Raw genomic sequence first — 144,179 nt, forward strand, 5'->3', positions numbered from 1 at the left:
AAAATGTTTAGAATACTAAAATCGTAAATTTTGATTTTTTTTTTATCGGAAGCATTAAAGTTTAGGACACTAAAAGTATATACGGGTAAATCAAGAGATTTAATTGATAGAATTAAATGTGAAGATTACATTAAGATTCAAAATGATTTTATCTCACGTTCTCATTTTCCTCTCTTTTCAATTTAGAGAAAATTTGATCAATGTTTTTTTTTTTTCATTTACTGATAAAAGAATTATGTATTCCTAGACTTCACACACTCTCCACTCTATGTTTAAATCAGAACAACAGGGAAATAATCACATTATTCACATTATTCTTTTTTTTTTCTTTGTTAGAAACATCAATTCTCAACAACAAAATATTACATAAAAAATATTAAAAAAAATATGACAAGTCCTTTTAATGTGAATTGTCATTGATATTGGGACAATAATTTTTCTATCAGCCAACCTTTTAATGAAAAAAGTTGCTTATATTTATCTATTCGCATAAAAATTGAAATTATTTTTTAACATTTAATTCTTAAATATCTAATTCTTCTAAATTCTCTTTTCATAATTAAATTATTTATAATAAATAAAAGTGTTTTTATGAATTGTTATCATTGGTTGTATATGGAAACTAGATGCATTTTTAATGATTTTCATTAGTTCTCATACAGAAAATAATTTCCACAAAGTATTCTATTTTTCACTTGAACTTAAAAGAATGTTGTCCAAATGATTTGGTTCTTGTAAGTGAATATGGATATTTATAAAGATAAAAAGAAAATAAATTTATATTAATTTATTTACTCATTTAAACTTTAATATTCTTCTAGCATGTGAGATGTAACATCCCGTTTTCATAGTTTTTAAACTATTAAACAAAACATTTAAATTTTTAATAATTTAAAAGCAGATGATGACGTGGGTCAAAATAAAATATGATACAGTCATCCTCAAAATAATCATACATACAACTTACACTAAACAAAGGGTTACAAAACATCCTAAGCATCTACTGGAGGAACATGTGACTAATACTGCTGGAAACATCCTGGAAACCCAATCAACGCCTGTCAAGGAAGGGTGTATCTTCGCCTGCACTTTTATCTGCTCACTCCATTCAATAAGGACGATCATTGCAAAAGTAAAAGACACACGGAACACAATAGAACTAGAAGGGTAAGCTAACTTGAACAAAGAGTACGTCATGCAATTTTCATACTGAAACAGAAAACAGACTTTCATTCCACAATCCAATAAATCATCCAATTTATCCTGTAAGTGGCATTGGAGCTCTTGGTGACTTGCACTTGAGATGGTTCCTAAACTCTGCAGAGTTTTAGGCACAAGGGGTATTCACCCAACCACTTCCAAGGTAAATCTCATCACCTCTATGATGGATCGGAATCATAGACCAGGACCTCCTGCTACTCCCCCCGACGTAATCCATCATACTCTACTTGAGTCTTAATGGTTACTAGGAGCGTCAGGATGCCACCAATCTGAGTCCTCATGCCCTTACATTCACTAAAACCACATTCCTTAGAATTTCCCTTGAAATCCTAACTCCAACATATTCTCATTCACATCAAATTCGCACTCAATTCCATCACATAGTCTAACATGCATAAAGATCACATACAAGACCAACTATCATCATTTTAAAGCAATCAATATAGCATCATGTAAGCCAAACAGTGAGAAAGCTAACTTCTGTAGGGAATCTCGCTTAGGCTAGAGAGTCTCGCCTAAGCTAGAGAGTCTATCTCGCTTAGGCGAGTTGATCTCGCCTGGGCGAGACATCATACAGTGGCGAATTACAAATCCTGGGCGAACTCTCGCTCCGGTCAAACTGGCTCGCCTAGACGAGATGCTATCTCGCTCAAGCGACCCCAGCTCGCCTAGGCGAGATTTCGCACAATGACAGGGGTGAGTTTCTGGTATTTTCGCTCAGGCGAGACCAACTCGCCTAGGCGAAACTACCAGGAAATCCCCACTATTCTGCACATGCAAGCTCGCTCAAGAACATCCCCCACTCAATTTCACACACCAGCAGTCTCAAACACCAATTGAACAAGCAATCATGCAATTAAAACACTCACGAACACAATTCACATCAAAATGAGTTACAGAGTTAGCTTCCCTTACCTATTCTTGAGCTAAAGTTTGGGTGAAGACAACTTAAGAGAGGGGAGCAGAATTCCTTAGCCGAACCTAGAAGAATTTATCATCAAATCACACAGGAAGGGTGAGCACTGGATTAGACTCTGAATGGAAGCAAAATTTCGAATTGAATTTCAAATTCAGAATTGAAGCTGCAAGGAAAACTTACCTAGGAGATGAGAGGCTATGAGTGGAGGCAGCAGAGGGCTCAGGCGTGACTTCTTCTTCAGGACCTAATCAAGAAGCAAGGTTGGTGAGACGGAGGCAAGGGTCAGAGAAAGGGAGACAGAGGGGAGAGTTGACTTTGCAGAGAAGAAAATGAGAGTGGATCTGATTGTGTTTCTAGAAAAAAAGGAGTGTTACATGAGACATGGTGAAACAACACTAGTAAAATTTGTTGTATTTTATGAGATTTTTTTTTTCAAATTTATTAAATAATATTTTAAAATATATGTTTTTTGTCATTCTCTCTAAGAATTTTAATTAAAAAATAATTCTTTCCTAAATAATTATTTCTTACAAAATTCTAAAACTCAAAATATCTTCTACAAAATTTTTTCAAAATATTTTATACAAAATAATTAAAATAAAACATATTAATTTATTGTAAATTATTTTTTATAACAAAATTTATAAATATTTTCTATGATACAATTTTCAAAACAAAATTGATATATTTGTTTTAGTAAGGCTTGAATTAGAGTTGTCAAAACGGGTAATCCGACCCAACCTACCATTGGTTGGTCATGTAGTGAGCTAACCCGACTTACTTATTAACGAGTTGAAAATATTCAAATACAACCTCGTCCACAACAGGTTAATGGGTTAAACGAGTTGGCTTACTGACTCACTTAATTATAAAAATATAATTTTTTTTCTTTAGTCTCAAAAAATCTGAATTATAATTATGATTAAAATCTAGATAAACTTCAATAGAAAAATACAATCTTAAGGGATATTAAACTCTAAACACAAACAAAAATCACAAAATATAAATTATCAATGTGTTGGCTAAAAAAACAATAACCTAATCTGACCCAAATGCAAAGTCACACATAATAAAAATAATTAGTGTGACCATTTATCTACGAGTTGATGAGCCAACCCGACTCACAAAGGGTTCAACCCAGGTGAGTCGGATTTGAGGTACACCGGATAAAAAATTAAATCATACTAAAATTTATAAAAAAATTTCAACTCAATCCGGTCCGAACCCGTGGTCCGAACCCGTGGTGTGTCGGGTTGGCTCACGGATTCCAATCCATTTTGATAGCTCTAACTTAAATACACCATTGGTTCAATTTTTGTAAATTTTTTCACTTTAGTCCTATTTTTAATGTTCAAAATAGTCATAATTTCTGAAAATTGTGATCCCTCTTATAAAATATCGTATAAATTGTTAACAGAGGCCAAACAACAACAATTTTGTATCACTTTGTAACTTTTTTTATTTTTATTTTTTGAATTTTTTTAATTTTAAAAACTTTGTCTACATGACAATCCATAATTATGACACGTGACAATATGAGTATCACGTGACAAACTAATATTACTGTCAAATTTCAAATTAGTATCATTGTTATATCATATGTAAGTATCTCGTGACTTATATTTAATTCGGTACAAATTTTCAATAATTTTGATCGATTTAGACTCAATGTTTTATTTAAGCCTTTTAGTAACAATTTTTTTTTCCATAAAATATTATAAATTATCATTTTCTGTTCTCTACGGAAACGTTTTTTTTGTCGCACTGTCTTATACTACACATTGAGCTTTTATTTATTTTAAAATTCATAACTTTAATTTAAAACTTAATTTGATTTGACAACTAAAAATCACTTTATAGACTATATCAAACTATTACTTTTATTTTTGTATTTAATTTTCTATCGAATTATCAAAAAATAAATTTTAATAATTTTAAAATGTTATATATTAATTAAAAATAATATTATGTCATAATATAAACTATTTATCCGAAATCTAAAATATAACTTACATATTTAAAATATTTATTTATTTAAATTTAAATTAAAAATTAATTAACACATTCAAAATATTCCTTTCACATTTTAGTCATATAGAAGATAATACTTTATCTTATACATTTTGTAAGGGGTAAAAATACTAGTTACAAAAAAGGAAAAATAAGGATAGGAATTAAATTATGAAACTAACAATAATTTGAATGAATACAAATATTATTTATATCATTTAATTGAAACGCGGTTTCTATTTAGAGTTATGATAAATTAACAAATGTTTTTGACTAAGTTTTGATAAACTTTCTTATTCAGGTAAAAAAGTATTATTTTATTATTTTATTTTAATTAAAAAATAAAAATTTAATCCACTTTAATTTCATTTTTAGAATCTTTGTTAAGTTTGTCAAAATTTTCTCTGTCAAAAGATAATTTTCCTTCTGGAGTATTTAATCCATCTCTTGCTTTTAATTTTGGGTTCTGATTTAGAAAAGAAAAGTTGTTGCGGTCAATGGAATTTTAAGATGAGCTTTTAGGAAATCATTTTTGTAATTAAAAACATTGAGCTAATTTTAGGTGTTTTATTTTTATTTGAACTCTATAATTTAAAAGTGTAAAATCTTAGATTTTTTATTTTTATTTTTAAACTTACGAAATTATAAAAACATCTAAAATCTTAGGTTTAAATTTTAAAATTTTATTTTAATAGTAAAATTTAAAAGAAATATATTGATTTATATTTATGTTTATTTTGTTATCATCACATAATAGGAATAGGTTTGGTCCCAAAAACAATACTCTTACAAGTTCACTTAGAAAATATCATTCCCCATGTTATTTATGTATTTATGATACATAACTAATGATACATGTATGTAAAGTTCCTTGAGTATGTCATACTCAAATATAATACAAAAGTGATCATATTTATGAACTTTTATATAAACAAGTTTTAATTCGCATAACTCTATTTAATGGACTTTCCTACGTCATTTCAATAAATGATATTAAAAAAATTAGAGAATATACTCCTTTATTTTATGACAAAAAAAATTAAAACAATTTAACCAACCGTCTTAATATATCTAATTAAAATATTTTTACCTTTATATGCGGTGTATTAATTTTCTATTTGTAAATAATTAGTTAGAAGTCAATTTTAGAATTTTTTTTATTTAAAAACAACTTTTAACGAATTATTGCCAAATGATTAATTTACACGATATATATCCTAATAGATAAAACTATTTTAAATGTTTTCATAGAAACCACTATCACGTTGATTTCATTTTCATAACCTAAGCTATGACCTAAATGCACCAAAGCTAAAATCCAATTGAATTCAGACAAACCAAATAATTGTAAATCCGTTAAAGTACCTTTTTTATATTTTAGAGTATCCAAATTATAATGATAAGTGAAATAAAATTTTAATGAAATCATGTAATATCACAATAAGTGTCTTAAAATCAATTGATCTCATGTCCATAAATTGAAATCTCCCAAGAATTAATTATAAGTAATTAGAACATAAATAGTCTTAACTAAATATCACAGACCATTTAAAACAATTTCAATGTAATTTAATTTTACAAGTATAACTTTTCTTAACACAGTTTTATATTTTTACAACATCCTTATTCTTAAAAATTTGCAAAGCAGTGCTCCCACAAGAAGACTTAACAAAGATTATGTAATGATAAATAGCATTGTTTTAAAAGGCTAGATGAACAGTACATTATAAAATATTTCCCGTCAAATTGAAAATATTATATTCAAAGCTTACATTATCACTATGAACAAATACATTAAACATGTTGATTAATCAGTGTGGAATTGTTTTAATTGAATTAAGAGTTTTAAGTTCGAGTTCTAATATAATTGAGTTAAATACTTGAAAGAAGAGTTTTACTATTTATAATTCAAACAAAATTATTTCTCAAAAATATCTTATGTATAAATAAACAAGTAAGTATATACGTTTTTTAAGGTAACATGACAATGATACATCATAGTTTTGAATTTCTCTGTTAATAGCATAACATATTAATAACTAAATTTTTCCAATAAAAAAAAAAAGTTTGTATAGTGTGTGTACAAAAATGAGTTATACAGAACAACTCCCAAAATAATTTTCTTCACACTACAACTTTTAAACTTATTAACAACTATTTTTTAATGTTTTACGGTTAACTTTAAAACTTAACGTTTTTTTTTATCAAGTAATCATATATCTTTTATAATATTCTTTGACTCAAAAACATTCTCAACATGATGCAAATATATTTTTTAGTTCACGAATGTGACTTTAAGGTTTTATTCAAAATCCTTGTTTTATTCAAGGTATTAAAATAGAAAGAAATAGGTCAATGAGTTCACGTAACCAAATAAAAAGCGACGAGTTCAGAACTAGTTACTGAGAAAGCTAGAACAGAGAAAAGTTATTGACAAAATATTTCTGATACAAAATAATAGAGTAAAGTGGTATACACATATAAACTTTTAAGAAATGAATACATGCTCAATTTGTTTACTTTTTATATACCGGTTCAACCAAAACGAAAACATTTTAGCAAAACGATAACGATATTATTACTTTTATTTTTTGACTTTCATCTTTCACTTTAAACCACATAATCAAAAGATGATGGAAGTAGTCCTATAATTTTACTCAGCAAAATACCCATTAATTTTGAAGATAAGGCAAGTCCACAACCAAATAAATGAAACCAGAAACCAAGAACATTATTAAATTTGTAAATACCAAGTTTGTATTTATTAGTGGATAAGGTAAGATTGGGGTAACATGCATCTCCTCCACTTATGCCGAACCTGATTCTTGTGTGAATAGTTGTATCGAGTGCAGTCAACAATGGCATGTGTATAAACTATGAACATGGAAGAAACACGGTTGTGATGATTAATAGGATTCTAGAAGCTGTGGAAACCATTAAAGTCAACTTTGTGTAGTTAAATGAACATGATCCAACCAGAGAAAAGATGACATAGTCCATGATGTTTGCAAGATTCATACACGATGCCATATAAATATAAACAAAATTCTTCTGTGGGTCTACCATGATGGCTTATTCTTCCCCTCCAACAACACCATTTACAATATCTGTTGACAAAAGGCTATTTCATAGAACCTTCTTTTCGCAATTTCAGATTATTAAACACAGTCCCATTTACACGTATTGCGTTTGAAATACATCACATGGAACTTTCCTTGCTTGTTTTTAGCGGCTAAGTTCCAAAATAACACTTCATTCTGATAAATGAGTTCATTTTAAACTTGTGCCGGAGTCACAGAACTTGAAAGTGACGCACCGTGTAATTTTCTTTCTACAGTTTTTGGATGTGGTCACGGGTTCGAAGGATCTTGTGATGATTATAGTATTGACCGAACTTGTTGGAAAGAACCAAAAAGAAATGGTCAATATGACTACAAGTTAAGGTCTTGCAAATGCGAGTTTGAGTTTGATTCTAGAACCATTTGAACTTTGACAAAATCTCTTGCTACTTGGTTTTTACTCTTTCTGCTGTTTTATAGATAACGTGCACGTGAAGAAAATTTATATTTCAAGTTTTCATTATGTTAAAAATGAGGAAAACTGTTGTAAGCCAATTGCATGCCTTTAAAGGCCGAAACCAAAGGCCTTCTTATGTATAAGATATATATATCAGTCACGTTCATAAGCATCAAGGTGCCACTCATTTCAAACACTTTGTAGCACAATCTATGTTTGCTGGTGAGGTAACTAAAACCCCATAAGAGTCTGCGTAGCACATATTTGTTTATTATTTAATTTCATTGAGCCCAACTCGAATAATATTGACACCATGTTCAACTTTTTTAAGGTGTTCTATCTTGTCTTATATGATGTTTTATTGAGTACGATGAAAATGTACATCTTCTAAAGTCTCCTTTCTCTTGGAATAAGTAAAGTAGTAGGTATTGATGATTATATAATGAAGTCGAGATTAAAGAATTTAGTTACCTAAAATCAAAGATACTTTGAATTCCTGTTTAACTTTTTTCATTCTCTCGTAGGAAAGTGTTCTGAGGTATAACTAAATTATTGATCTGAAGAATGTGAGGGTACTTAAAATCAAAGAGTCGAGAGTGTTTTCTGTGTATTGTAAAAATTTACACACAATAATTATTTTTATGTTATTAAATGATTTTTGTGGATAAAATATAATGATTTTCTTGACATGTTTAATTTTGTCCTTTTTAATTAATAAAAGATAGACTCAATCTCTTGTGATTAATTACCTCTCAAGCTTTGTAGACAAAGTTGAGACTCCCGTTTGTATCTTTTATCATTTTCAAGCAATCCAATGAGTTACTTTTACGAAACTTCTCATCTCTTTGAACTACACATTGTGGTAATTTATGTATAAATTAATTTTGATTAATGGAAAATTTCGTTTTATTTCCTTTTTTTTTCTTCTCTTCTAAAAGTTCTGAGGAGAAATTTCTTCATACAACCCTATAATCAAACATGGTCTGATTACCCTAGTGCAGTTAGGGAAATGCAATTATAGTACATTCCATTTGGTCATGTCCCTAGTGCTGAGAACCATTGATTGTTGTTGTTTCATGGAAATGAGTTGGTATGATTAGCATTATGCAGAAAATTGGAATGTGAAAAGACAAACCAACAGAACAGTGAAATAAACAAGACCAAGAAAAGCGATGTAGCAAAGTGTGACAATAGATAAGATGAAAGGAGAGACATAATGCAAAACTGGTGTGTGAAAAAGGTAAGTTTGATGTTAGAAAATTGTTCTGCCCTTGCTGTGCTAAGAAGGAGAATGTAGAAAGTCCCAGTTCCAGTGTCCATGATCTCTTATGTCTCCTTTGGGTAAATTCAATGATCCCTTTTTGGTTTGTTGATTGAATTTGCCAAAAGAAGAGATTTCATCCTGTCATATGTCATGTTCAAATTCAGCAAAGTGTGTCGGCACCAATGCTTTTCTATAGTAGCAATGATGAAAGATGCTCCACTCGTGATTTATGTTGCATCAGACATTAATATCTTCTACTGTTTAACTTTGGCTAATATTTTTAGATTGCAAGCGTGGAATTTAGTAGTTAAGATGATTAGAAGTTGGATGCGAGAAAATTGAATAACACATTACAAAAGATTTATCATACAAAATAATGAAATTTTGTAGCTTCAATTATCTCTTGCACATGCTTCGTTTCCTCTGAAAATGTATATGAAAACATTTCGTTTCTTCCAAATTCCTCCAAAAACCTGAAAATCATGCTGCAAGCTATTGTTACTTTTACTCATGACTCCACACCCTAATACCTCATCAAATTGATTAGCAAAAGAAATTATTGTTGTATTAAAAGCAATAAGAAATAGTAAAAAATGATTGTTTTTAATCCATATAATATGTATAGATTTTATTGATGGTACTTACAACTTTTGTTACAGAAGTTTTTTCCATCCACCAAAAAAAGTTTTCTAAAATTAATTTCTTAAATTTAACTTTGGATCATCTATGTTATGTTATAGATTGCTTTTGAATGAACTGACACACAATGATATCATTGAAATTGTTTGATTATTAAATTTCTTTTAACTAATTTATATTTCAGAACATAGAAAGACAAAATGAAAGTTAATAAATCAAATTCAAATAAAATGTAAGGGTAGCCCAAGGCCCAACTTTTCTTCTCCACAGATAGGTTTCTAATATTTGTCGGCTTTTGCTTCCTCCAAACCCATATCTTCGTGTACCCCCAATCTTCAAAATGACAATTTCATGTTTCCTAAAGGAAAATTATATGTTAATAAAATTTTTTTTTTTTACAAACTTTACAATTTTTTTTATAAATTTGACAAATTCTATATAAATAGAATTAAATAGATTAATTTTTTATTTTTTAATCAAAATAAAGTAATAAAGTGATATCTTTTTTACTTAAAAAAAAAAAGAGTTTGTTAAATTTTGTTTGTCAAAATATCATTATTTTTTTAGAAGCAACTTTTAAATAATCTGTTCTGAAAATTTTCCAAAATAAACTTTTTGAAATAAAATTTTTAAAATAAACTTTCTATAACAAATTTTCTGGAGAGAGCTTTGCAAAACAAGTTTTTTTTTTTTTTATTCTCTCTCATCTTTTGTATAATGTTCTCTCTCTTTCTATGATAACAACTATGGTAGTAGTTAGAGATGACAAATAAATTCGTTTCCTATTTGACGAAGAATTTTCACACTAACTAGGTATGTAAATGGGTATGGGAAATCTGTAACTTTTTCAATTGGGTGTACATAGAGATGTACATATTCTCGCTATAATATTGGTCCCCACCATACCTCTGTCCATGTTTAAACTATTAAAATATTCACAATTAATTAAGTAACCATATATATTATTTCTTCTAATTATTTGGTTTGTTGTTAAACTCATTCGCATCCCCCATATATTTTTGATCGTATTATAACTTTTATGTAATTATGTTAAAATGATGTATGCCAATTAAAAAAAAAGTTATGTCTCACATTTGAATATTTCTATTTTTTAATATTTTTATTTATTGCATATTTTCCTTTCACATGAGACATTTAATATATTATTTCTTCTAATTATTTGGTTTGTTGTTAAACTCATTCGCATCCCCCATATATTTTTTATCTTATTATAACTTTTATGTAATTATGTTAAAATGATGTATGCCAATTAAAAAAAAAGTTATGTCTCACATTTGAATATTTCTATTTTGTAATATTTTTATTTATTGCATATTTTCCTTTCACATGAGACATTTAATATTATCAATTTAAGTGTTTAATAGCATAAACCTTTCATTTACTAGGTAATATAAAAAAAATCTTATTATTAATAATTTTTGTTTCATTTGAAGAACTATTTTGTTTTCCTTAAACAATTTTCGTTATTTTTCAATCATTGAGTATATATGTTGGTATTTGAAAAGTTTTCTTAGATCTCTAAGGTATGTTTCATCTTATCATACCCTTAATTATACATTTGGGGTTTCGTTTGTGCCATTTCTTTCAATTGTCTCTCAAATTGGTTTTAAGACACACATTTGTTAATTTTTTTATATTTTTATTTGTTATTTATTTTCATCATGTATAATACTTTTTCGATATATTTTATCTAATTATTTTTTTCTAACTCATTATCAATCATATTGTAATTTTTTTTCACTATAATTGTATAAATAACTTTTATTTTTGTTACAATATAAAAATTTAATGTAATTGTCATGAATATTTTCTTATCACCATCCAACATATATTGGAGCTCAAAAGATACAAATCTATGTCAACATTTTATTATTATGTTCATTGTTTGTTTTTTGCGTGATTTTGATCAAATGATGTATTGTAACTTTTATTAGTGTATAAAAAAGAAATTCATTGGAATTTAAAAAATTGAAGTACATAAACATTTAAAATATATTTTAATTTGAATATTTGTTTTTCTTTTATATTTTTTCAAAAATATTTTTTAATTTTATGAACTAGGTTTCATTAATATTTGCAAATTAATAAATGTTTTGGTTCTCATGAAATTTATTTGATATTCTAATCTAAAATATGAACAATTAAAATTTATTTCACAGTATTGGATATCTAAGAAACAATCATCATTTTAATATTGAATATTTAATAATATTATGTTTCTTTTACTGTAATTTTTTATTATTTAAAATAAATTAATTAAAATTAATATTGAAATAATAAGAAAATGGGTACGAGTATGGGTATGGGTACGAGATTATACCCGTTACCTGGTGAGGATGAAATGAGACAAAAGTTTGATATATGTTGGGTTTGGGTATGGGGATGTGAATGAATTTTTTCTATGGGGATGGGTATGGGATATCGAAACTTGTCCTCGTCTCGTCCCGTTGTCATCCCTAGCAGGAACGGTAGCGGTGATGGTTAGTGACAACAACATAATGATATAGGAAAATAAGTTTTTAACAACTAAACTAAATTTTGACAATTTTCTCTTACAACTTGATGTGTCATCTTTTAAAATGGTCTTCCATTTTTCATTTTCTCATTTTTCTATATTTCTAAACCAATTAGAAGATGATACTCAAATTATAAAAGAAAGTTGTCAAAATTTGATTGTCTATATATCATTGTCCAATGATATAACAAGAGGGTACTTTAGTCTTTTTCATAGTTTGGGGGTGCAGTTATTAATTGTGACGGTGTAAGAAGCAATGATATTTTTCCTGTGATTATTTGTAATTTATACTGCTCTGCAGAATTTAAGGCATCCTTATAGGCTCCTACAGGGTAAAATAAACAAAGCTTAATATCAAAGTCATACATCCATTAATTGTAGAGTGTTGTTAAGCATGCAATTACCTAGATGTTTAGAATGGTTTGTTTCTCATAACTTCATAAGCCAAGCATCAAAGTATTTGTGTTTTGTGACATGATTTAAGAATTAACAAGAGATTATTAGATGGATTTGTCGGGAGCAGAGTTTGGTAAACCATAATCTCATGATTTGGAAAAGGAAAATATAAAGAAAAGAGTAGTAATGCAGGTGAGGAGGTGGCAGGGTTAGGTAGGTAAGGTGAGCATTTGGTAGTAGTGATTCAAAGACGCAATATCTTAATGTACAAAACACAAAAGTGCTTATTAACCACCACAATCAAATAAGCGTGTCACCACTCATCACCTTCATTCAAACACTGCAATCACTTACAAACACTCCAATTGGTTCTCACATAATATGACACATATCCCTCATCTGCACTTTTTTGTTTCTTTCTTTCTTTCTTTTCATAGTGCTGCACCCTTTACCCAATTCAAAAAAGGAAAAGGGGGCTCTTATACATTTTATTTTTATTTTTATTTTTATCTCTAAAATTCTGGTTCAAAAGGGTTTTGGAAATGTGAAATCTTTAGAAGAAGGACTTTTTGGCTGGTGCTCTTCCAACTGCTCTCATCAGACTTGCAATCTCCAAAACCCTAGCCACTTTCGTTCCTCTTTTGGCTTCTGCTGATGCCCTTCTCTCCTCTGCTTTTCTATGAGCTTTTGCTATGTCGTTTTGCATTTTCTCCATTGCTCTTGCCCTTTTCTCCTCCAGCTTCCTCTGCACATTTTTTACTCATCATTAACAAAAACGTTAAATCAACTTTTCTTTTACTGCATGGACACGTAGTTTTAGTTCAAATTAACATGAACTCAAATAGTTGAACGGTTTGGTACTTGCTGGTGGGTAACACATTTAAAGTTGCAGTTTTCACATCACTACAGGTTATGCTACCAAAAGAATGTACCCTCATGGAAGTTCATAGCAGGTGGGTGACGTTTTAGCTTAAAATTGCAAATGCAATAAAAAGAGAAAAGGTGAAAAATGTGAGGTTCAATGTTGAAGGAAGAACTTATTAGTCGTAATTCAACTTCTCAATGTGAGGTTCAATGCTTAGGGTGATTTCGACATTGAATCTGTGGTATTGTAAATTACCAAAACCATGGGAATGCATGAAAAAAACAAAAACATTATACGACCAAGATACAAAAGGAAGTTGACACTGTTTGGACAAATATGTAAATACACGCATAGATGTTGGATTCGACTTGTCTCGTTAAACTTACATTTTTTTCCATCCAAAACACAGACATAACACTCCTTAAAAAGTACACTGAATAATTCTATTCATCCACACACACAAAAAAAAGATCACCTTTTAATCTCAGTTCAACACATATGCATAAACAAATCATCAATGCATAGAATATTTTAGTTTTTTTTACCAATGATTAAAAAAATTCTTACTTTATTACTATAGTTTTTTCTTTCCCTCCTGATGTGGTTCCTCAACAACCAAGGGAAAATAATTCCCCACCTTTTCTTCTACATATAAATCATATAATACTAATAATGAGGCAATCATCAATCATGGCTGCAATCACTTCTGGCCAATCTTACTCAATTTTCTTCTTAATTTCAAAGTTAACCTGACCATGTACTGATTGGATCATGATGAATGAATCCAAGCATGTTCTGTTTCAATCTCAAGAGTAGTAACAGTAATCATAACCTCAAAGAAACCGAATCAACCCACTCAGAATAATCACCACACACGAACACACATAAAATATAATAAAAGAGGAAGAAGATGAACATGCAAGTAAGTAAGTAAGTAAGTAAGTAACAGCGTGAGAAAAATAGAAAAGAAAAGTTACCTCAACTTTCTTCATCCAAGAGGAAGCTTTCTGAACCTGCTCGCTCTCCCACCCATTGATCACAGCGTCTTCTCTCTTGAACCTGTTGTTAATCTTCGCAACCTTCGCGTTCTGCCACGCTGATATCTTCGTATCCACCTCCTCCTTCTTCACCCTCTGCACCGACACTTGCTCTTCACGTGCACCACCACCCATTTGGGACGAGGGAACCGGGTCCAGAGGGTGGTTATCCGGCACGATCGCCAAAGGGTTCGTCTCTTCCATCAACTCATCTTCTCTGATCCTCCCCAGGTTGTTGTTCACGTTGTTTTGGTTGACGGGAGTTAGGTTGCGGTTGTTGTCGGGGTCGATGGAGGAGCCTGCGAGAACCAGGGCGTTGAACTCTCTGCTCATGGTGGTGAAGTTGTCGGAGGAGGAGGCGCCACCGTCGGTGCTGGCGACGGAGAGGGAGCTTGAACGGTGGGTGTGAAGGGTGTCCCAGGGTCTGCCACGTGGGTGGGGAGGGTGAGTTGGTGTTAAGGCGTGGATTTCTCTCACTTGTTCATCTTCTTCTTCATGATCCTCCGAGCCCTGGCTCGTGGAACCCATGATTGATGGATCGTTGAACATGGCGTGCGTGTGAGCGTGTGGGGTTGGCTTTTTTAATTCTGTGTAGTGGAGCGAGTGAAGGGAAAGTAGTGTGCAAGAGACAAGAACAAAGTGAAACCAAAGAGTTTCATGAGCATGGGAGAGTGTGTTTTGAGGTTGTTATTAATGAATGGAAATGGAGGAATAAGTGTAGACCACACACACCACAAATGCAAAATCTTTCACCTTTCAATGGAATGAACTAAAATAAGGGCACTGTAGGTTTCTCATCGTGAAAGCAAAATCTTTTCTAAGCAATATTTTAATGGCGGTTTTTTCTTTCTTCTTCAGTCCTTCACCTTTCCCGTTATTTCTGTTTTGTCCCCAGAAACAAAAATTGTAAATTCACTTTCTTTTCTTTCTCAACACTTCCTCTTTCTTTCTTTCTTCGGTAAAGTCTACGTAGCAACTTTGTTTTCAATGTGGATTGAGACTGAAGGCACTGGTATATAGCACACTTCAAAGTGGGGTACTATAGTGATATTCACAATAATAAATGCTCAATAACATTAATTGAACTCGGGTCCTCTACTTCAATTACATGTTAAGCTAGCTAGTTGAATAATCATTAATGTTGTACCCAACTAGGTTAATCTGATTCTTATTATTCCTCTTTTTAAATTATTAGATTGCTTCTAATATATTACTTTGGAAATGATTAGTAGTAGATAAGCTTGAGTTAGATAAAATAAATAAATAACTTATCAACATTAATTAATGTGCAAATAATACAAGTAATAAAAGGAAAGCATGGCAGAGTGGATAATAGCAAAAATCCAGGGGCAGAAATGCACAACCAAACTTGTAGAATATTTTCTTTTCCTTCTAAATTATTTGTGATGTCGGCTAGAAATTATGAGTGGCCCTCAAATACAATAACAGTACAAAAATAAAGAATCAAGAATTGACACGTGCTATGTGAAGAACTTGGGTACAGTTGGATCATTGGCACGTGGCAGTAATCAATAGGTGTTGAGTGTAGCTACGTATATTTCCTCCATGCAACTGATGACATCACACCTAATTTTTTAATCAGTGATTACGCCACGTGTGCGGTTCCACTTACCCACGCCTCACGTTGCTATTAGCCTATTCTACTCATTTTTCATTTTAATACAATGTCAACATCGTTAAACTATATATTATATTATCAACAAATTTTAGTCACCTCTTTTTATAATGTATAGAAAATAAAATATGTTCACACACAATTTATTCAAATGTATTTTTTGTTATGTGGAAAACATGAAACTATTGTGAAGAAAACTCAAGAGTTTGTAGGACTTAGTCTACGACTTAAAAAATATGGTAACCCTTGGAAGGGTTAAATGACTTTATCTTATCATAATGAGAATATTTTGTAGGTGTTACCATTAGATGTAATGGGAGAGTGAAAGTGATTGAAAGGTAGAACAGTGATGTGGGTCATGTCACTCCATAACAAACAAATTTAGGTACGTGATTTGGAGGGAACTTGGGTGTATTAATGGCGACAATGGAACTTGTTTGGTTCAAGTTGGTGATCAATAAAACAAAACTTTTTTTTTCTACATATTTATTTCACAATAAGGAGGTTTCACATGTGATTATGGAGGACATTTTCAGATTGGATTGGGTTTTATCTTTAAAATTATCAAAACAAGTGTTTTGAAGAGTCAAATGTATTAGGATTGGAACATTCAAGAGGTTGAAGAAAAATGACTTGTAATTTTAACATTATGTTTTATTTAATGTGTTTTGAAAACAACTATTTTTATTGACTTTTATGAATTATTTACTTATGTTTATTTTGAGCAATTTTTCTTTACCTTTTTTCACTTTAGATCATTGCAAATCTCACTCGACCCTTCGACCAGTCCACTTTATTTTGACAATGATATTTCCTCTTTGTGAAAAGATGGGGTCCAATGCCTTATGTTGATAATGAGAGAACATGGTGTATTTTTTGTGGCAATGTTATTTTTGATTGATTTATTATCCATTTCAGAAGAAAAATACTATTATTTACGATAAGCTCAGAATAAAAGAGAATGGAAAAATTAACTATCGTTGAGGACTAATTTTAGTGACATTCACAAATATAAAACACGGTCAAATAGAAGCTAATGAGGCTAAATATAGCTGTTCAAAATGAATATATTAAACGTAACTATTGAAATTAATCAAATCTCAAGTGCAATGAATTGGTTAGAATTAAAGATATATGCAAAGGGGAGTGCACTTAGCGACGGGGAGAGTGGTATAGCAATTTCTTCACGATAAAAATGCCTCTATTGGGCTACTGCAATAACTTTTTCTAGTAACCTAGTTCTTGGCCCAATGAATATAATCAGATCCGGTACAGAATATACTACTCTCTTCGTTGTTGGACCTTCTTTAACCGAAAAGAAAAACTTATTGAACTTTTTGTGCCCAATAAACATATCTTATTAAAAAATGTATTGTTTCTTTCTACACCCTATCAAATTTATTTCTTCACCTCATTACAGGCTTCCGAAAAGTTTAATCCGGTATAAAGGTTGGTAGAGTGTCTTTCTGAAAGATATTTCCAGTGTTTTCTGGAAAGCAAAATCTGGTTGATGGGTTGCAAAAAAAAATTAAAATTAAGGGAATGCAGGAAGAAAAAACCAAAAAATTGTTCATTCTTCGAGTGTTGGTTTCTTAAAAGCCCCATTATAGACATAAAAATAAATATCCTTTGGTTATAGCAAGTCGTTCATTTTTCCCTACTACAAATAGTTTGTTCCATTCAATGAAGTCATTTTGTATGTTCTTCTAGGAAATTACTTCCTGCACTTCATTAATTTCTACCCACACCCCATATTTTGGAGTGCAAACAGCCATTGCCGTTCATTATCATATTTTAGTTTCAGAAAAATGACGGACCTTAATTAAAAACAAAGGACCTTGATTCTCAAATTATTTTATGCATAAAAATTGTTATATAAAATAGAATATTTTTAAATTTTAATATATTTAATATATTTCACATTCTCAAAATATTTTATATTAAATTATTCTTTGGTCCTTGTTTTTGTCGATAAGTATCAAATTTGTCATCATCTTTTTTGTCTCAATTTGGTCTTGATTTTTTTATGAATGATCCAATTTAGTCCTTGTCATTACACAAACGATGTCAAAGTTAGTGTCACATGTTAATTTGCGATCTTTTTTTATTTTTATTTATTTTTTATTTTTTTACACGTGTTATTTCACAATTGTGCCACATGGACAAAGCCTCAATTTGTTTCTTATATTTATATTTAGCTTCAACTTAGTCCTAATTTTTGTAAAAATAAAACAATATTGTCCCTTCAAATTGAGACACAACTTACTTTTTGTATACATCTTATTATGATATTCTTACTAAAATTAACATTTTTATTAAATATTTCTTGAAATATTTTTAATTTAACTTAAAAAATTTATATAAAATACATGTTTAAGATCATGTTAGTGAGAGTTTGACTGTGATTATTAAATCTAACGTCAGACGAAACACAAATCATGCAACAAAAAAGTACATGAACAACTTAAAATTAATAAGTTAAATAGTATAATATTCAAGATTTAATTATTAACTCTATCAATTCAACCATGTGAGTTGTCCTAAATATTTGGTATAAATTTTAAAGTTTGTTTAAAAATTTTCTATAAATATTTAATAAAAATGTCAATATCAATTTTAGTAAGAATATCAATTTAAGATTTATACAAAAAGTAAATTGAATCTCAATTCAAGGAGGGACAAAATTGCTCCCTTTTAATAAAAAATTATGACTAAATTGAAACTAAAAAACAGATATAGGGACCAAATTGAGATTATATCCGTGTTACACAACCTTGTGGTGACATGTGTAAAGATATTAAAAAAAACATAAATTGACATGTGACACTAACTTTAACACCATCTGAAAACTAATCGCAATAACCAAATTGAATCATTCTTACGAAAATCACTGAAAAAATCAAGATCAAATTAAGACAAAAAAAAAATTGAATGATCAAATTTGACACTTTTATCGACAAAGACAAGGACAAAAAAAATTAGCCTAAAATTATATATCTATAAAAGATTTTTAAAATTATAAAATATTTATTAAACATCTGTACCTCATTTTAAGTTTTTTTTCTAATTAAACGAATTAGATAAGTGAACGTTATATTTAGTTTAATCAATAATTTTTATAGTATATTTTTTATTCGTTTTAGGTTTTATATTTTGTTCATTATATTGAGTTTATGTTCTTTTAAAAACATTTAATTGAGTTTTTATTTTGTAAAAACTCGTTATAACCCTTTATGTTAAATAGTCATTAACACCGATCAGAAATATCATTATTACAAGAAAACTCTTAAATGATAATGAAGTTTAGTAATTAAAAAGTTGTAAAGTTTTTACTTACTACAGTGACCAACCTAGATACTAATGTATAAAATAATAAAAGTTATTGGTTACTAAGATAGTTACTATTATGAAAAAAAAAATGATCGTTAAATAGATCACAATTCATTTAACTCATCATACACCAATTTATAAACTAATTACTTTGGTAGTCAAAACTTTGGTAACTAATATTTCGTGACTAATTAATAAACTAACTAATTTATTTGGTAGCCAAAACTAAGGGTGACAATGCAGGTTGACCCGACCTGTTTAGGCTCAACCCGCATTTGGCCCGCACAATGCGGGTCGGCCGCCCCGTCCCTCATTTTTAATGTAGGTTGAAAAGTCTGGCCCACCTCGCATAAGTGCGGGCCTGCGAGCTAGCCCGATTTTTTTTATTTTTTTTAAATTCTTATGATACAACTTTCAATGTTCTAAAAAAATGGAAAACTTTTAGAAGTTCACAAAATTATTAAGCAAAGACTTTGGGAAATTTAATGATAAATTGATAATTCAACATGTTCATCATATTCATTTTTTGACTTACAAGATCTATTCTTCAAATTGTAGTACATTAAAAAATACATAATACTTGTATTTTCTAGTCATACAAGAATTTAGAATGTTAATTTAGGAGTCCAGTAAAAATGTAACTAATATACACACGTACAATTTTTTTAATACTGACTTGCAAGACAACCCACTACAGTTCTGCGAGTTCACTCTTTTGGGCTGCCCCGTGATATTTTTGCGAGTTAGTATAGTTGGCCAAGCCCTTATCATCACCCTTAGCCAAAACCTTGGTAACAAAATTTTAAAAATTAATTATAATTTTTTATTCATAATATAGTAATTATTTTAGTAACTAAAAATTTATTATTTTATAAATAAATATATAGATTAGTTATTATAGTTATTAACAATATTTTATTACTAAAATTAGTTGTTAATGAAGATTTTTATGTAATGGATATATTAAAATCTAAATTTATTATGGATTAAAATTTGAATTATCTTTTATTTAAAAAGATATTACGTGTCAAAGATTCTAAAATAAAAACTGACCTAAATTTTAATTATGTGATAGTTCTAAATTGTATTATCAATCTAATCGAAGAAACCAGGTCTAATCTTAACAAAAATAATAAAGAAATAAAATATTTAAATATAAAGATGATTATGAGTGTACATGATATGATATGGGCGACAAAAGCCTAACAAAGGAAGATGATGGAGCATGAGTTTGACTTTATTTGGTATCCACGTGCTTTCAGCCCATGCTGCTTTTATTGCTCTTATACTCATGCTATCTGCCAATAAAACATAAGTAATCAAATCGTGAAGGAAAAAAATTATATTTTAAAATTATATTTTCTTAAATACTTTATTTTTCACTCATTAAAGACTAAATACTGTAAACAGGTACTATTATATATATGTTATAATTTAGTGTTTTATACAGCATAAAACCTATATTTTTCCGTTAAAACCTATGGCAACACCATTCATTCCTAGTTACTTTGTTGGTTTATTAAGCCTTATTTTCAAAACTTAGTAAAGTAGAGATTTGATTAGTCACTGTCTATTCATTCACACAATACGATGGTTTTAGAGTCACTATTTTCTTTTCACACATCAACCTTCCCAATAAAAGTCACTCTTTTTGGATTTTTTGTTTGTAAGTTATTACAATAATAATAATGCTACATATTATAACGAGTAAACTTACATTGTCATGATATCTTTTTCAATTTACTACAAAAATGTCTGCATCACTTATTATGAAAAGTGGATTAAAATCATCGTACTAAGCCGTTATTGAATCATAGTTTTAGACTAGTGTTTACATTTTTTACGGTTCTAAGTATTAATTAAATAATTTTTTACAATAGATAAAAAACATAAAAAAATGACATAATCAAAAATTTAATATATAAAGGATACACGTAATGTTAAATATAAAAAATATATGGTTATATAAATATCAAACAAGAGTATCAAATACTAACTGAATAAAGATGAAATAATTATGAAAAAGAGTAAAAATCACTAAATGTGTATCTATTAATAAATTACGAAGCTTGGAAAAAAAATAATACAAGTTTTGCAAGTTACCTAATAAATTAAAATTGTTGTACTAATTAAAAAAAGGGAGGAGAAAGGTAAGGAATGGAACAAGACAAATTTGTGTATATACTTATCTTGTTCTCATATCTCATTAAAAAAACTCAGATAATATAGTGAATTATTAAAAGAAATCAAATTATGTACACATTCATAGTGTTAAAAAATCAATGAACATTTTAAAATAAAGATAAATTATATTGAATAAAAAATATGAGGAAATAGACAATATATAAAAAGGAGATACTTAAATTTATTATTTTAACATTTTAAAATAAAGATAAATTAAAATAATGCCTTGTATTTCTCTCTTAATTCTTTCTCAAAATACTTCTAATGTTCATACCTAATTGATATAGAAAAGTTTCAAGTACAAGTGCATACAATAGTGAAATGAATAGGTTCATTTTCTGATCCGGTGTCCATCTCGTCCAGTTCTGAAATGCAAATTGGATAATAAAAGTGCACCAAATATTTAATCCAACATTGTTTGGCTGTTTCTTGGAAACTTTTTTGTTTATGTTTTGGAAGCTTTTTTGTCAATCAGCACCCAACGTTTTCCTTTGTCTTTTGAAAGCGAGTTTAGGTTTAGCCAAAACCAAAACTCATGTCATGTTTCATCAATTAATTATCCACCCACTTTCTCTCCACAAAAAAACCCTAACCTCTCTTTATCGGGTCTTCACTACACAGTAGAAGAGACATGCTTCAAGACTTTGACTAAAGAATCTTTCGAGGAGCCTTAGATTTGAATCATGCAACTTTATGTCCAAAACTTTCTTAAACAAACCAACAAAACCAAAAGGAATCTTTCGCATGAATTATTAAAGAAAATCTCTAATATCTTATAACTTAAAATAAAAACTTATTTCAGCCAACAATTTTAAAGAGGTTTTCAATACACTTTTTGTACTATTTTTAGATTTTTAATTTAGTTATTGGCTGATACCCTAAAAAAAGTTATTGACATTCTTCATAAAATGTTTTGGATCATCCAAAATGCTAAAGACCTAATCAAGTTGTACAATTTGCAAAAAGGTATGTTGAGCTATTACTATGATGAAAAAACAATTAAAAAAGTTGAGATATTTTGTCATTGCTCCACCTCCACTAATCTATGGTTATTGCATTTAAGTGCCCTATTGACTATAAGCAAAACCTGGAATCAAAAGCATATATCCACCTGAAATAGTGTTCTTTTACAACTTCTGAAAATTAATAAACTATTATTAAGCACTCAACATCATTGAAATATTTTCGCAAAATTAAAGCGAGAATAAAGTAAAAAGTGCCCTACACTCCAGATGAAAAGTGGAGAAGTTGATTAGAATAATAATAATAATATTATTAAAGTAACTTTTTTGTATCTTTGAAGCATTTTGAGTGGCTAAGACCAACTATTATGATTTATTATATATTAACATGTAATGTTATAATTGTTGTTTTTTAATCAACGGATCGCCGTAAGGAAATGACTCGTTAAGAAGTTAACAATTAATTTCAGTGATTAAAAATTGTCTGTTTAATGATTTTATATAATAAAAAATATTAAATAATAAAATAGTTACTATTATAAATAAAAAATATATAATTGATCAATTAAATTGGTCCTTAATTAATTATAAATTAATTTAAAAAATTAATATTTTTGATAAAAAAAATTTGATAGTTATTATTTTGTGACTGATTTTCTTCTTTTTATTTTTTGTATCGGTAAAAAATTAATTTAAATTAAAAATAGAGCACTTAAGAGATATTCTAACCCATTTACAAAAAGATGAAAAAGAGGTGCATTGCATCTCTAAAATCTGTCAAAAATACAACTTACAACTTTTATGTACAAAAAACTAAGGCTCTCTTAGACATTACACAAAAAAAATATATATCAAAAGAATCTTTGAACAGCGTCTAAGTAACATTTTTAATAAAAAAAATAAAACTGATAATTAAAATCTTAATAACTAAATTTTAAAAATTAATTTAAAGATTAATTATAATTATTTATTATAATAATGATTATTTTAACAATTAATAACTTTTTGTTTCATAAATTAGTATCTAAATAAATCATTATGATGCTTAAGAACTTTTGATGATCGTTGATAAAATAAGTTTATTTGAAGTGAATAACAATTGAAATTATTTATTAATTTTATCCTCTAAAATACGGTGCTCATTTTAGATGAGATGGATTCAGCTAACAATCTTGACTTCTAACTATTTGATTTTCAATAGTGTCTATAACGAATATTTTATGATACTTTCCTTTTATAATTATATTATTAATATTCAGCAGCTTTGCTAACTTTATTTAATGTGTATTATTCAAATCAACAATTTATTAATTTTATGTATACTATATTGTTAATAAGACATATTCGGTAGATGTTTAACGTTTCATCAGTATATCACAACTCTTTCTACCCGTGGCCCGGAGGGGCATGATCCCAAATATTTTTGATTTTTTTTAAATTATATATTTATTTTTAAAAAATTTAAAATTTTTAAATTTAGATAATATATTTTACAAATCGGTGGAAATTAAATTGTGTTTTTTCTTATTTCTTTTACAAAAGTACAATATTTTATTTTAATAAATAATAAAACATAAAATAAATATAAAAAAAATAAAAATATTTAGGTTTAATAATTTTTTTAATTTTAATTTTTGTCTAAAAATATCAAATTGTAATTACAAAATCATGACCAAATTAAGACTAAAACAATTGGAACACTAACTTCATATCTTTGAAATCAGGAATCAAAAGAGTAATTAAACCAAATATCTATTAAGAAATTTTTTAATTAAATCAAATATTTATTAATATTTTTTTTATCATTATCCTTTTAGTTTTTGACAAAATTGTATTCATCTCTCACTCACTCTCATATATTTCTTTTAGAAACAAACTCATTTTTTATTCTCATTTGTCATTTGTTCTTCTTTTTTGAAAAAAATGCAACTCTCTATTGTCTAATTTGATAATAAAATATTAGTTTAATAGTTCTTATCATTATCTTTTATCTCATGAACATTTGTATATTTATTTTTTATGAATATAGAAGAAAAAAAAAATATATATATATATATATATATATATATATATTATAATTATGTTTCTTAATTTGTTATAAGATTATGATAAACTAATGTATAATATTATTTTCTTAAATGACAGGCATATTGATGAGAAATAAAATAATAGATTATTTTTAAGTGAGAAAAAAAGAAGTGTGAAAATAAAAATAAGATAAATTTTACTTTTTCACCTCTTTTGAAGTATTATAGTAATGATCCAATTGTTCAATTAAAAAAGTATTTTTTGAAACAATATACTAATGATTCAGTCTAATTATAAAATATTATATTACTCTAATTTCTCCAAAATTTTTAATTAAGATCTGCAACTATTTTCTACACCTCAAAATATTTAATCGAGTTGTAGAATGTAAAATCTATATATAAAAATTAAAAACACAACACTAAGCGATCACTAAAAGAACCAATAATTAACCAATTTAACACATCCATATATAATTTATACACATATATATAATATCAGCTGATATTTTCATCAATAACTAAATACTCATATTCTTTAAAGTGAATTACTTGTTTTAAAAAATGAAATCTTTATAAAATACAAATAATTATAGCTTTTTTTTTTCTTAAATTCACTTCGACAATTTTTTAGATTAAAAAGTGACAAAGTCAATTGATACCAAGGTGAATTATTCTTCAGATGCTACAACAATAGATATATATAAAAAAAAATAGAGACATGCTAATCTCAGCTAATGCTTAATTTAACAGTGCAAAAATTATTCACTTATTGAAATTCAACTTGGAATCTGCTACGATTTATGGAATAAAATACATGGTTAGTTTATGGTTTTGTATTCGTCAGTACTTATCTTTAGGGATAAATATTCCCATATTCTAAATAATATTCTTATACTATCCTAAACCCTAATTGCCAAGTTAACCTACGTATAATACAAGGCACTGTAATTCTGGACTGTAGTGAAATGCTACAATAACTACAACTATAAAAGATGATGACGAAAATTTCACATCAATCGATAAAGTAATTTAATAATATTTAAATAAGGTATAAATTTTATCTTATAAATTTAATTTTATAAAATTAAATTAAATTTAAAATTTACTTCTAAAATAATATCAGATTATTTTTTGAAAAAAATTATCTTAACGAAATCTAATATACTTAGACGTGAACGAGAATCTGTTGAAAGTCTGGTTCCGCATCTTCCGAAACTCTATTTTGAAAACACTTTTTTTAATTGTGTGATAGATAAAACCCAAATGACCTAAAGTTAAAATCTAGAGGGTACATATATAAATGATAAGACATATTTGAGTGACAAGATGTGAGAGAATAATGTTGGAATATAAGTGTCTCGGGTTTTGCAGAAAGAGAAGAATCCTTCTACAGAGTTGGAAGAGTGAGTTTTGGTTGCTTTCTTTGTGGGTCAACTGATATGAAAGATCAAAGAATTTGTTCATTTGACTCATTCTGCCGACTTAATGGAAGAAGAAATTTAATTGTTCTCTCTCTATCCTTTCAGAGAAAGAAGAAATGATTAATTAAACTTTAGTCAAGACAGGAAATTAAATTAATCGATTTGAATTAGCACATTCACAATTACCGTAAATTTTATCTTATAAATTAATTTTATAAATTTAAATTAAATTTAAATTTACTTTTTAAAATATAGATATAAATTTTATTTTATAAAATAGAATTGAACTTAAAAATTATTTTTAAAATAATAATTAAAATTTTAAATTTCTCAACCTGTCATATTAATGTACCGGCTTCTAGGGTTGTATTTATACAAAAATGAAGGTCAGAATTTGATTTTCAATTATCGAATACTGACCTATTTTAAAAATTGTGCCAGTCATGTAAATATAATGTACAATATATTATGTGAAGAATATAAAAAAAAAGAAAAACTGTGCTACTTTCAAAAATAAAATCGAAGTTGAAGATGGTGACAACGATGACAAAGGGATGATGGTAACATAGGTAGTGCAACAAATAAGTCATAAATATTGAGAAAAGTGAATGAGAGAAGGGAATATGGAAAAAAATAATCCATCGTGATATTTTTATTGACAACTAAAATTTATTGGTAATTAATAAATAATTATTAATAATTTTTTTATTAATAATGAATTTGTGATTAATAAATAATTATTAATAATTTTTTATTAATAATGAATTTGTGATTATCAATAATTATTAATAATAATTTTTATTATTTTTTTATTATCTTTTTTATTATGTAATTATAAAATGTTTTTGAACTCAGAATATTATATTTCATTTAATTCAATTTTTTTTATCTTGGTTTCATGAAATATTTTGAGTAAGACATGCGATTTTAAAGTAAGGAGTTATTGATTTAAAGTTACTCAACTTGAACCTTAATTTAACGTGATATTAATTTTAAGTTTATAATATATTTAAGTATCCGTTATACTGTATGTTATGTTTTTATAATGTTACATATAGTTCAACTAAGGTGTATTTTACTCCATGTTGCCGGTTTTGAAATGTTGAATTACGTTTTCAAGTATTGAAAATCTTGTCACCAGAATTTTTCATAAACAAGAAATCATATAATCATTTATATTACATCTTTGCTATCAGACTTATCAGTAACGTGCTATTTCCGTTAAGTTTTTTATCAGTAAAAAAAATTATTCAACTTTATTAACATTGTTTGATAAACAAATATATTTTTTAAACAGTACTTCAAAAATAAATACCTATTTTAAAAATGTTACTTTTTTATTTTTATTTTTATATTTTTTTTTGCTTTTTTTTTAAATGTATATATTCGGTAAGATTTTATTACTATTTTCTTTTTGTTTTCCTACGTTCATAAGTTCGGATGTTATTAGTTTTTTTTTTTTTATATAAGTTGATTTTTGTTTATAACATAAGATATTGGTAATGACATATAATAAATAATTCTCTGATATTTTTATATGACATTTTTTACTTTGATTATCATACTATTTTATAATATTTATTTTAAAATTATTATACTTATGTTCATATTGATAGATAATACATTACACTTATTTTTTACCCATTACATAAATTAATAAGATGAAACTACGACTTTTATCTAAAAGAACGATATATTTATTTTATTGTAATTTTGACTAGAATATTTTAAGATATAGTTTAAGATGAATAATATAATACACCGTATAACAATTAAAAGTAAAAAAGATAATTTAAATAATGAATAGTTTTTAAAAAAAATTAAAATTAATTAAAACTATTAAATACATCAAAATATCTTTTTATTTGTAACATTCCATATTTAACCGCCTAAACCCATTAAACAAGACATTTCATGACTGATACAAATCAAAGAATAGAATTCTAACATATCAGTATTATAAGTATCATATTATAGTTATTACAAGATAAAATAAATTGAAATACAAATATTATACATGATCATCTAAACGATTGAAGTTTTTTCAAAATATAAACATTAAACTTTAAAATAAGATCTAAACAACTGTATTTTCTCTTCCTTGCACTAGTCTAACTACAAAATCTTAAATTACTAACACCAATCAAGTAATTATTACAAAAGAAAACAAACACCAGAAAATAAGACACAAATAAAAAGAGTAAACTAATGTAATTAGAAGATTAAATCATTTATAAATATAGTTACACACATCATGTAATATCTATCATTTAATTTCATTTATAAACTTAAGACTTGTAGTGACATCTCATGCTCTGCAGACCAGTATATAAAGAGTTATAGTCTACCACATACAAGGTTAGTTCATTAAAACATTTGGTCAAAGGTAAAACTCCTAGGCTAGGACCTCCTCCTCCTTTCACCACATGCCTCATTCCCCTCTACTTGAAAATTTGAATGATTATTAGAGCGCCATGATAACTTTCAATTATACCACTACATCAATGCATACACTACACAATTCAATACTAATTCTCCTTGAATTAGTATCAACAAATTCTAATTCATCAAGTATCTCTCAATCAATCATAATGAGAACCATACAAATACTTTACATCAAACCACAAAAACACCTTAAAACAGTCAAATAATAGAAACATACAAAATAGGGCAAATAACGTTATACATAAAGTACGTCAAAATGGTAAAAATCATTTATCTAACCATAGACTTCAAAACAAAGATCTCACTGGTCGAAGTGAGAAATCATGTGTCCAGGATCAGCTGCCAAATTTTTAGTTCGATCCGGCTATTAACGAAGAGAAAATCTTCATTTTTACATGTTTATTTTTATCCCTTTATATTTACCAACAATTATTTCCGATAATTATTTCGTAAATACATTTATTAATCATTCGTAATTTAATACGTAAGCTTAAAGTCTTTCAGTTAGTTGAACTAGGTCTATTAATCAAATTCGCTGCAAAAATCATGCTTTCTAATATTGGGTTGAATTTTGAATCCTATAGAATTTAATTAGAACCAAACTAATGAAGTAAACTTAAATGCAATTAAGTTATGTAAATGAAATTGCCTATGAGATGGAGCATTTAAAAACTTGGCCATCACAATTGCCTATGAACCTTTTAAACTTTTAGATAATAAAGAAATAATGAGCGTTTACTTGTTAGAGCTATGTGCCAACACACAAAAATAAAAAATAAAAAAAATAATGAAGGAATGAATTTTGAGGCCATGAGAAATAAAAATATGAACTCATTCATTATAAGATTTTAATTAATCTTTACTTTTCATATTTTTTTTCACTGAATTTGAGTGTGCAATAATAACCTTTACTATAATTCTACTATTCACAATTTTGGTTAAAATAAATATATGTTTAATATATAACATCTAAAATTAGAAGGTTTATTTAATTGGAAATTACAATTTTTTTTCTATTCTTTCAAAACATAAATTTTCTACTTAAAATATCATCAGAATATATGAGAATATGTGTCTCATCAATATTTTTAATATAATGTTAAGATTATTTACATATAAAAATAATTATATAATTAAAAATACGCTGTACAATAACTGATATGATAATTAAATAGGTTTATAATCATATTTTTATTCTTTTTATATTTATGACAATGATTAAATTTTTTATTTAATTTAATTTTTTTTATATTTTTTAAATAAGCTAAAGTGATTTTTTATATCAGATTAATTTTAACATCATTTAGAAAATATTTAATTAAATGTGTGTTCTTTTGAGACGAAGATGATGAATTTGAAGGAGAGTGAGTGAATGAATTTAATTAAATTTCAAGATAAGATTTGTGTTGTTTCTTTCAAAGAATTTGAAGATGAGAGGGAGTAAATTTATGAGTAAAGTTTGTGGGTGATTTGATTGATATAATAAATACATAATTTTTTAATAAATTAAAATATAAAATTACCATTTTACTCATAAGATAAAAAATAATATACTACTACTATTATTATTATTATAATCATTATATATAACATATATTATTATTATAATATACATTATTATAATTCTTATATATATATATATGTACATATATAATATATATATATATATATATATATATATATATATATATATATATAATATTGTTATTATTATAAACCCAATATATAACACCACCCAAACTCACACTCATGAACCTCCTTCACACACAATGCAAGCAAAAACAAAATTGAGTCTGAGACATAGAAAACAGTTGACACCATAGAAATATAGTGATAAATCATTGGTTCATTCCTGCAAATCACTTCTAAAGTGATTACATGAAATAAAGAGCATATCTCACAAATTAACTATGTTTCTCTCTCCCAAATTTATTCAAAAGAACACATAAAATATTCTAAATTTATCTCTTCTAATCACTTAAAAAAAAATCAATAAACACGAACACACTCTAAAACTGATTTAATATAAGAATCACATTAAACATTTTGTAAAAATCACAATAAAAAATAAACAAAGATGAAATATTAAATTATTATTACTACCAGATAAATATACTATCAAACCAAATTAAATAATATCATATACACTAAAAAGTAAAAATGAAAATTTGTTCTTTTATATATATATATATATATATATATATATTAATTTCTTTCTTTCGTGTCATTATGATTTATTATACAAGTTATACAAGTTTTACTAGTAATGAAAAAAGTTGTACAGGTAAAAATATGAATATAAAAATATAATAATTTGACCAGTGTCAAAGTTAATTTCCAAAAAAGTTAAATATATGCTTTATTTAATTAGTAAATTCAATAAATTGTAGCTAAATATTCAACCATAATAGTGTCAAAAATAATATAATCTAAAATAGCTCTCAAAAAATATAAATAATAAAAATCAATATAATCAATTAAAATTAAGCCATTAATTATCAACATAACTTAAAAGATTAACCCTTTTAAAAATTCATATGGTGACATATGCAATAAAAAGTCATTCCTTATTTAAGTACATAACAAGTTGCATCTTCTAGTTCTAAGATATTTTCTTTTGCATTTCAAATTTTACCCTTTTTTTTTTCCTATTTTACGCAAAGTTTGTTACATCAGAATCAATGACAACAGAAAGGTACTTTGGCTAGATTGTTCGTCCCAACTAACCTACACAAATTTAAGATAAATTAATATATTAAATTCTATGTACTTTTAAATTATTTCTTTTAATTTTTTAAAAGATTTCAGTTAAATATACACAATTTTTTTATCAATAACAAATATTTAATTAATATTTTAGTTTTAATATTTATTAAATTAATTTAATATAAAATTCAACGTGGTTACATATATTAAATTTATGTTAATACTGTAAAAGTGTGATCACATATCAATAACTTTTTGTATTTTTTTTTGTTTACTTTACAATTAAATTTTTCGATTTTGAGTTAGTGGAAAAAAAAGTGAGAAGACAGTGGATGAGATATATGTGAAGAAGAAAGGTACAAGAAGGTGAAGAAAGATGAAAACAAAAATAACCAAAATAAACTAAAAAAGTAAAATCTAAGTAGTAATATTTGATCATTTTGTATTTACATTAATTTATTGATGCATTCATACTTCAACTTGGACACGTATCCGATATTTTATGATGCTTTAACGATATTTATCAATAAAGTATCTAATTTATAAAGTTATCACACACTATAATAAAATCAGAATAATAATAAATTTTAGTGACAAGAAATAATTAGTCACATCTATAGTGACCAAATTGACAACTAAAATAGTTTCAAAAAATTATAATGGATAATTAAAATAGTTTCAATTATGAATTGATTTCTAAATTAGTCACTAATATTAACTATCAGATTTTGGCTACCAAAATAATTAGTCTCTAATTAGAAAATTTAGATTCACAAATTAACAATTATATATTTATTATGTTTGTATAAATTATTTTATACTTTTTCAATATTCATATATCACGTATCGTATCCTACTATTTTGAAAATAAACGTATTGACGTATTGAATACGTGTTGTATCCGATATATGTATTGTATTGAAGACACGACATTAAATGTTTTCAAATAAAATTAAATTTTAATTGAAAACAAAAAAAAGTTAAATAATTATATTAAATTGACTCTACAAATATGTTGAGACTAAAATATTAATTAAATTTAATTATATTCTAAAATACATAATTTTTAATATTTACAAATTAATCCCACAAAACATTTTGATAATTCTTTAAAAATGTCATGAGTGTCAATTTAATAATTATAACTATAATTATAATCATAATCTTACTTTTGTAATGGAAGATCATTATTGCAGTATCTCTAAAGTGTATCACATTATTTAAAGGAAGTGAAATTCAATTACTTAAAGATAAATTGTTAGTTAACTGAAAATCTCAAATTAGAAAATGATGTTTTCAGGCTTGATCTATATTTGGAAAGATAACATTTATTGAGTAATATTTTTTTTGGTAAAGTTTCCTTCATTCTATAAGAATCCAACTTTTCCAATTTAAAATAAAAACTTTTACCGTAAAAATCCCATATCACTTCTATTAATTTTTTTATACAAAATAGCACTATTATTTGATTCTTAGAAATTTTATGTAAATAATTTTTAGAAATATATTTTATCAATCAAATAAAATACAATAATTTTTAAGCATTACAATTTCCCAATTTATATCTATAAAGTAAATGGCCGATTCGGTATAATAATTACATATTTTACTTTTAGTATATAAAAAGTATTATAATATTAATATAAAAATATTAGTTTCGTTAAATTTAATTAAATTCAGTGAGTAGTTGAGATAGTAAATGAAAATATATTTAATAGTTATCTTTTAAAAAGAAAAGTTAATACTAATATACAAATTAATGTAAAAGAGGACCCTTTATCATTTCACTTTTATTTTATAAACCCTAATTTATATTCTAACATTACAATTTCCACCTATGAAGAGAGTTGCCATATACCAAAATATATTAATCTTCGGTGGCTAGGGTTACTGAACAGGGTTATAGACGGAAACTGCAAAACTTAAATTAAATTAATATTCACAGCAAAAATAAATAAAAGAGTGAAAATTTTCAAAATGAATAAAAAATTAAAATGAAGAAGGAAGGTTCTCATCAGCACCGCAAAAGAAAACGAAAAAGAGGCCATTCTCCCTCCTTCTCTCATAATCCAAACCTGCCCCTTTTCCTTTTTGTTTTCTGCCTACAAATATGAATCATCTCTCACATTTTCTTCCACCTCCACCTTCCTTATTCTCTCGGTTTTGCTCCTTTCTTCCTCTGTTTCTTTCCTTTTCCTCACAACAAAAACTCATTTCCCCTCAACACGCATCGATTACAAGGTTGTTAATTGCTTCCCCTGCAATTCCTTCTTGTTCCCCTTTTCCCAAGTTTATTTAAGGTTGTCGGTGTCAACCTCGTCCAGATTTCAGATTTTGTCGCATTGCGATCTGGGTTTTGTTCTTTTGATCCTCTTTTTCTCCTAGCGTTGTCTTTGCTTCGTCTTCTTCTTTGGGTCTTGTAAATATCTGTTTTTCATTTGTTTGACCTGCTGGGATTCTTGATGGTTTCTGGCTTTAAAAATAAATTAAAAAGTGTTTTCTAGTTTTCTATGGTGCGGGATCAGACAGATAAATTGAGGAAAAAAAAAGGGAAGCTTGGTGGATTTCTGTCACGCATTTATATAGTTTTTGTTTTTTTCTGGAAGCCGGGTTTGTCTCTGTAACTTTTGTCGTTGGGGTGTTCTGGTTGTTGATTTTTTTGTTACAACTTGTAATGGAGCTTCTGGACTGAAATTTCTTTACAATGGAAGTTTACATATATTGTTAGATCCCTTGGTTATTTATGTGGTATTAATCACTATTCATTTTTTTGGTTCAGGGTTTAGCTTAAACTAGGATTGTAGGCACAGATTTCTCTATGGTGAGCTTCTTCTTCTTTTCTGCTATTTCATCAAGGATTGGATTTTTTTTTTTTTAAATATGGATCGATGTGGTTTTGCTTTAATGTGTCCAATCTCTTTGGTTGTGATCGCTAGGGAGAAGCACCAGCATTGCATGTTGATGACCTGCAGGATGGGGCTCAAAATGGCCTTGAATTGAAAAACGGAACTTGCAAAGCAACTGCTACCATTGGTGATAAGACGGTGAGTTTGTGCAATATGTTAAAAGATAATTTGTATGTATGTTGTTGCTCATGATTAGATTAGTGTCTAGCCAAATCTTCTTCTGCCTAAAGCAAAAAGTGGGCCTCCATTTTTTTGACAGTATGTCATTGGTGGAGCTGATGATGGAACTTTGTCCATTGAAGTTCAAATTTTTGACCGTAATCTTGGAGAATGGTCAGTTTAAGGTTTCTCCGCTTCATAATTGTTGCTCACATGCTTTGTTGCTGATATCTACTTGAAATTTCAGGGTTCGTCCCACTGTGAGGGGCACCAAACCCGGATCGTGCAAAGGCCTTTCAGCAGTACCTTTGGAAGACAAAATACTGATTCTTAAGAAGGGTTCTAAGCCAGATGATCAAATATGGTTCCTGGAGGTTGGTGTTTCCCGCACAAAATCCTTGGCATATTCATATTTCAACAGAATATTACTGATGCATGGAAACACCAACCGTAGTAAATTTCTCATTATTGCCCAATATAAGTTAAATGTCTCAATATGCTATTGGCAGGTTGACACCCAATATGTTAGGCAGCAGCAAGAATATTTGGGGACTGAGGTAGTTGCATGGAGTAAAGGTGTGGTAGGAAAGGCTGAGAAGCCTGTTGTCATTAGTGGTCCTTCTGGAGTTGGCAAAGGGACATTGATATCAATGCTTATGAAGGAGTTTCCATCTATGTTTGGTTTTTCTGTGAGCCACACCACCCGTGCTCCGAGAGGTATGGAGAAGGATGGGGTCCACTATCATTTTACTGAGAAGAGTATAATGGAGAAAGAAATCAAAGAGGGAAAGTTTCTTGAGTTTGCTTCTGTCCATGGTAATCTGTATGGAACAAGTGTTGAGGCTGTGGAACTGGTGGCAGATGCAGGGAAAGTTAGTTTCCTGTGCTTAACTATTATTATGACTCATTTATTTGGAACCTTTGTTATTGTAGTATTATTTCCATGTTGTAAGATTGTTGTCCTTTAGATATTATTTTTAACTTCTCATTATCTGAGATAATGATTTTGTTTTTAATTGTTTCAGAGATGTATTCTTGATATTGATGTTCAAGGTGCAAGATCTGTGAGGGCTAGTTCTCTTGAAGCCATATTCATCTTTGTATGTCCCCCGTCAATGGAGGAGCTGGAGAAGCGCCTTCGTGACCGGTGAGTTGTTGTAACATGGTGAAGCTTTTTAGTTTTCAACGAGACCATGATTTTTTTGCTAAATTCAATGTTTTGGAATCAGAGGGACAGAGACTGAGGAACAGATCCTGAAGCGACTAAGGAACGCAAAGGCTGAGATTGAGCAAGGCAAATCTTCTCACATATTTGATTTCATCCTGTACAATGACAAACTTGTTGAGTCTTACGACAGACTTAAGGTAATTGTTTGTAAAACGAATACCTCCTTAATAATCTCTGAGATGTTTTATGACCATTAATTTTCCTCACTATTCACTGGTGCAGAAACTATTGGGACTTGATGATTATGTCACTACTCCTAAATCAGGTAAGAATTATCCTAGTAAAACACGGTATGTGGTTTCGTAATTTTAAAGCCACTAAGATTAATTGACGTGTTTAATCTTGTCAATGGAGCAGGCCCTGGAGAGGTTGATCTACCAATTGACCATTCAGTGTCAAAAATTGATAACAAAATCATCATAAACCGCATTTCCTCAGGAGAGAAGGAATCAAAGAATTTGTAAGCCTTCTGAACAAGAGTCACTCATTTCGCACCAAAGGGTATCAAACTGACTCATCCTTTGTGTTAACAGGATTATATTAGATGTTTCCTCACTAAAAGGAGGTGCACCTGGACGGACCAGAGGCCTAAATTTCCAAGCCATTGGCTCGTTCTCAAATGGATTGACTGAGATAGAGGGACTTAGCTAACATTCAATGGACCTGGCCAACTAACTTGGTTTTCAGAAAATGGGCACGTGATAAGGCTTTAGATTTACTTCTTAAAACAATTTTTTTACCCTTGTTGCGTTCTTTTATTGTTATGACTATTGAATTGATTTTAGAGTTGTGGGTCACTCAATTATTATTCTCTGCATAGGCAATGAGATTATTTGTGTTTTGGCGTGTCAAAGAAGGCAAAATGTGGTATAAATTTCTGTATTCCCCCACCCTACCTGTAGATTAGGTGCTAGACTACCAATGGAGGTTAATTTCTAGCCATATGTTTTACCCTTTGAGTTTGTTGGATACACTTGTTGTATGTCAGAAATATATTCGGTACATTCAAACAGTTGTATTGCGGTAGTCATGCAAAATCCATCTACATCTTTGGTAACGACACATTCACTTAGGAAGCTTTTGCCCCATTTTACTACCATTAGTGTTCCAACCTCAAAAGGGCTTTGCCTCATTTAACTTTTAGCCCCTACATGTACATGTGGTTCGTTATTCCCAATCATTTCATATATTTCAGCATCTAGTGTGAGAGAGCTCGAGCATTGTCAACTGATAGAGACATAGTAATAAAAATGGCTAGGCTTAAATGGTTAAGAATTACGGTGATGTAAAAAGGCTAGCTACTTTTTATACTTTTTTGTGAATTGAGCCCTATGAAGAAATTTTTGATCAAATTTTCAACCGTAATATTGTCAAAGTGGCGTGTTTTTGAAGAATGACCACTCTACGACAGAGAGAAGGGGCTTTAATGTGGCTAACTTATGGAATGTATACCTTTTCAAAGGACAAGAAAAACTTATAGAATGTATACCTTTTCAAAGGACAAGAAAAACGTTTCCTTCGTGTTACACTTTCCCCAAACTTTGGTTTGTTATGCAGATATTTCAGAGTACGTGGACAAAAGTTGCAAATTATATTCTAGAACTTCTTTCGATGTAGCTTTGAAATTTCAACATATGTTAAGAATATGACAACGCTCCCACCAAACTATACTATGAACGTATTACATGATGCCAAGTTTCTGTGGATCTTCAAAGTCTACTTGAACCTGTTGTCTGTCAATGACAACTGAGACCTTGGCCCCAGACCAATGTTTGCAAGATTATATGAAAGGTCTGTGATTGAATACAAATACAAATTGTACACGTATCACTAAAGTAACTAAAAGTTACGTTCCACTCATACACGTCATTTCACTTTTTGCATAAAATAAACTCAAAAGACTATATAGAGTATGATATTTTGTACTGTTTAAAATCTAATTGAACACCAGTTCAAGATTTTCGTTCAATCTTGTTACACTGCATTGAAAAGTAAGATAATAGAAAAAAAAAAAAGCGTCCAGGTGTTTGTTTTTTAGTTGTCAGTTCGTTCTACTTCATCTTGTGAGAAGGTTTAAAGTTCTAGAACATCAAAACCAACATATATTTCTACTTAACCAGTTTGCACCTATTCATTATAATTTTCCCCTTCTTCAAAATAGAAGATAATTTTAATTTTACAACTTGGGGGGACACAGTGAAGAGAATAATTAATTGGCAGAGGTGGTTAATGCAGTTTTCAGTTGAGAGTTGTGGAGCAACAATGAAAAGTGGAGTGATACCGACATAAGATAGAACAGAAGATGGGTTGTGTCGTGCGAGGTGATGTGTCGTTTAAGTGTTTGGTTAAGAAGGCTGTCACAGGTCGATCACTTGACCAAAGGCACTGCAAGTTGTATAGAACTCTTTGAAATTGCAAGGTCACTATTTTTCCACATAGTACTGTGATAATTATGATTGCAACAAGTGTAGGTTTTTATTTTGGGGTTGGGTTGAAGTTTGAAGGGAAAGATGGGGGAAGGATTGTAGGGTAGAGTAGAAGTAGAAGACATGACCCCACAGGTGTGTGGTGGTGCAAGTTGGTACCTTTTGGGGTGAGTGTGGGGTGGAAAGAGCTTCACGGAACCAAGTTCACACGCGTCTCAATTCTCCTTTTCTTTCTCACACCAATACCAAAAGCAAAGACAAACACTTGGAGTATGGTGCAGGGTGGGGTTACTTCTTAAACAACACCCATTTTCACATTCAAATAATTCCCATGACTCTCACTACTATGCCATAAATTCTTTTACTTCCTTTTCTATCACATCATAATTCACATTCTTTTGGGTTATTATACTTTCACACTCTAATCTTTTTCTTACACTCAACTCACATCTTCCTCAATCATCATTTTATTAAATTATTTTATTTATATTTATTATGTTAATATAATATTTTATTATAAAAGTCCATTATCTAATGGATGTTGACACCAAAGGTTGTTGTCAAACATTTTTTTTATATTTTTCTTCCTATGACCGTGCTGGGTAAATATATGTGTTCAAATCCTAAATTTGCATAAATTCATAAAATTGACTGTAGTTAAAATTATTTCACCAACGCGTGTCAGCATAAAAACGTCTGTATTATTCTGTTTTTTTTTCTGTTCATCTCATCGTCTTTTTAAAAACAAACAATCTTATTTTGGAAAACAAAAATTATATTAATAGTCTCTTAAATAATTTATTTTCTATTCATAATATTTGAATTTACAATCTTGCTTAAGATAAATAAAGCATGTTAGAGACTAATTATAGCATTATGTGCTTAATATTTAATAATAAAAATAATCGTACATATTTTTTAAGATACAAGAATGTTAAGTATTCTCAAAGTTTTTAAAATATAATTACCTTAAAATTTTCCTCTTTCATATATAGATGTTCAAGTTATGTTCTGTTTATGCAATCATATATCAATTTAGAATAAAAAAATTTTTTTTTTCCTGAAAGAAAGAAAAAAAATTGAAAAGTCACAGTTAATTATTATATAAGAAATATTCTATCAATATTTATGTTATGTAATTATTATATTCTAAATATTTATTTTTTATTTTTTTATACCAGTGAAAATATATGCACGTGTTAATTTTTTTATGATAATAAAAATAATAAATAATTTTATTATTATAATTATGAAATTAAATATAAATAATTTTATAATTTTATTGTAAATAGTTTTTGTCTTAAATAATTTATTAAAATAATAAATAAAATAAAATTCTTAACAACAACTAAATTTATTTAATTTTATTTCTTACTTAATCTAAATAATTTTACTTTTTAACCTTTTTTACTCTCTTTTCTCTTCTATTTATTTTCTTTCACACACTTTCACTTTGTATCACCTACATGACATCTACTTATATTTGTTATGGTATAATACTACTACTAACCATGTATAGCATAAAAAATAACAGAAGTCCTTGCAGTTTAAATTTTGTTCACGAAAAACATAAACTTGTCGTAGATGCTTGCTTAAGTTCAAATACTGGAAAATGATCGTTTGATATCTACTTATTTTTTTCTCTATTTCCACTTTACAACCTATTATAATAATATAATAATGTGTATTAAAATTTTAGATTAAAAAATAAAATAATGTAATTAAAATATTATTATATTGAATTGTAAGATGAGTATATCTTATTTGACGGGTGTGAAAATATTATGTCTCTAAAATATTTGAACGATAGACATTAGTTTCAGACAAAATATTTGGTTGGTGGTTCATACACGTGTAACTCCATTGTAGGACACAAGTGTATCTAAAAACTTCCGATTTGGAAGTTATAATTATCTGAAAATCTCAAAAGACTTTTTTTTTTTTTTCTAACTTACAAACATCTTTTGTTTCTCTGTGGGTGCTTGCATGATGAAGAGACAAACCTTCATCTCCTCAGGTTTCCATTTTAAACTAGAAACAAATTTTTAGAATGTGACTTCTTTGTTATAATAAAACATTATTAAGAATAATTAAAAGAATTACTTACAACTATTATATTTACTTACCAAAATTAAAAGTTTGATACCTTTTAAGTTGTAAAGTGTTTTAACTCACAAAATCAACTTTAGAACTTGAATTAATTAGACCGCACATTGTAGTATTACATTTCGTTAGTTATTTTCGGTACAAAAGATTGGATTTTATCTTCCTGTTTGTTGAAATTTCTATACTTTCTTTAAATTCCTACAGCAAATTTGTATAATATCTCAAAATTTTTTTCATCATTCTATGCTTTCTTCTTATACTCTTTTAGCTTTCAAGAACGATTATGGATTAGAATTGTTAGAATTAGTTCTTACTTTAATCTAATCTAATAAAATAAATCAAATCTAAAATCTAAATTATTTTATTTAGTTTTAATCTCACCAAATCCAACCTAATGTAAGTGTACTCTTACCAAATTCACCCTAATGTGTTAAATTAGCCTAACTTGTATTCAAATTGACTTAGATACAATTTTAGACTTATATGGGTTTGTCCTAACCTAATTCAATTTGACTTTGGCATAACCCAACCCAGTCTAACCTAGGCTTTGCTCGACTAATTTTCTTTGGTCCTGATTAGCCAAACTTGACTTGGACTTAGGTAAATCCACCTGACCTTTTCGGACTTGTACCCAATCCAACTTGACTTGTGTCAAACCTGACTTGACTTGTATCCAACTTGACCAGACTTGTGCCCAACCAAAGCTAACTTGTCATGAAGTGGGCCTAGCCTGACTTAGGCTGACATGTCCTACAATAACTTGTCCTTATATAAGCCCAACATGACTTGCCCTGATGTAAGCCCAACATGACTAAATCCAACTAGACTAAGTCTAATGACATGTGCCAAACTTGACCAATTTTATGTGGTTCCAACCTAAACTACTTAACCTAGGCCCAACTTGACCCATATTAAATTAGGTTTGGCCTATCCCAACTTGATCCTACATGGTCCTGACTGAAGACATCTTAATCAGGGATTAGTCTAACTAGGATGTGACCTAGCTTGGTTTAACGTGAACTCAACCTGTCTCGGCCTAACCCAACTTGATATGACCGAAACTTGACTAGATTAACATGGTCCTAACCCTTACTAACTTTACCCATGGCTAATCCATCCCAACCTGAGCTGACATGGGCCTAACTCAATTTGGTTGATCTAAGCTTGACCTAACATGGACTTAACTTGACTTTACCTAACATGGACTCAACCAAACTTGACCCAACATGGTTGTAGCTTGATTAAGACATGACTTAAGCCTCGTCCTAACTTCACTTGATTCCATGTGGGTTCAACATACCTTGACTTGACTTAATCTAACATTGGGCCCAACCCAACTCAATTTTAGGTGGACCTAGTTTGATATGAACTGATAGAGAATTATCCCAAAATTCCATACAAGAAGAACTTGAAGATGAACCTTTGGGTTTTCTTTTAGAAATTAGTTATATTCTATGTTTTTGGGCTTTGAGCTTTCTTTTATAAATTAGTTTATCTTTTAATATTTTGGGCTTGGGCCTTCTTGTAGGGTTTTCATGTTTGCTTAAACTTATGTGCCTATAAATAGAGGTACCAAAAACTGATGTGGACTTTTTAGTCATATATTGAATTTGATTTTATTAAAGAGAGGATTCTCTTTGTTCTTAGCTTAGGCCTCCGGTTCTTATCAAAGATTAACCATGTATCACTTCAGCTTAGGCCTCTATCTCTGTCTTATTCTGTGTTCTTCTCTGATTTATTCGTGTCATGCCTCTTGAGAATTTCAAATTCAGAAACGATCATACTCTTTTCTGGATAGGATCGTATCATGGACTCTACTCAACTTATCTTGACTTAACCTTAGCTCGACCTAGGTTTAATTGAGAATGATGTAGGTTTGACTTACTTAGGTTCATCTTAACTCGACTTTGGCTTGGTCTAATAGTAGTCTGGTCTAGCCAACTTGACTTAATCCGATCTAGCTTGACTCGAGTATGATTCAACTTAACCACACATGACTTGGGCATAATCCAACTCAACCTTGCATGAGCTAAGTCCAATATGATAGGATAACTTAGGTCTAATTCAACCAAACCTTGCATAATCTAACCTAATAAAAGACATTGATTTTGGATTTTCAAATTCTTAAAAAAAAATCAATCTATATACAATCCAAATCCAATTAATTGAATTATACTTAAAATCCAAAACTATCTATTTAAATTTGAGATAAATCTATTAAAATAAACTTAAAATGATACATTTTCTAAAATATTCATTTCTATTGTTTAAATAAAAAAATATCACTCCTTTCAAAATATGTCCATACTTTCTAAGTTACATGTTTTAGCGTAATAGTTTATCGTGAAATATATTTCAATTTGTTTTTCTTCACAACCTTGCAATTATTTTTTTAGTAGTCATTTATAAATTAGATATTTTAGATTAGGCAATTCAAAATTATATTTCATCTTTTAATATCATGAAATCTACATCATTTGTAAATTACATAATCCTACATCATATTTTGGATGATAAATTGCATATTTTGAAATATAACCTCAAATCAGATCATCAATATAATACGGTCTAGATTATGTAATTTGAATTATAAATTTGAAACTTTATACTTTATAGTGTATTAATAAATAAACGTGTTATATTTCATATAAATGTGCTGGTGATTTCGCTGTGATTTTTGTCAGCCCACTTTGTGCCAATGTCCAGCCCAATTAATGTCATCTGAGGACGGTTGATTTGTCGGGTCTTTCTTCGTGCACTTCCAAAATTTTTTTTACAGCTCCAAACAATTTTTTAAATTCCAAAAAATATTTTTTGATCATTTAAGTAAAGTTACTGACATCTTTATAACGCTTTTATTTTCTTACATTACATAATCTTAATCTTGGGTGAAAAATATTAGTCAAATAAAAATAAGTCAACGTATATATGATATAACAAATAAAAAAAAAAATACAGGCGAAATCAAAGGCAATGAAAAAACAAAATATCCCATGCGGGTCTTACCTCTCTCATATGTAACCTATGAGATATTTAACGTGTCTTGCGTAGTTTTAAAAGTGTTATTCTTTTTATTGATCATCTCATGTCAAACATGACTCCTCTAACATGTTAAACAAATTTGATTTCAATTCACACATAAAAAATTATAAATTGACATTATTCTTAACTCAAAACTATAAGATAATAGAATTTTTTTTTATTTTTATATGATGTTTAATTTTTTATTTTTATTTAATGTGATACTTAACTTACTTGAATTTTTCGATGTAAATAAATAGTAATTGAAAATATGTTTGCTGCTTCTTGCAGGAATAACATTTAGGACATGGTTGATTTTCAGCTGGACTAGTCCAACCTTCACTTAAACTCGAAACTTGTATGTTGGTTAATTGAATTCAACTAAAGTTTGAATTGTTTGAATTCAAAACTATTAAATCAAAATTAACAAGTATGATTTGAACACTATTTCACTTTTTGGATAGATATTCCATCACAAAGCAATCCATCTTTGGATTCTCATTTTGCTGCTGCACATGCCGTACTTTTATTTCCATTTTCTATTCTTTTTTCAGCACTGTCAAAGGTATAAGGATGACAATGATAATGATAGACAACATTTTAATTTACCACTCAGGTTTATTCTTTCTAACACATCTGCAACTTTAATCATATAAAGTAAACTGGACGCTTCTGAGTTCATGCACAGCGCCATAGAGAACATATATACCTATCTATAATAAGACAGAATTAGACTTCCTTTAACATACATTATTTCTGCATTATCAATGGAGTGTGATATGTTAAAAGAGTTCGGATTCTCTACTGTATTTTTTATGTTGTCCTCTGTTGAGTATTAATAATGTACAATGATGATATTTTAAAATTTTTTTTAATATATTTTAAAATATCAAACTCAATGTCCATAAATATATTTTGAAAGTACATAAGAAGAATAATAATACATAAAACTTCGGTTGGCACCAGAAGTTCATAAAATCTGAATGTGCACTTCTTAGTTACCATATTTTTACTTGACTGAAATTAAATGTTTCTACTCATTTTAATTGAGGCAGTAATGCTTGATTTAAACAATGTGGCTGGTATCTACAGAGTGCCTTTTATGAGTGTTGTAGAGATGACAAAAAGAAGCATGAAAAGAGGTATAGAAGGACCAGATGAAGGAATATTCAAAATCAAAAAGCATTCACTTCCACATTCAAAAGTTACTTTTTTTTCCTCCTCTTTCTTTATATATAGCGTGGAGATAGCACTAGCAAAAGAAAAGTAATATTATTAACTGGTTTACCTTTAGAAAGATATCATATACATGGACACATATTCACCAAGCAAAGCAAGGTATCTTTTAATTAGTCTACTCATTATAATAATACAAATTTCACTCATGAAGCCAAAGACAATCAAATTCTTCAGCAAATGAGTTATGTGATACAAATTGAAACTGCATGAATTCCATACCCTTAGAAAGACAGAAACATTAGATAACTGATAAATCAATTACAAAAAGTGCTTCATGTCTCAGAAATTTTGATTTGTTGCACCACACACCAGACAGAAAAACTAAAGCAAAAACCAGAAAAAGGTAAATAAAAAAAAGTCATGCCTAAGTAATAACAATCAGAGTACGACAATGCACACTGCAAAATGGTTACAAACTTTGTCTCTTCCAAGGATCAACTGAACTGAACTTCATACTTTCTTGGAACTAGATTGAAGCTTTCAAGCTGAAACATTTCTGAGTGCAGAAAAGAAGAACAACTCTATATCCGGTGAAGCAAAAAATGTTACTGGAGATCTATTTGATGAGCAATTGGGTATTACCAGTGCCCTTCTCTTCTTTGGAGCTGGTGGACATGTTAGCACCTCTGGTATTCTGAACCTTTTAGCCTTTGGTGTAGCACAGACACTTGAACAAACACCTTCACTACCATCTTCCTCAACATTCGTAAAACCTTGTTCTTGGGAGCTAGAAGAAGCAGTAGCATGCTCACATGGCCTTGTCATTGATCTTTGCTGCTTCGTTTCCTCAAGCTTCTGCCACTTGATTTGAGTTCTTGTGATAGAGGATGGCGCCATATCAGGTTCTGCTACAGCTAAATCTTACTTTCTTTGGTTTCAGCCAAAACCAAGTGTTGCTTATACAGAATGTGAGAAACCATGGATTGATGATCACTCAGCTGAAAATACATAGTCTCTGTATGAGAAACATGTGAAGGAATTTTCAAAGCATAAAACTATTTGGGAGGTTGAAAAGTTTCTTGGCCTGCCATAAAATATAATACATAAATATGAACCTTGAACTGCTACCACTAAGAAATTTATAATTAACTTTTATTCAAACAAGTGTTGATAAGATGGAAAACTCTGGAAGAACCTGGGCCAGCTTATTACTCTTCTCTATGAACAGGAATCACACCTTTTTGCTCGAGGTTATATATAGGGTATAACCCTCATTTAGTACTGCGATTTAGGTCAGTAATTAAGTTAACAAAGTGTGTTAAAAGATACTTAATTAAATGATACAACTTTTAATGGAAAAGTTAACATTTCAACCAAAAGTTGCAGAAGCCGCAGCCAAGAAAAGATAAAGCTTTTAAGAACACAATCATCTTTCTTTTCTTTTTAAGTAGAATATTAAAGAGAATTTTTTTAATAAAGTTTTAAAAGTGATTTTAAGATTTTATTCTGTAAAAAATCACTTTAAATGATAAATGATAATCCATAGTGGTTGCATCCTTTTTTTTTTATATTGTGAATAGAAAAAGGATAAATCAACACTTCCATAAGGTATACAGCCATTTTACATCTTTACCTGTATTTATTCATTTATTTTTATTAGAACTTATTGGTTAAACTATTGCTCTATTTTGGTTAAATTGATATAATTATTAGTTAAACTATTGTTTGTATCAATATATCAATAGTAACACATTATAACGTTGTGAAGTTCTTATAACAATCACTAACATGAATAATCAATACGTGAGACATTGTGTCAATTATATCATATATGAACAATATCTAAGTGACATGACATTTTTTTTTTTTCATTTACTTTGGTTAATTAGTTAAATTAATATAATTGTTGGTTAAATTCATCTCTAAACCAATATATCAATCATACTACATTAAAAAAAGTTTAAAGTAAGTCGTATGGTATAAACAATCTTGACAATGTATATTTATAAACACTCTTCTCGATATTTTCGACTTCATGTATTTAATATATATATATATATATATATATATATATATATATATATATATATATATATATTATATTTTTGTTGTAAATTATTGAATGTGTAGCGTATTAAAGATGTTAACAAAACTGTAAATACATTAGTCATTTATATTTCTAGAAAACTATAGGAAATGGATTCATAATTTTCAAATATTAGATAAGAAAAATTCTCAAATATCAAGCATCGTCTAAGTCTGTTCCAAATCAGTATGATCTTTGTTTATTTTGTTAACTTCAGTTTAACAAAATTTAATTATACACGCTAAATTCCAAAGATGTTTTCATTTAGTTTAGGTTCACTACAGTAATAAATTCCAAATGAAAACTAATGTAAAAGGACAATTTATGCGCTTAATTTGTGGAAAAACATATGTATTAGTTATAATTAAACATTTATAAAAGACCATTGTTTCAATTAACTTTGTAGGAAAAAGCATTTATGAATTATATCTAAAATTTTACAAAGTAAACAGTTAAGTGAATTACATACGCATGAAATGTTATTACAAAATGCAAGCTGTCTCCGTCTCCTTTGATAACTATATGTTCTTTGGAATCATAAAAAAACTTAAAAACTTTCGAAGCTCATGATGAGAAAGAGAAAATATACATCGCCGGTCAGTTCAACCTTGCGTATTTGGGCCCACGTCAAAAACTATTTGGGCATACTGTAATGGACTCATTCCTTCTCAACTTTTTCATACAATTACTTTATGGGTTCTCTCTTCCTGCACCTCCTTTTTTTTTCTTTCTGCACCGAAAAAACCCATAATCCTCAAGATACCCTTTAATCCTATCCCCTCAACCTTGTCAGGTCCTCATCCCTCACAAAGTTTCCATTCTTCCAGCGCCTCTCCCATCATTGCTGGGTAGCCTAAACCCTTGCTCGCCGGAATTGAAGATGGTGGAGGCTTCCTCAACGATGTTGAGGTCCATAATCACTAAACCCCTGTTCCAATTGAAATTCTGTAATAAAAAGTGATGGAAGAGAAATTAATGAAGAATGGGACGTGAAGAATGATAAAGTAAGGGATGGTTTTTCATGCAGAAGCCTTCGTCCGCGGGAATTAGTTTACAACGGGAGCATGGCCAAAGCCGGCACCAGCGTAGGATTGTTCCGAATTAGAAACTATGTCCCAGATTGGAACTAAAATGTCCAAGATTCCGAAATACAATTTTTTTGGAAGTAGTGTTCCGGAAGGAAATTTTTGATGTAGAAATTTGTTTTACAACATTTGGTCCCGGAATTATTTTGTATTTCAGATCGGGTGTTTTGAAAAAATAAGGTCAAATTGAATGTTTAGGAAGATATTTTCGGATTTAGAAATATCTTCGAAAATCTTTCTCAGCTCAAAAGCCACAGTGTGTTTACTCACTATGCACTATTGCAAAGCCATACTCACTCACCTTGGCCATTGAGTTTTCATCCAACATAACAGTCTCACATTTTTTACGGTACCATGACTCAAAACTTCCTTCCTCCAAGTTAACCTCTTGCAAAGTGAGGGATCCTCTATGTACTTATCCAAAGAACCGTTTTTTGGCATATTCATGCACGAAAAACCTATGGCTAAACTCACAACAGTAAGCCTTCCAGCTTCATAAGGTCCTTAGCATTCCCGAACTTCCTTTCCTATGCATTCAAGCCTTTATCCGCAACCAGGGAATTGTTTGGTGATCCGAACTTGAACATACTGTGATAAAGATTGATGGAGAACTTGAACATACTGTGATAAAACATACAGGGAATTCCTATTATTGTCTTTGAAGATGATGAAAACAGTTACCTGCTGGAAGATAACCTTTACCATAACCTTTTACCCATAAGAATCCAATGCTCACATAAGAAAAATGAAAATTTAAATTCCTTTGGATGTTGTAATAAAAATTTAACCTCTTATGTACAAAATAACAATGTTATTTGTTCTATGCTGTCCAATCTTCATGCTTTCCATCATGATACGGGAGCTCGAGTGATTCACCCCTCGTCTTTAACACAAAAATTAAATTGATGAGGAAACGTTTTTTTTTTTTTCTAGAAGTGTAGTTTTTCTGGACAACCTTGTCTAACAGACTTTAACCAATTCTACTAGCACTCGAGTTATTCAATATAGCCAGACATTAAAGGGGAGATGTCAGATCCCGATACATAATCCGTTTTTAGAGCAACTAAACATAGTTATGCACTACAGTTTAGATGAACACACGACTAGAATCAATTCTATTATGTGACTCATGAAATATTATGATGGACCCAATTGTGATTTAATAAAATTTAAGGACTTATTGTTTATTATGGGAAGTGTTAATAAACTAAAAACCAACTTGATGAATGTTGGTTTATAAAAGAGATTGGAGTTCTGTCTCTAGCCATAAGGATTTTCTTACAATAACCCATTAAGAACATGTAAGAAGAAAGAAGAAAGACAAAGAGATAGATTGAAAAAAGGTGGTTGGAGAACACACAAATTACGAAAAACACATACTCATATGATCTCTTATAATTCAAGGTTAATGCTCTATTTTGTTTTATTATGTGAGAATAAATCTCAAAGATCCTTAATTGTTTTACATGTGGTATCGGAACATGTGTTGTAGGATTTATGATTCTCCACTTGTGTGATGACATTTCCCTAATTAGATATACCCTAATTAAGAATGTAGTGATTTTGAAATTTATGTTTCCCAATTTTTTTTAATGAACCCTAATTAAAGGTTTTATGGCGAGCAAATTGTAACTAAATAATCATAGATCCTACAACACATGCTTTGATATCACATGTAAAACAATTAAGGATCTTTGACATTTAAGATTTTCATACAATAAAGCATAATAGAGCACTAACATTGATCCATAAGAATAAGAGATCATGTGAGTATGCATTTTTCAATATGTAATTTGTGTGTGATCTCCGACCACCGTATCTCAATCTATCTCTTTTCCTTTTTCTTTTCTCTTACACGTTCTTGATGGGATGGATTATTGTGAGAAGAACCTTATGGCCAGAGACAGAACTTCAATCCCTATTATAAATCAACGTCTATCAAGTTGGTTTTTATTTTATTATCACTTCCCATAATAACCAATAGATTCTTAAATTTTATTAAACCACAATTAGACCCATCATAATATTTCAAATGAGTCACATAATAGAATTAATTTGTCAATTAATTCTAACATTCTCCCACTTGACTCATATGATGTCATAACATTATGTGATTTAATGTGCATTACAATAACTTACATAAATTGGTTCTATCATTATTCATAATTAAAGCTACAAAGATAATAAGAATCATGTCGGTCATACATCATTCAGTCGACAAGATTCATTCCATGTACTATTGTATCATCCATTTCTCTTTAACATGACCTTAAAACAAGAAGTCCATAATGTCACTTTTCCAAATAGATGAACACACAACACAAAATATGCTAAAAGTAAAATCCATAACTGATGAACTAATTGAGGGTAGTCTCAAGCCAAAGCATTAAGAGTAAGAAAAATACTCAGATCACAGATATCGTCAGAGGGCAGAGGAGCACCATAAAAACTTACCGACCATGAGAATTTAAATTAGTAACTTAGCTGGCATGTCATTGATGTTCCAACCTCAAATCAGAATTTACGGATATACTATGACAGTGGTATGAGGAAGTCAATTGAGTAATCAGAAGCGCCATCAAAAACTGCTACTTCTCACATTCACGCATCTTCTCTTGTATTTGAAGGTAGTCGTACCCTGGAATATCTACCAAAATGCAAATTAGGTTGTCATATAACACACTAGGTTTTGTAAATGAAACAAAAGCTAGTCTCAAGAATGGTATTCAAATTACTTTTGGAGTTCTTCTTTGAGTACGGTACTATATAGACCTCCTTTTTTCCCCATCACGTTATCTTCAATGGCAAAAAGATAAATACCGAGATCTATACGCGGCGAGATGACAAAAGACAAGTTGAGCGTTGATGCTACTCTGTTCCTGCTCTGCTACTGAAAATAGTTTGATGTGTTCAGTGACTCTCATGTCATTCACCTTACTACCATGATCACCAATAATCTCCACAAGTGCATTTTCCCTCCTCAAATCGATGGAACCGGTTATTGTCCCTCACAATGATTACCCTTTGAGTACACTTGCTAATAAACTTGATGGCAGTGTGGCAATCACCACAAACACGCAAGTTCTTCATCACTCTGATAGGCCGCTCCTGAGGAAAAGTAATAAGTCCAAACGCTATGGCCAACCTTTCACTATGATACCTTATAGTTTGACTCTTCTCATCTCCGTCTACTTCTTTCAACACGAAAGACGTGTCAGCAACATACCCAGCTTTTGCCATTTTCTCTCCCAGCTCCTCCAACTTCTCATAAATTTCCTTGGTCTTCCCATGAGACCTATCCCCAGCAGCAAATGTATGAACCCTATTACCCTCCTCCACCCAACTCAAACCAGTTTCTTTCTTTATTCCCTGATCCCTCAGCATTTTTCTTGCTCTCGCCGCTTCCTCCCATCTCCCAGCAGCAGCATAAGCATTAGAAAGCAAAACATTGATCCCAGAACTCACAGCACCCATCTCAAAAACCCTATCAGCCACAAAAGAAGCCAATTCAGTGTTCCCATGAATCCTGCACCCAGTCAACAAAGCCCCCCAAACAGATTCCGTGGGCTCCATAGGCATGTCCTCAATCACCCGAACCGCTTCCGCCAACTTCCCAGCACGACCAAGCAAATCGACCATGGTAGCATAATGCTGCGATCCGGGTTCAATCCCATGATCCTTCATCAACTCAAAGTAATGCTTCCCCCTCTCCACCAACCCCGCATGGCTGCACGCATAAAGGAGACACAAAAAAGTGATGAAATTCGGCTTCATCCCGACACTCCCCATCTCTTCAAACAGCTCAAACGTTTTCCCCGTGTGAGCATGCTGAGCACACGCAATCAACATCGCATTCCACATGCCAAGGTTCCTAACCTTCAACTCCTCAAAAACTTTGTAACCCCCTTCCACAACTCCACACTTGGAGTACAACGAGATCAACGAACTAGCCACAAAGCAGGAAGAGTCAAAACTCGTCTTAAAACACAATCCATGCACTTGCTTCCCCAACTCAAACAGAGTGGAAGCACTACAAACCCTCAAAACACTAGACAACGTAAAATCATTAACCCGAATATCATAATCCTGCTGCAACGCACATTTAAAGAGGTTCAAAGCCTCCTCATCGAGACCCAGTTGGGAGTACCCGTATATTAAGCCGCTCCAGGAGACGACGTTTTTATGAGGCATTTCGTCGAACACCTTCCGCGCGATGTTTATTTCGCCGCATTTAGCGTACATATCGACGAGGGAGCTTCCAACGAACACGTCAAAGTGGTTGGCGCTTTTAAGGGCGAGGGCGTGGAGGGAGTGGGCGGTGGGGAGGGACGAGAGGGCGGCGCAGGACTTTGTAGCTGTGGGGAGGGTGTGGTCGTCGGGAAGGAGGCCGTGGCGGAGCATGCGACGGAAGAAGCGGAGGGCGAGGTGGGGTAGGTCGTTCTGGGCGAAGGCGGAGATGACGGAGCTCCATGTGGTGGCGGATTTGTGGGGAAAGGAATCGAAGAGTTTGTGCGAGGAATGAGGGAGGTTAGTTTTGGAGTAGAAGTTGATCAAATGATGGCACACCAATGGAAGAGCTTCAAACCCTAATTTAATGACGTATGCATGCAGTTGAAGACCCTTGGGGAGTGACCTTGAATGTGTTAGACACACCAGCACCTTGCAAACGTCTCTGCAGTCACTCTGCAGAGGGAGCATTACAAACAACAGTGAAACGGAACCAACACGCTGCGTCACGTCTTATTATCCCTTGGGGCCTTCATTAGTCCCAAATATAACCCAAAAAAAAAAAGTTAAATCTTTTCTCTTTTTATTCCTATTTTAGTATAGTAGGAAAATTTTAAGTAAGTCTTCTTTTATATCTTAGGTTGTTATTTTAAGAAATTTAATATAATTAAGTTCTTTTTGTCAGTAATATATTAAGTAATATATTAAGAGCGTTAATTATGTATAACGTGTGACACATGAATTTTTTAAATTAAAAGAAAATTATTATGTGTCAAGTTAATATTATGTTATAAGATAGAAACACTGTGATGTGCTAATGATAATGTCATGTGTCATTATTGAAGTGAAAATTTTTAATTTAGTTCCGGAACTTGTTATCTTGTCTCAATTTAGTCATAATTTTTGTAAGACATCAATAATTTCATTCATACTTAAATTGAGACAAAATTTAACCTTTATATAAATGTCACAATCATATTTTTAACAAGATTAAATTTTTATTTTACATTAAAGTTTATTTAAATATTGCTTCAAATAATTATACATTAATAATTTATAGACAAATGTTAAGTTGGTTTAAAAATAACAACTTTATAAATTGAATTGTGATATTTTAAATATATATATTTATTTTAAATTGTTATAAAATTATTTTAAAATTTTATATTTAAATTTATAAAGTTATTTTTAAAGCAACTCTAACATTTATCTATCAATTATAGATTATAAATATTTAAAATAAGATTTAAGTAAAGTTCAATGCAAAATATACATTTAAATAAACTTAATTTTGTTAAAAATATTAATTATAATAAAAATACCATTATAAAATTTATATAAAAATTAAATTTAGTATAAAGATGAAATTGATTCAATTTTAAAAAGATTAAAAACAAATATAGACAAAAATAACAAATACATATACAAGACAAGACTACGATGAGACTTTTCACATCAAAAATAATACGTTCTATGTCACACTCTTTGTATCACATACCACAATATCATATTGATACATGACAATTTTTTTAAAATTATAAAAAGAATTAAAAATAAAAAGAATCACATGCTGACATATAATTAACTAATTAGTACTGATTAAAATAAGCTAATTAAATTTTTAAAATAAAAACTTAATTAAGAAAAAAAGAAGAAGAGAACCTACCGACGAAAATAGACCAATATTTTAACCTATAAAAATAAACAAAAACTGTGACATTCAATTCATTGACATCGTCGCAGTGGTTCAGTTGAGTAAGTGTAAACTTGACACCAAGGTAGTAGGCATAGAGAAAAATGGAGGGAGAAGAAGAGTTGCTATGGAAATCGGAGCCACAACGCGAGTCCATCGTCTCCGTCACGCTCGCACGTACTATCACTTCTCTTCTCACTTCCCGTCCCAAGAAGCTTCAAGATTCTATTTCTCGCCTCTCTTCACATTCTTCGCGCTCGCACACTTCACTCGTTTCCCTCGAAGACTCTCTCTGGTTTTTCCACAGCTACGTTGCCGACGCTGCGACCAAGAATTCTTCCCTCGACCAAGTCCTTCTTCCAATCATCGACAGCGTATTCATTTTCTCCCCCTTAATTTGTTTATTTCGGATTCTGCTTTCTCTTCGTTACGCTGTTTTTCTTGTTTGCAGGTGTTGAAGTCCAAGCACGGTGACCAAGCTATGCTTCTGTTGAACTGGCTCTTCCAGGACGAGATTCTTTTCCAACCCGTTGCCGAGGCTCTCGCTGGCCTAGTTGCCAGAAAGCACGTCAACGATCGCTACTTGTTGCTTGGTTGGTGCCTCCTTCTTCGGAATCTAGTTGAATTTGAATGTTCCGCTCATCAATCCATGTTTGGTGGTGAGTTTCTGATTTTCACTCTCGCTATTTCAACTCAAGTATTGACGAAGAACATGTTTGGAAATAGGAAACCTTTTTATTTTTAATTCATTTTGGATTAATTAATTAAATTGTGTTTGTTAGGGATACGCGAGAGGTATGGAGATTTGTTGAAGATACTCTCCACTTGTCTTCCGGATTTGGCTAGCATTGTTAGTAAAGGAAGGTATTGTTTGTTTCTCATGCATCTCTTTCTTGTTTGAAAGTGTAATGTAGACGGACGTTCTTGTTTAGTGGTAGATTTTGCTGGTGTGCATTTAGCACTGTACTAGTGTATTTATCAAGATTGTTGTCTTTTATTTTATTCTATGTTATGTAAACGTATATATGTCTCACATTGTATATTCAGACATTCATCTAATTCCCCCCTCTTTCCCCTCTCTTTATAGACAAGATTCCTGATACTGTCAGGAGCTACCATTGTTGGCTAGAGGCGTTTGATTGATTATTAATTTGTTCAATGACAAGTCTTACTTGTGTACAGCTGTTCCTCTTCATAAATTTACCTTTTCATGTTTCTTATTGTAGCATTGTACCCATTTATTTTACCAATAATGTCAACTCCATATCTCTCCCATTTGCTCTTTTTGTGGATAGTATCATTATAATGTTGTTTTATTAATTCACTGATTATTCCTTAAATTTTCATTATCTCACCACTGGCTGTTCAGCACTTTGCAGGATGGTTTTGAGTTGCCATCTCGCCTTGGAGTGTCTGCGGCTGATTGTTTTTTGTCTCTTTCGGGAGCATTAACAAAAGTGGTGGACAATAAAAAGTTGAAATTAAATGCCAGAGCAAAAGATCAGGCAATTACTTTTGTACATTCTCCTACTACTGACAAGAAGGAGAAATTGGATTCAAATTTTTTGATGTCAATGATCGATAGGGACTATACTCTGTGGCATCATTTAGATGACATTATTTGTTTGGTTAAAAGGCTCCTTTCTGTAAGTTATACAGTCTTAGTTCTTAATTCTTTTATTCATATATTCATAATGTGCAATAATGATATACTATAAAGAAAATTATATTGAATAAGCAAACATTAGAAACTGCATTAGAAAGTGATGCCATTATTTAACTACAGTGTGAATAAGACTTTTAGACGATCGATTATGGCAACATTTCCTGTTATATTGAATTTGGTAAACAAAACCTGTCCTGATTTTAGGTTCATGATTATTAACAACTCTTTTTCGATGTTCCTTTTCAGAGGGGCAACTAAGGTAAAACTAATTTTGTGATGAGAACTCATTCGCTTCTGCAGAAAGTATAATCAGGCCCAAACTTGTCACTGAATTCTAACTGGCATATAAAATTACTGATATGAGCATGCATTTGTAACAAGAATGTAAAAAAGATGGTTCAAGCTGTTACTTATTCAGTTGTTTAATGTTCAACTCTACATTACAGTGGAGCAGGAAAAGTCGTTTTTTACATGCCAAAGGCTTGGAGCAAGTTCTTAAATGGCTGCAGGAGATAAAGAATCACCATGGATCCTTTCAACTAGAGGCAGGTTCTGGAATCAATGCATTTTTTTCTCTATTTGATATTCGATTTTAATCACTTAGTATTTTCTATGGGCCATAATTTTTCCTTTTGTCTGCGGCATTGAAGACTGATTCTAATGCTCTCAAGACTGGAGATTTACTGCTCTGTTCTTGCTGGAAGCATTATAGCGTGCTACTACACCTGGAAGATAAGAAGTTCTCACAGCATTACAAGGAACTGTTGGACCAGTATATGTCTGGCATCCAGGTTATATACAGTACAGAGTAGCTATATATTTATAATGAAGTCTTGAAGTAATTTGAGCAATCACCTTATGTCCTAGTTGGTATGGATGGCAAGGTGTCTCTATTTGATGTTGCCAAGGGGGATAAATTATTCTTGTTTTAGCAGTTCTGCTAAGAAAAATATATGCTGACTGACTTCATCATATTGTATAAACGTTTAGGCTTTAACTTATTTATGGCATATATAAAAGGGAATTTGCCTTGACTATCTGGATAGTGTCTCTTGTGCAATTTTTGGCAGTCTTGGGGTAAGAGTGTTTGTCCCATACATTTTATTTAACACTTTGAGCATATCTTATGGTTAGTTTGTAATTGTTACTGGCTAGGGCTACATCAATTCAAATTAATCAGGAATAGGTCAGTAGGTGATAAATATATTTGACATGATGACATGACAACTCAATTCTTTGTGGTTTCATATGATTGTGCGTGTTGAAATTGTTTTTTTTTTTTTTTCTGATATCCATGCAAAATGCAGTATTATATGGACAACCACACTGGTGGTGGCTATATTGACAACAATGATGGTGGGTTGGAGACCAGAAAGTTCTTTTTGAATTGTTTATGCCTGCTTTTGGGACGTCTAGATATCAAGAGATTTGAAAGCACAGTGTCGGAGTTTGGGATGAATATCTCACGCATTCTAGTACCACAGGTACCTCTAATTGAGGCCTTCTTGGGGAAATATGTTGCAGATATATTTTTAAACAAAAATGTTACACACCCTTTTAATCATGCGAATGAATGTGTTATATTCATTTTCCTTCGAAATCCAATGTTTTTTCCCTTGCATGGATCAGGTTTAGCACTGAATTTTATGATTAGAAACTTAGAATAAGGATACCATCAATTAGTATTTTTATTATAGCATTTTCTTTGTTCTGAACTTGAATGACATGTTGATGTGGTTTTTGCAGTGACTTTAATGCAGTAATAATGTCCTTTGCATCTGATAGAAAAATCAAAGCTGTTATTTTCAGCAGTAACTGTCAGTTGAATCTGACTTTTTTTTCTTTTTCTAACCATTCCATAGTTAAATAAAATTGTTTGTTTACCTATGATGCACTGTCAAGGCAGAGTACTATTTCTAATTTTACAAACTGAGTCCAGATCTACTTGATATTCAACAACTTTAAGTTCACATATTTGATACAGACATTGCCATCTGTTATGTGTAACCTGGCTTCTGCTGCATTTTGGCATAGAACTATAGAGTGTGCATTGCTTATTATCAACATATTTTTTAGTTATGATGTATTTAGAAGTCAATGATTAATCAAATTGTGATTTAGTAATTTGTGTCTCCTTACCAGATTGAAAATTGAGCTTTTATACCTTTCCTTCTTTATTCTGTAGTTAAATTGCACTGATGAGGATGTGATAGTTGGAGTTGTTTCAATATTCAAGGCTATCATTCTGAGGCCAGATTACACACAAGAAGATGCACTTGCTGACAGTAGGAAGGCAAATAGTGTGATTCCTCTTCTGCTTCACCTTTTAGATGAGCGGGATGGTACAGCTAGAGCTGTTGTTATGTTGATAGGAGAATACTGCTCAATGTAGTCATTTTATTCTTTCTCTTATGATACTGACTAAAATCACTCTTTAAGTCTAAAATCTTTTCTTTTAAATTTAGAACTTACACATATAAGGATTCTCCAGGAGCAAAGATGATCGCTGTCTTATGGAAGTTCTGAAGCGCCTTTCTTCTGGAAACATTTCCCAGAGAAGAAATGCTATGGATGTTATATCAGAAGTCCTACATATATCATCAAAATCACAAAGTTTAATATCTTGTTCTTCTAGGTACGACTGCTTTTGTTGTTATACTGGTTTTTAGTTGTTTGTATATTTATTTGTTGAAATGTGTATTTTAGGCAAGATATAGCAAACAAATTGCTAGAGCGGCTTGGAGATGAAGAAATTATGATTCGTGAACAGGCATCCAAATTACTTCCAATTATAGGTAGCATTAAAACTGAAATGTAAAGTGTAATATTTTGTATACAGATTTCTTATATAAATTGGCAAGTATTAGCGAGTCTTGTATTGACCGGATCTTTATGGATGATTGATTCTTGATGTGGTGCTGAACCTTCTTTGCCCAATTGTTAAGCACCATCTTTTTGGTTTTTAATTTTAATTTGAAGCAAAAACTATTGGTGGCCTATGTTTTATTCTCACATAAAGTCTATAGAGTTTTTATATCAGGACGTTACAAGGTGTGTTTAAGATGTGATTAAAGCAATTTCTAAGCTTGCATCTAATAGCTTAAGCTTATAGGTTGCTTCTTTGCATTTCCTTTACTTTTTTTCTCTTTGAAATGATTCCTTCATTGTCTTTATTTGTTGTGCTCCTCTGCTTTAATGAGTTACACATTTTTTTTTAAGCCATAATGTTTTCACATTAATTCCATATGCGTTACAGTGATCCACAAGATATCTGTCACGAAAATTTTACAAATGGTTGTGACAAATTTTATTGGTGAATTACTTTTGCAGACCCTTCACTGTACTTGCCTGCACTGGTTGGTCTTGTCTACTCTTCAGATGTGAGACAATCAATTGCTATTGATTCCATCATTGAGGTCCTCAAACATCACAACCAGAGAATTGAAGTCATATTCTTGTTTCTTGACTGTCTTAGGTAGGTTTCCCTTTTCTTTGCTCCTTCTACTGGGCCTCTAAAGTTTGGATCTCAACTTATAGAAGCTGTTTCTAGAGTCGGAGTTCAAAATCTAAGAATGTTTTATAGATGAAAATATCACTCTTGGCTGAAATTTTTTCCTTCTTATCCTTGCAGCAATACCAGTATAAGCGTAGACCTTCCACAGTCCAATGGAGATGAAGGTACTTTTTTTCCCTACTTCCATCACTGTTTGAAATTTCATTGCATCACTAGTTCTGTATTTTATATCAACATTTATATAATGTAGATTGAGTATTTATTGACTCTTGTGTAATACTATTAGTGGATTAGTTTTATGTTGTTTAACAACTTCTCAAGTGGCATTACTCATGAAAGTCTCCTGAAAGTTCCATAGATTTGTGGATAATTTTGTTTGTAAAATTCCATACCAATTTCAATCAGCTTTTTTACATCCGTATCTCCTAAAACTAAAGTTCATCAAGTTTTCTAGCACAGTTTAATATGGAAAGTAATGGCTGCTTCCTTTGAAATTGTTCAAGATCATGCATTATCCAGACATTGTAAATATGAAAAACACATTCTGCAGTTGAAACAACAGTGTAAGATCACCAAATTCTTAGTAGTGCTAGCTGATTTTCAGTGGCATATAATATAAGGATGCATAATACTGTGTAATATACATAACTACATATCACTTTAGTGTGCTATATTTTCAAGATGCACATCAAAGTACATGTACATAACTGCGTTATAGGGTCCGCTTCAAATTGTGATAATTTCTTATTCTTTTCCGTTTCACCACTGTGACTGTAAATATTGAACAGTTTGTAATATCTGTTTCTTGTTTATCCACATCTGTTTTATGTTAAAAATACTGCATTTATTATGTTCTCATTTTTTTTTATTTGCTGCCAGGGTCAAAGTTGGATACTGACCGACTACTCAAACTGGTTCCAGTATGGTCCAAAAATGTAAGATGGTAGATTGAGCAATTATGTATGGCTGTAGGATTTGGTTCACTCTAAATTTCCGAGTAAATGCATGGAGTTATAACTGTTGATAGGAAAATTAACCACTGATATTTTAACTACATTATTTGTTATGCATATGTATTCTATAACAATTACAACCATTGACTTTTCAATCAATGACTGCAACTATATACTTTTTTAGAGTGCAAGTCCCGCATTCCAATAACGATTATAACTTAAGGCCATGACCTGTTTTACTTTCTCTCTCCTTTTGTTTTTTTTTCAGTGTGGTAGCTGTTTTTTTTTTTAGTGTGCAAGCTGTTTTTTTTTTTTCAATGTGGAATATGATCAAGAAAATGGAAATAAATGACTGATGTAATCTTTACGTTGGTTAAGTTCGTTAATGGAAACTGTAGACATTTTAAGACTTAATATTAGTGATAAATTGTAAAAGATTATTTCAACATTTTTAGACTGCTAATTGCTGAAGTGATGTGCTACTGAACCCAAATAATCCTAAAAGCAATATCTGTATACCTAAGAGTGATTGTTTATCTATAATCTTCTCCCTTACTTGAAACGCTTTGTTCTTAAATCATGAACTATAACATAGTACTAGCCCTCATGACCTGGTTAAAGTTAAATTCGACTATGAGGATTTGGGGAGGCTTCAACGGAACTTTTACTATTTGGTAGAAGTTGCTCTTGCCCATGTTAAGAACCAAAGCAAGCCAAAGTTTAAGCCATTGGGTACGGGGCTAGCAGTGTCTTTCTTACTCTAACTAAACTCAGTTCTTGAAGAGTTGAGGTTTGGCCGTCTTTTTTTAATTTATGATGACTGTTTACAATTTTGGTATATCTGTTTCCCTTTACATGTTCTGTGGCTTGAACATGTACACTTGCATTTTATGTAAATATGTTGGTTTTCTGTAAATCAATTAAAAAAAATACTCCAATAAATGAATTTTCAGTTCAGGAATCAACACTAACAAAAATATTCTAATTTGTTATTTCCAATATTATCAGGTTCAAGACTGGAACTTTTTAATCGGACCACTGGTTGACAAGATGTTTGCAGATCCATCAAATGCAACTATTGTCAAATTCTTGAGTTATATAAGCGAAAATCTGGCAACTGTTGCTGATCTTGTATTGCATCATGTTATGTTGCATGTTAGAGACCAGAAGCAGTGAGTATATGAAGTACAATGTTTTAAATATCAAATGTTATCTTTGATCCTTAAACCAAATATTATAGCTGTCGTGTTTTTCCCTTATTTATAATTTTGATCTCAAGAGCTTTAGCTGTAGAACCAAAGACCCGTTTGTGACAAATAACAATGAAAATACACACCATAAGAACTTTTAAATTCAATGGATGCACTCCACATTAATTGAGAGTTCAACGAAGATATTTGAATTGTGCTCTACTTTATTGAGCTGAAAGGCATGGTCTCAATGGGGAGTCTTGCTTGGTTGGCTGGTGTGTTACAGAAGTCAAAGACTTAAGGAATCCATAATTTTTTTCTGATCTTATTAGCCAAGCTCTTATTTTATGGTTGGTTTTGATTTATCGTAATAGTTTTTCTTTGGTAAATTTGGACGCATTAGTAACTGTTTCCATGTCTCTTCAAACACAATTTATGTAATTACAGCACCAGACTTTACAGCGGCTTGACATTACTTTGTTGTTGGGAATGTCTAGATTTTTTCTATTGTAATTCAAGGAAGAGCAGTGTTTTAAGTCTATGAAATTTATAGTTCTAGCAATTACCATTTCCGAAACATAATGAACTTGAGGTTACTTCTAACTTTTGAGAAACGGTCCTACCTACTGATATATTTGTCCTGCTGCTATTGCGTTTTTTTTTTGGTTTTGGGATAAGTGTCAAGTTTAAAATGACTAATAATTTATGGTTGGTTCTCTTTTCTCATTCGAATGTTGCCCGTTGGCTTTTCTATTCATCACATATACGTATGAAGTGCACAGTATATGAATTATTATTGGCCAAGTGATCATAGTTTTATTTCTGCTTCAGTTTCTTTCAAATATGATTGTAGTGTGTATGGTTGTATGAGATTTATGATGGTCATATGCACTATTTCCAGTGTGTAAAAGTGTTTATTTGAGTCAAATGGGATATGCTAATCTCATTCATAATATCATACCGTGTCTTCATTTGGATTATTACAATATTAAAATCTTTTTGTCCTTATATTCTGTCATCACAGTGAATGCGTCTATATCATTGTCTCAAAAGTGGGAAAATTCTGGTGTGAACTAAATGCATTGACAATGGATGTGTAATCAGTAAATGTAATGTGGCACAAAGACTTGTGTAATTATTTAATTTGTTGGTCATAACTTCTTTCCTCATACATTTTCAATTCTGCTGCAGGATTGGTGAAAGTTTCTTATCAAGATGGGAGCAGAGAACCTACACAAGTGATGAGTTTGAAGAAATGCAGCATTCTCTGTTCAAGCATCTTTGCCCTTTGCTCATAATTAAAATTCTTCCCTTGAAAACTTTCAACGACCTCAATTCATCAATTATGTATGGGCATCTCAGTAAAAACATTATCCAGGGTATATATTTTTGCCTTGAGTATCTGCCTGCCGATCCTCTTGATGGCTATATTGATTCTACCTTGCCCAATTCTTGTTCGCGTGTCAAGAATTTATAGAGTCTGCTACCTTTTTGTCCATATGCAGATCTTCTCTTTTAGTGGTTTGCTTTTTCATTATTTTTCTTTTGTTATCAGTTTTCTAGTCTGTTTTACCTGGTATTAAAACCTGTTTATCTGATCTTCTGATATGCAAACAAATTTAAAGCTCATGGAATCAGGTTTTGTTCCTGTTTCTATATGCTCAAGACTAAGGAACAGCCAGAATTACTGTTGGTTTTTAATCTTTCCAAAAGTTGGATGCAAAACTTAACTACTATGTGATTCCTTCTTATAATCAAATCTTGTTCCAGTTTAGTTTGACACTCTAAGATCTTAATTATGGACACTGCTTTACATTTTTGTGGATATTCTGCTACTTTGTTTATATGTGTCCCTAAATGATCCAACACTTAGTAGACTTGTAGACTGTAGTTAAAAGAAAGTCGCATTGACTGAGACAATACAGCCACTTACAATTTTTTTAAATTCATCTGATCAAGGTGCTTAAAACTATACTAGTAACTGATATTTCGCATAGATGAAACTAAAAGGTAGACAAAAGAAGTCTTACTACTAAACAATTCATTGTTAAAGTTCTTGAGTATCGAACATTAACTACTATGTCTGTCAGACCAGAGATTGTGTCATTTTTCATTTAGTTCAGAGTTTTTCTTCTGAAGTTATTACAAACTGTGTATATTTCTTCCTTGCGAGGTAGATGTTGCAAACAGGAACACTGATATTGATTGTGATTGTATCGCTGCTTTCCTTTTAAACAGGTTGGTCCTTGAAGAACATAGCTTTTGTCTCCTTCAACTAAATATTACAGGAGCCTGATGCATCTGTCATGTATTCATTTGTTTCAGGGCGTTTTGTGAGTTTGAATTTGAAGATGTTCGGAAGCTCTCTGCTGAGCTGTGTGGACGCATTCATCCACAAGTAATGTTCTCTTCCCAATCTCCCTCCACCCTGGAATTTTCCAGGAAAGACATCCACGAGAACAACCTTGGTTTTATTTACATTTCAGTTTGAGTTTTTTTTACATTGTTTTGTATACTACATTATTAGGGTGTAAGTCGGTTGCACCTAACCTACAAACCTTTCTAACCCAATCCGTTTACATTTTTGTGGGATGGGTTGGATTTGGACTTTTTGGTGCAACCAATTGGAACTGGTTGAGTTGGGTAACGGGTACGAATTCAAAACCCGACCTAATCTAACTACATAACAAATATATAATAAAAATATTATTTGTCCTATTAATTTACTACAAAAATGATATTATATTTTATCATATGAATATTATTTATAAATTTGTTATAAATATTGTTTATGCCATATAAATATTAAGGAACATTGAAAATATTTATGTTGTGATATTTCTCAAAAGTTGATAATTTTTTTAAATTATTCAACCAATGACCCGAACTGACCCAATTATAATTGGATTGAGTTAAATAAAAAGAGGTAAACCCAACCCAATTAAATGTAATTGGGTTTGGTTGGAAATTAGATTCAACTGGACCTAACTTGAACTGCTTACACCCGTACTACTTTACAACATGATTGAGTTTTAGATGTAAATCTTCAATATTATTATAATTTTTGTTTTGATGGAAATTCTTAGTCTGCCAGTTTTCGATAATCGATTACAGATTCTTATAATAATCCTTGTTTCTCTTTATGACTGACATCCAATCTGAATCTGGCACCACAGTAAACCTTATTAGTTGTTACCTATTGGCAGTTTATATTTATTAAAGTGTCACTTCAACCTTTCTATGCTTTGTGATTTTTTAGGTTCTGCTCCCATTTGTTAGCTCCCTATTAGATGGAGCTGTTGCGTCTAAGAATATACGGAAGATAAAGGCCTGTTTATTTTCAATCTGCACATCACTTGTGGTAAATATTCCCCCCCCCCCCCATCATTATTTAGATTGTTTGGTGCTCTTTACTAGTTTATTTCAGTTTCTGGCTTTTTCTGCATCAATTTGGCTGGAAATAAGGTGCCTTTTTTGGATTTACAGGTCAGAGGATGGGAGACGCTTTCTCATTGTTCAATGTATGCAATTAGAGAGATGATTGAAACTGTATTATTATGGCCTTGTCTGAACGCTGATTCAGGTTTGTAAGAATTTTGTTTCTAAGTTTCATTCATTTTTATTTGAACTATAACTAATTGTGATTGGCATTACTTTTTCTCAGTTTCTAAAGCACAACACGGATGCATTGATTGTCTAGCACTAATGATATGTGCGGAACTACAAGCTAAGGAATCAATCGCCACTTCCATGCCTGACAAAATTAGGGCCCTTGGAAAAGAAGGTATTATTGATCTGTTTTAGTGAATTTTAAGCTTGATGCTTCATGTTAGTTGAATGTGACTTCATCTAAGTTCTTTAGTCTTCTGCTGCAGGGAAGTCTGTTCTCAGCTATGTGATCAATCAGTTCTTTAACTACAAGAATGAACGAACTTCAACTCCTGAGTTTGGGGACGAAAACTCAGAATTTGTTCCTGCTTCAGTTTCTCTCTCTTTTCGTCTGTGTATGGGTAATGTTCTCATTAGCACTTGCCAGAAGATACCAGAATCTGGCAAGAAGCCCTTTGCAGCACAAGTTATTCCTTTTCTCCTTCAATGTCTTGAGGTAACAGTGCATATTATGATCACAATTGCCTGATAGTATTCGTTTACTAGAGTTTTAGTTTTTGAAACTTCAACAATCTTGATTAGTTATGAAACTAACTATATTTGGCTAACAGTTTGAAACAAAGTCAGAGATTAGAGCAGCATGCACCCAGGTTCTATTTTCAGCCGTGTATCATCTAAGATCTGCAGTTCTTCCCTATGCATCTGACCTTCTCAGAATTGCCCTAAAAGCCCTAAGGAAGGAGTCAGACAAGGTAAATTAACTTTGTCATTCACCATTAATAATGCTATATATGTTCTTTTTATATATGTTATCATATATGTTAAGTTATCAGAATAAATAGTTTTACATAGGTTTCTTATCTATCTACTTGCTGCATCTTGGATTTTGGTGTATTGACCATATTGTTGGTGGGTGTCTTAATCGTGGATTGGAACTAATTTTACGAGGTCATTTAATAAGAATTTTACCGACTTTGGTACCATAACATTTGACAAATAAAATTTATGGTTATGTTCTTTTTTGTTGGTGTTTTGAATGTTCTCAAATATTTATAGCAAGCTTCACAGGGAGATTGTATCACCCACTCACCATTGTAATTTTATTAGACTGTCATATCTGTTAGAATATAGCTGAAATAATGAAACTGTCGTTAAATCAATATTTCAGGGTTAAATCTGTTTTTAATTTCTAAACTTTGATGCGAAATTGAAATTCATCATTATTTCAAACTTTGATATAGTTTGGTCCCAAAACTTTAAAAATTAATATAGTCCGCTTAACCCAATTGCATTAATTTTTTTTGTGTCAAACGTGGCTTTAGTATGGCGTTTGAGTTGTTTATAATGTTTGAGACGTTCCAACTCAAATGTAAGTCTAAAACACCATTTAATAAGCCTAAAAAGTTAACGTCATTGGATTAAAAGGAATATATTCATTCATTTTTAAATTTTAGGGAAAAAAATGTATCAAAGTTTGATACAACGATGAATTCCAATTTCGTGTCCAAGTTTGAGAATTAAAAACATATTTAACCTCAATATTTTATCTTTATGATGTTTTTGAGTATCTTAGGACTTCGATTATATCTCAGAATTGGTTTTCCTTGTATTTAGATTATCCTGTATTTAGGAATAGTTTCCCTATTCTTATGTCATGATTTGTCTCCTTATTTAATTTAGATTACGGTTTAGTATTAATATAAGTAGGGGTTTGAGCTTTATTTCTTATCATTAAATTGGAAGACATCATACTGAATAAAGTCACGAATTCAGTGATCACTCTCTTTTTTGTCCTTTTCCCTCACTAACTTATAAAACCCCATAATTTCAACAATATCCTTGTTGAATTGACGCAAATAAAGTGGCATTAAATTTCAATCTGAAGTTATTTTAATTTTATTTCTGTGTATGTATGTTTTGACATAGTGTAAAACACGGAGAGTATTTATTTATTTTTATTAGTGTGGAAAATATTTATTGAAATTAAAAGGAAGGTAACCAAAAGAATTGTGGCATTCAAAATGTTGGGAGAAAGGCAATGGATGGCAGCTTGGTATAAAGTGGAAAAGTATGAAAGCTGATATGGCTTTCTTTTGAATTTGATTATAGCCGAATAATTTCTCATAACGTGTGAGAAAATGTCGTATTATGTTGATGCATTTTTAATGTTCAACAGGAAAGGATAGCAGGTGCGAAGCTCATAGCATCACTTATGGCCAGCGAAGATGTGATTTTGGAAAACATATCTGTTGGACTATTAGAAGCCAGGTCTGTACTCTCAACCATATCTTCGTCAGATCCTTCTCTTGAGTTACAACAGCTTTGCGGCAAGTTGCTAGCATGCATATCTTCTCCTTGAGTTGCAACAAACTCTATTGTAGGCTTGTAGCGGTATCCCTCTTTTCCCCCTTTTATTTATTCAGTGTACATAGTTCACTTTTGTATGTGCAGATAATTTTTTTTTGAAATAGGTTCATTGCATACTTGTATGAGACATGAAGAATATATTCCCATGATCATGTTGTATACAATATCTGTTAATACCCGTTAACGTCAAATTCAGGGACATGCAGCACACTTCCATATCTTTTTTTTTTTTGTTCAGACAATTGGCATCCATCTATTTCGTCCATATCATGTAGAGTTCTGCTTTCGCTTCTTTTTGAAAATGAAACGTTTAAGACGAGGTAAAAAGCTACATCGCAGCTGTATGCTGGAGTTCAACCTGGCAATAGTTTTCTTATTGAAAAACAAGGTTTATTGAAGAGTATGGTATGGAAGAAAAAAGGCAAGAAATTGTTCCCAAGAGTATTTTTCTGGCAATTTTTACAGGGAGACTAAATTGAGAAAGATAATTTTATACGATAATGTGTGAAATTAATTTGGGCATATGATTATGCAGATGATCGGTTTAAATTTTTTTCAAAGTTGCATAATCATTAAAAAATTAATTGCTCTTAACTTTAAGAAATTCACTTCAATCGTGTTTTTTTTTTTATTTCAATCTTTCACAAGGTGATGTACTGATAAATGTTGATGATATGACTACATTTTGATGGTGTTGAGAAAACTGTTTGTTTCTTCATTTGATGAAAATGATTTATGTAAACTTTATTTGTATAGATTAACTATAAAAAGAGATTTTGTGTTGTGAAGAACAGAGCACATTTGCGACATGTCTATAAATAAGAACTTGATAGTAAAAGAAAATCCTCTTTTGTCACCTCAAATACTATTTAACAAATAGTACAGAAAAAATAGTAATATAATAATAAATTAAAAGTTTTCATATGTTTGTATCATAATTATTCCGAGAATTGAAAATTTGAGAAGAATAGAGAGAAATAAGAAATATTGGAGTGTCATAAAAGTGATTATTCTGTAAAATTATCATCGTCATTACTCTTTCATTCCGAGTTTGAAGAACAGAATGATGAGCATCTGATTTGAGTGCGGGTTCCTGTAACAAAATGCTTTGACAATCCTGGACCGGTCTTAGAAAAAAAGTATCCGAACGTTGATTACTACATCTTTTGTATTAGTTTAAAAATATATTTACCCTTATAGAATATTTTCATGTTGGGCCTCGGAGACAATATAGTTTCATTTTCATATCTATTCGTTTAACTTAATATTTGAAGTTTTCAAAATTTTTATTAAAGATAAAAATAATATTAAACATGCATTCATCGGAGATTAAGCTTAATAAATTTTTTTTGCTTTGATAACAGTTCCGGAACGACTACTTTCTGATATAAGGTGAAGAAGCTATATGCGAAATGAGTGTAATTTATCCCATTAGATTTTTTCTTTTTAACTAATATAAGTAGTTTTTTATTTTCTTTCTGTTGCTAAACGATTTATCTGATATCTTTAATATCTTCTGTTATGCTTCATCATGAGATAACATGATCTTCTATCATTGTGGAGGTAGTTAAAATTTTCTTTCTGTTATTTTTTAAAATTTGTAAAGAAGAAAAAATAAATTGTTTGAAGAAGTTAGACAAATGTCAAACAAAGAAGAAAAAGACGAAAAATAAAAGTTTTTAAGAAAATTGGGACGAGGAAAAAAGGACGTGATTTGCCTCCGTAATATTTGTTTGCAGAATATAAATACAATCTTAACCCTCTTTTACTCATTCGTAATCCCACACAGTGGTTCTCTCACTCTTTCTCACACACCAAAAGAAAAGAGAACGGAAAAAAATAGAAGGAAAATGCTTCAACTGCTGTTCGCGGTGGCGTTCTCGGCTGTGCCTCTGACTCTGTACATTCCGCCCATACGCTGCTTCAATCTCTTCGTCCACACCCTCCAGAGCTTTCTACAAGATTCCTCTCTTTTCTCCTTTCGCGCCTTTTTTCGCATCAGACACGCTTTCTCCCGCATCTTCAACTCCTTCGTCCACGTTGCCTGGTAGATCCTCTCTCTCCCTCTCTCTTCCAAGAACTTCAAACGTTAGGGTTCCGATGTATTACGCCATGTGTAACTGCTTCTTCCTGCCATGCCATCACATAATTCATTCATCCATCCATCAATAAACAACATCAACAAAAATAATAATTTAACTTGTATAATATTCTCTCATCTTGCTTTCTTTGTCTTCCCTTTCCACAATTCCCCCCTCTTTTCTCATCAATTTTTATGTTCGATTGTTGCGACTTCAACCAATTGCAATTTTGCTCCACAGGATTCACTCGGATCCAAGCAAATTTTTGCCTTACTTTTTACTCTCTCAAATACTATATTTCTGTTATTTTGGTTTGATGTATTTTAATCTCGCACAAATTGGACCTCTGATATCATAATCATGCTATTTTAATCTCTCTATTCTTTTTATGTTACGTTGTGATCTTTTTAAGCATCTTAATTGTATTTGGAAGGAAGTGAAGGAACAATTAAATTGCATTAACGTTCATGTGAGATTAGGTAACAGTAAATTGCGGCATGATTATTTAGTGTCGTGTTAGCAAATTACAATTAAATGTAAAGTATTTTGCATTTTTCATTATGAATACAGTTATTCAATAAAAGGATTTTTTTATTATATATTTTAAGCATAAAATTTAATAACTTTTGTCATTAAAAAAATACTATCTTGTGATAATCATATAATTAAAATTAACTTACACTTTCACTATATAAACTATTTATTTATATCCCGGATATTTGATCGAGGTTTGGCAGAAGACAATTAAGTTATGCATTACTATTCAATTATAAGTCATATTTGATAAATTTGTTGTTTTAATATGGTTATTTTATAAAAAGTATATTGATTGATGTCTAAAATCTTGAATAGATAAAGTTGATGACGATTTGGCTTTACAGATTATGCAACACTTTTTATTAAGTACTTTATTTATACTGCATAACTTTGTGCATAAATAAAATTTCTGTTTGAATAATGGTCTTTTAGATTTTACATTCAGCTAGGAATAGGACAAGAACGGGCGAATGGGGAAATGTGTCTTTTCCTATGGAGGGGTTGGTCTCTTGGTTCCTTTGACGATTTGGTTTTGATTTGTGGTTGGCCTTTTTTACACGATTTTTCTCGTGTTTGGCGGTGGCAGTTGCAGAAGCCTTGGCCACATTTAAAAACTTTGGCGTTTACTTTTCATCAGATCAACGCCAGATCCTCTTAAATTACATCAATTAATAGTCAAAAATATAACTTTCATGTTCATCTCATTATTAATTTTCTTTCAGATGAAAACTTTGTTACAAAACACAATTTCACTTTACTTTAATGAAGTCATAACTTAAATTAATGAAGTTTACCACGCATACGTTTTGATGTTTACTTCTTCAATTTTGTTCTCAATTTTTTTTATAGATTACAGTTTTATAGTCTTTATATATATATATATATATATATATATATATATATATAACAATATATAATTTTTTTTTTCATATTTTAAAATAATAATTTTACTCTTTAAATATAATAATTTATTAAATTTTTAAAAATTAATCGTTACTTTTACAAATTTTTTATAAAATCGGTTATTTCTGTTTATTCTCTTCTTCTTTATTTATGAATGGTTATTCTTTCATCTGTTGTGATATATTTCACTTTATTTTTAATAAATATAATTTTAGTTTATATATTAACTTAATAACATTATAATATTATTATACGCATGTGTTTACGCTAATAAATATATATATATATATATATATATATATATATATATATATTCGTGTAATTTCATATGTATATAATCTATAACAATATATAATGAAATATTTTTTTTATATTCATATTTTATTTTTTTAGTTTTACCTTGAATTATTGTTTTAAAAAATAGTCATTTTATAAATAGTTTATTTTTAAAGTTATTTTAAAAACTTTTTTTATCTTTTAACAAATATTTTAAAAACTTCTTTTATGTTCATATTTATTTTTTTTTAATTTTGAAGAATATATAATTAATTTTTAAATGTTAAATGAATGTGATTTGTCTTTAAACTATAATAGTTATTTTAAAAATTCTTTTGGATACGTATTTTATTTTTTAATTTATTTTGTTATAAATAACTTATACTGTTATTTTAGAAATCTTTTTTTTTTCTTATTTTATTTAACAACTACTTTAAAATTTAATTATATATTTCAAAAGTAAATATTATTTATCTTAAAATTTCTATGAAATGCGCAACAGTGCCTCTGAATTTTTGCTAATATATTAAATGCGGATATTTTAGATTAAATATATCATTTGTTATTATTATTAAATTAAACGATTATTGTGGAATATTTTTAAAAATTTAGAATGGAGGGGAGTATGGAATTAGTGCTTTGTTATGATAATGACTTTTCTTAGAAGTTAGAGTTTTCTAATTTAGAAAACATTTATTTTGTCTTTAGTTACTTTAAATAATATCCTGATCATAGTTGCAATGTATCTCAGTGCCATAAGTGCAAAATTGGGTGAGGAGAACTAAGATAGTGTTGGAAGTAAAATAAAAACAATTCCTTATTTAATATTGCTGATGACAATAGATAGCAGGTGGCGTTATTCCCCTCGTTTTACGAATTCTTACGGCTAGTTGTTAATGATTTAGATTAAGAAGTGAAAACTTAATGGTGTTCTTTCTTCCCACGAAATTATTTATAGTAATAAAAATATTCTCAGAAAATTAAATAACTATGAGAAGCAAGAACGTGGTCTTTTCTCCTATGCTAGCTGAGTTTGCTTGAAGAAAATAAAGAGAATAGAATTAAAAATATTGTAGTTTAATTAAAAATAAATTGTGATATATATAGTATTTAATTTTTGATTATTAAATGTTTCAGTACACCCAATAAGTCTCATTAATATCGTTTAAGAATCGAGGTCAAACGCAATTTAAATACTTCACCCTCCGAGCCATGACGGATCTCCATACTCCAAAACAGACAATACCTTGGGTACGCGGTCATTGTTCCTAACAATGTTGCTGAACTTGGGTTGGGTCGGAACATTGACCTCGTCTATGGGAACAATACCTCCCCTTGTCTTTGACTAGGGGGTGTGAGCCAACCCGACTCACCACAGATTTGAGTCGGGTTGGGTTGAGCAAAACTAAGTTTTTTCAAAAGATGATTGAACTGAATCTAACTCACTTAACCCACCAACATTTAAAAAAAATTGTTATAATTATTTACTACTTTTAATTATATAGGTTAAAAATTTCATATTTTTAAATGCTAGAATGTTGCTCAACAATATTTAAATAGTTTGAATATTTAATTAATTTGTTTGTAAATTATATACATTGATACTTTAATCTTTGACTATTATCTTTATAATAATATTTCAAAAATTAGGTATTATAAAAAATAAAATAAGTAAATTTACTCTTATTGTAATACAATAAATATATAAAATAAATTACAAAAAAAAAATTCATTAGTGAACCAACCCATTAACTCACTAACTCGTGCTGGGTCATATCGGATTGCAAAATTTTCGATTTACGAAAAAGTGATTCGGATTGAGCTGGCCATTTCTTAACTCAACTCGTGTAAAAAAGATTGACTCATTTTAACACATCTAATTCTGGTACATCTAATAAATTCCACATAGTGCAGTTTAAACACTTCTTTGTTCCTGTAAGTACGTGTGGCTTTTTCTCTTTGTTTCCACGCATTCCTATTTTCATGGCATACCAAAGAAGCTTTTAAGAAGAAGAGTCTTCCAAATCGTAAGAACCATTTGTGTCCCACTTACAATTTCCAATGTGCCTTAGTTAGCCATTTTCGTATATATAATTTTTTAATTATGTCCTTTTCTTTACCATGGCTGTAATACAAAATGTTTATGTTTGTTCTTATCAATTAAGTTCATTTATATTTATATGTGGAGAATTTCATTCATCAAATTAATAGTTTGATTAACATGAATAATTCATAATAAGATAATAGTGTGACTTATATTTTTAATATTAATATATGTATGTAATTACAATAACAAAAAGTTGTATTAAAAATGTAAGACAATCTTTTAATATAAATATATAACTACAACAACAAAAAATTGTATTAAAAATTGTAAATATACATAAAAAAGAAATATCAAAATAGATTCTAATAGATGAGTCAATTCTGGTATCTCCGAATAGAATGAAAAAATTGTTGTTTTTAAATATGGATCAAAATGAATTTAACTCACTTAATCCGTATTAAATGGATTTGAGCTTCTTTGATGCAGACTAACCCGTGATCCAAACAAAATTAGTAAGTTTGTCAACACATTTATTTTTGTTTCTATACACATGAGAAACATGAAAATTAACATCTCTTCACATATAAAGACAACAATCCCATATTCCTCTAATAGATCAATAAACAATAGATGAACTTTTAAAAGCAATTACACTACAGCATTTTTCACTTTATGCAACACTAAACTTGACCATAAATATAAAAATGTTGCCTAAACATAATATAAGGAACGATTTTATAGATGCGGCTTAAAAATTACCAGTGACAACAATTTTTAACTGTTACTTAAAGTCATTCTTGTTGTAGTGTTATCAAGGAAGAATCATGTATATATGAGTTAAAGTAAACTCCACCTAACCATTTATCTATACCACTATATAAAGGAATTCACATGTATTTCGTTTTTCAATTTTATCCTTAATAAATAATTTGTTTAAAATTGAAATAATTATTTTACCAATCATACACTTTAAATCATACCCTTCAAGTGAAAATTTTTTAACTTAGTTTCTTAAAACTAAAATAACTATTTATAATAAAAAAATTATAAAAAAATAGATTATTTTTATTACAATAATTATTTATATTTACTTTAATGATTTTTTTTATCATTATAAAATCAATGTGAAGACCCACACATGTGGTTTCACATATAACTTAATAGTTAAAATAATGCCTATTTAGGGATAACAACGGGTCAAGTCAGACACGGATAGTGCCTATTGACAATTCGACCTAAAAAAAGAATTATTCGTTACCTATCCGTTTACCCGTCGGGTACCCGCTTAAGAAATATCCGCAAATCTTTTTAAAATTCACGGGTACCCGTGGATACCTGCATATCTACAAATATTTTAAAAAATATATATTTTATAAATTTTTTAAATAAAATTTAATTAAAATTATAAAAAATATAGTATAAATTAAATTTAACTTAATAAAATATAATTTTAATTTTAATTAAATTTAACTTAATAAAATATAAATTAAATTTTAATTTTAATTTTTTGCAGGTAACATGTATCTGTAGGTACGGGTAGTATGATATCCGCACCCGACCCGTTTATAAGCGGATATTAAAATGCCCGTTACCCACGAATAATAAATATTCACATATACTAACTATCCACCGGAGATTTTAGCTGCTGATACCTACGGGTTCAGATATTTTTGTTATCCTTATACCTATCTACTCTCAGCTTCCAAAGCTAAGGCAACACCAAAAAATGAAAATTACTAATAAATTTCCTAACATTTTCTTGAAAAATCCCACCAAAACCAAAGTAACTCATCCATAAGTACATTCCAAAATATCACTTTTATTTGGATCATTTTATCTTATAAAGGATTGTCAAATGATAATTTTCCATATATTATTGATGATGCATTTCACAAACCCTACTAGGAACTTTCCAAATGATAGAAATATCTGTAATAAGAGCTTTTTTTTTTCATGGTCGTATATGTTAATGTATTTAAAAATGGTGAGATCATCCACAGTATTAGCCTTATAAACTTTATAAATATTTCCAATCAAACCACTTCTATCAATGGATAAAGCTAAAGAAAAAGGAGCACCAAATATTTTAGTACTCCTCATCTCCCAGATATCCAAAATAATATTGATGAAGACAACCTTCATTTATGGTCTACAATTATTGTTAAGATAAGTTAGCAGAACAGAGAAGGAATGGTAATGCAGAAAACATTTAAAAACAAACTTAAAAGCAATAGAACAATGTAAAAACAAAGGATTATGATTATTTGACAAACTTTTTTTTAATAAAGTTTGACAAAGTTTGTTTTTTAACACATACCAAATATTTTTCTTTTCTTTTCAAGTTATATCAAATTTTTATTTCATCCATTAAAGTATTGTCAAGTGTATTTTATTAAAAATTTGTTAATAAAACTTTGTCAAAACATAATTTTCAAAAAAAACAAACACTCCAAACTTTCCTGGTTTACAAAGCAAAGTTGACAAACACTACTGAGATGAACACCATAGAGGGACTCTCGAGATACCTCTTCTCTCCTGCAGAGAGGTACTCTTTATGCCCATACTATGCATATTCTCATTGCACAACTCTATAGTAGAAAATTGAAATTATTGATTCAGTTTTTATTCGATTCGCAAAAGCTTGCTTCTTACTTTTTTGGTCTATTTATGCCATTGTTATGTTAATTACCGTTTAAGGACCGACATTGACATGGATTTTTGTTTTGACTTGTCAAAATCCCCGAGCCATCCCTTAGCCAAGGACAAAATGCTATTTCTCTCCTTTTGCCAAAATAATTTTCTACATAATATTCAAATTATCAGTACAATAAGTAGGCTTTGGTTGTTTTTGTAGGACTTTTTATCGTACATTCATTCATTGATTATGACATTTTGTCACCAATGTAATGCCAGCTGTTCTCTCTGGTTCAAGGATAACAATGTCATAAATGTTATATATTGAAAGCATATAGACGCTATCATTTATCATTCACATGAATATTTCCAGAATTGGCATGCTTAATTATCACTCATCACCATGTTATATATGATTAGGTATGATATGTGAACATTTTAGGGGCATGAGCGGTAATTCACGATGAGATGCACACAGAGAGCAAGCATGGGATAAAGGTGAACAAAAGTCTCGAGAATCAGGGTGTGTATGACAGAACAACATGTGAAATGTAGTTCGTGAATTGCAAATTGTTGAGGTGGATCTTATTTAAAACCCTTCTCCTCAAGGACAGATTCATCACTATTATGTGGCTAGTTTGTAGAAATAGAATCCAAAGAAGAGTGTCAGAGAGTTCATTCAACACAATCACTGTATCAGTTAGAAAATCTTGGAAATATTCTAGTCGCCACCTCAACAACATTCAATACCCTTTTTTTCTCTCTTTCACACTCTTATATTGTATCGGTTTCATCACTATCTTGAACCTATATATAAAAAAGAAGGTTATTGTGGTCTCAAATACGAGCTTTGTTGTGTAACAATCATGACAACTGGGTTGGTACGGAGCTATACCAAACCCTTGGACGTATAGCATTGTCATTTTATAGTTCAAGGACATTCTCCTGCGCAAGCCATTGTCAACGTCGACAATTCAAAATCCTTGGATTTCAGCATTCCCCTTGTGGAGTTTTTAATCATCTTTCGTTTTCTAAAACAACAGAAAAGGTGTCATGTTTGTGTGGTAAACAAAGTTATAATTACTACCACCACGTGTTAACACCACCATGCATGGCTACATACACATCAACCTGTTGTGGCAGTGAGAGGGAAACATAAAAACATAAAAACCTAAAAGATTTATCGTAAAAAAAGAAAGAAAAAGGGATTTGAAACAATCACTGAGTACATACACAGTGAATAACGGTCACATGGGCTTTGTTTGCTACTTCTCCAAACGTGAAGACATTTATACCAACCTACACACTCTCTCCTACATATCCGCGCCTCGCATGCAGTTCCAAGTATCACCAAGCACTGATACTCAAAGCACCACTTTCCACTGATCTAAGTTATTGAAATCAACCATGGATACTTGCAAGAAGTCCCCCCTGAAGCCATGGAAGAAAGGGCCAACCAGAGGGAAAGGTGGTCCACAAAATGCCTCGTGCGAGTACCGAGGTGTTCGACAGAGAACATGGGGCAAATGGGTTGCTGAGATAAGAGAGCCAAAGAAGAGAAGCAGACTCTGGCTTGGTTCTTTTTCCACAGCTGAAGAAGCTGCCATGGCTTATGATGAAGCTGCAAGGAGACTCTATGGACCAGATGCATACCTTAATCTTCCACACCTGCAGCCAAGGCCTGCTTCATCTATTACACCAGGAAAGTTCAAATGGTTCCCTTCCAAGAACTTCATTTCAATGTTCCCTTCCTGTGGATTACTCAATGTTAGTGCTCAACCCAGTGTTCATTTAATCCATCAGAGGCTACAAGAGCTTAAGCAACAAAATTCAGCTGAGAGGCATTCCCCAAATAGTTCATGCAATGATCCAGAGGCAGAAACTCAGAATGTAGACAACACTGACAATGCAGAAAGCACTCCAAAAGACTCTCAAACATCATCCGAGGATGTTCCGGGAGATCTTCAAGAGAAACCCCAGATAGACTTACATGAGTTTCTTCAACAGCTGGGAATACTTAAAGAAGAAACACAGTCAGCAAGAGCTGATAGCACAGAAAGTTCAACAGTTCCTGAAGCTGTGTTGAGATATGAAAACGATGAATTGGGAGTGTTTTCTGACACGAGTGTTAACTGGGAAGCGTTGATTGAGATGCATGGAATTGCAGGTCTTCAGGAATTAGAATCCACCCAGCTTGAAGCATATGGCACAAATGATGACTTTACTTTCTCAACTTCCATTTGGAACTTCTAAGTAACTTGTTTTTCTTTTCAAATGGGTACTTAGAATATCAGATTAAGCACTCTAATCCTGTTTATGGCAGCATGTAAGAGTAGGAAAGTGTAGGTAGATTAGTAGACTAGCAAGTAGAAAAGAAGTTTCATCATTCTGCAAGTTGAGAAAGTAAGGATTTGTAATGCAGTTGCAGATTCAATAATCGGTATAGCATCTAGTGCGAGTGTTACGGATTGCAGAATTAAAAAAGAAGCTCATCCCTAGCCAACAATCTGAAACATCAAATTTGGAATGTCACGAATTTCTTGAGAAGAAGCTGTTAGGAATACGAGGTAGGTTCAAGATCTAATCTGTTTTGTTTGCATTAATAAAATTGTGTTTTGTCATTTCATTTGTTTGTGAAAAATAGTTAATGTCATAAGGTCCTTAGTTAAAATTAGAGACTTGTTTTAGAGATTATAATGAAGGAGAAAAAAAGTCTTTTATAATTTTATTTAAATTGTCTTTTATCGTAAGATTAATGAGATAAGACATTAGTTATCTAATAGATCAAATATATGTGTGATTGTCTTTATTTGATAAAGATTGATACACGTCGTTTATTAAAGTATGAATAATGCTAAGAATATTGAAATAGGTGAACTCATCCTGATTATCAACATTAAATTTTTGTGAAAAAATATATTATAATATTTTCCTTAAACGTAATATTATCATAATAATTGCCAAGACATTTATTATAATTTCATTTTAGACACCTAATAACAAGGTGTTAGTTGAATGGTTACCGAGTTTAATTAAATTATTGTAGAATGGGATGATAAAGAATTCATTAAATTTTGTAAAGAGTATGAGTACTATAATAAAAAAAATAGGGTTAAATATATTTTGGTATTTCAACCTTTAGTGAAAATTAAAATTAGTCTCTCTTGAAAATCTGTAAACCTTGAACCAATTTAGTCCCTAAATTCTATAAATACATGAATTTAGTCATTATAGTATTAGTTTATTTATATTGTTTAACACATGTTCACTTCAATGTTAGTTGAGAAAAGCGTTTGAAACATCAAATAAATTTAAAAAAATTAATTTAAAGGACTAAATTCACGCATTTCTAAATATGAAGACTAAATTAGTTCAAGATTTTCAAGAGGGATTAATTCCAATTTTCACTAAAAATTAAAGGACCAAAAACATATTTATAAAAAAAAAAAGTCCATGACTTATACAATTACAAAATAATAAAGAAAGGAGTTTCTTGTTTTTTTATTATATATTAACTTAAATAGAATTTATCAATTTTAAACCATATTATAGAGTTAATTTTGTGGTTTAAAGATTAAAGGAAATATTGTTATTTTTTCTAAAGGTTCTTAGAAATATAAAAGATTGTTTTATGTTATCTGGACGTTAAGAAGTGTTATTAATCATAAATCTTGATTAATATGTTGTTAATTTACTATCGGTTGAGTTTATACTTACCGAATTTCAAACTAATGAGTGTTCTAATTTTTATAGAAAACTTATTATTTGATAATTAAATTGAATAATTTAACTTTATCAAGTAAATTATTTTTCTTAAAAGTGAAATATTATCTGCCAAAAATATGTGTTGCTTTAATAAGTTATACAACAGAGAAAAAACCATAAAACACTCCATACAACATAAATATATATAGCTTAATTAATGTATAAGAACAATCATAAAAACATATAGGTGTTGTACCGCATCTTTTGTGAATATCACCTACAAATAAGTGTCAATTTAACCGATTCCGAAGTTGAAGTTTTTCTCAGGCCAACCCGTGCCCAAATTTAAAACGGGTCTATCGAGATTGGAGTAGAGACAGACTTGTTCAAGTTGAAGATCATAGAGACAGACCGATCAAAATTAAAATTGTAATTATATTTAAAAAAATAATATATTTTTTATTTTTAGAAAGAAAGTTCATGGATTAGTCTTGATTCACAAAACTTTTGTGAACTTTTTGGTCCAATTGATTTTTTCAATAAGAGACTTTTTGATTTTATAAACTTTTTTTGTCTCAACCCATGCAGGTCTGGACCAAAATATGTGAGTTAGACCAAATTGAGAGCTCTACTTGTAATCTTATCATGTTATTCCATTCTTAGTTGAATCTATATTAGCATAATGATCAATTCAAAAAAAAAAAAAAACACATACTATAAAACATATCTATTTAGATATTATCATTATGATTATTTATCATTGGTTAGGAGATATTTTCTTAATAATTTATGAACATAATTATAGATATTATTTGATAAATATTTTTAGGAGTGATATGTTTTTATCTTTATTTAGTTGAATATATATATATATATATAAATAAAAGAGTCCTGAATTTCGTAGTTTCCTTGCTCTACTTCTCTTCTGCTTCTTAACAATATCCACTTCACATGATAACTTACTCTAATATTCCTCATCCATTGCAATTGTCTGGACTTTCTTTGACGTGTCACAAACATAGATAAACATATTTATGCCTTCTACAATAGGTAATTCAGAACTTTTTTCATGTAATAATTTGGAAAGTGTTTTCTACCATTCAAATACCTTGCTCAATACTGATTCTAAAACACGTAATTCATAACCATCACTCAGCAATTCTGGAATACCTATTTTGCAAGTACTTTTACAAAATTTGGAGTGTTTCAGAATTTTTTTCAAGACCTGTTGACCAAGGCTGAGCTTCATTCCTCATTTTCCATTCCAGAACACTCCTACACGTTGCTTCGAAAATTTGTACTTAATACAATTCTAAAATGACCTTTTCGGATAACACAAGCAAATTTAGGAAGAAATTTTGAAGCACAGGATTGGCCATCTACATCAAATATTTCTTGGGAATTCAAACACCAAAAATTAAAGTTTATTTACTTACACAATATCATGAACCCTTTTACAACCATACTCCAACATCAATGACCAACAACTATCTAAATTGTTAAATCATGGACAAGTGTGGTGCAACCCTTAACTTCTAATAAAACATACAAAGGCAATATGATGATTTTAAAATATATTGGTCAAGGAAGCAATTGACTAAGTTAAAGTAAAATATTAATAACCCTAATAAGAGGCTCGAGTACAAAATGGTTGTCATGGGCTAACAAGCGAGTTGATCCACAACCCTAAGTTTGACTAAACAAGTACTTATAAATTAAGACATTACTTTCCTCATTTAGATTTTCTTTTTTAACCATCACTAGTGCAAAGATTGCATTTGACTACGCATAATATGCTAATGTTTAAAAAAAAAGTATCCTATAAAAACATAGTGACATTCTTTCGTATAAATGGTATGGGAGGATTCTGCCAAAAGAAAAATTGTACTTTAATAATGCGCAGAAAGCTGAAACCCCCTTTATTGAATGGGTTAGCAACAGAAACTAAGTTAACCAAATGGAGACTACACAAAAAAAAAGAAAAATTGCATATAAATGGTATGGGAGGATTCTGCTAAAAAAATGTAGTACTTTAGCTCCTGAGGTTGCCCCTGCTCTGCGATAAAGGTCCACTGTATAGAAATGGTATGGGAGGAGACCGACAAAAATTGATAAAAAGACATTTCCCAAAAAAATAGCACTATTATCCCTGCTTGCTACACACTGGCCAGCTTATAAATAATTCCTGTTAATCAAAATATTGACCTTGCAAAACAAACTACTTGTCTTACCCCTCCCGCCAAAAAACAAGGCCATGTCTCATTCATATAATATAATACAAGAAGAATAACAGGAATGATAGTAACAATAAAAATAATAAAACCAAAAATAACAATAATAATAATGATCTAGTTATTATTGGATTTAGTAAAAAACCAAATTCGATTGATATCCCATTTCATAATGTCTTCTAATATCTTTAATGGTCTCCTTGCAATCTTCTTTGTGAGGCTAAAAACCATGCGATCTATTCTCCTGACAATAAAATTTTAGTAAAGTTTATTTTTAAGTTAAAAATATGAAATGATTATAAGGATAGACAAGGCTCAAACATATACCCGCATGATTCAAAAAGAAATAATACAGTTTCTTAATAAAAGAGTAATAACATTACTCGATGATGAACTGGTTCCTCAACGGCTTTCCTTTCCAAATACATTAGGAAAGATTTGACTAACGTTCACAACATCACCAAAATAAGCACGAGTGCAACGATAGATGTCTTAATCTTGGGAGTCTGGTCTACTCATTCTGGTACTCAGATGCACTCAAATATTCACCATGCTCCTCAAAATACTCAATCAATCGCTTTAGAAATCCATCACCACTGACTGTCTCTGTGTCACAGACAAGACAGCATTGCCTTCTAGACCGTGTCACAGCGACATTCATTCGCCGGCAATCACTTAGAAAGCCAACCTGAAACATATATTTCAAGTCTCTCTTATTCTTCACTCATCTACCAAAATCTGCCACATAACATATACGAAGAAAATGAAATTAGCAGACTTGTTAGAAATACCTCTTTTTTTGAATTTGATCGAACCATTGATATAATAATGGCTTCCTTCTCCCTTCCTTGGAAACCATCAACTGTTGAGATTTCAACATCCTTCAAGTTGTCCTCCTTATTTTTCAACATCTTGAGCAAAACAACCTGCCATACTAGTTACCTAGAGTTAGGAAGAACATTACTATATTTCATTCTCGTAAAACGACTAGAATATGAAGCCAGTTGCACAACATTTACAGCAAAGGTTCACATCGAAGGATTTGACTCGTTTAAAGTGAGAAGGTGAACTTTAGAGAACAAAGTACACTCACTAACAATTGTTTATATGAAAAAAACATTAGATAAATTACAATCTGAACCATTCATTTTGAAATAAATGGTTACTAATGTAAAGTGCATTCTTCAATTTAGAGGACCCAAATTCCACATAGAACAAGTTCATACCTGGGCAGCATATGGGGTAATAATTCCTATATCAGAAGGAAGCACCCCACTTTGCACTAGTCTCTTCGCATGAGCCACAGTAACTTCAGCTTCACCTTCATTAAAGGTGCTATCTTCTTCATCTTTCTTTTCTTCCATATCACATCTGAATCTCATCAATATAAGCAGTTCGATTACATTCTGTTTGAAAACTAACTCCTATGGTTATTAAACAATCTACATTTGCTTCATACAAAATATAATGACTTCTTCCTCTTAAGCCTCCTCCTAACAGTTTGGTCGAATGTTAATTGCTTTATTAGATAAAAGAAACCAGAATACTAATGACTGAATGCAGATTATCAAAACACAACCACTATAAACAAAATGATGGTATATAAATTTTCATAAGAGAAAGCCATGACTTCATTCCACATGTCCCTCCTAATCAAGCAGTTATGAGAAGATAGAATGTCAACAAGGACATAATCCAACATACCCAGCTGTGTCTACTAGAAGAAGGGTTGGTTCAGTTGAAGATGTCCGCTTCACACCGTCAAGATCAAATAACATATGTGCACTAACACTTGGATGAGCCTCGATCTGTTAACACGTAATGTCATACAGGATGATCAAATAAATTGTTTACCCCCTTCCCCTAACATATAATATTATTTCGGTTCATGATTGATAAATTATGCTATGTAGTGGCATATAAAAGATAGCTTTAAACTGATGCAATAGGAAAACAAGTTTTAAAATGTAGGAGCACCTTACTGTTGTAAAGCTCTTTAGAAGACCAATCCATGATAAGTTCATGCATACGGTACTGCACAGTAAGCATTGATGTGATTTCATCTCCATACGTTTCTGCAAGTCGTTCAAAGAGAGTTCTTCCTAAGCCTTTCTTCTCAGCTTCAACACTTTGAATGGTTGGAGGAAGTTGAAGATGGTCCCCTGCAAGTATACATCTTGAACCCTAAAACAATGAACTCTTCATTTAATTCATTAGAATAAAAAAAATAATAATGTAATGATCAGAAAGCTACATATTTTAATACAGAATCAAACCCAGGTGTAGTATCAAGCTTTTAGTTTGGCCAGTCCAGAGCAACTTATCTTTTGTAAAAGACAGTACATTTTGGTATTCAACTACCCTTTAAAAACTTCTTAATTTCAGTTCAATTTGATATTTGAGTCGGGTCTGTAATACACCCTGCCGTATGGAGTCCAGAACACTAGGATATTGTAGGAGAAATGAAGGATACTGTTAGAAAACACTATTTCTCTAATCATCATCATCAAAATCAGTTCTCAGGATCATTAGCAGCACTTGTGCAACAAAAAATTAAAATATTTAGTTTTCAAATTCTGATTTCGGGAGATTTTATTGTCTAAAAATTTACCAACCATGCTTTATTTTAAATATATTTGTTATGGAATATCACTTCTCTATTTTCCCTCCTCCCACCAACCATAATGGTGATAATATGAAGTGTTCAAAAACCAATAAAACATGGCTTGTGTATGTAATCAGAAGATAAAAAGAAGTCAGAATTCCAAATGGATTAGTGTAGTGAATAACATTGAATGTAGCGGGTACTCTTTACACACTACCTTCAGCAGAGGTATCCAGCATGCTATCTCAAGTGCTTGAGCAGCTTCGTCAATAATCACTAAATCAAATGAAGTGCTGTCTAGTTTCTTAGAGAAAGCCCCAATCAAAGTAGTTAATATTACATCTGCACTTTTAAGTACATCTGTTACAGCAAGCTGCTGCCTTTTACGTTCTTCTTTGGATAGAGTCCTAAGTTCCCTTTGTATGTCCTTTCTTGTATTTCTGTCTTTGGTTTTCAGAAGTTTTCCATTCAATGCCTGAAAAAATAGGTTATATCATGTAAAAGGTAATATTGCATAATCATATTTATATCTAATTAAGCTAACATGAAGTTAATGCTCAAATCAATGATATCATCTGAAGTATCAGTACCAGAATCATCGGCTGGATGAATTAAATAATGTTGATAAATGGTAATAAAATCACAATGAAAATTAAGATGCAGATCTGTAACTTTTGTTCTAAAACTCACCTTCATTTCTTTCCGAATGTCATTTGCAAGACCACTATTATCTCCTCGTAGTACCTAATATCAGAGAAATTCAATATGGAATGGGTAAAAACAATGACATAAAACAGTGTAATTGAAGAATGCCAAAGAATACTGATTAACTTAATCCATCATTAAAGAACCCACAAGAGGAGGGGGAATAACAGAATATCTGAGCGATCTATCTGTCCAGAATCATTGGGTAAAAGTTTTTCTTCTCATTTTAAAGGGCTGTGTCGTGAGGAATGCAATGTTCTTTGGCATTGTGATTTGGTTGAAGCGAATTTGGCAGTTGTGAATAGAATACAATGACAAAATTTAACCAGCTTTCCCCCTTATATTTATTGTGTTGGACAGAGTAGTTTACTTCGTAATTGGTCCATGATTTTTAACGGGGGGGTTCCTACAATGGATCTCTAGAGATAATGCAGAGCTCTATTCAGATTACTGCTTTACCTATGTTTTAGCGAATAGTATGAAAATATGGATAAAATAACCAAGGCAGATATCAAATGTTAACGTTCAAATAACTTGTCAAAATGTACCTGAGCATCCAGCGCACTGTCCAGTACTTGAGGCAATAAGCGTGCAGGATGACCCAGTCTCACCAGCTTAACTCTGGCACAAAAATCACAGATCATGAATGTGTATCAAATATCAAAACATCATTTTACACATTTTGAAGAAATCAAACCATGCAGAAAGAACACATCTCACCACAGAATGGGGAAAAAGAACAAAAAATAAATAAGAACAGAAGCACAACAAAATGTATCCAAATTAATAAACTTTACAAGACATTATTACTTTCTCAAAGGGGAGAATTTTGAAGAGCATATTCTTCTTCTTCTAAACTTACTGGTTTTGTGGAGAAATGTTCCACAATAGAAGACATTGTTTATCTATATTGTCAGATGCTAAAGTTACTATACTAGTCACATCACACCAAACCAAGTAAAACCACTTAAAGAAGTTAATTATTTCAGGCCAAAGAGATAATAAGATAAGTATACCTATGTGGAACTAGCCGCTCTACAATGTTGTCAACAGCAATATTGGAGGCTGCACAAGCAAGAATCTTAGATCCACGTTTTACTTCTTGTAATATAATTTCTACAACTGTTGTAGTTTTTCCCGTTCCAGGTGGTCCATGGAGCAAGAACACATTCTTTGACGATAGAGCTTTTAAAACTGCTTCTTTCTTTCATGATAAAAACATAAATACATAACAGATATATTCTGCATTGATTAGTTGATATCCTAATAACAAGAAAAGCCTCATCCCACTAGGTGAGGTAAATTGATATACTAAAATCAATAATAAAGAACCACAACAAAGCTCTGCCGCTTACATTATAATAGAGCATGTCCTATAAATCTAAATATTCCAGCTTATTATATGGTGGTAATTAATAATATTCATGTAACTTCAGGTCAATATTGTGATGTTCTTTCAGTAATGATTAGACACAAATAGAACTCTACGGTTGCATTCTTATAACTCATGAGATCTTTCTTGTAGGATTTAAAGCAATCCAGTTAAGTCCTTAAAAATAATAAAAAAATTAAAAACTTCAGAAGGGTGCTGAAATGCAAAAATAATTATTATAAAATGTTTTTTTAGAGATCATGACTTTAGAATGCTCGAAGAAAAAATATCTAAAATTGTCGAGCGCTCAAGTGATTAATGAGGTAAATATCCGTAGTGTAAGCATTCAACACTTTCCGAATGTTACTAAAAAAATATAGTTCTTTATTTTCTAAATTCAAAAAAAGTTTTGCTAGGAGCCTCAATCACATTCTTTTATTCCCTAAGGTAAAGGACCTAATGACACCAATAAGAATAAAATAGTGTAACAAACACTGAAATATGTTTTTTGTACCCAAAAAAGTTATAGAAATATCCATGTTAATTATAAAGGTAGAAGCAACCTTAGATGAAATGACACATTGAACGAAAATCGCCTACCTAAGGTATAAAACTATTTTGTAAAGATTATAAGAAATGAAAAATAAAGTGGCCGGTCAAGAAACTAGGTTGCACACCTGAGACTGATCAAGATTTCTATTATAGGGAGTAAAGGATATATCTTTCTTGGAAACTGTAGGTTGCCTCTCCCCAAACAAGACAGTAATCAGATCAGAGGCAGGACCCTTGTGCACTCCTTTACTCAACTGTATCAATGCGTCTTTCATCCTGCGATATGTCACCTACATGAGCAATAGATATTTACAGCACGTAAGAACCTAGGAACCAGAAATTGATAAAAAAATAGAAAGTAAAATATGTTTTGCATCGCTATAAAATTATGTAAAACTAAACGAGTCCTCCAAAAAAATTATGCATTTTTTGTTGGTCCCTCTAAAAGTTAAACATATTTTTTAGGTTCTTACTTAGTAATAAGGACAGATGAAATGGTCTTGATATCGACAAAGTGTAGTTATACATTTAACCAAAATCACTTTAATTGTAAGATTCACCTGTTAAAACTGTCATCATATCAGTTTTCCGTTTATCATTACTAACAAGGACCTAAAAAATGTTTAAATTTTAGAGACAAAAAAAATTGGTAAAAGTATTTAATATATTTCAAAAAAATTACAGGGATACAAAACACATTTTACCCAAATAAAGATAAAGATGCCTAGAAACATGTTAACATTGTGTAAGAAAAAACAGCTAACTGAGCAAAGGGAGAGCAACAGCTGCATATTAGGGTCCTCATCTGTATTTTATTCAAATCCAGAATTATCTTCAAGTAAAATTCATGAAATCTCATAGTAGTCATTGAATTATTTATAATAGAACTGCATACCTCATTTGCTACTTTTTCCAGCCTTAGGGGACTGTTCAAACCGTCTTCCGGTATATCATCAAAAGCAACAGTTATTGACGAGTCCTGTTAGTAATTGTATCAAAACAGAGTAATATCCAAATGTGGGACCATCTTAACCAACATCGTGTGCATTCTTTTCTTTTCACTAATTGAATCAATTGGATACCTTTAATCTGTAAACAACACCTTGTCCAAGAGCAGGAGAACCTAAATCAGCCTTGTTGAGTTTTAAAACAACAACATCATGAGTACCAAACTGCAAAAAAGAAAACTACATTAACTCCTGAACGTGATACAATATAAATTGAAAAAAAAAATCATGTGATACAAGACGTTTCGGGCAAGTAACTTTTACTGAAAAAAAGAAAAAAGAAAAAGAAGAGGGATAGAAATGCATAAAACACAATAAAAGTAGGCTCATTCACACAAGAAAATACTAAAAAGCATAAATTTAAATTTGAATAAACCAGCATAACCAGTTTGATAGTGAACAGATAATAGAAAGGAAACATTTTACCTTATGTGCGGGAAGAACATCTCCTTTTGTAGACTGGAACTCGATCAGAGACTTCCCCATAAGCCCAGTCTATTTTCGGAATAAACAAGAAAACACAAAAATAATAGAAAATCAACTCCACTTACTTAAAAACACATGAAAACAAGAAAAATCAATTGTAAACTTAGCTAATTCCATTTCTTGATACTCTTATATCAACAGAAATAAAACAAGATAAACATAAAAAAAATTGAACTTCCTCAAATATGTTTGCGAACTCCAAGAAATTACACTCAGTTCAAAAAAAAAAATGAGGACTTATAGAGACGAAGTGGAAGAAGAGGTAACCTGGACATCGATGCACTTCAAGTTGAGGATTGTGGAGCCCCTCTTTTGAGCGGTGTCCAAATTCCTGGACGCGCCGGTAGCAATTGAGCTTGAAATCTCAGCTTCCTAAGCCAAAGATAAAATAACTTGAAAGTTACGATCGGTTTCATGGTTGTAATCCGAAAACATTAAGCTATCGCAATGATAATAGAATAGAATAGTGGGAACCTTTTCCAAATCAAGAAGAGGAGCGGTAACAGAGATGAATTGCTGCAATGATAGAGCCTTCTTACTCCCCGCAGTTGCCATGCTCACTCTCGCCGCTGCACCCAAACGTTACTGTAATGCGGTTAGCATTCGCAATACCTTACACATCCAATTTTCGTATTTACATTTGCTAATATCTTAATTTGGTTGGAATATTTGGAAGAAGAAATAATTGAAATACTATCATATAGTTAATATGGAAATAAATTATTTTAAGCTGAAGTTATTTTGCCTTTTTTTAATTTGGCTTTGATTTTTACTAATTTTCCTTTTACTCTTATAAATTAAATCACAAGAGTTTTTCCCTATTATCAACTCCAAACTCAATACCCACTCTAATAATAACCATATAAGGTTTTGAAGGCAACTTAAGTTGGAGAATCAATTACTTTCGCTTGCAATTAACAAAGATCTTACTATACTTTGTTGTACATATATAAAAATATCAAATAATAAATTATAAAACGGTAAAATAGATCTTAATATTTGTTAAAGAAACTAATTACCTTATTAAAAGAGGAATGAATCATTTTCTTGTAAATAATTTTAAAAGACAAAAATAAAAAGGAAAAATAGAATAAGTTATTCAAAAATTAAAATTAATTTATACATAAATTATATTTAGTTTATATACAAATTAATTTTTGTAAAATTTCTCTCATATAACTCTTTCAAACTTTTAATTTTAGTTTACAAATAAATTAATTTTAACTGATAAAAAAATTTATTTTTATATTTTTCTTTTCTAATTTATAAAAAAACAAATTTATTCAAGTATTTCCTAAGAATATTATAAAATAATAATTTGACATATTATTTTAAATAGTAAATTTTTTTAAAATAATAAAATCTGTTTAAGTTATTTTTCAAATTTGACAAATGTGTTTAACAATATATGATCGGTCTAATAAAGAAGCTTGAATCTTTTAAATAAAAGATTCTTATTTCCATCATTTTTACTTTTATCTTATATCGCATTATTTTATTTTGCTTTGAACATGTGTAGTTACGACAAAAGATAATATTTATCAACTCAAAAAACGTAAAATATGGAAGAACTTATTTTGTAGAAGAGATTTGTCACGATTCCTAAAGTCTCATCAAACATATTATAGTGAATTTACATGTTCTCACAACATTGTCAACGACATTTTAATTCTTGATCATCTTAAAGATCTTCAATATACATATACCATATTTTGCATACTTTATAGTTTGGGCATTCTATTAATTTTAATTTTAGTAAACATTGGTTGCTCTTTAATTTTTAATCTATCAAAATATAAATAACTTACTAACCTATTTGTTAGATCATGATTACTATCCACAAGGTAATTTCACACTTCATTATATAGGATTGTTAAGCGGTTTATCACACAATTTTAATAGACAATTTTAAATGTTACCTCCACAAAGCATAAACATCATTCTTGTCAAAACAAAATTTACTACTTTTTGAAACATGTAATCCGAAAGTAAAACATTATTTCTCATAGATTACATTATTTGAAAGCCAAACATATATCAGGATTGGTCAACCCATAAGTGAAAATATGTTTTAAATTGTACATTCTCAAAAGTATATTAGCAATATGAAAGTGTTTATCACACTCCATAAGTGAAAATATGTATCCCGATAAAGTGCACAATTAGAAATATATATTTTCGTTTCTGAATTAGCCAATTGACAAGTTCATATTTTCTCATAATATTGAAAGATCATCAAAACTGCAATGCAATGTCTAATAATAATATCCTTAATCAAATTTCTGTAGAAGCCAAAAGTATCACTGATGATGGATAACAACATAGTAAGTAGTCATCCTTACTAATCACTACAAATTCATCTTCATCATAAAACTCTAAAATCAGTAGTTCTAGTTTCCACTTGCATCCTGAGGCATGCGAGAATGAAATAAGATACACTGATAGCTTTAACACAGAGAAATAAAAGTAAAACAGATTCTTAGTTCGTTTAAAAAATCTTTCTTGCTTGTTCTGATCTTAAGTTGAATTTCTTGTTCAATATTCTATTATACTTTACAATCAGCAGAGATAGAATTTGAATATTTACACTTCAGGTACATTTAAGGTCCAAAATCACACCTTGCATTCACCAAAAGAATATCATATTTGCATACAAATGTGCAAATCAAAGAATAGGACATCCCTCAGCATATACACCTGGAGCTGTGGGGCATTTGGCCAAAGGACAGTGGTCTGCATCAAGACCCCACCAGGCTGGACCAAAAATACCATTAGATTGAAGGGTGAAATAAAGGATCACACTCATGAAAGCAACTCCAGCATCCAAAGCAGCTGAAAGAATGTAAGTATGCCGGACCCACCATGCCTTAAACTTTCTATAAACATAGAAATTGAAGAAGATTCCAACAATACCCCATGTAATATAATTCACTGATCTGGCTGGTGGAATGTTGGATGCACCTGCAGCGATAATGGGAATGTTGATGAGTCCAATCCACTTGTGGTTGGGGAATTTACGAGAAAGCAACCACACTGGAATGGGAGCAAGTAGACCAATAAGGAAAAACCAATTCATCCCTGGGTAAACACCATCCTTGGCAAACATTCTCTGTGGTCCTACAACTCCCCATATGATTGAAGCATTATAGAACACATCGTCACCAGGGCATGTCCATGGACTACCCTTTGGCAACAATGATTCATCACAAATGTTTTCAATAGATGTTAGAAGCCACCAAGATGTGGCAAAGTAGACAGTTGAAGCAACAACTGTGCCTACAAGCTGAACAATGAACATAGATTTAGGAGGAATTTTCATGTAGTGGCCTAATTTGAAGTCACTAAGAAACGAAACTGCCTGTACCATGCTGTCATGTCCATAAATCTTGAAGACTACATTAGCAAGGGGTTTTCCTGGGTAAATGAATCCAATTATTAACTCTGAAATCACGTTGAGTCCTGTTTTTATGTTTGTTGTAGCTACAATAACCCCAATTGGCAAGGTGAAGACTAATGCAATTGTTAGAGAAAGTAAAATTCCCCACCATGGCAGTTGGAGTTGCTTCCCAAAACACTCACAAGCAACCAGAGCCACAACAACCATAAGGGTCAAAATAGTGGCAAACCACCATTCAGGGACTTGTTCATAGTTTTTCTTCATAATTCTTGTATGGACATCTGCAAGTTGTTCCTTTGGTGCTCTTGTTGTCTTCCTCCATGTCTGAAAAATCATCTCTCCATGGAAGAGGACAACGTGGGAAATAGTGGCAGTCAAAATTGCAAAGCTTAATCCATACTCAAATGCAAATGTTATACTAAGATAGATCTTGCTGTAATTGTTATAACTATCCAAATCAATGTCAAAAGTTCTGGGATTTAGAACACGAGTAACATTATATGTTGCACCAGTTGCGTCAAACGTGTGAGAACTAATGAGGGGGAACTTTTTGGCATCATATAAATTGGTCCAATAGGCAAGGGGAATCAGAACATACATATCCAGCATAAATCCTATTAACATGTTGATGATGGCAAAGCCAGGTACAGCTAAAGGACTACCTAAGAAGGCTGCAACAGTGTTCCAATCGAGGCCAAATGAGCCTATGCCAATTCCATTCATGCCTGAACCAATTTGTTGGGCCGTGATGGAATCATTCCAAATCAAGCAAACAAAGGAGATGGTTGATATTGCTTGGAAAAGGTACCCTGGAAGAGTGTAATAGGCAAAGCTCGCTACAAAGACTAGGAAAAAGAATTGTATCCTAGTGTATCCTCCTTTAGGCCTTTTTTCTTTTTCATGAAATGCCTTGAATAGAGACACCTGCACAAGGTTTTGAGGCCACCACATAAATGGGGAGTCAACTAAGAATCTTCTAAAAATCCCAGCCCATCCATACCCAAGCATTTGGGTTGACATTACTAACAAATAAGCTGCTACAGGATGGATGCTCCTGTGATAGAAAGCCTTAACAATTGTGATGATGCTGATTGCATCAACACCACTAGATCCAGATGTAGCAAAGATGGTGATAAGCACATGCTCCTTCAAAGTGAATGGCCCCGGATTCATTGAAAATGACCATTTCGTGAATGGCACTCGAATTGGTTTAGTCGGAAGAGTTGCAGCCATCAGTTTGCCAAGTGGGAGTGTAGCAATCTGTGCTGAGACTGAAGATATTTGTAAAGGGTTGGTTCTGTAGCTAAAAAATTGGTTCACAAAGGCAAGAAGCACACATGATACCAACCCCAGAATCCATGTCCTAAATGTTAGTGCTGGCTGAGTAGGGTCATCGGTGATTGGAACTGTTAGCCTCACTTGCTCAATGGGAGAGTCATCAACTTCCAATTCATATTTCTCAGCATCCTCTGTCTCCCTCTCGTGAAACACTCCTATGCTTGATTCCCCAGTTTCCTTTCCCAAAAACAAAACAAATGAGAACAATAAAATCCCATAAACCACTCTTCCCTAACTAAGATCTTTTGTCACTCTTATCCCCTTCGATACTTACAAATTGCAATTAGATGGCATAAAACTGCTTCTAAATCTGTTATTTACATGCAATGTCTCCGGAAAGTGTTCCATAATAAAAAAGTAAGAAAAATGAATACAATTAGAATAATATGATTAAATCAAACCCATTTGGCACCAAACAGTAACAGTAACAGACATGAAAAATAAGTAAAGGCGAGAGATTAAAGGGCATACCTTTTCCAAATCAAGCAGAGGGGTGGTAACAGAGATGAATTGCTGCGAAGATGGAGGTGATGCTTTCTTACTACTGACTCTACTCTCCATTGATGCTGTATATGAGTTGCAGATACAAAACAGATAGAGAAAATGGAAACTTTAGTACCATACAACTTGTTGTGAAATTCATTAAAATATTCATTTGACACGCAATTGCTGCTTGAACCTGTACGACTACCAAATATTCTAATTCTAATGCTTCCATTATGCACCAATGTATTTCTTTATCAGATGGTGACATATTAATGCCTCCAAAATATCTCTATGTTGCTCTGCTTGTATCTACAGGTTCACAGTTTACACCGATTAAAGGAGAAAATGAAAATGTGCAAAACCAAATATAAATGACGAGGAAAACGATAACAAGATTTGATTAACGGGTGAAGAAAAATAATAATAAATCATAATAATATAATCGATTATATTTTTAAATATTTTTTATTACTTTTACATTTATGCAACCGACTAAACTATAAATATTACTTTTAATCTAACAATATTTAAAATTCTATTATGATTAATAATTTATAAAAATATTTTTAACAAAACAAATTTAACTTTAACACTTTAAATGAATACTTAATGTTAATTATCATTGCAATGTTTTTCTTATAGTAATAATAATAAAAATATTTTTTATTAAATTTTAATCTAACTATTTAAAATTTATTCAATAAACTTTAATTAGTAATAATTTGATAAATAATTATTTGATTTTTTTTTTCTGGTGAAAAATTTTGGGCATTCCACGACGCCTACTTGAAATTTGGAAAGGGTAGATTAGCCCTTAGCACCCTTTCTTTTCTGAATAAAACAAAAATTCCACAGATTGATGGGTATAATTTATGATAAATTATTTATCTTAAAGGACAGCAATGCCATCATACTTTAATTCTTAGCCTCCAATACTCTTTTTTTCTTTACCACATGATATCCTTCCCTTTTTTTAATTATTTGGGATATATTCCCAACTGCTACTCAAACTACTTTTTAATATCAAAGGTAGATTTGGATTTCAAATTAAAATACTCAAAATAATTTTTAATTTTTATTAAATAATGTAAACCACTTTTTAATATCAAAGGTAGATTTGGATTTCAGTTTAAATACTTAAAATAATTTTAATTTTTATTAAATAATGTATCAATATCTTTTACACTTTCATTTAGATCTAGTTGGAAGAAAAATTAACGTCAAACCCTAATTATCTTAAATCTACAAAAATAAATTTTCAACTCCAACTAAATTTAACTCGCCTTAATTTTCCAACTAAAACTCAAACAAATTCTTCTCTGTACTCCATAGGAATAGATCGCTTTTATATTTTCACTTATCTTTTCCAAAATATTATCATACTAAACCTTTCATTCGATTTGATCGAGATTTTAAAATTCAATAAAGTAATAACGGGTTAGGATTTGGCATATAATGTTTTCCTCTTATTTTCCTCTATGATGTACCCTTGTAGAAAAAAATTATTCCTTAAGAACTCAAGCCACAAAGAAATGTGAACCCCAAACATCAAACCATGTGAAATTGATGGCAAATGATAAGAGAGAATAATAAAGATTGCAAGGAGCAACAAAACCATGATGCAACATTGTTGATAGTTACTTGAAAGCAGAAAACTTTTGGGTGGCTACAAGTACAACATTTATTTTCTACCACATGAGTAACACAATAAGGGGACACATGTTATCACCAGACATCTAATTCACACTCATCATTGCGACAAGTATTGCAAAATTAGACGGTGAAATGCCCTGAATCAAATTTCTATTTGAACCCAAAATGCCATTCACAACGGCTAGCACCATATTACATCATGCAGGTGATCCTCACTCGTCACCACGAATGTGTTTTCATCCCAAAACTCATCAAATGTTAGCGGGAATTGGCACCTCTACCGCAAAAAGCCTCAACTTTACCTACAGAGGCGTGCAAATTCAACATGAAAAATCATTTGTATATGAGGGCATCACGTCCAGGTCCAACACCAATGTAGTGAATAGGGACCCCCACAAGTTCTTCTACCCTTTCCACGTATTGCCGTGCAGTTTTTGGAAGGTCGGAGTAGTTTCTTATGGAAGAAATATCAGACTTCCATCCTGGGAGTACTTCATATTCCACCTACAACATAAAAAAAAAAGAAACATAAACAAACACCCAAGTAATTAAGGACCTTTACCTTCCTTGAAAAACCTGTTCCTTCACGTTCTGGTTTATGTTAGAATGTATCAAATCAAAGCATTTTAGTTGGTGATCCAGAAGAATAATGGGGTGGATGAGAAAGATGGAAAAAAGTTACCTTCAATTGCTCAAGAAGACGGAGGTCAGAGGGAAATGATTTGATTAAGGTGCCATCATCAAGTTTGTAAGAGATACCCAACTGAATTTCTTCAAGATCTGATAAAACATCCAGCTTGGTAAGATTCAACGATGAAAAACCATTGATCTGACATGAGTATTTCAAGGCTACTATATCAAGCCAGCCACACCGCCGAGGACGGCCAGTGGTTGTGCCAAACTCCTGCCCAGCAAATCTGAGAAGATCACCCCCTGAACCCAGAATTTCAGTAGGAAAAGGTCCAGAACCAACTCTTGTAGTGTATGCCTTCACCTGCACAGCCAAAATAAAATTAATCAACCATTCTACCTCTATAAGCTTAATTTGTTGGCATTTATATTCTTTAACACAAAAAAACAGAAATAACTTGAGGTTCCTGAGCTGATGTTTGATGTTATAAGAAGCAAAAGCAAAGACAAGTTCGACAAACAGATAAATACTCTAATGAACAATAAAAACAGATAAATATCCACGTACCACTCCTATTAAATCACCAATCACCCTTGGAGCAATACCAAGACCAGTGCATATCCCACCTGCTGAAGGGCTAGAAGATGTAACAAAAGGATAAGTTCCAAAATCAATGTCCAACATGGTAGCTTGTCCTCCTTCAACCAAAATCTTCCTCTTCTGTGTTATGGCCTCATTCATGACATGCACAGTATCAGCAATAAATGGTTCCAACCTCTCAGCATATCTCTTGTATTTTTCAACTTCTTCCCTTAGCACGTCCGGACCATAGTGGAAATCTTTGAACCTCAATGCTGCATCTGACAATATAACATCAAGCTTCTGGGGCAAAGTATCCATGTGCCTCAAATCGCCCACTCGGATGCCATTGCGGTTAACCTTGCTGGAGTAGCAGGGTCCAATGCCTCTCTTGGTGGTGCCGATGAAAGATTTAGCAAGCTCGGCTTCCCTCAATCCATCCACTACTTGGTGGAAATCAAACAACAGGTGAGCACGATCAGATATCAATATCCTTCCCTGGCAAGAGACCCCACTTGACTCAAGACCATCAATCTCTTTAAACAACCCCGGCAGGTGCACTACAACCCCATTCCCAATAACACACAGAGTATCCTCGTTCAGAATACCAGAAGGAACAAGATGAAGCGCAAACTTTTTCCCTTCTGCATTGTAGATAGTATGTCCAGCATTAGCTCCACCCTGAGAAATACACGAATAACCACAAATTATCAGTGCAAAGCAACAACTCAAGAAACAAACCAACACCAAGCGAAGCCAGTCTCAATACACCAAAATAATCCCTAAATTTAATAGTATTGCAATCTGGAACTGCAGAAATGCCATTATAGTCCCTGAAATTACCAGACATCAATCAATTTAAGCAAAAAAAAAAAAACAGAAACAGTTCTCTAGGTTAAATTTGATTGAAGCTACAAAACCATGTACAGTACTCATTAAATAAGAAACCAGACTAAAAAATTTATGACTTCAAATAAATTCCAACCACCAGTAGAAAAGATGTTCGAAAGAGTGTATCAGACAGCATATTACTAAACCTTTCCCTCTTGAATTCTTACTTTTTGTAATTTCAGGGACTCAAAAGTCAAAAGCCACTGTCCTTTGGTAACAACGAAGAACCAAAATAAACATTATTTAATAATTTGAGAAACGAAAATGACATCACTGTAAATTCAGGGACAAATAGACGGCACAACTAATTCAAGATTCAATTCAGTGTACTTCTTATAATAAATTATTACAAAAAAAAAAAATATGAATCCAAGCATCAAAAACCTTAAACAAAGGCACTGGTAGACAGACAAATGAACCCTAACACAACACTTCCACAACAACCCACTAATTCCATCGAGTTTCCTGACAACCCTCGATCCGCGACTAGGGGAAAAGACGAGAAAGGGGAAAAAGAAAAGAACTTGCGCAGTACCTGGCAGCGAGCAACGATTTCGAAGTGTTGGGCCAAGACGTCGACGAGCTTACCCTTGCCCTCATCACCCCACTGGCAACCCAGCACGCCGGATACCTGGCTCAGCGAGCCGATGCGCGCGGCGGAGGTGTCGGCGGCGGCGAGCTTGGTGGGAGGAGGCGCGACGGGCTTAGCGGAGCATACGACAAGGTTCCGAGAGGGATGAAAGCGACGAGATGAAAAGGGGCGTTGAGGGTTGCATATCGCGTGAGAATCAAACGTGAGCGATGAGATGCTGTTCATTGTGAACACACCCCGAGGATACTCACAGAACAATAGAACAATGTGAGAGACAGTGAGAGAGAGAAAGAGAGTAAAAAACAAACACAAAAGGGCACAAAAAGGGTGTGTTGTTGACAATGTTGCGTTTTGATAGTTGATGCTTCAAACCATTATTGGATTCTACGGCGAAGAGTAGTGAGATATAGTGTGCATATTTAAAAATGGTTTAAATGCACCAACCATATATTATCTTATACCTTTAAAATAAATTACCATTTAATTTATGTAGTTTTAATAATTGGATTATTATTCATTAAAAATAAATAACTGAGCATTTTTTTTTAATCTCATTATTGTGATAATTCTGTTGAATCTCGTTCTACTGTTTTAGATCTAATATGAACAATGAATCACATATTAACAAGTTTATTGTGAATATAAATATATCATTTATTTTCTGCTAAGTAGTTTTTTTTTCAGTTATATTATTACAATAATTTTTACAACATCTTTGAAGTATTTTGAATATTCTAGGTTTAATTTCTTTTTCTTAAAAGAGTAAATGTAATTTCTATTATTAAATTGATGGTAACTGTCTTACAATAATGACACATAGTATAAATAAGTAATGGCATATTAACAGGTCCATTTTGAATTACTATATAATTTATTTTATGTTAAATAGCCTTTCTTAATCTTAATATTATAATATATTTTTTTCAATTTCATCCTATTATTTTGAATATTTTAAATTTAATTATATTTAACACTTAAAATGAGTCAACATAATATCTTTTCTATCACATTGATACTAATCTAGTGATAAACAATATAAATAATGAATGATATATCTCATTAGTTAAATTTAAAAAAGTGATATATATATATATATATATATATATTATGAAATATCTTTTAAATATTTTCATTTAATATCTTATTATAATTTAGTATCATATTTTATATCTTTAAGAATATATTCATATAATAATTGATTATTTAATATTTTAAGATATTCTGGTATCATAATTAATTATTTACTACATATAAGATACTATAATTTAATAATTATTTATACATACCTTATTATATTTACATAATGGAATGTTTTAAATATATTTGTTTAAGTATGACCTATAAAACCTATAAATACAATATCCTACCATAGAAAGGAGAGATTAAATTCTCACATAAAATAAATTTCTTATACAATTTTCATTCAATTTAATTTGTGCATTACACGTGATTTTTTAAATTCTTTTTTATTTGCATTAGAGGGAACTTTTGCTCATAGACAAGTGTGACTCTTGAGAACCTCATATTCCACCTTGAAAATATCTCCACCAAATATGGTAAAAACAAGTTGCAATAAATGTCGCAACATATTACAATAAATTTAAGAATTTGACAAAAGTAATTTGTTCATGTTTAAAGAAAACAAAACTTAAAATCAAATATCAATCATGATAGTGGAATTTTTTTTATAGGTTAAATATATTTTTCATCCCTTAATTTGTGAAATTTATAATTTGTATCTCTTTGAAACTGTAGTATTGTGCATTGATTGGGGATACTTGTGGGTGAGAAACCATCATAAACTCTACTAGAATTACAAACTCTCAAAGAGTAAAGTAGTCTAGATAGTGATAGTTGAATGAAATTCTTATAATGGAATTAGAGGTGAGACTAGGGATGTCAACGGGGCGGGTAGGGTACGGGTAGTAGCTCCCCCGTACCCTACCCGCTGGATAAATATTCGCCCCGTACCCGTACCCATATCCGTCGGGTATCCGTTATGCGGGTACCCGTCTAATTTTTTCATATCCACGGGTATCCACGGGTACCCGCGGGTATTTACAAAAATATTTAAAAAAAAAAATATTTAACCATAATTAGTGTTTGGATCAATAAGTCTCCTTTCTCCGATTGATTATTGAAAAACAAACAAATAAAAAATCACTACCAATTTATATTATAGTTTATTTTTGAATAAAATATTAAAGAAATTACTAACTTCGTCAATGTCCACTTCTTGCAACATTGTATAAAGTTTCATGTTGTCAATAACCAGTCTTAGAGACACATCAATGTCTCCACAGTATATGGAAGTAATTTACTCATTTGTGGGGTAAGAATCTGACCACCATTATTGAATGAAGACTCATAATGTTTTTTACTAATATATATATATATATATATATATATATATATATATATGGGTATTTTTCTGAATTAAAGTTTAGCGGGTACGGGTATCCACGGGTATGGATACTATGATACCCGTACCCGCCCCGTTAACATGCGGGTATCAAAAATACCCATACCCACGGGTAGCGGGTATCCATTTTTAATATCCATTTTCTACCCGTTGCGGGTTTTATCCGCGGATACCCGCGGGTACGGATTTTTTTGACATCCCTAGATGAGACCCTTCTCAGTAAAGTCATAAGTTTAACTTACCCTATTTGTCATGATATAATACTTGATTATATTCACATAACTGAATGTGGTTAATATATTTGTTTAATTATGGTTATGAAGCTTATAAATACAATATCCTACCATAAAGAGGAGAGAATAAATTTTGACATAAAATAAATTTCTTATACAATTTTCATTCAATTTTATTCATGCATTATACAAGATCATTTTAAATTCTTTGTTATTTGGATCAGAGGAGTTCTTACGGGTAGATCAGTGTGGCCCTTGAGAACCTCATATTCCACCTTAAATCATCTCCACCAAATATGGTCAAAACAAGTAGCAATAAATGTCACACATATTACAATAAAGTTATGAATTTGACAAAAGTAATTTGTTCATGTTTAAAAAAAAAAAATCAAATTAAGATCAATCATGATAATGAGATATTTTTTTTAAAGATTCAATATATTTTTTATCCCTTAATATTTAGTGAAAATTATAATTTGTCTCTCTTTCAAACTTCAGTATTGTGCATTGATTAGGGATACTTGTGGGTGAGAAACCATCCTAAACTCTACTAGAATTACAAACTCTCATAAAGTAAAGTAGTCTAGATAGTAATAGTTGAATGAGATTCTTATGACGGGATTAGCGGTGAGACTCTTCTTAGTGAAGGCATAAGTTAAACTTACCCTATCTGCTATGAGAAATTTGATTCGTTTGTTAGGCCAAGGGAAGATAGGACCCTTGCTATAATCCACTTAAGGGCTTCATGACATGTACAAAAATTTTAGTTGTCCAAGTCAACCCATAAATTTGATAGAAAGTTTAAAATTATGATTTGTTGTATGTTGAATTGTTTTATTATAGAAATTTATAAAATATGTATATTTGAAATTATCAATAGTTTATCCTTTCTACTTTGGTGTTTTGTCTGTATTTATTTTTGTAATGATTACTATAATGGTGTGAGTAAGTGAGGTTATAGGTGAGAGGCAGATTAAACCTTAAAAGTAAATATATTTTTTGAAAGTTTTTTATATTTTGTCATTATATATATATATATATATATATATATATATATATATATATATATATATAATGTATATATAATGTATCTTTAAGTGTTCATTTAGTATTGATTTTTGGAAATATTAACTTATTTTGAAAAATTTTGACACCAAAAACTATGACCATATAATATACATCTATTTTTTGTATGTCTTTAACTTGAATTTTGATAATGATTGCATGATACTCTAGATCCTATATACTCTATTAATAAATTGACTCCAGTTTTGGGTTGTTATATGTAATAATATGGTAAATAATGGTTATCAATAAAAATAAATAATTAGATATATTTTAAAAATATATTATTAAATGTTAAATTACATTTATTATTATAATTTATTTATTATATTATAAATTGGAAATAAATGTTTTATTATATTTGTTTACGCAGAATCATTATATCAAATTGTATAATCAATTACACTTTAATTTTGCTCATTTCTTCGTCTTTCTTCGCTACACTGTATGGAATTAAAAAAAAAAAAAGTATTACTTTGTTTTTCGTGGTTTTCTTCTTGTACTTCTTTCGTAAATTCACGCTTCTTATATTTCTATAGCAGGAAACAAACTTACTATAAGTGAAAAGTTTGGAGTAAATTTATGTGATTCAAAAATAAATGTGTTATTAAGTAAATAATTGATTTGCCCTTTATTGAAGATGAGTATGAAATATATTTGAATATTAGAAAAAATTTAGGTGATTTGTTTATGTAATAAGAAAATATTTGAGATAAATTATTTTAATTTTTTTAACTAAATATATAAGTATATAAACAATAAATTGGAAACCAGGTTCAAATTTTTTGTTATATAAATATATAAAGGTGGTGGATTAATTTTTTTAGTATGTGAAATTAAATTCAGAAACTCAAGTTTAAATTTCACAACCATAAACATACATGGCTACAAACCAGAAAGAATGTCAAATAAAAAACAAAAATCAAAAATCAAAGTTATGTCTAGATTTTTACATAGTTCTTTGATTATTTGTTGAGACAACATAATGGATTATGCTTTCAACTAATCGTCTCATTTTGATTGGCATACAAGAACAACTAAGTAAAAGTGTTCTTAATACCTCACTTTCTACACATTAAGAAGGTAAAGCTCCCTCTTTTCATCTTCACAAATTAACAAAATAATTAATTACAATAATGAACACTAACATATATATACTTTTAGGTATTCATTTTTCCTTGTATAGGAGATCAATGGATCGAAACATAACAAATGCATTCTAAATAGTAATAAACTAATAAAACCAATTGCGTATGCTCACAGAGAATGCATATTAATTTAGTATTGATGGCTGGATAAAATAGTAGAAGTCAAATCTTGTGTGATAATGGCTTTTTCTTTTTATAACGATAGTAACGTAAGTCAATTCAAAGGTCATTACATACGTAACAATAATACAATATTATCTTGTCATACGTTGTTGGCCTTAAGGTTTGATTATATTTTTTCTTATTAAAAGTATTATTCAAGACCAAATATAAAAATGATATGCTGAGTTATTTACTTTGGTTGAAATATTAACAAAAATTGAATTAAATTAAACCAATTTGCAATAGCTGATTTCTCGAGCACTCTTGTCTTAAAATATGTCCTAATGTTTTTATTTTGAATATTTCTGTAACATATGCCATGAGGTATGATGCACACATTATTTTATTTATTTATTAAAGTGTGATAAGGAGTAAGAGACCTTATAAGAAAAATGCACTTTGGGAGGAAGTATATGTGTTTTTTAATGAGTATATAATGATTTCTTAATAAAGTGAATTTTAAGTTTAGACTAATCTTCCAAAAATAACTAACTACTAAAGTGATGTTTGCATTTATTCGTCATATATATATATATATATATATATATATATATATATATATATATATATATATATATATGTGTTTTTTAATAATTATACAATGATTATATCTTAAGATATGAACTTTAAGTCTAAGTCAATGTTACAAAATCGACTTTTAATATGAGAATTAAAAATATTTATATATTATAAACTAGTATTTTTATAGTCAATGTAAAATCTCCAACACACCTCACAACGAGGTATATACATCTCGAATGTAAAACTAAATATTAATAGGTTGTCTGAGAGTGACCCTATAATGGGTAGCATGATAGACTTAACAAATGACAAATCTTTTGTTAGTTGATAACACAATAAGTCCAACAAACAGCAAGTCTCACTAGGACATACTTAACATTACTAAGGAAAGTAAAGAAACTTGTAAACTAAATCAATGAAATCAATGACCCAAATTGCAACAATCAACATTGGATTAGCCATTTTTCTTGTTTGTAGTGTTTCAGAATGTATGTATTATTCCACAATTTGTCACCATTGTAAAATATAAAATAAACCTATTCATATTTTTCAACCCTCCCTCGACAACCTTAGCGGTTTTGGAGTCTAGTTGACTTCAACAACTAATATACATAAATTTCCAATGTGATTGTTGCTTTGTCTTTCTTCTCGTTTTGCTTATTAGTTTCGATTGATAATTGTTATGATTTCTTCCTCCTCGATCAATGTTTTAACGGGAGATAAATAACTCTATTACGATTGCCTAACTAGGGTAAATAAGTACATTCAAACTAGTTACACGTTTGTCTTAAGACATCTATCTCATATAAAAACACTTGATTAAATTGGCCCTCACTTAATCCATTTATATATAATATAATCTTTTCTGAGTTACAATCAATGAAATCTAAAATGCACTAAACAAATTCCTAATAATTCATGAATACACTATTATCGTTCACTAAAATATTGTTTGTTATGATATTTTGTTTCTTGTTATGATATTTTGTTTCTCATTTCCATAATGCTTGATTATCAAGCAGACATAAAATTTGACCTGTGATTGATTTTATGAAACCCACTCCTTTCTGTCTTGTTTGATATATTGACTAATCTCTTTCTAAATTTTAAATGACATGCGATTTCATTTTTTTTATAAGTTAGTCTAATGTTATATCATGATTAATAATTTTATTATCTAGCCCACTGTAATTATATATTTATTTTATTTAATATGATGTATAATATTAAATAATTTGCTTAACTGTTTTTTATGAAAAGGTTACAACAAAGGAAAAAAAATGTATTTACTTGTATGTAATTATACGTATTTATATATTGTGATATAAATACTATATAACTGTGATTTATCTGTTAGTAACTTATCAAATCCTCCAGTCATTTACTATATTCCATCCCCAATTTTCTTTTATTCTGCTTTACTAATTTTCTCTCTCAAGACTAATAAAGTAACATCTACCTATTCGAAACAAATTTTTGTCCACCTAATTTATATGTAAAACATATTGTTTATTCTTCTAATAGATATTTAAGTAGAACCAAGTTAAACATATCAGGTTTTACTGTCACATATATAATTTTTAATATATAACTTAAATAATAGATAAATATTTAAATATTTGATTTCAATTTTAATTGAGAAGTATCAATCCGAAAATTGAAGCGATTCGTTCTATTGTAGATAAAAAAAATTCCAAACTAATCAAAAAATCATCGACTTCAATCAGTTTTTTTTTTCTTTATGAATTGGCTTTCGGTTAATTTTATTTTTTTATCGATTTTATTTTAAAGATCCTTATTCCATTCAATGTTAAAAAAACAGGCTTATGGTTGGATGTGTAAAGCCCACTTGTGTTTGTAAAAATTTTTTGATTTGACTTTAGTAGAGGTTCAAGATCAGCCCACTTGTTTTCCTACTTGTTCCACCTATTCACACTCACTTCTTTCATTCTGTCTTTTTTCAAAAATAGTTCACCTTCTTTTCTTTCTTCCCCTTCTGAAGCAAAGTTGTGCTAGGGCAGCTGCTAAACCTTCCTTCCAGCTAGCGGAAATGTCTTTTTTTCATGTAAGTTGAGTTCAAATTTTTGTTTTTCTCCTTTTCCAGCTTTGTTCATTGGTTTTGTCATGAGCTCTTCCTTAGAACCTCATCTTCGTTTTTGTGTTCATGTTCTTTTTCAGCCCTATAGTTGCTTCTAGAGTTGTGGTGCTCTTTTTGTTAGTGTTTTTCCCCCCTCAAGTTTAACTCCCAGTCAAGGTAAGAAAAGTTAGGGCTTTAAAACTTTTTTTTAGTGTCTTGCATGTTTTTGGTTTTGACTCGTGCTTAAAATGTTGGTTTGATGTTCGTGGTTGTGTTTTTTTAGTTTTGTTGTTTGGAATTTTGGGTTTTTGCAATTTGAAACTAGTGAAAATCTGTTATTCTAGTTAAGTGAGAATTTTTAGCTTAAGCGAGAATTTTTAGCTTAAGCGAGAATTTCTAATTTAAGCGATATTAGTTTAGCTTAAGCGAGAATAACAGAATTTCACTTTGCTCTATGTTCGAATTTGAGCTTAAGCGAGATCAGTCTACCTTAAGCGAGAATTTCTAGCTTAAACGAAATCAGTCTAGCTTAAACTAGAATTATTGCAGAATTTTAATTTCTTAACTTTAACTTGTGATTAACTGAGTTAATGTTAAAAATATGATGTATGAAGCTATGCATGAATGATGTGGCATTTTCTAACCTGTACTTGATGTGTTTAGTTTGGGATGATAATTATTCTGATATAGCATGTGGAATGTTGATGGTAAAAGAGTTTCAAGGAAAATTCTTGGTGGTGTGATTAGTGATGCCTTAATATATTAGATGTCTAGATAAGGAAGACATTCTGAACTCTAATAATCACTCACACTCACGTAGAGTAGAATGATTATGTGGTAAGAGTGACATGAGATCCTAGTCTTGGGAGGTGTTTGAGCTTGAGACATATTGGGATTAACCTTGTGATTGATTGGGTGATAACCCCTTGTGGCCAGACTCTGCAGAGTTTAGCAATCAACGCAAATGCATACTTCCTTAGAATTCTATATCAAGGGCATAATCTGAATATCGTTAAGAGTCAGTTGGGTGTCTAATTGAGTGAAAGTTTTGTGAGTTAATTTTTCTGTGTTTGTTTCCTTTTTGTGTTTTTCTTTTTGCAATGATCACCAAATGTTGGTGTGAGCAGATGTGGAGACCCCTGATGATCATCAAGACAACGAAAATGTTGTTGTGTAGTTTAGGCTTGTTGGTTATTGCTCTTTTGAGCATCTTTTGAAAAACTGGTGTAATTCTTTGCTCTTTTGAGCAATCTTTTGTTAATCTGATTTATGTTTTAAGACATGTCTATGACACTATTTTGTACTATGACACCTCTATTTTAAGTATATTTTGAGATGACTATAATGGTTAAATTCTAATATACTTTCTATTATTTGTTCTATTTTATTATGAGATAGTGATATTTTATTTATTAAAGTTATTCTGTTAAATAGGATGTCAGACGATGAACAGTGGAGATGATACTTTTATACAAATGATGTATAAATTGTAAGGCTACATATATAGACTTTCTATTACGGACAAAATAATAGCTAGTTTATTTATTTATTTAAACTAAATTATTAGTTTCACCATTTATTTCCTTATTTTAAAGCATGACGTGTTGGTAGTCTATCCTATCGAATACATAAATTATGGATTAAAATTTACCAAAGCACTTAATTGTATTTGGTATATACTTAATCTCTCCATTACGCAATATCGAGTATCTATGAACAATTTAATGTACTTGATTTATCTTCCCTTCTATAAAAAAACGTCTCTTAAAAGGTCAAAATACACCAATGGAAATTTTACACCAAAGTTTCTACATCTAGTAGAGAAGTACACACGAAAGCACTAAAAAGTTTGTTGTTTTTAATGTTTAAAAGGTACATGTCGAAATAATTTTGTGGTCTAGCATCAAAGAACCATCTATTCAATGGGAATATCAAACACAATCCTCAAACTTCAAAATAAACAAAACTATATTTTCTCATGATAATCATGAACTTCAGCCCCGACAAGAAGAAAGTCTAGCCCAGGCATGAACTTTATTACCCTAACTCTCAAAATCCAATTGAAAATTTGAAATGCTTAACTAAGCACCATTTACACTGTCAAAATTGTATGTAATGGAATCGTAAACGAAATTCAAATCCTACGCTACAATTATAACCTTTTCAATACCAAAAAAATGCTGAAAAAAATTCCTATATAACAGATCAAGCTTGGTTACTTGATCTTCAATATTAAGAGTTGTTGACCACAAACAGAGGTACCCTTTCCTTTTGTACCACACTTCACCTCTTCTGACACCCCATCACTCGAACTTCCACCTTTCTCAGTTGTCCCTTTCTTCCCCCCTCTTGCCAGCCTCTTCAATTCAGAGCAGAACCCACTGATCTGACTAAGAATCTCTCGGCCACCCAACAAATTTTGTGCAGAGAAAGTACTCTTCAGTTGATTTTTTCGGTGACTTTTCACAGGACACTCCTCTGGAACAGTATTCACCTGTTTTGGATTTGGATTTGCATCGTTCGTCTTCATCAATGGCTTCTTTAACTTGCTGCTCCTACTTCCACTGGGTAGCGGAGCTGTGAAGTTTGGATTCCTATTCTCACTGTCTTCGTCAACGTTTCCAGAACAGCTTGGTCTTCTAGATCTTTCACTATACTTTGCTTTAGCACTTTCCACAAATGAAGACTTTCCCCTAACACAAGAACCATAAAAAAAGTCAGGTTACTATCATACGCATCAGTAATTCCTAAAAACTTGATCTTTTAGTCTTCTTCTGAAATGTGGTGATTTTGATCCAGACCTTATAAAAGCCACTCAAATTCAGACTATAAGATTAAAATATAGATGCTAAAATCAATTTTAGCCAAATTTCTTAAATCCCTTTCTCATAGGATTCGGTACCTTCGGTGTCTGTCTCTGAAGGGGAGAATTTCAGAAAAGGATGCAAATCTTGAATGCTTAACCTGCTCGACAAAAGAAAGAGGAAAAGAAAATTAGTTCATTATTACGAAAAAATAATCCACAGATTAAGTTATTGAACAATCCAATAGAATACAAGAAACAAGAATTGAGGATGCCACCTTGGAACTGCGTTTAAGAAAATCTTCAGCGGTTTTCGGATGCTTGCAATCTGCGAGTGGAAAAGAAACAACTGAGCAAGAGGAAAAGAAAAAAAGCGAGAAAGGAAATTCCACATACACCCTCGTAAAGAGCCTCACCGCGAGTGCAGAACCAGGCTTCATCATCAACGAGAGAGTCATCAAAAGCAGAGAGATCGACCCACATAGGCGCGTCAAAGTTCTCGTACGTGTCGTCTAGGGCGAACGTAGAATCGATGTTGTCCCAGTCAATGTTGTCTGGTTCCATCTGAATCTGAAAAGTTAAAGCCAGAAATAGTAGTTAGAGAAATGAATTAGAATTGCAAAATGGAAAGGAAGAAGAGGGTGGAAAAATTGTTGGAAATGTGAAGGTCCCAGTATTTTGTTGCAGGAGAAAGCTCAGAAGAAGAAGAAGAAGAAGAAGATAGTGGAATAAGCAGAAGAAGGTGTGGCCTTTGTATATGGTTAATTAGGATTAACGATTGTGTAACGTTTGGACGTTAGAACATGACATTTACGTTCGTGTAGGAATAGGATGTTTTAAATAATTTCGACCGTTGGGGACTTTCTCCCTCTTTCTTCTTGACTCTCTTTCTTTTATTATTATTATTATGTCCTTTTTCATTAGCAAACTGTAAGAATTAGGAGAAAGAAACTGAAATTAAGAAAATAATTAAACGAAGTGAATAAATTAGAGACAAATAGTGGATAAATTTGTTTAAACTAAAATAATTTTATTCAAATAAATCACTTATTTAAGAAGTTTATGAGATTTATATTTCATTTTATTAAAAATCATTTAAAAAAAATACAAATAAAGGAGTTTATTGTATACATTTCTCCTTTATGATTGAAAAAAAAAATTAATATATTTTTCCTTTGAGAAATTTAGGTTGTAATTTCTATTTTAATTGGTTCAACCTGTTCCAAGTATTAACTTAGTTACTATTGTTTTGCTTTTAAATTTCATGTGCTGTTTTAAATTTAGGAAAAATTAAAAGTTCAAATTGAGAATGTATTTAAAATTGTAACAATATACGCATACAGGATATAATATCCGATATTTAAAAATTGATTTTAACATACAAAACAGAACTTTTATCACTTTTTTAATTTATTTTAAATTATAATCACTTTGTCATTAGAAGTTATAAGATTGGTTTAACAATAAAGTTAATAATCTTAGGAATATTTCAGAAAACAAAATATTTAATTAATAATGATTATTTGATAAGTGCAGACAACACACATCTTGTAATTCTAACACTGAATTTGTTTCTTGAAAAATATAAAATCTGGATAACACTCATTAAATAAAAGAAAAGAGACCATAAATTTTAGTCAACAATAGAAAGTGTATTAGAAATTGTTTAAAAGTGTGATGCCAATTTTTAAAATTATTTTGAAAGTAATAAAATTAAAATTTAAAAATCTGGGAAAATGAGTTGAATAACATATTCTTTTGATAACAAATTTATTAATTAGATTTTTAATCTCTAGAAAACGAAATAAACTTATTTTTATCTTCCAAATTTTAAAAATCTTTTTAGAATTGTATAATCTAGAAAAATGTTTTGAGTATTTTTTATAACCATGTTGTTGATAAAAAGTGTATATGACTTTGTCTATGATTGATTTTATTAAATAATGTGATTGATAATTTTTAGTGGATTTGTCTTTTTAATCATGATCTCTGTTTTTTTTTTGTGTGTGTGAAGAAATCCTTAATCATTAATGAGTAAATATTAATATGAGCAAGTGAAGATAAATATGATAAAGTGATTATGGTTTTCTGGATTGATGCATCAATTTTGTCACAATGTAACGAGTTAAATTGATATTTTTTTATTCATTACTGGTTTTGCTTGACCCACCACACTAAATTAGTATAGTAGAGTTGGGTGGGGATGGTCCCCATGTTTCTTTAAAAGGTTAAAATTCAAAAGATTAATTATGAACTTAAATCATTAACACTGCTACTAAATTGTAATTATTAATCACAATAAATAAATAAAATAATTTTACATGTAACCCACGATAAGTTTAGCCTTATTCAATTTATCCACTTTAAGTAAAAAATTGTTTATATTTACATTTATATCATTAAATATTTATAAATTTATAATAATGCATGTTCAAAGTCCTACATCAATTAGAAATAAGATCAATTCACAATATATAAGTGAGTGCAGTCTTTATCTTACAAGCTACCAGATTTGTGAGGTTGAGTTAGACTTAAAATCCATTTATATTTTGAAATAGTAGGTTTAATCATACGAATCATTTATATTTGTTAAAAGATATAATACATGTGATGTGTGTAGAGAGACCTTATGATCTATTGTTGGAAAAAATTCAAATACAAGTTAAAAATCTTACCGAAGTTAAACACTATATAAGAATAAATATCCAGTAAAATGACAATACCTCAGATACAACAATTAATCATATATATATATATATATATAACATAAATAATTATTATAAAGTTAACAACCCATATATATATATTATAATTAAAATTTCGCATATTATATTATATTATAATAAAATTTTTATATTTACAGAATTATATTAAACTATTTGACCTATCAATATTACATTGTTAAACTCATTCTTTAGATAAAATTTAAGGTCCCAAAGAGAAAAGGGCCAAATGATCCACGTCTTGAAAGGGCCATATAGGTTGAAACATTTATAATAACAAGTTGAAGCCTTGGCTACCTAAATCCTGTTAATCTATTTTCTTTTTTTCAACATAATACTAAACATTTTTAACAAAATTTTGGGAATGTGTTTTGAACTAGGTTTCCTGTAGTTTTGAACTTAATAATGTTAGAGTTCGATATATCTTAATAAAAAATATTATAGTGACATCTTTCAGTCGTTATTTTACTACAGTAATTGTTTTAAATAAGTTAAATTATTTTCCAATTAACCACATCCCTCTTACTTTGATGGAAGGATATCTTTTATTCAAAATTATTTATCATTTTTTATTTTCTTTTTGGCCCTAGGGCATTGCAAAGTGGGTATGATATTTATGATGAAACATTTAATGTTTAGGTTTTATAAAAGGTTCGAAATTTATCGACAATAATTTATTTTAAGATAGTGGATATTTAAATAAATTTCAGAATTACAAAAATAAGAAATTATTTTCTGTTTTAAAAGTATATGTTTTAGTAACAGGTAAAAAAGAATAATTATTATCACAATTATAAAATTTTTGTTAAAGAAAAACTACTAAGAACCTTAAAAATAATGTGATCGTTTGTTGTGATAAAAGTAAGAAGTTTAGAGTAGCAAAATAACACCAGTTTTGTTGTTTACAGAGTTAGCTAACTTGAAGCGAAAGAAAGATATAGAAAGTCCATGGAAGTTACATCCTTCATCGTTGCATAAATAAATAGAAGGGTAAGGGTGGGTGGAAGTTGCCATTTACTTCAAATGCTTCACCGACTCACCAAAATAATTTTAAAACTAAATTAGTTGGCCAACCAAATTTAATACTTTCAATTCATTCATCCCATAACATTCCTACTAACTATATTGACGATGGGTACATACGTACAATTACAAATTTGACACCGTCTCGTACTATTTTTATCTTTTATTTTTTTATAAGTTAAATATATTTATAGTTTGAAAAGTAAAATTCGTCTTGTTCCAAACTTTATACATTTTAGATTATAATTTTTATAAATGAATCAATATAATTATTTTTTTTCGTTAAATAATGTTTTAGGCTAATATGTCAATGATATATTTAATTCAACTTTATAAAATCGACTTAAGGTTTATATCTACATATATAGTATAAATTTGTTTTATCTTTAATTAATACGAGACTTTTAACACATCTTTCACGCTAAGATATTTACATATCAAACATAAGACTAAACATTGATGAGTGAATCGATAGTCAGGTAGAAAAAAAATCAACAAATAATAAATTTTACTAAAATAAATTAAATTTCACTAGAATAAATTCTAACCAAATAATTTGATACCATGTTAAAAATATATTTTCATTAGAAAAACTATATTTATTTAAACTGTATTAAAATTTAGAACAAAAATAAATTAATTTTTATTGGAGTTTAAAGACTCAATATATATATATATATATTTATTCAATTTATCTTTTAAAATTAGCTATTATAACTATAATTATTTATAGTTTGATGATAGTGTAAAAAAGAAGATATTTTTCCATTGTAAAAATAGAAGGAAGGTGATATATATTCAATTTATGAGGAAAAAGAAGAAAGAAAGAAAAAGCAATGGCGACGAAGAAGATGCAGTGCACAGGTGAAGCAGTTAATTAAATCGGTGGAAAGTGGGAACGGAGAAACTTACCTCACTCTTCTCTCGCAAATCCAAAGAGGGAAAAAGGGAACCACCACGTCCATTCCATTCACCACACTTTCTCTGTTCTCACTTCCCAAATCAAATCTGAATCGCCAAATCCAACACATTCACAAATCATTTTCATCACTCACTCATTCATTCCTCATTCATTCCCTTTTTCTCTCTCTCTCTCTCTCTCTATCTGCTGCGTTCTGCTGTGCATGGCTATTGCTGCAGCAGCTGTTGTCGTGCCATTGGGTCTCCTCTTCTTCGCCTCCGGCCTCCTTGTCAATCTCATTCAGGTTTCTCTTTTCCCCTTTTCACTTCATATATCTCTTCTCTTCTCTTCTCTTTCTTTCTCGAATGTATCGAAAAAGGTTCTTTTTTTCAAATGGGAGGTTCCACCAATGTCTCGGAACTTTTTCTTAACTCATACACGAGTTTTCTACTGATGGAGTGGAAGAAGTATTTCGAACATTTCATGACTGAGAAATGATAACGCACACTGTCTTTCGCACTCTTTTGGAAACTTTCCTTGTTATTGGTTGAAATAACTGTAGTGGGTTCTATGTTTGGAGTCCCACATTGACAAAATGAGCTACTTGATAGTCAGGAGTTTCGAGGCTGTTCCATCTAATGAACTGGTCTTTTGTGTTGAATTTTTCTCTTCTTGAGTCCTTACATATTCCACTTCTCATTCTCATTTAACAAGGTTATAATTTTTGGTAAAGTTTGATTGGGGAAGTGTGTCTTAGAGGGTGATGCTAACGCTATTCTTGTTACTTTGTTCATCATTACTGCAAACCAACAGTTCAAAATAAGTTTTGTATTTCGTGCAACAAATGAAATTGTAAAGGAAATGAAAAAAAGAAGAAGTACTAAGAAATATGTTGAGTTGCTTCGATTAATCTGTTTCATCTCTTGATTAATTTGTGTCAGGCGATATGCTATGTTGTATTAAGGCCGGTGTCGAAGAATTTGTACCGACGGATCAACCGGGTTGTAGCGGAACTGTTGTGGCTGGAGCTTGTTTGGCTTATTGATTGGTGGGCAGGAGTTAAGGTGTTTATCTAGATCTAAGTTTTCTATATTTTTCTTTACTCCTGTTCGGATAAATTTCTCAATAAACACTTATAGGAAAAAAAAGATAAAATAAATTAAGCTTCCCCATACGTTAAAACTACATTATATATAGGATTCATGGACATTCCCTCATTTAACTTCTTTAAAAAATGATTTTAATTTTTCTGGGTAATTTTTAACTAATGCGACAAGATTTATGCAAACAGGTCTTTTTTGGGCACTATTTTTTGAATGGCCAAACATTAGTTGTTAATATATTAGTTTTTATTGGTGGGTACTAAAACCCACACCTATCTCTCCCTCCCTTTCACTTCAACCACTTTTGGGACTATTATTGTCTTCAAATTTAGTTAGTCATCCACCACTGTAATTTGTTTTACTTGCTCTATGTGGTATTCTTGAAGATACGGAAGTGGGCCTCTATATTATTCGCATAGTACATTTCTTTCCTAAAAACCTGTAAAGATAAATAGCTGTTTAGCGTAATCATCTCTTCCCTCTACTTGGATGGGTGTTGCATAATTAAACCTGGACAATCTGGCTACCTTGTGTATGTGACTTGCAAGGAACAATATTTTATGGGCTTTACAATGTTGCATATGTTTCAGTGAGAAATAAAACTGCTTCCATTGGTTTTTACTTTCCAGTACTAAAAGCTAACTTAGTTTCAAAATTAGGGCTATTTTGTTGATGCTTTTCTTCTATATTTCAATCAAAATGTTTTATATTCACGAACAAAATAATGAAGACCTCAAAAATAGCTGTTTTAGTGTGTTTTCATAAATCTAAAAATACCTTCTGAACAAAAAGGTTCTAAATAAGTAAAGCTTATCTCATGCTTACATGTTTTTAGCTTAAACAAAAAAAAATGTATGACATGAATAGACTTCCAACTCAATCAAGCAAGTCTAGCAGGTGTTTATTTTATACTAGCAAAGTAATAGAGCAAAGGAAACAACCACTTTCCATTAATTCTTTGAGCTGCAATTGGCAGAGCTAGAAATTTTGGAGATAGTTGCCTTTTTTTTCTCAGGTTTTTCTTGGGCTTGGAATGATTGGAATGAGATGTTTATTTCATTTAACCATTGGTGGTTGTATGCATGCACTACTGAAAGGGTATTTAGATATTTAGATTTTTTGGATCTAAAAGTTGAGGGAAGATCCAACGGTGACATGCATAGCTCTATAATCCATATGATTGGTGAATATTAGAAGGATTTGTTATCTCCCTCCCTTTTTTACTAGATTAAACTTTCCCGCTTTTTCTACCAGTCCAGCTGGATGAAAAAGACTATGAACGAAGTAAAGATTCAGAGAGTGACTGAGTATTGCTAATTACAAGATATGATTTAGTTTAACTTGTAATTTTCTTTCTTCTCTATTTTTAATTAAATTTTTTATTCAAAACAAAAATCTGTGTTTGTTATTCATAGACAGAACTTTTTCTTGTGAAATAAAGCCTTTCCTTCCTTGCTTACAAATTTCTTGATTTTAAATAATTTTTTGTGGACGGGGATATTGCCTTTCTCTATTGTTGTATCACCAGATCAGTTGGAGAGATTAACCCATTTGGATTATTCTCCAAAGAGCTACTTTTCAAATCAGTTTCTTTCAAAAGAATCTAATGAGTTTGGTGGTTGGCTGATTGCTACCATACCATATGGAATATCTCTCTCGATCAGTTGTGTCGTTTTAATACTTTCAGAAAGTCTGATGTTATCAAATAAATAAAATTGGTTATTTGAAAATAATTAATTTATGAACTGTATTTTAATAGTTTACTCGGTTGCATTTCATATAATTTATTCTCACATTTGGAACTTTCTGGCTCTAGGTCCAAATATTCACAGATCATGAAACCTTTCGTTTAATGGGTAAGTCTTTTGTTAGCCTATGCATTTAGCTTGACACTCTTACTCTCTCTTTTTTCTTAATGTGTTGTGCATGTATTCTTATCGTCTACAAAGGAAAAAGGGGGATCTTCTCGGGTTAACATTTGCTTACGTGGAATAATTTAATTCTGTTTTGTATAATCAGGTAAAGAGCATGCGCTTGTGATAAGCAATCACAGAAGTGATATTGATTGGCTTGTTGGATGGGTTTCAGCTCAGGTGAATTTCGTCTATGGTTTGATATTTTCCACCTCATCAATGAAAGCAAATTAAAACTAATTCACACTCGTGTATTACTACAAGAAATTTATTTTATTAATTATTTTGGATTGTCTGATATTGTGTGATACTAAGACAAAGGGACACATTTTAGGGTTACTAGTGCATCTGTTATTCTATAATAAAATATGCTAATCTTTGATTTGCTATCCTAAAATTTTCGTGACATATTTATTTATTTTTTGCTTCAACTGCTGATTGGTTATTCCATATCATTCAACAGCGTTCAGGTTGTCTTGGCAGCACTCTAGCTGTGATGAAGAAATCTTCAAAGTTTCTGCCGGTATATGCTTGTGACTTTTACTTTCAAAATGAATTTAATTAGTCATTATGAAGAAATCACCTATAGTGCACTCTGCATTTAGAGGATCTTAATTTTTGGAAACAGTAGCATCCAATTCTCTTTTATATTGCCACTTTATCTCATATTTTCGTAACATCAGTTATAAGCTTTCTGGTATACATTAAACCTTCTTGGAAGCACAATATCTCATTTTTTAGTCTCCTTCTTGGGAATAATTTTGGCTTATATTATTCTTGTAAATAGAATAAAATCTTGTATATTTGTTATTATTAGGATAGATTGATTTTTTCCCTACTTCCTCTATTTCCCTTTTTATGGTAAGTTTTCCCATTTCCTAGCATTAGCCTATAAAATGGGATTAGAGCTTGTATTTCGAACACACAAATATATTCAGTTCTTTTCTTTCTAGTTGGTACTAGAGCTCTTGATCTTGAGGACTCTGTTTTTGCTGCCTCTGTTTGTTGTTGCTGCTCATTGGGTTGGTCAGTACACCAGGAGGAGTGCCTCCTAATTAACTGCTCATCTCCAATGAATCATGGCCATTCAATGCCACATGTGCTGTCTCAATCTCTGGTGCATGTGAGTCACATGCCATCCTTCGACGGTGTTGACCTGCCAACATCACCACAAAAAGGATGTTGTTGACAACCAGTGGCGGACCATTGCATTTGACAGGGGAGCCCCAACGTTTTTCTTCATCTTTTATTTTTTATATATTTTTTAAAAATATATTTATATATTATTATTTTATTTATATTAATTTAGTTTAGAAAAGTTTTTTTAAAATTTAAAAACTATGTTTTCTCTTTCTATTATAATTTTTTTACTTCTTTATTTGGTGTCTCTCTTCTATGCCTCCATCTCTTTCTCTCCTCTTATTTATATCTCAATTTTTACCATCAATTTCTTATTATTTTCAAAATTAAATTGCTCCACGGCAAAATTGAGGAGTTAAGGAACATTTTGGACCGAACAATTTCTTCTTTTGAGTAAGTTCATTTTTTATAATTTTTTTCTGAAGCAATATATTTTTCTCTTGTATGTGGCTTTTCTACGCTCTAGGCATATATCTATCGATTAGAGATCATAAAATCATACTTTAATTGTTGATCAAACTCTTCTGTGTGTATATAAAGCTATTTTAGGCTTTGAAGTTGTGTAAGGAAAGAACAAGACTAGGAATCTACTCTAAGGTCGGGAAGCTAATCATTTAGAAGTTATTAGTTTTCTTAAAATATTGAGTCTTGTTTTTAAGATTTAATTTGGGATATTCATAATTTTATCTTTTCCTAAATAAGTGAAAGGTGACAAATTTATATTAGAAATATTATGGTAAAGAGTAAAAGAATTTATTCTTTTTTCAAGAAGAAGGCTCGTGATGAAATTGAAAATAGATGCATCTACGTAATCTAAATTTGAGATATTTCATGAGAATCCAAAAATTGAAGAAAATGAAAAACAACTCTATAAGGTTCTTAAAGTTACATATAATTGATTTGAAAATGCTTTAGAACATGATTTGGGGAAGCATTTTAAAATTTGACAATAGAAAAAATGATTTGAGGAAATAAAAACTTTTTTTAATTAGAAAAAATAATTTATATATAACAAATATAATTTGGTGTCCTAACATTTTTGTTCAAGTTCCGCCACTGTTGACAACCCTTCTTTCAAGTTTAGGGTTTAGCTTGCTTGAATATTTCATGTAAAAGATACAATGCATATTCAATATGACAATAAGGTTATTCTAAAATAATAAGATGCATATTTAAAAATGTGTAAAATTCATAAATGTAATGAATATATATATATATATATATATATATATATATATATATATATATATATATATATATATATATATATATATATATATATGCAATTGTGCACATTCAAGTTGAAATCATTTTAGAATTTGTGCCAAAATTAAAATTTTTATATCATTGTCATCATAAATTACTTTATTATGAGCATAGGTATATAACATTGTCAATGTCATTACTTTTTAAAAAAAAAATCGTAGAGAACCATTTCCTCTTTGGTATATGAAAAACAATGTTTATATGTTTCTATATTATATGTACTTTTCTTATAGTTGTAATGGATATAAATGCATTAAAAGCTTGGACATTTTACCAACATGTGTTGGTGAAGTATCCAAAAATATAGTTGATATGTGAAACAAATAAAAGTATTGGTGCTTTGTAGGTTTGGATACTTGATTGATACATATTGGTGAAGCAACGTAGAATATCAGTATTGAATTTGCTTCATATCCTCATTTTGTTTGACATGTCTGCAATTCTTTGATGAAGAGCCCCTTTCCGCCCTGTTCTTCTCATGACTGAAGAGAAGATATTGTCTTTCTAGTCCCTTGGGTCCAATGATATTTTAAACTTGTTGGGTTTTGTGATAGGCCCTCAAAAATGTGGAGGCCCAGCTGAATAGGCCCAAAATGTGGAAAATGTATGTCAGCAGGAATAGGAAATTTTTTTGGAATGGTAGGTGGGGAGAGAAAACGAGGGAAGGATGATGTGAGAGAATTTGGTTATTTGAGGGAAAGAGGTTGTTGAGGATGGGAGGAAGAATACCTTTCTCTGCGTGAGGAGCTGAACTCTGTAGTAGTGGAAGTTTCTCCACTGCATTTTTTCCTTCCGTATCATCAACAATACATATTATTCATCATTTTACTGTTATATTGCGTGAATTACCCTTTTGGTTTGCATAAGTTTGTATCAACTTGATGTCCATAATTATATCTAGTGGGCTTAGTTTATTCGTACTACTCTTAGAGGCTAAGTTGTACTTATGCAGGTCATTGGCTGGTCAATGTGGTTTTCTGAGTATCTTTTTCTGGAGAGAAGTTGGGCTAAGGATGAAAGCACATTAAGGGTATGATATGCTAAAATTTAATTAGTTTATGTTTTTATGCTCACAAGATACGGGATACATGCTTGTGCTGTCAAACTGATGTGTTCTTATTTCTTACTTATGCAGCAATACATTCAATGGCTATAGATTTTCTCTCTCGGTGCATTAGCTGTTTGATTTCATTTGGGAATCTCATTTGAATATTTTGTTATCATATCTGCAGTTAGGCATCCAACGACTGAGTGATTATCCTCTTCCCTTTTGGTTAGCTCTCTTCGTAGAAGGAACACGCTTTACACAGGCCAAATTGTTAGCTGCTCAGGAATATGCAACTTCCACTGGATTGCCTGTCCCTAGAAATGTTTTAATTCCAAGAACTAAGGTGAGTTATATAAATTTTCTGCTTTCGTCCTTCTGTTGCCTTTTCTTTCATGGATTGGAAGCTACACTGTGTTAATCTGTGTTAGCGGCAATTACAGACTTGCAAATCTTAGCAGTATTGCTGATGAAATTATATTACACTTCTACTGCTCATTATCATGTGGATATCACTCTAGCTGGTATGGGTCGTAAAAAGGCTCATTCAAACTGGAGAATCACTTGCTAGGTTCATGTGGGCATAGTTTAATTTGTTTTGAAGACTACGGAAATTGACCTAGAGATGTAGCCAAAGACAGGATATTTAAATTCTATAGATTTGTGACCAATAAGAATAGTAAATTAGTTCTATTTAGTTTTTTAAATTTAATTAGTGTTTGTCTGAGTTGTGAACATCACGTGTAGTGGGTTGCTGTCTCTTTTTTATCTCATGTAAATTATGCCTTAACAAAATTGGACGAAGGGGCCCTCTATGATTCTGTGCAGGATAAGGGTTATGGTTCCATTGGGTAAAGTTTAGATATTTTTGGGTGGCCCCTAAGGTAGGTGCTTTGCTTTGAACAGTACCTTTGGGAATATGGACTTTGATTTAGAGGTGCATCAGAGAAAACCCAAGAAAGAAACTGTTTGGATTTTCTTTTGTGGAAAACAGGTTAGAATGGTATAGAAATCAAACAAAACAAAAAAATGTGACCAAGGAATTACATCTAGGGTTTGTTTGCTTCACACGAACAAGAGCCATGCAATTCAGCTGTCTTATAATCTATCAAAAGAAAATGTAGAGAGGGAAAAAGAATGAAGCCAATAGGCATTATGGAATCTGTATGCCAATTACTGAGTGGTGGACATTATTTATATTAAGTCATACGCTCATAAATACAACTGTTTACAATTACCCTATTTACTGTGATTAGATAATAATATACAACATAAAATCATACCATAGCTACCCTATTTACATTGTTTCTAACAAAAAAGAGTTACAACTGGGGCCAAGAGAACATTTTAGAATTTGGATCCATACAGAATAGGAATCTCTCTACATTTAAGGGGATATTGTCACCCGTAGATATACCGATACTAAATTCTGATTTTGAAAGGACCACATTATTTCTTTACCCCAGAAGATATGTAACCTGTTTGTTAGCTCTCCCATTTATTAACTCAACAAGAATTAGGAAAGTAATTCTATTTTTACACTGTAATATTTATTGTCTAATATTTACGGTTGTTTTGTTTCTTTCAGGGTTTTGTTTCTGCAGTAAGTCATATGCGCTCATTTGTTCCTGCCATTTATGATGTAACAGTAGCTGTCCCCAAGAATTCCCCTGCTCCTACAATGCTAAGACTCTTCAAAGGGCAAACTTCAGTGGTAAGGCAATCAAGATGAAGATTTATAAATAGCTTCATCTTAAGTTCCCATCATTTTTTTCTCTGCCTATATTATGTAACTGTCGTTGAATATCATAATAGAAAGTAGGGAGAATAATGATATTTTTCCTCATTAATTCAACTGAAACATATTATAAAATATATAGACGGAGAGGAGAGATGAAAATAAGTGAAAAACTTTCTCCATACTTATATCAACTCCTCAAATAACAAAGGTACATAATGATTAAACAAAGTTATCCTGATCCTAATCTGCTGTCATCCCCACATTGACATATGGCAAAGAGTAGAGCTTATGAGAGCTTGAGCAATCCTCATGACCTCACCTCATGAGCTATATTTTAGAGTTAAGTTAGGGCTAACCCAAATTCAAGATCGACTTTGTTCCATGACTTTCTCAGTGCAATAAAAAAGCCTGTCCTACAATTTCCACATATCAGACACAATTGTTATTCCCCCGTCAACAAATAGCACATTTATGATTTTATTGACTTTCCCTTTCTTTAAACTCAGTAGTCCCTATGCTCTCGGTAAGTTTACTGTGCTACACTAATCTCTGATGTGAATGTAACTGCTGATATTAACTTGTGGGATCAAAAATTGGAATTTCAGATAGCATAAAATGAATGATTTCCTTGCTCCGTGGGTGTCTTTAATGTGCTTAATAGTTAATATTTAGTCCAAGTTTAATTGGTTGACTTTGACACTTGCATATTGGTCTTAATACCTGGATATTTCTGTAACTACTTGGGAAAAGCACATTAAGATAACGAGTCTGGAGTTCAGGGAAAGTAGGAGGATGTTAGTAAACCTCTGTTTTAAAAGGGTCTATGTTAAGTTAGAATTAGAGGCGGAGGTTAGAAGGGGATTGGGTCCCAATTCTACAGTAGCTAGTATTTGATAAGAAAGGCAGATAGGGAATTTATTAAAGTAACTTAAGATTTGACACGGAAATTGGAAGGAAGAGAACGAGGTCTTTCAAATTCCTGAAAATTAATGAGACAAGGAGAAGTTCCATTGTATCATTCTAAATTACTGGTTTTCTATTAGACTGCTACCGATTAGAGTGGTTTATGCTATAATATATATATATATATATATATATATATATTTTTTTTTTTTCTATTCTATTTTGCTGCAATTCTATCAGAAGAATTTGATAGGATTCTTGTTTTTTTATCTCTATGTTAAGCCACGATATTTTTAGGGATTTTGAAGGTTGGCTTTTGGAATATTTGAGGTTTGCTATTTTGTTAATGCTGAAGAGATTGGATGCTTCTATTACGTTTACCTTTTGCTTTAATTTGGTTGACTTCATGAACAGGATCTGTAACATTCATTCCACAGGTGCATGTTCACATCAAGCGGCATTTAATGAAGGAAATGCCAGAAACAGATGAGGCCGTTGCTCAATGGTGTAGAGATATATTCGTGGCCAAGGTGCTTGTTGGAAGAACCTTCTTACTTTTTTCTATTAATATTTTCTCCACTCTGGGTCCACATATTGGTAGCGTGCTATAATTGTTTGTACTCTGTAGAACTATGATTAATGGTTAATTTTGAAAAAAATGTACACAATGTCCTACTTGCACTGTTGATTTTCTCTATATATTATTGTTCCCTGTTAAAAAATATCACTGGTTTTATTTTCCTTTTTACCCATTGGAAAACTAGGATGCTCTATTAGACAAACATATGGCTGAGGATACTTTTAGTGACAAAGAGCTGCAGGATGCTGGTCGACCAATAAAGTCTCTTGTGGTAAGATACTTTCTCAAGACGTCTCATATTATTATTTGTCAGATATTCTTTTCTTCTGTCTCCCATTTGCCAGTGGATGTTTTCCATTATTTTTGGTCAATACTATAGATGTTTTCCTAAAGAACCATGAATTTCAATTTGGGAGCAGGTAGTGATATCTTGGGCCTGTCTGGTTGTTGCGGGGTTTCTAAAGTTCCTACAATGGTCTTCACTACTATCTTCATGGAAGGGTGTTGCATTCTCAGCTTTTGGTTTGACAGTTGTTACTGCACTTATGCAAATTTTGATTCAATTCTCACAGTCAGAGCGTTCAAACCCTACCAAGATCGCCCCTGCTCAATCAAAAAACAAGGGGGAATTAGAGGCTATGAATGAGAAGCAACAGTAGATTATTCTCTTGTTCCCCCGACCCAAGTTTTCCATACAGAGCTAGGGACTTCATCTACGATCACGTTTTGACGAGCTTAAAGTAGCATTGTATGATGAGTTACTCACGTAATACTCATTATTTTGATTTCAAAATGTGACTACTCTATGTTTCTATTCTATACATGTAGTGTATGCTTAACTATCCATTGTTTTTTAATTTATCAGGATAACCTTTTGGCCTAGTAAAACTCCACAACCTCTTTATTTTGATTTTGTCTATTTATGCACTTGCAACAACATTACCGTTCTGGAGGTTTATTTCTAGATAATCCATGTCGTATTTAGAGTTAATGCCATAACTTGGGTCCTTAACTTCAGAGTTAAGGCCAGAGATGAAAATGTGCTATCACCATTGTACTATGAATTATTTCTGTTGTACGAGTTCAGTAAATTGCACCTTAAGTATGTAGCGTCTCCAAAATAGAGAAAATACATACTATTAAATGAAAGTTTTAGAATGTTAAGAGGATATCGTTATCATTGGCCCACTCACATGGTTGAATAAAATGAGAAATGACAGTTAATCCTGACTGTACAATATTTTGCTTGCTTTATAAAATGGATAACCTTCTGGATTATGACACCAATAATAATTAGGATATGTTATTATCATCATATTGTTGCTATGTTTTGACGACTACATGGCTCAATTTTTGAAATGGATGAGGTAAGTGAAATCAATAATCTGGGATTATCTAGTAATCATGGGTACTTAACACACTAGAGTATGGTACTTGTAAATGGGAAACCAAAGAAGCATCCTTGTGATTCCACTACTAAACAAGAATTTGCACTTGCTGAGTGTGTTCTTTTGCTTCTTATTGTTTTGCGGCGTAAAGAGATGATTCAGAAAGTGTGCTTAAGACCCATAAAAAGATTGGACCATATATAGGCCCACTGAGCATCAACTTATTCCTTATCCAACTCATTCTTATCAATCTCCAAATCAGCACAGGAAAGTGAATACATTTAAGTTCAGCTTTATGTGCATGTTGTAGCTGCCAACATATTTAAAGGACACAACACAAAGTGACAATATCTCAATTATGATCTCAGAATGGTTAATAGTTTGTGGTCTCTGTCAAAAGCTCAAAGCAACTGATGAAAGTGACATCATTTTTGGACTTTCCGAAGGGTCATTGATGGCTGAAAATCGCTGTTATCTCCCCCCATTCACCACTTTTTCTCTTTTATTATCATATTCGCCCACAAAACAGAATATGGAAATCATGTTTCATTTGATTAAATTTGGATGGTAGTGAAAATGTTTTACTAATATACTGAAATAAAATCCGTTCAAACATAACTATGGTTGGAAAGAAACCTTCATTATTATTATTATAAAGATAATCTATTACTTTATTATGAACTTGACCATACATCTATTCATTGCTGTTGACCCGTTCATCCATGAATGGACAGAAAATATTAATGTTGGGTGGTGAAAAACTAAGAGGTTGATGTTGAGTATTGAAACAGGCCTGTGTATTCAGTTTCTTTAGTTGTATGATATGCATGTCTGATTTATCTTTCACCATCATGCACAGTGAATTCAATTAAACTTAGAAAGAGAAAATGATGTCACGAGTTTGTACGAACAGTGACTCTCAATCATCATGATTGCAATATTTAACTGCCGTCTCTCTTCCAAGATTAGACTCTCCAGACTGTACATTAGTATTGAGTAGTTCTCTTAACTTTATTTATTCTTTCATTTCATATTTCCTATAGTTTATGTCAGACTAATCATTAATACCAGTTACAAGTCAGATGAATATGTTATACAACAACTAGGGAAGTGATCAAGTGATTATCATTGCAAGAAAAAGCCTGTTTTAAAGTTTAAACACACCATTATATATACAAATGAAATCATTAGACAACTACAATATTCTATTTTACTACACTTTCCCTACTTTTTGGTTTCTAAAAAAGCCAACATCCATGTTATTTTACCATCTACAACTTTCTATTTGTATATTTAGAAACAATCAATCAGTATTAAAATTTTAAGGAATTTTTCTTAAATATCTTGGAAATAACTAATGGTAGTAGTCTGTCTGTTCAGATACTAGCATTCAGTCCTATTAGATGAGTGGAAAACTTCAGAAGAATAGGGAGAAATTGAGAACCTAATAACATAGACTGGTTTCCATTTTTTTACACTAAAATTTGGTGCATTGAATAGCAGAGTGCATGAGTATTTTAAAAGAACAAAAAGTGTGTGTTTTTGAGAGTAATGATAAAAAATTTGAAGCCCCAGGGTTTGTTAAATATATTCCTTGGTGGTGAGTATAGGGATTGACAAGTGCAGGGTATAGATATTGGGAAGTTTTCAGAAGACATGGGCATGGATTCAGAGAATGATGTTTAGTTAATTACTGATTCTCATTTTACAATGCAAACTCACTCGAGCAGTCTTGGAAATATAAATAAAGGATGGGATCTTGATCTGGTCAACACATACTCTTTTTGTGCTAAAATTGTTTTATTGTGTCCCCTTTTAGCTGCACAAATTTTACCTCTATCTTTTTGTTAAATATTCAAAATAGTATTCAGATAATGTTTTTGCATACTTAATTTTTTCTGCAATGACAAACTTATGCTTATAGTGCTTCCCCCAGTAGCACATGATGTATTTGTTCAAAAAACTGCTGCATGTTTTCACATTCGGAAATGATTTGAAGTTAGTGTTAAGAATGGAAAAGGTTTTTGAATGATATTATTAATATAAGAGGAAGCATAGACACTGTTGTTGCTACAGAGTTTTCTGTGAAGATTGTACAATTATACTCTGGTTGTATATGAATGAATTAATTGTAGGTGATTAAGTACTCTTGTTTGGTAAGAATAAGTATATTAGGCGTACGTACAAAAGGATAGAGTATGCCATGGCTTATAAATGCTGAACTGTTGCTATTACTACAGCTGCCACGTTATTAATGACCAACTATTTTACCACACTTTGCCTCAGTCAAACTTTTTTTTCTTATTCAGAACTGTTACTTATGCCCTAATTTATACAATAAATTATTCTCTCTTTGTTTTTTTTGTGTATCTTCTCAAGTTTACCTAAAATAAATAAATAAATGAAATAGTTTTTCATCATAACAAATGTTTTCCGTTTTATCTGTTTATTTTCTAATAAATACGTACATATATACATAAATTAAGTATTACGAAAAAAATAATTGTATAATTAATAGAATAATACTCAATATTTTTGGATAGACATTAAGGGACCGATGGTTTGTCATAGTGGGAGTCAATATTCTGATTTTAAGTTTATCAAGTGATATGGTTAGGATCAATCACTTTTTATTCGTAGTATTGCCTCTTTTGGAAACTGAAACTCCGTTACAATTTTATCTTTAAAAAATATCTCGAAGGGTAAAAGGAGAAAAAAATATTTAAATCACTTTAGACTCTCAATTTCTAAACGAGGTGAGATTATTGAGCATAATAAAAATAAGATTTAAGCTTAATTTGATGAATAATGATATTAAATGTTTCATTTTCTTTAACTTTCTATTTCACGGTCTCTTGATGCAGGGGCGGAACAACGTTAAGACAAAGGGGAGTCACGACTCCCCCAACCAATTTTTTTTCCTTTTTTTATTTAAAAAATAATATTTATATATTATTATTTTATTTATATTAATTGATTTTTATTTTATTTTATTTTTTATATATTTTAAAAATATATATTTATATATTATTACTTTATTTATATTAATTTAGTTTGAATTATTTTTCTTAAATTTAAAAATCATGTTTTTTTTCTATTATAATTTCTTATATTTTTTTATTTAGTTTTTCTCTCTCGTGCTTCCGTCTTTTTTTCTCATTTTATTTTCATCTCAATTTTTACCATCATTTTCTTATTATTTTCAAAATCAAATTGCACTATAACAAAATTGAAGAGTTAATAAACATTTTGGACTGAACAATTTCTTCTTTTGAGTAAGTTCATTTTTTTCCTTTTTTTTAAAGCAATTCGTTTTTCTCTTGTATGTGGCTTTTCTATGCTCTAGGCATATCTTTATCTGTTAGAGATCATAAAATTATGCTTTAATTGTTGATCAAACTCTTCTTTGTGTAAATAGAACTATTTTAGGCTTTAGGCTTTGAAGTTGTGTAAGGGAAGAGTAAGATTAGGAATCTACTCTAAGGTGAGGGAAGCTAATCATTTAGAAGTTATTAGTTTTCTTAAAATATTGAGTCTTGCTTTTAAGATTTAATTTGGGGTATTCATAATTTTATTTTTTTGTAAAAGAATTGACAAATTTATATTAGAAAAATTATGATAAAGAGTAAAAGAATTGATTCTTTTTTCAAGAAGAAGACTTGTGATGAAGATGAAAAAAAATGCATCTACGTCATCTAAAATTGAGAAACTTCATGATAATTCAAATATTGAAGAAAACGAAAAATAACTCTCTAAGGTTCCTAAAGTTACATATAATGAATTTGAAAATATTATAGAACATGATTCGAGGAAGCGTCTTCAAATCTGGCAATACCCATCAAACCAAATTGATGAGGTATGAAAGGCTTATCTAAAATGGGTCCATATCAAATGCATCGAGAAAATTATTCGTTGTCTGGTAAAGATGATCGCCATTAAAAGATGTTACGTATTGCTTACTGTGCTATCTTTTTAGTAAAAAACCAAGCAGAGGACTTGATTCAGATGTTTTCATTCTTACATGTAATTGAATTTATTTTCATTGAATTCTAATTTGTAATAAGTTGATTGTCATTAACATGTTTTAACTTTTTGAATGTTTTTTATAGGTTTTAAAAGTTGGAGAACCATTTTGACTAAAAGTAATTTTTTTTATATATTATTATTGATGATAAACTTTATGTTACTCTTTCATATATATTATTGTTATATTGTTTGGATTATATTGTCATGAGTGTTATTTTGAATAAAAAAATATGTAAAAAATTAATTTTTTTAATTAAAAATAATAATTTATATATAACAAATATAATTTGGCCTCCCTAAAACTTTTGGTCAAGTTCCGCCACTCTCTTGATGTATATTGGATAGAACATACTATGAGAAAATGAACAATGTTTATGTGTTAGTGATTTATATAGATATAATTTATATTATTTATCAACTTACAATTATCATAATTCATTAGTCTAATTACTAATTTATACTTATTATTAATTTATTTACTTATTATTTCTTTTAATTAACAAGTCACGTATTTCTCACATAAAACATAAAATGTTACATTCTTGACATAGGTGTTCTTTTGTTACCTTATTCATAACAAATTATCGATTGATAACCCGGTATCACAACCGATGCATTATTTAACAATGATTCACAATAATTCTCCTTACTCAAAGTTTACTCGGAGTCCAAACAAATTAAAATAGTTGAAAACTCCAAAATCTAGTCACCTACAAGTTTATTAAAAAAAACAAAACACTATTCAAAGGGAAAGTAACTGAGAGAACCAGAATTCTCAAAAACAAAAACCAACAAAAAAGGGATTTAATCGCAAAAATAATTGAATTATAAGGAGTAGAAGTTATAGTGTAAAAATGAACTTATTCTGAATCAACATCTAATGTGATCCCAAATCAAGGAAGGTAGATATTTTGAGCTGTCAAAATGGGTAATCCGGTCCGACCCAGCTCGACCTACCACGGGTTGATGATTTAGTGAGCCAATCCAACCTGACTCACTTTTTAGTGAGCCTAAGAAATTCGAACCCGGCCCGGCCCACCACGGGTTAACGGGTTAAACGAGTTGGCTCACGGGTTCACTTAATTAAAAAAAAAATATTATTTTTTTATTTTTTTTCGGTCAAAACTAAATTGTAATTTGAATTAAAATCTAAATAAACTTTAATACAATCTAAATACAAACCAAAATAAAAAAATACAAATTATTTGTGTTGGATAAAAAAAACAACCTAATATGACTCAAATGTAAAACCCAATTTAATAAAAAAAATAAAAACACTTGTGTGACCCTGTTATCTGCGGGTTGGTGAGCCAACGCGGCTCACCACGGGTTCAACCCGAATGAGTCGGGTTCTAAAGGTCAAAAATTAACCCGTATTAAAATTTGTAAAAAAATTTAAATCCAACCCGGCTCGAACCCATGGTGAGTCGGATTGGCTCGCGAGTTCCAACTCATTTTGACAACTCTATATATATTACAAGAAGTTAGAGTTATTGTAAGAGCTTAAGAAAAAATAAGTAAGAAGATCTTAAAAGAGAACATGGAGGAAAATATACAATAGGAATGCACAAAATATAAAAAGAAAATATTAAAATCATGTTTCTTAATATTTCCTTGTAAACGGAAATATAGAAAATAGGTTTTCTTTTTTAAAGTAGAAATTCAAGAAACTTAGTTTGGAAAGTGATAAGTACTATGCAAACAAGTTCTACTTATATTTTCTTAAACTAGCCTATGTTAGTTCATCATTTCTAAAATCTTAAGTTTTCTAAATTCAAATGGTGATTTTCTTTGTCATCTTTCTCTTTTGAAAGTTGCATATTCTTTCTCTTTTATCTTCTCTAATTTTTTTTTTTTTAATTTTATTTCCAACTTTTTTCTTAGAATCATTTTTTACACTTGAATAATCACTTGTTTAATGGAGATATTATAAGCATTTGTTGTGTTCTTGTTTTCTCATTTCTATAGCCAATCACCGAATCAATTCTCTGTTATTTTCATGAGTTTCATTCACTTTTATTTTTTGGTTTTTGTTCTTGAGTTCTATTTAATGTTCATTAAGAAAACAACTCCATAATAAATTTGGTTTCATCATAACTTCAATTACTTTTGTTTGAGTCAAATAAATATATGAATCTAAATAAAGCAACATGTTTGATAAGTCCTATCCAATTACCCACTAAGTTAGATATCACTTTTGGGTCTTTTCGGAGAAGATTTAAGGAGATACAATATCAATGAGACATGAGCTCAACCTACATATAAGAGATTGACATCACTTTTAACCCAAAATCTTAAGATAATAGGTTTATGGGTCTTCATCTTTATATGGTGTTCAACTTTCTCATTTTTACTCAATATGAGACTTAGACTCACACTTAGATTCTCAACACCGAATATGACATAAAGGAAGTGACAAATCCTAAAGTTTTAAGATTTCATGTATAAAAAGTTTTATTTTAGGAAAGGGTGTCTCAATTCACAATGATATATGGTGCAAAACAAGTTCACCATTGAGGTACTTAGGGTTAAAAACAACTTTTACTTGATGGAGAGGTATACTACTATAAAAGAGACTTATACTTGATAAAGAGATTACTAAAAATTTAAGGGGAGTTAAAAATTTCATATTAGACAAAAATGAGAAAGTTAAATCATTATTATAATTTTTTATATTACATGAAATTTTTCTTATAAATTTGTTAATAAACTTTGCAAGAAAAGATTTCTTTTTGTCATTTTTTCTAAGAATTTTTATTGGATAATTTCTTTATGGATAATATTTCTACAAAATTATAAAATATGCAAAAATTTCTTACTTATATTTTTGCGAAAAGTGTTTTATACAAAATATTTTACAAAAATTTGGTAGGAATTTCTTGTAAGTTTTTTTAAGTATTCTCCCAAAAAAAATCAAAACAAAATTGACAAAAAAATATGAGTTTTTTAATAGTGACTTATACATAAAAAGAAAGACTCACAAATTTATTATATATTATTTTGAGTTAAAAATAATATTTTGAATTTTATATATATATATATATATATATATATATATATATAACTCGTTAATAAGAAATCTATCTCGTATGTCACATTTTTCTTTTTAAATTCGTATGGAAAATTTTCCTATTACATTAATAATATCCCATTCCATCTTCATGCTATGTTAATATAATATTTGTCGTCAAGTTACATAAAAAATAGTTTTAAATTATATTTCTTTTTTACTTATATACTTTAAATGAAGATAGATTGATTTATCATACTAAAAGAAAATAGTTTGATTGGTTGGATAAGAGTAATTAATTATAAGAAAATCCTTCGTTAAAAACTAATTTTGGGATAAAAGTGGTGTCAAATATCTTATATGTATATAAAATCAATGTCATAAATATAAAACCACAATCTCTGTAATCATATATGAAAAAATATATATAAAAATAACCAAAAAAGAGTCACCATACATTTGAGGAAAAATATATACCATATGAAAAAAAAGGACTTACCCTTGAGGGGAGATTGTTGGAATAGTCCAAGTGTGAGTCAAAAAGTCTTACATTTGATAGAATAGAGAAAGTTAAACACTATATAAGTGTATCACACCTAACCGGTCCCGCCGGCATATCACCCCATATCATCCTTGACCGACATACCTATATCGACAAAGGCTGGGGGACTGGTGTATCACACCGGACCAATTTAACCAAGTAATAATAATAATAAACGATCACCATACCTACACGCAAAACGCAAAATCATTTCAGTAACCGGCCTGGGCTGACCTAAGCCTAGCTGGCCTGAACTGGTAACATAAGACGCTAAAAGGAATAACTCGTCTAGGACAGCATATAAATAATAGCGGCACAAGTCGCCAAAGGGAGTAGTCGATTTATGCCAACCACCTTAAGATACTCAGTGAAATCAAAGCCCCCTGATATCCAGTGAGCCCCCAATAGTCAAGACTAAGGGCCTAGGCCAAGGCCTAGGCCCACCTATGGCCCAAACCAGGGCCCAACCCATGGAATGAGCAAACATAATTAATAATCTATAAATACACATGGACCCCACGAATTAAAGGTACGCATTCATTACTCCATTAATCACCTGATTTGACTTTTGAGAGCTTTGGCTGACTTAAGCTTCAGAGTCCCTTCTGTAGGTAACCCCTCTTGAGTCCAAGCTGATATATGTAAGAAGGGGAAAAGCCAACCGAGGAGATAGCGGATAAGGTGATACTTGTGCCTAATTGATCTTATTTGTTCTCTGCAGGAACAATAAGAATAAATACCCATAACACCATTGTCTTAATGTTTTTGGGGTAAAAGTGATGTCAAATATGATATATGTGTGTAAAATCAATGTCATAAATATAGAACCACAATCTCTGAATGACTGTAACTCTAGTATGATATATACATATATATATATATATATATATATATATATATATTTCAACCCAACAATTTCGTAGGACTTTTAATATAAAAATATTATATTTGTGTTTCCATTTCAAAATGGTTATTTTAATGAAGTTTGGGTCGTGTTTGGATGCAAGGATTAAAACGTGTTTTTTAAATTATAAAATTAAAAATCATTTTTTTTCAAATTTAAAAAACAAAAATGATTAACTATTGTATTATTTTATTACCTATTAAAAAATACTTAAAATTTTACAATAATTGGTACAAGAAACACTAACTAATACCCAATAGAAAGAAAAATATTTTAAACTTTGAACTCATTAAATAATTTATGAAACTTTTAATTTGAATATCTTAATTTTTTGCCGAGTGCAGATGAGTTGATAGGTAAGATAGCCGACCAGTGTGCGCACACCAATGGAAATGTTGGCCGCATATCGGAACTGCTTTGTTTCTTGTCTCTGCATTTATCCTTTCAACTTCACAGCATTGTTTCATGTGCTCTGCTCTCTGTCATCTCTTTACAAACACATTCCACTTTAATCTTGTGTTTGTTGGAATTAATGGGATGTGTGCATTCTCTAAATTTAATTACTCACCAACCATCTTCTTTAATTTTCTTTAAACTTCAAATTCCATTTCACCTGCTTCACATAACGTACGTGACCTTATATAATATAATAAACATCCACCACATGCATAATATTTCACATGCTATACGTTTTGTCGGTGAAAAAAACTTAAATGGTGCTATTTTCATTAAACACTGTTCTATTTGTACTCAATATTTTCATCATATCTAACCAAATGTGTGCCAATATTCTGTTCTCAAGGACAAAAGCAAATGTAGCATATAGTTAACGATCACCACACTGTTTGCATGAAATTCTTCCCATTATATATGTACAGTAATGATGGGTCTTTCGAAGATTTATAAGGAAGAGTACATGTATTTAATTTTTTCATCTTTTACCTATCATTTAGCTTAACAGTGGTCTGTCTTTTTAGAAAGGATTCAGAGACAATATATGAATTTACGAGTCTTTACATTTAATTTTTTTACTTTTATTTAATGTAGAATTTATGCACAAACATCGGTTAATATTGATGTAAGGTATGTAGTAATCATATATTGACATTGATTAATATTGATGCAGGATGTATGGTAATTATAAACGGACATCAGTTAACATTGATGTAGGATATGTGATTAGTGTGCAAGTGCATCGACTAATATTGATGATTATACATGAGCATTAGTTAACTTTGGTATAGGTAGTGAAAAGAAATTCTTGAAATGGTTTAATTCTAAGTGAATATATTCTTTTACGGTGAAGTATGATTATTGGTACAACAATGGAGATGTGTATATTTTAAACTTGACAGAGATTGTTGAGTTGATGAAAATAATACATCTTAGTTCCACATCATCTAAAATCAGCAAGGGAGCAGGTGTATAATGGATTCTAAGTCATAGTTTTAGTTGCCCTCATGTCTAAAACATTTTGAGCTTATATATGATTTTTTTTTTTTTACTTTTGTTATAGAGTATTATGAGGTGTAATTAAATTCTTGTTCTACAGGGTATAATATGTATGTATTTGGAGTCAAGGGGGAAAAGTTGTCGATTTATTGTACAAATTTTCATAATGCTATTTTCTGGTTGTCATTAGAAAGTGACCGTTAGTTTTCTTTTGGATTTAAAGTTTCCTTTATATTATTGCATATCCTTGTGCTAGATTTATCTTTCTATTGATATGGTAATTCTTGACATAAAGACTAATCTTTTGATGATTTTTTTTTCCCATCAATATAAGATAATAATTCTACTTTGATAAGGAAGTTCCGTTTGTTTTTAACCGCAAGGGAATCCTGGTTTATGTTTTAAGCATGCGGTCAACCTTTTGAGTATGGAATCCTTGAAAGAGATTTTGGTGTTTTGAGGGATTAGTTATTTGATTTTGGATCCAAAAATATCTTTGGATACCAAAAGAAAAGGGACAAGTGAAAAGAAAAGGCTTTCATGTGTCTATTTTTATGTTTTGGTTCCAAAATTTAACTAACTCTCGCTTTAAAATCTCCAACGACTGCATTTAGGAGTGGGCCAATAGGTGTAATTAACATGCATAATTGAAAGAGATGAAGAAACTGTTTGCCAGTAACAAATTGCATCACTGGGAAAAGGAAAGGTTGAGGGCCAGGATATAACAATTCTCACTACTTCTATCTCTCAATTATTAATTAATGCATAATAATCAGAGACAAAAACACACCCAAAGATATTGGATCAGAGAATAACTAATCTGTAATTTCTTTTCTTTGTACTTTTTCTGCTGCATGCAGTGTTATTGTTACCTATAGTATAACTCTTTTTTTATTCACAACATTTTTTATTCACATGTTCTTCTGGTTTTATCATTTAAGGGTTAAATATCTTTTTGGTTTCTCAAATTTGAGTAAAATTTGGAATTAGTCTCTTTTTAAAACTTTTGACCAATTTAGTCATTCGTCTTTATAAATGTGTAGATTTAGTCTTTTTAACCAAATTTTGTTAAGTTTATTTGAAGTCTCAAGCAAACATATTTCATGATAATATTTGGATTATTTATACCATTTAACACATTTTTGCTTCAATGTTATAACTCAAATATTATCATAAAACACATTTGAAATGTCAAATAAACTTAACAAAATTTGGTTAGAAGAACTAAATTCATACATTTCTAAAAATGAAGGACTAAATTGGTCAAAACTTTTGAAGAATAACTAATTTCAAATTTCAATGAAACTTAAGAGACAAAAACATATTTAACCTTTCAGTTAATTTCAATATGTTTCATAGAGAAACTAAAATACTTTAGTACAAAATCATGATGATGTATAGATGAATTGATTATTGAAAGAGAATATAGGATGGAATGAATTTAAGAAGCAAAATTGAGTTAATAGAAGTATAGAAGCATTTATATATGTTCAATCGTGTGGACATTAGGTAAACAACCTTGTCAATTTTCTATGGTTAGAACTATCTTGTCATTACTCATTACTATAATTATTAAGCTAGCTATTGTGTCCCACTTATGTTTCATCTGTTTAAATCAAACAACTTGTTTGAAGCAGTGAAATTGATTATGAAACTAGCCATCAAGAGGATAAGGTAATGTAAAATGAATTTTAGAGATATTTTTCACTATCTAATACACTATAATAAAATATCAAATTAGCTTCTCAACAATGCGTATATTATTAGAATCGATTAATGCAATGTCAAAAGTTAATTTGTTTTAAAAAATTAAAAAGTTTAAAATTATTTTACATTCAATTTTATATTATGTACGTGTATGTCAGTTATGTCTATTCTCAATATAAAGAAACAGGGGTGAGAGCAAAACCGTATCCGATCAAATTTGAAGTAAATTTGAGGTACGGTTGGATTCGATTGAATAAATCAGTAACGTAGATAAATAAAATTGAGTAAAATAGATAATCAATCATAAATTCATATTATTTTTGACTACTACTTGCACTCATTTTGAAAAATTTATTAAAAGTAAAACTTAATTTTTGAGTCAATTTTTTAGTGGTAGCTTCTTGAATGATCCACAAAAGTTTTCATATTTAATTTTTGAAATCAAATCTTTGAAAATAGAATTGATGGGAGCAATTCAACTTTTTCCTAATTTGCATTATCCATCAAATGTAATGCATTTAATTCTTGAAATTATGTTTGACCTTTAATTTAGTTAGATTGGCTTTGAGTAATTAATTTGATTGATTTACATTTTTTATCGGTTGATTCCTTTAATTGTTGATCATCCACATGTTTATTGAACTGTATAAGATTGGGTTTTGATTTTCATCAATGTGACTCATGTTAAATATTCTTGGATTATCTTTTTCCTATAAAAAAAATCCTATAAAAAAAATCCAATGCTAAAATTATGCAAAATGCAACAAATTTAATAAAATTTAATTATATTATATTTTTATTAAAATATTCTAAATGTATGATTTATAAAATAATAATCAGCTTAAAAAATAGACTTAGATCAAGAAATAAGGAATAAAATGACATACATCACTTATATTTGTGTGTTTTTGTTTGTAAAGTCTTTACATTCCACATATTAGCCATAGATTCTATTTTGAAAATATGTGGTGGTGAAAAAACTTGAAATGATTTTTTACAAAAATATTTTTTAGAAAAATATCACTTTTTGATGACAATTAAAATTTTAACCGGCATAGAAAATAACATATTCTATGACGAGTCTTTTAAACCTCAGTAAAAAGTTTAAATTTTTTTATGTTGTATGTATATCTATGTCGTTTATATAACCGTCATAAAAAACATATTTTAACTTTCATAAAAACTATTTTTTGGATTAGTGCAATGTTAATATCATCATGCATAGTGTCTTTAAGTGAAACCAAGTAAAAGACCCTTAAATAACCGATTTGCAAGATTATGTGTGTTTCCATGGATAACATCAATACTCAAGAAAGATGGTATTAGGAGCATGTGCATGAATTATCACCAATAAAAAAATTATGAAGAACAAAATTTCCTTAGAATAATTATTATATTGTTTAATTTTTCTTTTTAGAAGCAATAAAAAATATAAGTTATTATTTGTGAACATAGTTGATTATATCTATGCAAAATCATTTTTTGTATAAATTCTTTTTAATTTCTTGTAGGTATAATTTACATTTGCTTTAAAACATTATAAGAAAAGCTCTAAGAACCTTCAACAAATTGTGATAAAAGATTTTGTTTTTTATAGATTCTATAAGACACAGTTATCATTGTTAAATTTTTTAATTGCTCTTACATACTTTAAATATTTGTTACTTTCAGGTGATTTTTTTTTTTTGTGATCTATACTAAACTTAGGTTTGGTATTTTATACATTAGGTTTCTCCATTGTAATTTATATCTTTTAATAGGTTTTTAAGAGTGTTGGTTCATATTTTGAGTGATCAAATATTTTGCATGTAAAATGCGGTTGTAATAAAACAATATCAAAATAATGTAAATAATCTCTCTCAATATAATATGGATGGATATAAAATAAGGAAGATTTAAACTAATTTAAAATTTCAGGTGTCATATTTCTTTATTTTCTTTTTAAATGATGTCAGGTATTACTCTATTGTATGATATCTCAAAACACACCGATCATTTACCATCATAATATTTCTTGCTTTAATTTTTTAAGTGATGTTTTATTATAAGAAAATTTTTAAATAATGATCAATTTTAATGACAAAAAATAATTAGTTATTATAGTAAACAATTTAGATATCCATTTATAAACTAAAAATTATTGGTAACTAAAATAATATCTATTATGAATAATTGGTATATATGTAAATTGGTAACCTATGATGCACGAATACGATATATGTATCAGATACGACACATATCCAATACGTCGATACATATATCTTGAAAATAATAAGATACAATATGTGATATATGAAAATTGAAAAGTGTGCGATAATTCTTAGAACATGATATATATATATATATATATATATATATATATATATATATATATATATATATATAATTGTTATCACGTGGAACCAAATTAAAATCATATATATTAAAGTTGTCAATATAAAAGAATTATGAATTATTATCATCATAATACTGCTTTATAGATTAGATATTTTATTGATGAACTTTGATAAATCTTAAAGTATAGACATGAGTACATGTTAAGGATATATGAATCAAATTGAAGTATTAATGTTTCATATTTGGTAATTAAAATAATTTTAATTATGAATTAGTCTCTAAATTAGTCTCCAAATAACTAATTAGAGACCAATTCCTTTGATATCAAAAACATTGTTGGCTAATGTTATTAATCAACTTAAAAATCAATTAATGAGAAAAACTATTTATGTTACGAAAAAAAGTTTTTAAATTGATATCCAAATTTGTCACTAGTATAACTAGTTATTTTTTATTATTAAAATTGGTTATTATTTAAGGATTTTTTAATTCAAAATTTCTAAATTAGTTGATTCAAAAAAAAAACTTTTGAAGATAAATTCCTGTTTCATTGTTTTTTAAATGCCAATTCAACTTCTTATTTGGATAAGACTTAACTTTCTCTATGTTAATATCAAATTACAGATATATAATTGTCCACCTCTGCTCTTAAATGTTACACTAATTTAAATACAATTTTTGAACTTTCAAAACTATACAACGTTTATTTATTTATGTTCAACTTTTTTTTATCAAGAAATTTAGTGTGATTTTTTTTCAAACAATTAACTAGGTTACTGTAATATATATATATATATATATATATATATATATATATATATATATATATATATATTTCATAGAATTATGCTAACCGAAAGAAAAAGAGTGAGGAAAATGGCTAGATAAAAGTTATACCAGTTAGCTCGTGAAGCTTTATACATAATAATTTTATTAGTTTTATGCCATAAATTATTATATATAATAATTTTTTAGTTTTATTATATACTTTTCATTTTATTAGTTTAATTATACTAACAATAATTTATAATTATTTTTTCAATACTTTAATTAAAAACACGATCTATAAAAAATATTTCATACTCGTTGTAACTGCATTACTATAATTTTTTAACTGATTAGCAATATAATTTTTATGTTCATAAATCGTTAAAGTAAAATTAGATATATAATTATCTTTTTAGCCTAACTACTAATTATTTAATTCAATTTTATTACTTTTTATTAATAAAAGGTTTTATCAAATCATTTAATTTAGAAAAAAAAACAATGTGATTCTTCGGTTTATTTAAGTTAAATTGGTATTATTAATCTTATAAATTACGAATACATATTGGTTATGAATTGTCATTTTATATAAGTTAAAATAGTTTATATTTACTATGTGTTAATGATGTTATAGCTTATCAGATGAAGAAGAATTACATTGTTACATTTTCAAAATTAAGAGAATTGATTAAATATCTTATTAAGGGAGAGGTTAAAGTGATTAAAAAAATAAATAGTACAAAAAAAATTAATAAACCGAAATTTAACTCAGTTTGTAATAAATTGAAGATTATATTTAAAAGATGCAAGCTTTTTAGCTTCCACCATCGTTTTTTTTTTTGTCTTTTTCCCTCTCATAATTACTTATTAACTATGCCTAAACTACTTAATTTTTCAAAAATTATGTGGACATAAATTGAAAAAAAAAAATCAGTTGAAAGTTTGAAATACTCTTTTAACTATTTGATAAGATATTTTGAAAAAAGGAACAACCTGGAATAATTTTACAAGAAATACAAAAAAGCTAATTTTTAACCTACTAAAAAGCACTTCATTGATTAAGTGATTCGAAATGGAATCGCTTACGTGACAGTGGCCAGTCGGGTGAGGGAGATGCCTGAGTTTTATTTAGCAATGAAAAAAATGAATCCAATATGTATAGTATTCGTATGGAGACCGTGACCGTAATCTCTGACGCTAACGGCGTTCTACATAAATATACGTATTTTTGTTTTCTTTTTTTTGGAAAATGTCATTAGATTCCTACATGCATACTTTTAACTGATTAAACCCTTTTTATCAAGTTGAAAGACTAATTAAAGTGACAGTGTTCTTTTTTTTTTTTTTTCAGAAGTTTATTTATTTATTTATTTTCTTCTTCCACTTACCTTCTTTCTTTCCCATGTTTGATACCACAATGCAATCTCTTTCGCTCTCTCTTTCTCTCTCCACCGTCCACTTCCTTCAGCCATCTTGTACTCTCTCTATCTCTCTATAAAAGCAAACCCAACTAGCCATAAACTGTTCCCACTCTCTCCTCAAACCCACACACAATCACAAACTTACCTTTTTCACCCATGGCTGACCCCTACTCCAATTTTTTCTCTTCCTCACCCTTCTTCCGTTTCAATCACCATTTCCCATCTTCAAACCCTTCTCCGCACGCTCCCTATGTCCACCACAACTTCATCAACCACTCCAAAACCAGCGACACCACTTTTCTCCACTACCACCACCACCACCACCACCACAACCCTGCAACTTTTTCTTCTTTTCCACCTTCCCCTCCCTTGAGAGAAGAACTACCCCTCTTGAGACTCAGTCCGGCGAAGCAAGAGGAGGAGGAGGAGGAGGACCTGTCTTGCACTGGAGCCATGGATGTGGAGGAGAGGATGCACATCCACCCCAAAGAGGAAGAAGATGATGAAGATGCCACCGTCACTGTTGCACTCCACATAGGGTTGCCAAGCCCTAGTGCTGCTGAGATGGCTTCCGTCCTCTCTTCTTCCTCGGAGACCACTGACAAAGATCATGGAGATGCTGCTGCTGAGGATTCTTCTGCCGGCTTCAGACTCAACAAGGGCCAGTACTGGATCCCTACTCCTTCTCAGATTCTCATTGGCCCTACCCAGTTCTCTTGCCCTGTTTGCTGCAAAACTTTCAACAGATACAACAACATGCAGGTATATGTCACACATATCAATGACTGTCACACAACGTTTTTAAATTGCAGAAGTGGTCGCAACTTCTCATGTTTTTTTTTTTAATGTTGTAACAAGTAACAGTGGATGCAACCGTAGTTGTGGTCACCGACACCCCAAAACTCTTCATGTTGCTGCTGAAATTGTGGTTGGAGACTTATTTTAGAAGCTATACACCCTTTCGAATTCTTTCTTCGTGTCCCTTTTCTGCTACTTTTTTTTTTATGAGGTTTTCTTCCTCTACTCCCTTTCTAATTCAAGGTCCCAAAAGAAAAAAATTAAAATGAAAAGATTTTTTTTCCCCCTTACCTTTGCTTCTGCTTCTCCTTTCTGTCTATAACTTTCTTCCCTGATTTGAACCGCTAACGGTTCCTCGATGCTTCGATGGAAAGAGGAAAAAGCTTGGGTTGTAATCTATGCTACTTGTCTTCTGCTTTTCCTTTCCTTTCTTTTCTTTATTTTTTTCTATTTATAAATTATTTTCATCCTTTTTTTTCCAGGTCTATAAATCATGATTTCGCTTCTAGTCATAATTTTATTTGATCTTTTTAAAGAGTTTAATTTGGGGTTGGTTTTTGCATGGTGAGCGGGTTTGATATATATAATTTGGTTAAATAATGAACGAGTGGTTTCTGATCCAGACTGAGACTGGGATCAGTACCTTACCACCTTTCCTTTTCGTTGATTAAACAACTCAAGCTATGTTCCTTATGCCTTCGGTGCATTGAAGTCTGTGCTCTTTATATATTTTGGTAGAACTGAAAATCTTGCAGAGTTTCTTCCAGATCGCTCAGATAATTACACCAATTCCGTTTCTCTTTGTGGTCCTTTGGTTCTGAATGCCCCATACATGGGACATAGCTAGCCTACTACTACTCCTCTCTTTCCCTTTTTCGTTTGTCCTCCTTCTTTTACCATTGCAAACAAAACTATCAACGAACTAGTACTCATCTAAATTTTATTAAATTTGCTCTTTACGAATATAGCCTTTTTGTTCTTTTGAAGCGACCACTATCAAAGCTTACATATATAACAACACCTCCAGCATTCCTCTTCATTCCCAGATGCATTCCTTCAATTTGAAAAGGAACATCTTAGCACCTTTCTGGATGTTATATGTTAATATATAATGCTCTACAAATTCACCATGAAACTGATTTTTGTGTGGTTTAACTGAGGGGTTTTCAGATGCATATGTGGGGGCATGGATCACAGTACAGAAAAGGACCTGAATCTCTGAGGGGTACCCAACCAACGGGCATGCTGAGGCTTCCTTGCTATTGTTGTGCTCCAGGGTGCAGAAACAACATTGATCACCCGAGATCAAAGCCTCTGAAAGACTTTAGAACACTTCAAACGCATTACAAAAGGAAGCATGGGATCAAACCTTTCATGTGCAGGAAATGCGGGAAGGCTTTTGCGGTGAGGGGGGATTGGAGGACTCATGAGAAGAACTGTGGCAAGCTCTGGTACTGCATCTGCGGCTCCGATTTCAAGCACAAGAGATCTCTTAAAGACCATATTAAAGCTTTTGGAAGTGGCCATGCAGCTTATGGCATCGATGGTTTCGAAGAAGAAGATGAGCCAGCTTCTGAAGTAGAGCAAGATAATGATGATTCCACCCAGTGATAACGAGACTGCTGGGTTTATGTATGTGAATTATCCTAGTTATTTTGTCCAACGATTGGGGAATATATATAATATATAAAGCGTTGGCTTCCTATTTCAGCACTATATATATAAGCACCGAGTTCAAATGGAAAGTCAATCTTTCTTTAATTTCTTCTTCTTTTTCTGTTGGTAATATTAGCTAGAACTAGAGACTGGATACAAAACACAAAGCTGGCAAAGCTATATATATATATATCCAACTTCTTTGAATTTGTTGTCGTGTATAAGACACCTTTCCCTTCTCTTACTATGAGATGCTTAGAATTATTCTTATTTGATTTCCATATCTTCAGCAAAAGAATAGCTTAAGCTCATTGATTATTGATTAATGACAAAGTAGTGTCTCAAGTTCTATTCAAATGAATTCACTACATGTTTTTCTTTATTATGTGTGGGTTCATTCTGCCAAGCTATCAGCAGAGGCGTTACGTGTATCAGATATATTGTATATCACACATTGACCGGTGAATTAATGGGAAAAGAATAAGTGAAATTTTAGTAATGAGAAGGCAACGATGAGCATAACCGTACTTTATTGAAAAAGCAGTCAAGATGAAGAAAAGGGTTTCTGAAATACATTATATATAAAGTTTGAGGGGCATGGTGCATGTGCATGAAGAAAATATAGGTGTGGGGCATTTGAGAGATATTATGGCAGAAGGAAGTAGTATATATATATAGTATTAGGTGATTAGATAGGGTTTTGATGGTGTGAAACTGAAATATACGAGAGGTTTGGGTAGTGGAGAAGAAGATAGATGGAAGATATAGCATTTGGTTGGAAAATAGAAAGCAAATGATTAGGTTTTTGAAGAGAAATAGATAATAGAAAGGAAGGAGGATATGAAAAGATATATAGGTAGGATGGGTGATATCATAATGGTCCCAGTGTGAAGTTTGCAAGGTATGAGGGTAGTACTGCAATGAAGTGGATCTGATTTGCAGCTTTGGTTAGAGAGAGAGAGAGAGAGAGAGATGAAAACTGCAAAACTGTGGAGCCCAAGTTGTGTTGGTTGGGCTGATTGGTAACATATACCGATGCCCCCTACACTGCATACACACACCTCTCTTCCATATCTGATGGATAAACTGTACACTGAAACGACCTTTCAGCAGATTTTTACCTCTTTTCTCTGCGAGACTCAAGACTCTTCAATCCATATGCTACGTACGTACCTACATGTATATACGTGATGTACAATTCACACCAAATCTCTGCATGCTGCTTCCATTCAGGTCAAACATTCAATTAATTAAGTCTTAAGTATTATTGATTATTATTATTATTATTAGAGTTTTTGTGAGGGTTAGAATAGATGAATGAAGTGAACAGGAAACTGTAAGTAAAGCATTTATGGAGCATCAATATCCCACCCTTTTGTTGTGGAGACCAACCCTACCACTATATTGACCTGCTGAGACTCTCCTACCTCTCTCTCACCATCATCTTTTCTGTGTGGCATTTGTGCTTTTATGGGAAGTCCCTATCCTAAAACCACCCATACCCCCAATATGCCCTGCACTCTCATTACCAAACAACCTCACAATCGACTCATCCACAATAATCATCACTTCGTTTTTTTCTTTTTTTTTTTTAATTTTTTTTTCAAAATAATATATAACGTGCAATAATTCAAATGTTAAGTACGTAACGTATGTACAACTCCATGCATGTACATGCATCCTTTAATAAAAACAACTATTGGACCATAACATATACATACAAAATTAAGAAAAAAAGATAAGTATAGGAACAGAAAAAATTGAATAAAAAAGAGAAAGAAGAAAAAAAAGTGTGAGAATAAATGAAAATTGTTGATGACATCTGGGATTAAAAGATTAAAATTAAGAAATGATTTAATGTGAACAGTGTTGGAAGGTAGTTGTACAGTCCCATGATATACCGTGCCATGAGGATGTAAAGGAGACCAAACAAGCCAACACGCAAGAATATGTTATGTGGTGTATTCTCCTTTTTGCATTCATATTCCAATACAGTAGGGACATCTTTGTCTCCCTTGGCTCGAATAACTAGCTCTTCTCATTTCTCTCTCTTTATATTATAACTTGCTGAGGTGGAATTTTCTTTTTCGTAGCACCATAAAGAAAAACTCAACTTTGAATAGAAACAGGTGGTTCTGGTGTGTCAAAATATATACAATTC

The 144,179-nt window shown here is 30.5% G+C and overlaps 9 protein-coding genes, 1 long non-coding RNA gene and 1 pseudogene across 20 annotated transcripts; 6 read left to right on the forward strand and 5 right to left on the reverse strand.

Moving 5' to 3' along the window:
• Positions 1–12,761: 12,761 nt before the first annotated feature.
• LOC114163679 (Remorin family protein) lies at positions 12,762–15,096 on the reverse strand. Its single transcript, XM_028047977.2, has 2 exons — positions 14,344–15,096; positions 12,762–13,246 (listed from the first exon to the last, which is right to left on the reverse strand). The coding sequence occupies exons 1-2, from the start codon at positions 14,950–14,952 to the stop codon at positions 13,055–13,057; spliced, it is 801 nt and encodes a 266-aa protein (XP_027903778.2). The 5' UTR covers positions 14,953–15,096; the 3' UTR covers positions 12,762–13,054.
• An 18,058-nt stretch (positions 15,097–33,154) lies between these two features.
• On the forward strand, positions 33,155–36,447 carry AGK2 (guanylate kinase). 2 transcript variants are annotated; one of them, XM_028083544.2, is made up of 11 exons: positions 33,155–33,358; positions 33,897–33,938; positions 34,054–34,161; positions 34,283–34,356; positions 34,430–34,556; positions 34,692–35,054; positions 35,208–35,329; positions 35,412–35,547; positions 35,633–35,675; positions 35,768–35,870; positions 35,944–36,447. In XM_028083544.2, the coding sequence occupies exons 2-11, from the start codon at positions 33,936–33,938 to the stop codon at positions 36,059–36,061; spliced, it is 1,197 nt and encodes a 398-aa protein (XP_027939345.1). In that variant the 5' UTR covers positions 33,155–33,358; positions 33,897–33,935; the 3' UTR covers positions 36,062–36,447. The 2 variants fall into 2 exon arrangements, with proteins under 2 accessions (XP_027939345.1, XP_027939352.1); XM_028083551.2 differs by lacking the exon at positions 33,155–33,358 and adding an exon at positions 33,400–33,417.
• Positions 36,448–46,663: 10,216 nt separating this feature from the next.
• Positions 46,664–52,058, reverse strand: MEF1 (mitochondrial RNAediting factor 1). 5 transcript variants are annotated; one of them, XM_085671822.1, is made up of 3 exons: positions 50,049–52,058; positions 48,102–49,960; positions 46,664–47,934 (listed from the first exon to the last, which is right to left on the reverse strand). In XM_085671822.1, the coding sequence occupies exon 1, from the start codon at positions 52,009–52,011 to the stop codon at positions 50,260–50,262; it is 1,752 nt and encodes a 583-aa protein (XP_085527948.1). In that variant the 5' UTR covers positions 52,012–52,058; the 3' UTR covers positions 46,664–47,934; positions 48,102–49,960; positions 50,049–50,259. The 5 variants fall into 5 exon arrangements, with proteins under 5 accessions (XP_085527948.1, XP_085527950.1, XP_085527944.1 ...); XM_085671824.1 differs by having other exon boundaries at positions 46,664–47,156; positions 47,615–49,960; XM_085671818.1 differs by having other exon boundaries at positions 46,664–47,173; positions 47,615–49,960.
• Positions 52,059–53,273: 1,215 nt separating this feature from the next.
• Positions 53,274–66,723, forward strand: LOC114193892 (ARM repeat superfamily protein). Of its 2 annotated transcripts, none has more exons than XR_003606315.2 (23): positions 53,274–53,607; positions 53,685–53,892; positions 54,016–54,097; positions 54,603–54,879; positions 55,346–55,444; positions 55,550–55,690; positions 56,207–56,383; positions 57,085–57,287; positions 57,391–57,534; positions 57,606–57,694; positions 58,230–58,374; positions 58,531–58,577; positions 59,293–59,348; positions 60,375–60,538; positions 61,748–61,935; positions 62,734–62,794; positions 62,882–62,954; positions 63,816–63,917; positions 64,043–64,139; positions 64,221–64,340; positions 64,419–64,661; positions 64,777–64,917; positions 66,342–66,723. XR_003606315.2 is itself a non-coding variant. In XM_028083875.2 (23 exons), exons 1-23 carry the CDS (start codon positions 53,338–53,340, stop codon positions 66,522–66,524), a joined length of 3,297 nt encoding a protein of 1,098 aa, XP_027939676.2. In that variant the 5' UTR covers positions 53,274–53,337; the 3' UTR covers positions 66,525–66,723. The 2 variants fall into 2 exon arrangements, 1 of the variants encoding a protein (XP_027939676.2); XM_028083875.2 differs by having other exon boundaries at positions 64,432–64,661.
• A 9,582-nt stretch (positions 66,724–76,305) lies between these two features.
• LOC114168235 (dehydration-responsive element-binding protein 2F-like) lies at positions 76,306–77,738 on the forward strand. The gene has a single exon (XM_028053363.2). The coding sequence runs from the start codon at positions 76,418–76,420 to the stop codon at positions 77,261–77,263; it is 846 nt and encodes a 281-aa protein (XP_027909164.2). The 5' UTR covers positions 76,306–76,417; the 3' UTR covers positions 77,264–77,738.
• A 2,983-nt stretch (positions 77,739–80,721) lies between these two features.
• LOC114162423 (DNA-binding protein) lies at positions 80,722–93,197 on the reverse strand. 4 transcript variants are annotated; one of them, XM_085671833.1, is made up of 16 exons: positions 92,880–93,151; positions 87,941–88,045; positions 87,614–87,682; positions 87,263–87,352; positions 87,076–87,159; positions 86,306–86,470; positions 85,273–85,460; positions 84,805–84,877; positions 84,242–84,295; positions 83,769–84,026; positions 82,924–83,130; positions 82,651–82,754; positions 82,173–82,317; positions 81,738–81,872; positions 81,330–81,634; positions 80,722–81,190 (listed from the first exon to the last, which is right to left on the reverse strand). In XM_085671833.1, the coding sequence occupies exons 1-15, from the start codon at positions 92,967–92,969 to the stop codon at positions 81,458–81,460; spliced, it is 1,944 nt and encodes a 647-aa protein (XP_085527959.1). In that variant the 5' UTR covers positions 92,970–93,151; the 3' UTR covers positions 80,722–81,190; positions 81,330–81,457. The 4 variants fall into 4 exon arrangements, with proteins under 4 accessions (XP_085527959.1, XP_085527955.1, XP_027902111.2 ...); XM_085671829.1 differs by lacking the exon at positions 92,880–93,151 and adding an exon at positions 88,148–88,307 and having other exon boundaries at positions 80,726–81,190; XM_028046310.2 differs by lacking the exons at positions 80,722–81,190; positions 92,880–93,151 and adding an exon at positions 88,148–88,307 and having other exon boundaries at positions 81,282–81,634.
• A 1,314-nt stretch (positions 93,198–94,511) lies between these two features.
• On the reverse strand, positions 94,512–97,598 carry ADSS (adenylosuccinate synthase). The gene is made up of 4 exons (XM_028074447.2): positions 97,184–97,598; positions 95,746–96,438; positions 95,230–95,541; positions 94,512–95,051 (listed from the first exon to the last, which is right to left on the reverse strand). Exons 1-4 carry the CDS (start codon positions 97,463–97,465, stop codon positions 94,881–94,883), a joined length of 1,458 nt encoding a protein of 485 aa, XP_027930248.1. The 5' UTR covers positions 97,466–97,598; the 3' UTR covers positions 94,512–94,880.
• Positions 97,599–104,750: 7,152 nt separating this feature from the next.
• LOC114169071 (uncharacterized) lies at positions 104,751–106,559 on the forward strand. The gene is made up of 3 exons (XR_003600896.2): positions 104,751–104,857; positions 104,971–105,046; positions 106,304–106,559. It is a non-coding gene; the product is annotated as an uncharacterized LOC114169071 (long non-coding RNA).
• A 198-nt stretch (positions 106,560–106,757) lies between these two features.
• LOC114179629 (uncharacterized) lies at positions 106,758–108,461 on the reverse strand (annotated as a pseudogene). Its single transcript, XR_014996789.1, has 4 exons — positions 108,089–108,461; positions 107,951–108,000; positions 107,772–107,833; positions 106,758–107,562 (listed from the first exon to the last, which is right to left on the reverse strand). The product of XR_014996789.1 is annotated as an uncharacterized LOC114179629 (transcript).
• Positions 108,462–112,241: 3,780 nt separating this feature from the next.
• On the forward strand, positions 112,242–122,898 carry LOC114163012 (1-acyl-sn-glycerol-3-phosphate acyltransferase 2-like). The gene is made up of 11 exons (XM_028047059.2): positions 112,242–112,623; positions 113,261–113,383; positions 115,239–115,278; positions 115,442–115,515; positions 115,799–115,858; positions 118,694–118,771; positions 118,974–119,132; positions 120,375–120,500; positions 121,868–121,960; positions 122,195–122,281; positions 122,430–122,898. The coding sequence occupies exons 1-11, from the start codon at positions 112,543–112,545 to the stop codon at positions 122,667–122,669; spliced, it is 1,161 nt and encodes a 386-aa protein (XP_027902860.2). The 5' UTR covers positions 112,242–112,542; the 3' UTR covers positions 122,670–122,898.
• Positions 122,899–139,586: 16,688 nt separating this feature from the next.
• Positions 139,587–142,225, forward strand: LOC114171114 (zinc finger protein WIP2-like). Its single transcript, XM_028056347.2, has 2 exons — positions 139,587–140,326; positions 141,533–142,225. Exons 1-2 carry the CDS (start codon positions 139,721–139,723, stop codon positions 141,971–141,973), a joined length of 1,047 nt encoding a protein of 348 aa, XP_027912148.1. The 5' UTR covers positions 139,587–139,720; the 3' UTR covers positions 141,974–142,225.
• Positions 142,226–144,179: the final 1,954 nt, after the last annotated feature.

Source organism: Vigna unguiculata, chromosome 1 (assembly GCF_037176805.1).
Source record: "Vigna unguiculata cultivar grain cowpea cultivar isolate G323 ecotype 2 chromosome 1, ASM3717680v1, whole genome shotgun sequence".
Taxonomy (NCBI): domain Eukaryota; kingdom Viridiplantae; phylum Streptophyta; class Magnoliopsida; order Fabales; family Fabaceae; genus Vigna; species Vigna unguiculata.

Bases quoted from the DNA above. Each gene is read 5' to 3' on its own strand.
- LOC114163012 (XM_028047059.2), top strand. From the start codon at position 112,543: ATGGCTATTGCTGCAGCAGCTGTTGTCGTGCCATTGGGTCTCCTCTTC. The intron at 113,384-115,238 runs GTGTTTATCTAG...TTCTGGCTCTAG, and splicing joins ATTGGTGGGCAGGAGTTAAG to GTCCAAATATTCACAGATCA. The intron at 115,279-115,441 runs GTAAGTCTTTTG...TTGTATAATCAG, and splicing joins TGAAACCTTTCGTTTAATGG to GTAAAGAGCATGCGCTTGTG.
- ADSS (XM_028074447.2), bottom strand. From the start codon at position 97,465: ATGAACAGCATCTCATCGCTCACGTTTGATTCTCACGCGATATGCAAC. The intron at 95,542-95,745 runs GTACGTGGATAT...TTGGCTGTGCAG, and splicing joins TTGGTGATTTAATAGGAGTG to GTGAAGGCATACACTACAAG. The intron at 95,052-95,229 runs GTAACTTTTTTC...TTTATGTTGTAG, and splicing joins GTCTTCTTGAGCAATTGAAG to GTGGAATATGAAGTACTCCC.
- AGK2 (XM_028083544.2), top strand. The intron at 34,162-34,282 runs GTGAGTTTGTGC...TTTTTTTGACAG, and splicing joins CTACCATTGGTGATAAGACG to TATGTCATTGGTGGAGCTGA. The intron at 35,676-35,767 runs GTAAGAATTATC...TCAATGGAGCAG, and splicing joins TGTCACTACTCCTAAATCAG to GCCCTGGAGAGGTTGATCTA.
- MEF1 (XM_028081751.2), bottom strand. From the start codon at position 52,011: ATGCTCCCTCTGCAGAGTGACTGCAGAGACGTTTGCAAGGTGCTGGTG.
- LOC114171114 (XM_028056347.2), top strand. From the start codon at position 139,721: ATGGCTGACCCCTACTCCAATTTTTTCTCTTCCTCACCCTTCTTCCGT. The intron at 140,327-141,532 runs GTATATGTCACA...AGGGGTTTTCAG, and splicing joins ACAGATACAACAACATGCAG to ATGCATATGTGGGGGCATGG.
- LOC114163679 (XM_028047977.2), bottom strand. From the start codon at position 14,952: ATGTTCAACGATCCATCAATCATGGGTTCCACGAGCCAGGGCTCGGAG. The intron at 13,247-14,343 runs GTAACTTTTCTT...AAAAATGTGCAG, and splicing joins CTTGGATGAAGAAAGTTGAG to AGGAAGCTGGAGGAGAAAAG.
- LOC114193892 (XM_028083875.2), top strand. From the start codon at position 53,338: ATGGAGGGAGAAGAAGAGTTGCTATGGAAATCGGAGCCACAACGCGAG. The intron at 57,288-57,390 runs GTAGTCATTTTA...AGGATTCTCCAG, and splicing joins ATAGGAGAATACTGCTCAAT to GAGCAAAGATGATCGCTGTC. The intron at 64,662-64,776 runs GTAACAGTGCAT...TTTGGCTAACAG, and splicing joins TTCTCCTTCAATGTCTTGAG to TTTGAAACAAAGTCAGAGAT.
- LOC114162423 (XM_028046291.2), bottom strand. From the start codon at position 92,969: ATGGAGAGTAGAGTCAGTAGTAAGAAAGCATCACCTCCATCTTCGCAG. The intron at 92,586-92,879 runs GTATGCCCTTTA...TTTTTGGGAAAG, and splicing joins CTCTGCTTGATTTGGAAAAG to GAAACTGGGGAATCAAGCAT.
- LOC114168235 (XM_028053363.2), top strand. From the start codon at position 76,418: ATGGATACTTGCAAGAAGTCCCCCCTGAAGCCATGGAAGAAAGGGCCA.